This window comes from Dipteris shenzhenensis, chromosome 19 (assembly GCF_047967505.1).
Source record: "Dipteris shenzhenensis isolate YYH24624 ecotype China chromosome 19, Dip_SZ_1.0, whole genome shotgun sequence".
NCBI classification, from domain to species: Eukaryota; Viridiplantae; Streptophyta; class Polypodiopsida; order Gleicheniales; family Dipteridaceae; genus Dipteris; species Dipteris shenzhenensis.
This window is the reverse complement of record NC_141614.1, coordinates 3,291,270-3,435,448: the sequence shown is the minus strand read 5'-3', so window position 1 is coordinate 3,435,448 and position 144,179 is coordinate 3,291,270. Positions and strand designations below refer to the sequence as shown.

At 43.7% G+C, this 144,179-nt stretch overlaps 4 protein-coding genes and 1 pseudogene across 7 annotated transcripts; 4 read left to right on the top strand and 1 right to left on the bottom strand.

Annotated features, from left to right (window-relative positions):
- Positions 1–6,710: 6,710 nt before the first annotated feature.
- LOC147889944 (two-component response regulator-like PRR1) lies at positions 6,711–14,498 on the top strand. Of its 3 annotated transcripts, XR_015542680.1 has the most exons (7): positions 6,711–7,123; positions 7,257–7,436; positions 7,518–7,651; positions 7,785–7,967; positions 8,122–8,209; positions 8,283–9,623; positions 13,927–14,498. XR_015542680.1 is itself a non-coding variant. In XM_087390110.1 (6 exons), the coding sequence occupies exons 1-6, from the start codon at positions 6,964–6,966 to the stop codon at positions 9,257–9,259; spliced, it is 1,722 nt and encodes a 573-aa protein (XP_087246236.1). In that variant the 5' UTR covers positions 6,711–6,963; the 3' UTR covers positions 9,260–9,956. The 3 variants fall into 3 exon arrangements, 2 of the variants coding, with proteins under 2 accessions (XP_087246236.1, XP_087246238.1); XM_087390110.1 differs by lacking the exon at positions 13,927–14,498 and having other exon boundaries at positions 8,283–9,956; XM_087390112.1 differs by lacking the exon at positions 13,927–14,498 and having other exon boundaries at positions 6,713–7,123; positions 7,257–7,418; positions 8,283–9,956.
- Positions 14,499–16,836: 2,338 nt separating this feature from the next.
- Positions 16,837–17,368, top strand: LOC147889943 (uncharacterized; annotated as a pseudogene).
- A 10,703-nt stretch (positions 17,369–28,071) lies between these two features.
- LOC147889942 (uncharacterized) lies at positions 28,072–52,351 on the top strand. Its single transcript, XM_087391000.1, has 5 exons — positions 28,072–28,410; positions 28,549–28,599; positions 28,690–28,806; positions 44,476–44,550; positions 52,070–52,351. Exons 1-5 carry the CDS (start codon positions 28,195–28,197, stop codon positions 52,133–52,135), a joined length of 525 nt encoding a protein of 174 aa, XP_087247126.1. The 5' UTR covers positions 28,072–28,194; the 3' UTR covers positions 52,136–52,351.
- A 19,023-nt stretch (positions 52,352–71,374) lies between these two features.
- On the top strand, positions 71,375–113,312 carry LOC147889941 (alpha/beta-Hydrolases superfamily protein). Its single transcript, XM_087390364.1, has 5 exons — positions 71,375–71,856; positions 83,885–83,921; positions 84,036–84,272; positions 84,438–84,485; positions 112,790–113,312. Exons 1-5 carry the CDS (start codon positions 71,555–71,557, stop codon positions 113,123–113,125), a joined length of 960 nt encoding a protein of 319 aa, XP_087246490.1. The 5' UTR covers positions 71,375–71,554; the 3' UTR covers positions 113,126–113,312.
- A 20,685-nt stretch (positions 113,313–133,997) lies between these two features.
- LOC147889940 (UDP-glycosyltransferase 85A1-like) lies at positions 133,998–136,229 on the bottom strand. 2 transcript variants are annotated; one of them, XM_087390859.1, is made up of 2 exons: positions 135,259–136,229; positions 133,998–135,117 (listed from the first exon to the last, which is right to left on the bottom strand). In XM_087390859.1, the coding sequence occupies exons 1-2, from the start codon at positions 135,860–135,862 to the stop codon at positions 134,093–134,095; spliced, it is 1,629 nt and encodes a 542-aa protein (XP_087246985.1). In that variant the 5' UTR covers positions 135,863–136,229; the 3' UTR covers positions 133,998–134,092. The 2 variants fall into 2 exon arrangements, with proteins under 2 accessions (XP_087246985.1, XP_087246986.1); XM_087390860.1 differs by having other exon boundaries at positions 133,998–135,114.
- Between the last annotated feature and the right edge of the window lie 7,950 nt (positions 136,230–144,179).

Genomic DNA, 144,179 nt, shown 5'->3' with positions numbered 1-144,179 from the left:
TTTTTGTGACACTTCTTTAAGCACTTGTCAACACCACCACGGTGGCACGATTGGGTGTCACTTTTTGCCCTTATTAGCACTTTCTTACACTTTTGGCCTGGTGCCTTGTACACAGGGGACAATATGAGCACCTCATAGTGCTATCGTAGGTAAGACTTACAATTTTAACCCAGAACTCCTCGTATGCATGGGACAATATGAGCACGTCGTAATTGAAATAACCTTTTTCATAGCAACTTCTATCAAGGAACTAGAAGAGGGAACTCAACATCGAGGTGAGCTCAATCGAGCACAACATTCGACAACGAACAAGGAACTCAATATGGTGGTGAGCTCCAGCACACTAACACATGCTCTCAGTGTGCACAATTACGAGAGGCTCAACACCAAGTTGAGTTCTCTCCCAGTGCCTCACGGAACAAGGACGACCCATTTCCCTTGGCTCCCCATCTTGCAACATGGTTGGTGATGAGGTTTTTTTCAAGGCATTGGTGGGGTTATGAAGGAATTACTTCTTTTAAGGAACTAGAAGAGGGAACTCAACTTGGTGGTGAGCTCCATCGAGCACAACATTCAATAGTGGGACAGGGAACTCAATCTAGTGGTGTGCATCAACACACTGACGCATGCTCTCAGTGTGTTACAGCTTACCAAGTTGAGTTCTCCTTCCTCAATGCCAAAGGTTATGCTCAATTATGAGAGTCTCATCACCAAATTGAGTTCTCTACCAGTGTTGCAACTCCCCATCCTGCAACTCCCTTGGCCATGGCTATATAGGGTTGGTGGAGTGTTGCAAGATGGAGACCCAAGGAAAACAATGGATCCCATGACAGGCAGCATTATGAAGGAGCATCAAGGTTGCAGCAGAAGATTCACCATAGGGGTAGAACGGGGCTTGGAGAGAGTGTGGAAGGGGGTAGGAGAGAAATTTTCCTGAGTGTGGTGAAGTGTTTCTCTACCCTTAAGGCCTTTATATAGCTAGACTTGCCACCCTCCCACTCTTTTCCCTTCGTTTCTTATGGCAGTTGTGCGACTCTGGGTGCCTATCATTGCTAAGAGCACACAATCCACCCACTAGATTTTGCCGGTAGCCCAGCCTAGCGTAGGCAGTCATCTACATCATCGTCTAGCCATGACGTGCGATTAGATGGTTGCCATGCTAGAATTTCTTGGTCATGAGAGCCAAGATCATTATTATTCAATAGGAAGAGGTTATATTTTGTGGGGGTTGCAGGTAATCCTAAACCAACAAAAATGTATTTTGTTGCCAGTGCCTACCTCCTCTAGCCTTAACTGCTGTTTGAGCTGGCCCAATCACGATTCTAATGGTCAATAGCGCAGAGCTCAACACATGGCACTATATGCATTTACTCATGAGCACAGAGACTATTGCTCTGGCTTGACTACATCACATAGCCTTTGCCTAGTCATGTTTGCTGACCACCATGCTGATTCAAGCAATGATGTTGGCATGGAGAGACCACCGCATCAAGACCACCGTGGCATGTCAATCTCTAATGGGATCCCTTAAGCTCCATATCTACAACCACCACACTGGATGTTGGAGCTATTTTAGTTCTAAACCAAGGAAAATAGGGTTATTTTGGAGATATTTTAGTCGTATTACTCCTTGTGCAACAATTTCTCAACCACCGCACACGTTCTTGGAGCTGTTTTAGTTCCAAGCTAAGAAAAATGTAGAAATTTGCAATTTAGTATAGTTTCCTTGCAAAGACCACAGTGGTTATTGGAGTTATCATATTTCTAAACCACCACACTGGTTATTGGAACCATTTTCACTACAGTAACAACAGTTTTTTCTACAATTTCTTGTGCAACGATCCCTATGGTTGCAGTAAAATAAATGAGGGCAAAAATATGCCATTTGTCCTTCTTTAGAGCCACTTTCACTATCGAAGAAACAGCAACAATAGTTTTGGCAATAATGGTACTACATTGAAATTAAAACAAAAGAAATTACATCCGATAGTTTTTGCGATAATAGTATTACATCGTAATTGAAACAAAATAAATTAAATCCAAATCAAACTTCTAACAAAATAGATTACATACAAAGATGCTAGCACTTTCTTTTTGTGACACTTCTTTAAGCACTTGTCAACACCACCACTGTGGCAGGATTGGGTGTCTTATTTTTCCCTTATTAGCACTTTCTTACACTTTTGACCTGGTGCCATGTATACAGGGGACAATACGAGCACTTCGTAGTGTTATCATAGGTAGGACTTTCTTACAATTTTGACCCGAAACTCCTCGTATGCATGGGACAATACGAGCACCTCGTAATTGAAATAACCTTTTTCATAGCAACTTCTTTCAAGGCACTAGAAGAGGGAACTCATCTTGGAGGTGAGCACAATTGAGCACAACATTCGACAGTAGACAGGAAACTCAATATGTTGGTGAGCTCGAGCACACTGACGCATGCTCTCAGTGTGTTAGAGCTGATCACCAAGTTGAGTTTCTTCCCCAGTGCCAAAGGTTGTGTGCAATTATAAGAGGCTCATCTCCCAGTGTCTCACGGGACAATGATAAAACATTTCCCTTGGCTCCCCATCCTGCAACTTGGTTGGTTATCAAGGAATTGCTTTCTTCCTTGTAACTTCTTTCAAGGCACTGGCGGGGTTATTAAGGAATTACTTCTTTCAAGGCACTGGAAGAGGGAACTCAACTTGGCAGTGAGCTTAATTGAGCACAACATTTGACAATGGATAGGGAACTCAATCTGGTGGTGGTGAGCTCTAGAAAGTTATGGAGCGTGCCCTCAAATGGGTATGCATCATTCTAGCACAACATTGGAGGCCTGTTAGCCCATGCAGAATGATCTCATTTAGGTGTGTCCTTCAGTTAAGGAGAAGCTCATGTGCAAGATACCTATATACAGATAGTCCCTGAACCTCACCAAAAATGGCTACACCCAAGCAAACAATGACCTAGCTATGCTTGTACTCTAGCTTCCTTGTTATTAACACAATAATTGTTGCAACGTCATCGATAAATCGAGGTAGCACATATTGTGCCTTGTCAGTGTTTGAAAATACATTGACAACACTCCCTCACATTCAAAATTGGCCATCATAAGATAACTCCCTTATTTGAGAGAATGGTATTCTAATGGAGATCAACGTCCCTCAACTTTGTTTAATAGGGACGTATACATTGCCTTCTTTGTGAGCATCATATTTTTTGTTGATAGTAATGGGATCTTTTGTTTGTTAATCTATTTTGAGCATGGGGAGCACAACAATCTCTTTTCATGTGAATGAAAGTTGATGGTATGATTAAATGTTGCTAAAGGAATGCCCTTGTCGTTTTTGTTAATGATTTTAGCTTCATTTGAAATGATGTAAGTGTCCCACAACAAACGCAAGGATGTTTAGGAGAATCTTGTAAATTTAATTCTTTGTATGCTTCTTCGGCACAATGTGCTTTTCTTTTTCTTTTTCTCGTAACATCTTCTACCTTCTTTGTTTTAAATGAATCTTGGGTGCATGAGTTTGCGGTTTCAAATATGTTCGCATTGTCATCTGTAGTTGCAATTCATAGTTCCGATTGGATACTCTATCTTCGCATTCGATTCTTAGTGATACCTTCAGTTGTATATTTTTTGCTTAACAATTAATTTGCATTTTACTTATATGCAACAATTAATTTGCAAAGGTAACACAACAATTAATTTGCATTTTACTTGTACACAATGTTGTTGTTTGTTTCATCAATGCATCAAATCATAAGTTCAATAGATCATTTTTTTGTTAAAAAAAGATAACATTTAGGTTCAAATGTGTTTGTACAAACGATACCAAAGATGTACAAGAAGGATGAATGAAAACTTCATATGAAATCAAAACACAACTGAAACTCGATTCAAAACAAAATTGACACAATCAAAGTTGCCCCCACACTGGAAGGAAAGCCAAAATGAGACTACCTAAGCCTTTGTCATAGTAAGTGAACTAAAGCACTTCCTCTATACAACACACTAGCATCACTAAATTTAGAAGTCAATTGAGTACTCAATTGAATAATAGCTAGACACTATGCTTCATGTGTAGTTGATTACCTTTCTTCTGTAATATCCTAAGTCCGAAACTTGATTGAGGAAGACTTGCTTTAATTCCTCCCTTTGTGTGCCCTCTAGAACATCTGCTAGAATTGTGAAGTCAAACACGCACAACGAATCTTGTGCACATATGTGTGAGACATTCCTTAGAGTGTGCATTACCATCCCTTAGATTGTCATTAAACTCTTGGATAAGTTGTGCCTTACCATCCCTTAGATTGTCATTAAACTCTTGGATAAGTTGTGCTTGCACGTTCTTTCGATCATTCACAAATGTTAATTGTCCATCATGTGGGTATTAGCACGTTATACTAATGAAGTTTATGTAAGAGAAACACAATCATAAAGTGAACTTATTATGGCACGGTCCTCATTGTGTGGTTCATCAGCAATGATGACTTGGTCGTTCAATCCACCTTTTGAATCAACTATGATTACTACAAAAGCAATTGTACTAGCAGCAGTAGATAATAGATTTGTTGCCTAAACCTAACTTGATGGTTGACGAAGCCCAAGGGAAGTACGCTGCAATTGTGGTCTTAGGCAGGAATGAAATAGTACCCTCAAATGGCTCACCCCGTATCACTGCAATCACAGCATTGACATGCAATGAATAGCTTGCTGTCCCACCCTCACCGATTGCTTTTGAAATGTTAGTCGCTCCCTCAATACGGTAGAATGACTCCACCTCTAGGTAGTCTCTATACTGACTGGTCCACAAATGTATGTGGGACAACTAAAGTTATTGTGTGACAATTGCGCCAATCGGTTAAGTCCACACGAATGCATATGGGGTAGTTCGGATTGCGAGCATGAAATGTACCATACTTTGCTAATATCTTGCCCTCAAATGCAAATTGAGACGAATGAATTCAGACAATGCAAAGTGTGGGTAGTGGGTTCCCTCTAACTATATAGTTTCCAGCTAAGGGGACAATAGGCCCTGCAATGACCATTATGGAGAGGGGGTGCATCATTGTACTTCTCTCACAAAGATGGATTTGAGATTGCTTCATCTTCTGATTCTATTTTGATGCATGAACATTTTCTAGTAGCTAAAAGTTTGAGTGATTGCAGAAGTAAGAACACTTGAACAATACATCAAATAAAAAGCACATAACCACCATAATGTTCTACACACACACACCAAATAAAAAACATACAAATGTTTGTATCTTAAATTATTTTTTGTGGTTGTAAAGACGACATAGTAGATAGTGAAAAGCAAGCACATGATTTACCAATACTTTGAAATTGCAACACGTGAGTGGCAAAAGTTGCAACACGTGAGTGGCAAAAGTTCCTCGCTTGTTAAAGTGTCATGTATTCTCACTTGTGTATCAAAGGCCACATTACAACAATGCATGTTACAATCCAAAATAATGTTGTCTATTCTTCTTTGGCTTGGTACCAATGAATACAAACAGAACAACGGGCCCCCAACAAATGTTGTGAAAGACACTCCGCTCGGAAAATAGATACAATAGAGGAGTCAAAACTGCGTTCTCTAAACAGAAGACCTAGTGTTCTCGCTATTCAAATTGACAAGGTGTAACTACACCCTTCGTATGTGGTGCAATATCCAGACAAGCGGGGGTTCTTGAAGAAGCATCATGCACACGACTTGCCCATGAAAATCTATTTCACAACAATCTTTAACAATGATGTAAATACAGGAGATCGAATCCCAGCGTAATACAGCGTACCTTCCTCGTAAGCATATTTTGCTGCTTCGTGAAATGCCCTCTTCAAAGATTTCTTCCCCTTATTCTCAACTGGCAGGTGCTTTACCAGAGTGCTCTCTCTGACATGCCATGAACATCCACCCAGATTGGCAGATCCAATATGAGCAGCTTGCGCAAACGCCTTAGGGCCGATAATGCGAATAGGAGGGCTTGACAACATGGAGACTTGTAAGATAAAAATGACGCACACCGCAGGGACACTTCTTACATCAAATCTCACAACACACAGCAGAATAGTATAGAGCACGCACGCATGACAGAAATTGGATGCCAAATATGCATATGCGCGTTGCATAGGTGGAGGAACGCCAAACGGTTCAGGTTCTTCCTTCATAGGTCGTTTGTCCAGCCACATCTCCATCGCTCGAGATCCACTAACGGGAAGACATCGCTCCTCTACAAACAATTACGAATTGAGCCAGGAGCAGCAATCACAGCGAACTCTCAGCTCACACCAAGCAAAGACAGAAACAAACGAAATGCAGAAGCCTTATTTTACCAAGGCGAGGCGTATGTTGTGTTGTGGCTTTTTCGAAAATACAAACATTTCGGACGCACGAAGCCAAAGAAACAGAACCGCCCGGATGAAGCGAAACCACCAGAACCGCCTACATCCTGCATGCTCTGAAAGCTCCATCTAATCCGCCAGGAGAAGAGCACAAAAGCTCCATGCAATCCGGGAGGGCAAGAGCATGTGAAACGTGAAGCCATGCAAGAACAAGTTGCATGAAAACGAAACGACAAACCAAGCCCACCAACCAGGGCTGGCAGATATTTTAATAGTGACCTTTTCGAGAAAGTGGCTAATACCTGGCAGCAGCATAGATATAAGCAATAGCATTGTTCGACGTGGCGGTTGAAGAGCGACAAGGGCGGACGTGAGGAGGGGATAGATTGGAGTTGATTTCTGCGCTCTATCGTGTCGTGCACAGACTGGCCACAGCCACAGAAAGCTGTCTCTCTGCGCCGCTCCCTATCTCCCTTCTTCCCTTCTCTTCTAACTTCTCCACCGTCTCTGCTGTCTCAGCTCCTCGGGATTAATGGATATTGACAATCGGTTTGCTTGTCGATCGGTTCAACATAATATAAGTTGTGCCCAGCTAACTGCGTGATAACAGCAGCGGCCGCTGGGAAATGGGGCATGGCGGCGATGGCGCGACTGATGCTGGCGGAGCGGCCTTGGATGGTGTTGGAGAGGCCTTAGATCGTAGTAAAGTGCACGTGCTTCTTTGCGACAAGGATGCTGATTCAGCTCGTCACCTGGAGGTACTGCTGCAAGAATGCTCGTATCAGGGTAAGCCAGTTGTCCCTGAAGCGGAATTCGTCTTGATGAGTTCTCTTATTTTCTTTCCGGCGTCACGGCTTGGATTCGTGCTTTCCTTTCCGTCCCTTTACGCACCTATCTGGGATTTTTGTTTGTGCTGTAGTTACTGCTGTCAAGAGTGCAGGACAGGTGATGGAGGTACTCGATTCATGCAGCTATGAGGTTGACCTTATTTTGACTGAGGTGGAGCTTCCAAAGGAAAAGAGTTTCAAGATGTTGAAGCTCATCGTCCGACAAGAGCAGCTCCGGCGCATACCTGTAGTTAGTGAGCAGCGGACTTCTTGTATCCTGACCACCTTAGATCTTGATTTGTATTCTGTTTGTATACAGTGATCAAAATCTAATTCGCTTCAATGGATCGCAGTGATGTCAGTACGAGACGAGATGGCTGTAGTAGTGAAATGCTTGCGGTTAGGAGCAGTAGATTATCTCCTCAAGCCGCTTCGGACTAATGAGTTACTCAATCTATGGACTCATACATGGAGGAGAAGGAGAATGGTGCTTAAGTCATCCCTCTTCTAGTGGTTTGCTCTCATAGCGGAGATGATGGGTTCTTTTTGGAATCGTAGGTCGTTTGCATAAGAAGCAGGACAAACACTAACTTTTTCCCGAGGGTATATATGCGCTGCAGCTAGGGCTTACTGAGAGACACTGTATCAACGGAAAGTTCAAGGTCCCTTTCGATCTATTGGTCTCAGAGACGAGTGAGTCCAACAATACAAACAGCACGAACATTTTCTCTGATGATACAGATGACTGTAAACGGGTGACCTCCAGACATGGGGCCAACAACTTCGCCCCGCGTGAGATGGAGGTACAGTATCCAGTGTCCTAGGTCTAGTGAAACGGATCCTCGTAGGTATAATTGGAATCCTGTCTATCTTGGTTGAACTTCTATTTGCCTTTTCAAAGGATCCAGTGTTTTGTGTCTGGATGATGTTTTAATATAGCTTTCATGTGCTTAGCAGTCAGAGATGCCCCCTGAGTTGGAGCTCTCTTTAAAGCCATTGCTGGCTCTCACCGAAGAAGTTGCTCCTGAGCCTTCTTTGGAAGCAGGTGAGTGTCCACAGAAGAAGAACTATCGTTATTGCTGTTCAACACGTCCTGTTCTGATGAGGGTTCTGTGCAGGCCCATTTCCTTCGCCTCCAAAGAAGAGTGAACTCAGATTGGGTCAGTCTTCTGCTTTTCTTACTTATGCTAAAGTTAGCAATCAGTCAATTGAACAACTAGTTAAGGCACAAGCATTTGCTAAAGCCAGCAACCACACAATGAAGGAACCAGGGCCTAATCTGCAGTCTGTTAGACATGAAAGTGACGGCAGGGGTATGCAAGTGGGAGATAAACTCGAGCATGTGGCTTTTTCTACCCAGCATAAGATTCTTGGTATTCCTTCAGCAGAACTTTCTTGTGGAGGGCCATCGTATCCTTGGGATGGTGAACAATTCTCGTGCACGAGCGAGAACGGACCTGGGGATGTAGATCGTGTAGATAATGCTGGTACATCTGGGAACCGTCAGTGGGCGGGCAATGAGGGTGCTATGAATGTCCCCTCCATGCCGTCAGTACCGGCATCCCATTTTCTAGTTGGGCAAATGATGAATTCCACTCTGCATCCTCGTCCTTCCTTGTTGACTCCATCTCTTCAGTTGTCTCATGGTTTACTAAGGGATGATGAGGGTGGCATTGCTCCAGGACTTCCCTCAATGTATGGTTTACCACCGAGTACTGGTGTGCCTTTTGCATATTACCCATTTGGTGTACATGTGGCTGCGCCTCATCTTGGATCTTTTCATGGGTGGCCTACCATGGTGGCTACTCCAGTGATTGAGCGTAAGCTTGGCCTTGCAGAAAGAAGGGAAGCTGCATTGAACAAACTCAGGCGTAAACGCAAAGATCGATGCTTTGAGAAGAAAATCCGCTATGTGAGTTGGAAAAAACTTGCTGAACGACGGCCTCAAATTAGAGGACAGTTTGTTAAGGCAAACGATACGGATATGAATGAAAATGGAGTTTTGGATGAGTATGATGATGAAGATGATGATGGACATGGTTTTGGTGACTTGGGGGCAGCTTCTTCCCCAGAAAGCATTGCTGAAGATGCTTGAGATGTATTACATTGTACAGGAGGATGAGTTGGTGTCCCCTAGAGCTTAGTATAAGCGTCCTGGTTGTGTTTGCCCAAGTGTTTATGACTTGCGAATTGTTCGTTTCATGTCTGCTGCACAGCTCTGAGTACCATTTATCGCCAGCTTGCATTCGGAAGGTTGCTTGGAATAGTCTTGTCATTCCTGATTCCTGTGAAGATTCTTAACCGATTTATAATTTTGTGTTATGTTCTGCTTGCACAGCATCCCTGTAGCTCGAAGCTCTCTCAACTCCGATAAGTCATAAAAAGAAGAAGAGGGAGGGATGGTGCTAACCTAGCTTATGCATACACTTGGATGGGGGACACAGTGCTTAAAACCACAGGTGAACATGTGGACTTGATCCATTTCTGTTGTTACCTTTAAGTGAGTATTTGGACATACATGCCTTAGGTTCTCGCTCTAAGGGACATCAGCCAATCAAACACACAATTTGGTGGGTTTCGAACTACAGTTGTGGCAGCTAAGGAACTTTGCGTTTCTGGAAAAATCTTTATAAAAGTCACCAGAGAATATTAGTGGGCTAGAAATTTGTTCATTGGTGAGATCTCTGTGATTAGCCAAATTTGCATTAGAATTAATAATAAAAAAAGGGCATACTACAGATGCGCTACTTAATGAGAGTTCTTATCCTTGAAATGATTCCACAGCCAGTAAATGCATTTGATCCTGAATTTGTGTCCAGTTACATGCTATGCCAACTGAGAATTCCTTTCAGTTCAAAGGCTTGTTAAAATATTATGTTGTATAGCTATTGCTTTGGCACGTATTAACGTCAGTCATCGTATTGGTCTCCACATATCTGGCAAGTTGAATAAAAATAAAGTTGACGAGTCTGAGTTAGCATGTCAAGCACAACGTTTGCTAGTGAAAAAGAAGAGAGAGTTGACAAGCTTGCCAAAAGAATTTAATCCATGAGGCTGTACTTTTGTTTGGAATTATGTCGTTGCTAAGGAACATTTCTGGAAAGATAAGGGTGTTGGAATATGTCATTCTGCATGTTGGCAAAGGGATCTGCTATGGGAGTGATTTTCACCTGTTTGTACTCCCAAAAGCAGGCTAGTGACAACAAGAATGAAATTCAGAAAACATTTGCAAGAATGGAGTAACAACAATTTGGAAAGAATGGACGTATTATTCCAACTAGCAATGAGCCCAATATTGTAGACAGACAAGGAGTCCAATGGACTTTGATTGTATTACAGGTTTTTCTTAAGTTGCCATCCTCGTTTTCTTAAGTCGCAAGAAATGAAAATGTAATAAAAGCATACATTAACAACCATCTTCCAATCGTAAATGTCACGTAAGTGGGGCACCCAATTCTTTTAGGAATATGTCATGAACTTTGCTTGTGACTTGAATTGGATCATACAAGTTGAGAGTAAGACCTTTAATGATTCTCTCAATCATGTGTCTTCTTGATTAGGTTCTTGAGCCATAAACAATGCACAGACTATAAGCAAAGATATATGTCCACACTCAAAACGTGTTTGAAATGTAGTTTGTATTGTAGTGGAGGGAATGGCATGGAAGAATAGACATTATTCCAAAACATCGCGTAATGCTACAAGTCATTAAAATTTAAACACCTCAAAGCATCTATCTCAATGATGGCATTATCTATTATGAAAGTGTTTGCCTCACAACTTGTTATGATTGAGAATGTAGTCCTGAAATGCCATCAATTAGCTTGGATTGTCAATCCTTGCACTAGATGATGTGATTATCCATGCAAAGGCTAAAGATGGAACTATGTGGAAGAGAAAACAATCATAAGACAGTGCTTGTAAACACAAATAATAGAAGGTAACATTAGATCCAAAAGTTGCATCCATTGCAATTAAGCCACCACGCCTATGTGTGTTCAGCATTTCCAACTATAAATGTATTGGATGTCCAAGATGAACACAACATCGTTGGTAAGATCTTGCTCATGGTATATAAGCATAGACTCCACGTTCCTTATGGCCCAAATTTGCACACTATTAGCATCATTAGACTGGTGTTGAAAGATTCTTGAGTCAAGATCTTAGTGATGTTTATATTATTATAAATAATCAAGAAGCCATTTCATTACACATGTGCTATGAAACTCCATTGAACTTATTCTTGGAAGTTTCTAATATGTTGATCCCATAGTTGTTGTGGAGTGAAACATCTAGTCGGCATTGTGAGCACACATTTCTTCATGTGATACATGAAAGCCTTAGAGCAAATGACACATCTATCTTTGACACCCCCTCATAACCTAAGCCATGGGTTATATGATTGATTTTGTCCACGTGCTGCATTTGCAACAACATGATTGAGGCAATGGCTTGAAACATGTAGAGTTGGCACATAGAGAAATGGCATGTGCAACCATGCAAGTGGATTTCTTATTGCATAATGTCATGTGAAAGCCACACCAATAGTTACCAAAGAGTTTCACAATTCACTTTTAACAAAACATTAATTGCACATACTATTTGGAACATAAGAAAAATATACCAAGGAGCAGAAACATTATACATTTTATGATGTCCAACTTTGTTCAAAGGGATTATGCATACTATCAAGATTGCATTTGTGATGAGTGCCTGTTTTAAACATGGTGTAGAAGTTGTTCCAACAGTTAGGAAATGGGACGTTCTTGTTTTGTCATGCCATGTGCACATGGGACCAACAAAAGGAACCACATCAAGCTATCATGGTCAAAGATCCCATTAGGTGTATCTTGCTCAGAAAGGCAATGATTAGCAACCTGCAGTCGAGAAGGGACCACATGAGAGCAAGCCCTCACCATGAAAGTTTTATAAAGAAGCTTTTAGGTTCCAAATAGAGATAATTCAAATTGTATCAATGTGAAAAAATATGGTACAATTTTAAAACAATATTCAAAGTAATCCAATTTATGTTCATTACTATTTATTTTCAGAACTTTCAAAAAATAAAATATTAATAGTGAAAAGTCTAGGTCCCTTGCATGCACAAGCTAAAATAAGCTTTTCATAATGGCATGCTAAAGACTATTACAAGTATCATGTGGGAAGGGGGGGAGGGCATGCAGAAAAAATGTGACTATCACATGCGTTCAATCAAATGATATTTTTAAATCATGTAATGTATATATAGACGGGTATTATAAAAAACATTCTAAAAAAAGTTACAAATCAAAATAGAACAAGGACGCCTTTTAATCATACAATGTTAATAAATAAGGGATTTAAAAAATAGGCCTTGAATGCACATGAGATATAGAGACTTCCGCGAGGTAGAAAAGAATGAACTGCATGCATAGCCCTACTATGCAAGAAATAGTATTGAAAAGTGGGAGCAAGTAGTAGAGCAAGTAGTATTAAGTGGTAAAACGAGTTGAAAGGTAACCATAATTCAATTTCAGGAGTGTTGCAATTGTAAGGAAAATTGGATATTGGGAAAATATTATATTCCAAACACAAGAGCTCAAGAGCTCTATATAAAGCATCAAGATAGCCACTATGGGCTTACAAATAGTACAAAAGGCTTGAGTGTCAGAATAAAAGACGCTAAATGAAAGACAAAGTCTTGTTATGAGATGTGATAAGACAAATGGAAGAGCATAAAGGCTTTGGACATCAAGAGTGGCAAAAAAGAAGAAGAGAAAAGCCTTATGGGTGAACCAAATGCCCTTTTGAGCTTGGGACAACAAACCCTTATCATTGAGCTTATTGTTTTTGTTTGAATCTATTATTATTCTTAACTATAATGAATGACATGGTTGTGCACTTTTGTGGGTGTAGGTATCTCAATTGTGTTGATCCTTTCAATCTTAAAGACCAAGCCAAGGGAGAAGAGGACGTAGTTTAGAACAACATTCTTTAGCACCATAAGGTTCATTTTGTAATATGATGATCCTATTAACCAAGACAGTCTAGACTCCATGACACTAGTAACCATGACATTCTCAATCAAGACCCTTAGGGAAGGGCTCGTTCCCTTGGCTTGTAAATATGCAAAGAGGGAATCACATCGCCTCTCAACGAATACGTGTAAGTGTGCGTGTGCACGGGGGGTGTGTGTATGAGCATGCATGTGTGCATGCATGTGCATGTGTGCGTGTGCATGTGCATGTGCATGTGCATGTGCGTGTGCGTGTGCATGTGCGTGTGCGTGTTCTTGTGCATGCTTTTACTTGAACTATCACATTTGGGAAGTCTAAACAAGTTTGTTTTTAATTAAGTAAATTTATGTTTTAAGAACCTAACTATCCCTCTGTCTTGATGCTCGTTCTTAATGATCAACAAACGATGGAGAATCCTGTCATGATGAATGCGAGTCAAAGGACAACAATACCAATGTTCATGTGGTCATCTTTGAAGTTATATCATGTCCCCTCATCGAACAAAAGTAGGATCACTACCCAAGGGTTACCTAGCAAATAAGACACTTTGAAGCACGCTCATTGCAAGATTTGCTTGATACCAATGGGCTGCCCTTATGCTACAATTGCAAAAACTATATGTAGATAGGCTTGCCCTAGTCTTTTGGTCTGCGCCTGGGATGGTGGGCAGCTCTAATTGGAGATTTGCACATCTAAGAAGGGAGATTAGGAAATTTTTTCCTTGAAATTCCATTGTCTTATGTGGTTGGGATTTTGTGCATCTTAGTTCCAACTGTGGGCCAATGGCTAGTTGGAAGATCAATGGTGCTCGTGCCATCATGTACATGTAAACACCAATGTAACGTGTTGAAGTGGATGTCAAAGTTACATGCAAGACCTCTAGGGATTCACAGTTTCGAGTGGCATTCTCTTTGGTGCCAGAGCTACTTCTATTCTACCAATGGCTCGATGGTGGCTATGGTTTGGTGGCGGTGATCCACAGATTATTCCTAATTTCATGAGGGTCGATGCCATGGTAATCATGATGGTTTGTAGGTGTGCGAATGGTGTTTGTTTTGGTGCTGAGGTTGCTTCTATTCTGATGATGGCTATGGTTTGGTGGCGGTGCAACACAAATTGTTCCTAATTTCATGTTTGTCGATGCCCTGGTAATCGTGATGGTTTGGAGGTGCGTAGGCATCTACTTAAGGTTGTTGTGCTTTGGAGTGTGGTATCTAGGAATCACAATCTTTGATGGTGTTGCTTTGGTCTTTCCTCTTCGTATTGCATCAAGACATCGAAGGATGGCAAAATTCCAAGCACTAGAGGCCCATGCATGCTGCGATTTGATCGATACAAAAAGTTTGATCTTCCATAAGGGTTCATAATCCCTTAGGATTTTAATTCATTTATTGATTCTCATTTCTTCTCTTTTTTGTTTTACTTACTAACACTTAAATTTCGTTAGATCTAGAGCTCTTGAAGGTTGGCAACAAGAAGTATGAGTTGGTTGTTTGCTGATGATGCAACTTCATCGCTTCATGGTAGAGTTCTTTTCGGTGTATTGTGTAATTTGTAGATTGGATGTAGGGTATGTGATGGCCAAACTATTATGCTTTGTTATTTCAACAGTCGAATGTCATGTTGCGGTAGACAGTGATAAAGGAATCGACGTAGAGCAAGGGAAGATGAAAGAGTGCAAGGGCGTTGGTATACGAGTGTGTCCAAGGAACAAGTTTTTTTTGGCAACCAACCAATTTTTGTTCCAGCTATTCCACTCTTTCTCTCTCTCTCTCTCTCTCTCTCTCTCTCTCTCTCTCTCTCTCGCTCTTTGCTTTCACAAAGCAAAGAATGATCCTTGCACTTTGTTGTACCATTTTGTGTGCATATCATATCATTGGCTCCGACGAGATGGAGTTCAAATAGATTCCTCTTCATTCATGTTGCTCGACCATGTGTCCATACCGTTGTCCATTTCTAGAGGGAGAGAGCGAGGGAGGGAGAGAGAGAGAGAGAGAGAGAGAGAGAGAGAGAGAGAGAGAGAGTGCAACATTCATGAGGATAGGCAAAGAGCAGTCAAGCTGAAAAGTGGGACATAGTGGGGTGTAATTAATGCACCTTTTGGTAAGAAAAATAGAGAGACAGTGATAAAGAGAAATAGAATAGAAGGGCAAAAGAGAGGGAAGAAGAGAGAGAGAGAGGGAGTAAGAAAGAGAAAGAGAGAGAGAGAGGGCAAGGGACGTTCACGGAGAGATAGGCAGTGTGAGCAGTCAGGCCAAAAAGTTGGCCGTCGTACTTTTGCTCCATGCCATCCTTTGGATGTGCGGCTGGCTGAAGCAGGAGACACTATGGTCCCATCTACATGAAGTAGGACTTGAATTATTGCATTGTTGGCGCTCATTCTACTCAATCGAACTCAATAAGAAGAAGTTCTACATACACATGAGCACAAACATAGGGAGTGCCTCTTCATGCACCAACACAAAAAATGCAAGGCCAAAGGAATGCCAAACTCGCATGCTAGAGACATGTGTCAGTATGCTTTCATGGCACACACTTTTAGAGAGATGAATTGTTTGTGTTTCACAGTGGAGAGTCTAACCTAGCGCACTTGTCCTTTTGAATGCAAGAATTTCATGTCCGCACAAGTGGCAAAGGGGGCTTTGAGTGAGTTGCCAGGTGTGTGTGAGGAGTGGTCCATGATACATGATCCGGACAATTCAATGTATGAAGACTTCCAGTTGGAGCAAAAGTGGCCGAAGGAAGTCTACAAAAAATGCTCGTTATTCTTGGACTACCCTAAAGGAGAGCACCCACGTGAGGAGAAACAACTATTCATGACTTACAATACATTGCCGGGGCCCACGAAACCACAAAACCCTACAATGACAGTACGTACACATTCTCCCCCAACATGTTGCATCTCCAAGGGAAATTCATGTACTGACAAAGTGGACATCTACGCTATAGGAAAGTGAAGTGAGCATGGTGTGGGCGCGTGTATCTACAAAAGTGGGCAAGGAAGCGGCTCGCATAATGATGGGGCAGAAATCATGGTTGGGAGGTGAGAGCAATCTAATACACTTAGACAATCCCATACCCAAAGATATGAGAGAAGACTACTCTCTCTACATTTGGACGTTGTTTTTTTTAAACAAAGCTAGAGATCGAATATCGACGGTAATATATTGGGTTCTATAGAAATGGTCCCATTGGTCAAAAGGCCTACATATACTGCCTCCTGCAAGTGCGGTCGCACTTCTCCTGCATGGGGAGAAGTTGAACGTAGAGAGCAAGTTGAGGAGCAACGGAGCCTTTATTCCTGTGTTTTTGTTGAGTGATGTCCTTGCAAACGACCAAGGTTGGGCTTCATGTGGTAGAGATGCTGGAGTCAACAATTCAAGCACTACATGAATTGGAGACCTCTGGTAGTGCACTGGGACTGATGTCAATCCCCCCTCAAATCACATAGAAGCATCAGGTGGATGAAAAGATAATGAGGAAGAGCTACAAAGAGAGAACAAACCATCCACTTGTAAGTATGGTTTGAAGGCAACAAAATACATGCATAAGTATGGTTTACATGCGAAAAAATTCATGCAAATCAATAATATGTAGCTGAAGCACTGCTAACACTGTGTTTCCTACAACTACAAGCAAGGAGGATCGAGAGAGGTAGCTTGACTTTGTAGGCCTAATGCCTATGCACGTGGAGACATCCATTGACCACATTTGGCCACAATGGTGGGTCCTCGTATGCAATCCATTCGAGGTAGGACAGGTGATAAAGACCGAGCGAGATTGCATTGAATTCAACCAGTTATTAGAGTCCCTGGAGGAGCTGAAACCACGGGAATTGCTCTCAGGTAGATGGTCAGAGCACAGATAATACATGTAATATCATGGTGGTATGCCTTCCCAATGCCTTGTCAGTCTTTGGGTGGGGGGATGTCATTCCATATTGGAATATTTTCAGCACGTACGATGCTTCTGACGCATTCCATCTTGTAGATCGAGTGCTTGCAGACAATGGTGTTCTTACAGTCATAGGGACAATGACATCATGGGTTAGCCTTCTCACACACTCCACATAAGATAAGCATTTGCGTCAAGCCATGGAACACTGACACTGGAGATTAAATTGTTCACAAATCAAACACTTGAAGGCACCAATATGTGTGGAGCACAACAGACAGGTATGTGCTCTCATCATGAAAGGGTTTCACTAGAGGGCTTTTCATGGCACCTATGTTACTTGCAGATGTTTCGATTTGTTTGTGTCTATGTTATACGCAGGCCATGTAATGCATGTATTGGTGTACATGCACGCGGATGTGGAGTATAGGGCCACCTCCTTGGATGAATTCGTGGAGGATGAGATCTCTTTGGCAACGTTGTTTGTGGATGACAGTGTGGAGAAGATGGATCAAAATCCCACAAACACATACATAATCCCCCCACTTTTATGGAGGACCCCATGGATACAGTTCTCCTATCAAGCCTATTGCCCTATCTACGAGAATTAGCAAACTACAGTCTAGGATTTTGTATCCGAAATTCCCATCCATGTGCAACCCATGGAATAAGAAACAAAATTGCAATGTTGTTTGGAACTGTGAATTAAATTTTTTTTGTATGCACCTCCAAGTACTACAATATTATTTAAAAGCAAGTAGCATGAACTTCTATCCAATGCTTGCTAGTTGCTTCAAAATGGGCATGCGCATGATTTTTCCATCTACATTCGTGAGACATGAAATGTAAAGTAGTACATACACATACTCTAGGGGATCATTGAGAGAGAGAGAGAGAGAGAGAGAGGTCTTATTCAAATAAACATACAAATTGGGAGAGAGAGAGAGAGAGAGAGAGAGAGAGAGAGAAGGGGGGGGGGGCAAGGGGGGTTATGCTAAGAGATAAGTCTTATTTGCTAAGAGACAGTAGTGAATATAGGCAACATTTACTAGAAAGGTTATGAAAATAGTGAATATAGACAACTCCCTTTAGTGAATATAGGTATTGTTACTAAAGGGAGTTGTCTATATTCAGTACTATCTCATACAAGACAACATATATAGTAGGAAGGAGAAACAGAATTGTAATGTTGTTTGGAACTGTGAATTAATTTCTTTTTATATGTCCCTCCAAGTATTGTGATATTTTTTTCAAGCAAGTAGCATGGACTTCTATCGAGTACTTGCTAGTTGCTTAAAAATGGGCATGTGCATGAACTTTCCATCTGCATTCACGAGACAATGAAATGTATTGGAAAAAGTAGTACATACACATCGTGTAGGCGATCATTAAATAAACATACAAATTGGGGGGGAGAGAGAGAGAGAGAGAGAGAGAGAGAGAGAGAGAGAGAGAGAGAGAGAGGGAGGGAGGGAGGGACGGGGGAGAGAGAAAGAGAGAGAGAGAGAGAGAGAGAGAGAGAGAGAGAGAGAGAGAGAGAGAGAAATGTCATAGGGAGGGGGGTTATGCTAAGAGACTGAGAGAGGCCATGGAGAGGGAGAATGATAATGTGTTGGTAAGAGATGGAGAGAGAGAGAGAGAGAGAGAGAGAGAGAGAGAGAGAGAGAGGGGTCACAAGTGGAATAGGTGGAACAAAAAATGGTGGTTGCAAAAAAAAACTCACTTCTCAACTCACTTGAAAATTTTGCTTCTTGCCCATCCCCTTGGTATACTGGAGAAGATTAATGGTATGGTGTACAATCAAGTTCAGAGACTCTACATGTTTGGGTTCAGGTTCAAAGACTATACATGTATGGTGTACACTTAGATTGAGAGACTATATATGTTTGGGTTTTGCCTGGTTCTAATGTTTGGGTGAGAAGTTAACATTGTTATTTGATGCATGCATAGATGTTTTACGAGGGAAAAGTGAGGTAGCTACTTCGGGGACCTATTGCATAGAGCCATCGACGACTCCTACAAAGCCAAGTTTCCCTTTGTTGGTCTACGCGACATGAAACCATCGCAGAAGGATGTTGGACTGATGAAGAATTTGGGTATACAGAATAGCTCCAAAAATCACTAAGGTATACAAAATAGCTCCAAAAATCAATTGGGTATACAGAATAGCTCCAGAAATCACTAAGGAAGGCTTTTGAGGTTGCGGCGCACCAAGCGCACACAAAGGGTGAGTGTCTTTACGTATGTTGTGCTCTTGATTATTTGATTGTTGGCTCATTCGATGATGGTATTATAAAGGCTACTTTTATATCCTCTAGTCTGCAAGGTTCTAGGTGGCAGAGGCAAGAGGAATAGAGTTACTACGCGAATGACAATATACCTGAAACGTGCAGTAGCAGAGCATCATAGTGATTAAAATTCATTTGTACTAAACGAGGTTTTCCTCATGGGCCTGAACACATTCATGGCCTACTAACATGAGAATGCATGAAGTTAAACATAACCACCTCAAGCCATTCAGTGGTACGGATGTATTACTTTGTGGTTACTCATGCTTGGCAAGCCTCACAAAGGACTCGTGGATTTTCATGGAACAATCAACTAAAACACATTGCTAACTTCATTTTGAAGGGCATACATCCACTACTATGAGCTAAGGGAACCTATACAACAAGAAAACATAGCTTTCATCAACATCATAAACAAGCTAAGACTTGGTCGTCAGACAAACGATGACCTTGAAAGAATGAACAATTGCTATGCTCGTGAACCCACTTGCAAGCAACACTATCCCTCACCTATTCTACACCAGTGTCATGAAAGACAAACATAACCACTATGTATTTGAAACACTGCAAACAATAGATCATCTGCTAAGAGCACGAGACGCGAGACACAAGAACTACAATAAAAACATAGTCATCCCTGACGACCCCAAGAGCATAGCTAGCCTACATGCGAAACTAGAACTGAAAGAAGGAATGATTGTTGAGATTTACTCAGGGAACTTGGACATCTGTGATGGAATTATCAACGGAGTAAATGAAATATTCAGAGGTTGCAATAATGACAACGACCCCCTCATTGTTTGGATCAAATTCTACGATAAGAGGATAGGAACGAACACTCGATCGCAGCACAAATACCTTTAGAACAACACACCATGCACATGGACTCCAATACTTCAAATAAAGCGCGAATTCCAAATTGGGAAAAACCATCTCAAAACTATTTGTAGAAAACAGTTCCCAATGCAACCCGCTACTACAGCCCATACGATTCATTGTTCTCAAGGTCTTTCCATGGACTTTCTCGCATTCAACCCAATAAGCATCAAAAGCCATGGACTTGTTTACACTTCTCTATCTAGTATATGAGACCGTCCAACCTATACTTACTAGCCAAGACATATCAAAGTCAACCGACTGGTCTTAGATGAAATAACACGCCTAAACAAAACACACCAATGGGAGCTCCACCACTATAGTTCCATCCAAATTTACAACTATAATTGAACATTCAAGGTCTTTACACAAGATCGACAAACAGCCATGCATAAGACTTGCTATCCTACAAAACATCCACAATACATCCACAATGCAATAATCCTTTGCCTTCCAAAAACACATGCGACTTTGACAAACACCCTACCTCTTCTTGGATTCAAATGCATTTCAACATCAACAGGGATTGGTATCACAATGTACGTCAAGGACAATATCACCATAACACAAACTAAAGAATCATGTAATAATGGCACATAATGCCTCTTCACAACAATACTAAACATTAACAAATAAAAACTCACAATTATAAATGTCTACAGATCATCAAAAGTAGATATAGCAACACTCTTGCAAACTTTAAAAGACATGCTTGCATCAATTCCTACATACACTTCAACATATATCAAAGGAGACTTTCAACTACACATTAACAAACAACACAAGACTACAATCGTTCATGTAAAAAATAAATAGGCAACAACTCATTCATGTGCCAATGACAATACATGGATCCACACTTGACCACACATGGACATACAACAAGAATGATAACATTATAGGCGACACCAACTTCATATATTGGTGTGATCACTTCTTCTTATATGCCATTATACTCATGAGAACATGTCAAGAGTCAAGCATAGAAAGCTTGCACCCAAAATCATTTGGGGCAGGCCTGATGCATTTGGTAAATGAAACAAGATGAATGCTCATAAATCATTCATAAGGTGTGCCTAAAAAATAGTGAGAAGGAAGAATTGGATGTGTAGCATGGAAAAGAGGGTGGAAAGCTGAGAGAGAGATGGTGCACGGAAAAGGGGACTGAGTGAGAGAGAGAGAGAAAGAAAGAAAGAAAGAAATTTTATTAAAGGTCCACGGAAGGCCATACATGGCCTATGGGACACAAAATCATCCGAAAGGAAAATACATCATCAACGATGCGCCAACTAGGTGGCCTCATCGTAATACAACTAAGATGCCAAAAATGGCTACAAAATCCTAGATACAAAATGAAATGAAATAGAGTACCAAAAATGCCTAGATACAAAATGTAAAATATGAAATATGAGGAACATCGTCTTCCCTAAGGGGTATGTGATCCAAAGAAATGATGGAAGTCATGGCCATCGACCATGCCTCCTGCCATGAGTGTGAAGATCTGGGCAAGTGTCAAGTGGGCTGCTGGCGGTGCCAAGTCTCCATGGAGCAATCTCCTCCGAAAATCTGCCATCATCCTCCGTCGTCTAGAAATAAAGCGACGGGTACGGCCTCTATGTAAGATCATCCTGCAGTGCTGCCGGATCATGTCATATGTACATCCTCGGGGTTGAACCATCGGTGCTCTCTGGCAAGATGGGCTATCTCTGTGCTCATGGTCCTGCGCCTCGTCCTGCTCCTCATGAATAACCAGGTCTCTGGCAGGGATGTGACAGTGCTCTCTGAGGAATCTCTCTCTGTATCTGGTGATCTCCCTGATGAACAATGCTAAGCAATACTGATTCTCATACTCCATAATCCGAGAGAGAGGTCCAAATCTGTGCCCAAATAAACAGTGAAATCTGCCACGGATCTCATAATATAAAGGGCATCTGCAAACAAAGTGCTGCTCAGTCTCCACCTCCCCCATAGTGCAACAAGGGCATATCCTAGTCTCTCGCCTGGGTCTATGTCCGGTAGCTGTACGACGCATCCTGCCGGCCTCAACGTCTAATCTGTGGGAAGATACCCTGAGCTGGCCCAAGGCAATCCTGAGTGAGTGCGACATATGAATGCCGATATATCCTGGGGATATGATGAAGCCATCCTCTGAAATCCTGCGAAAATGGTCACGATATGTGGCCATCTTCGTAGGAAGCTCCGTGGGATGAACCCAAGTGCGAAACGTGTGTAGCTGCAACAAATCTGCCCTGATAACCTGACTGAGCTCATGTCGAGTGAGAGGGAGGCGAGGGGCATCTATGCTGTATCGAAATGGTGGCAGCCTATCCATATCCAAGCCCACCGAGGTGAGCCATGTGGAGAGTGTGTGGTACCAACAAAAAGTATGACCTCTCTCCGCTAACATCTGCGAGGATGTCAGTGCTAGCCACGGTAATCGTGCTCTGCCTGCTGCTGAGTCTCCGAGTGCCCTGATCCTATGCAAGTATGTAACTGACTGAAATGCTGCATCTAGCGCTAGGGGTGTAGCTCCGAACTCTGTGAGCATAATCTGATACGGTACCGTGGGCTTCGCTCTGATCAATCTGGAGAACATGATGGTCTGTAACCTCTCTACTCATCTCCAATCTGCAACACTGAGATCTCCTGCCCAAAAGAGGCTAGCATAGATGGCTACAGGTCTCACCAGCGTATCGAAAAGTAAGGACTTCGTGTCGGGATGCTGAAAATGTGACTGTGCACACTGCCTCTCGAGAAGAGCCAAGGCGGCATACCCTCTACTGATCCTATCTCGTGCTGCATGCGTCATGGTGAAGACTGGACCTCTAAATGTGGCACCCAAATATGTATACTCCCTGACTAGCTCCACCTCCTGCCCATCAAATGTGAAAGAGAACTCGCCTCTCCTATAAACCTGGTATGACGTGTTGAAGACCATGACTTTGGTCTTCCCAAGGTTTACAGACAACCCTCTGTCCTGACAAAAGCTGTGGAGTGCATGGAGATGTGCCTGTAAACCCTGCTGGGAGGACGAAATAAGAACCACATCATCTGCATAGAGGAGAATCGGTATCGTGGATCTTGCCAGTAAAGAGCATGTACCACCCATCGTTTGTATGTACATCTCTAACTCATCGATATAGAGACCAAAGAGTGTCGGAGACAAAGGACACCCCTGCTTCACCCCTATCGTACTGCGTACTTCCCCCGACAGCCCCGCCCGTGTCCTGACTCTGCCTGTGACTCTCTCATACAAGGCCATGATCGCCCATTGAATCTCCCCACTGAATCCCAAGTCACGAAGTCGCTGGAAGAGTCTGAAATGCGGCACAGTGTCAAATGCCTTTTTGAAGTCCACAAAGCAGCAATAGAGCTGTTGCTTATGTGACTTCGCCTCCTCAATCAAAGCCCTGAGTGTGAAGATATGATTTAGAGTCGAGTGCTCTGCACGAAATCCTGCCTGCCCTCTAGCTCTCATACCAGTCGCCTCGGCATGGTCATTTATATGTCCTTCTAGAATGGTCGCATAAATCTTGGCCATGACATGGCCAATCATAATGGTCCTGTAGTTCGACGCCTCCAAAGGATCCCCCGACTTGTGTATGGGTACTATAGTATTTTCTAGCCAACTAGGTGGAAGACGTGTACAAATGGACTCGTTAAAAAGACGGGAGAGGACTGTAGCTAAGGCATCAATCCCATGGATTACATACTCCGCTTGCAACCCATCATGGTCCTTAGCTCTCCCAGTCTTCAAACGATGAACTGCTGCTCGGACACTACTGGATGAGAATAAGGCAGAGGAGGTGGGTCTAGGCACATGGGATAAGTCGATCTGTGGCTGGTTTGGAATATCATATAAAGTGGAAGTATAGGCAAGCCAAACCTACGGGTCTGTAAGAGGAGTTTGAGATTTCAAGCGAAGGAATTTCTTCCAGAATTCCTTGGAATCACAGCTGAAAAGTAAACTTCTCAGCTCAGCCTCATTCCGGGCTAGAAATTGGTGCTTTTTGCGTGGCACCAAACGCTTGTAACTCTTCTTGGTCTCAATGAGGAGGGGAGACTTCTCCTGTGTCTCAAGGCGAAGCTTCCTGCGGAGTTCTTTACACTCCTCATCATACCATCCATTACAAGGCACAAGACCGACTGGTGGAGGACCGGATGTGTGGCAAGTGACGGGGAAGGACTTGTGGGCTGCCGAGATGATGGAGGTATGTACAAGGTCCCACCGATCCTGTGTGGAGGGTAGGGCATCGAGAAGGTGCGGATGGAGAAGAGTACTTAGGTGCTGGCTATAAATATCATCGAACTGGTGGTCAAAATGAATCTCATAGTATGGCTGACACTCATGATGTCTAGAAGGGGGGGCATGAGGAATTTGGGTAAGAATAAAGTGCAGACGTGCATGATCAGCTGAAGGCATAAGAGGGTCGACTGTGAGGTTATGTACAAAAGGGATTAAAGTCGGGGGACCCAAGACGTAATCAATGACGCTCGTACCACCACCCGCGAAGGGAAAACATGTGGCTGTGGATGAATGCAGCCACTGTCGAAGTCCATTATAAATGACCATGCCATGCGATGAGAGAAGCTCCAATAGGCGATGTCCCTGATCTGTCACCTCTACCCCTCTATCTGAAGATAAGCGTGGAAAACTCTCATCTGGGGCAGCTGGAACTAAGACTGGGTCCTCAGCAAAGTCCAAAATCTCTGCCTGTCTGTCTGATGTCCTCGCGTTAAAGTCTCCTAAAAGGATGACCTCTCCGCGGCGTGAGTACTCCAATACATCGGCTGACAAATCCTCAAAAGGTGACTGTCCTGGTCCATCTGAGGCATAACGAGACTGTCTCGGGGGGAAGTAGCATACTGCAATAAACAAGTCTCTCAGGGGGGGTCTCCTGATCCATACCCAAAGATATCTGGCCCGATGGTCTCTCCTTATGACTGTGAGTATCGATCTGAGATGCTCTCTATAAAGAACTGCCACACCGCCAGATCCTCTGCTGACTCCTCCTGATCGTCTAGTCTGCTGTCAAAAGACAGACTCCCAGGCATACCCTGTCACCTGCGGCAAGCCTCTCTCTAGGCTCTCATGGGTCTCTGTAAAGAAGACGATGTCCTGATCAAAAAAGGCCTCTCGTAAGTTGCCAGGCTGAGCTGTGAGGGAACCATTACAGTTCCAAACTGTGAAACTCAAGCTATCTGGCAGGCTACGTGTCCCATAGGCCTCGTGTCGTCAACTGTGGGCTCCAGCCGGTCTAGATCGCATAGCTCCTATCAAAAGTCTGCCCTCACTTGCCCTCACGACGGGCAACATCCCTCTGTGCAATGAGACGTCTATGCTCCTCCCACTGAAGAGCTGTAAGGTCCTCATCCATGTGAATCTGTGGATGGTCCCTTAATCTGGATCTCCTCCGTAATACTGCGAGACGGGCCTCAGCATCTCTGAATCTGATGATAAGTGGCTGGTGCCGTGTTGGATCCCGGCCCACTCGATATGCAGCTACTATGCCATGATCCTGAACTCCAAGTGTCCCAGATATGAAATCTGTCGCCTAATCCATGGCTGATCTTGTATCTGATCGCTCAACTCTGCGGATGCGGATGTTGAGGGCCTTCTGAGCTCGCCGCTGGCTCTCGGCAATAGTCTCAGAGACTGTGGTCTGCTGGGCCTGTGGGGCTCTACACACAACGTCCACCCACTATGAGGTCTTCTGTACCTCTGCAGAGTGTGGCCAGCCTCTCCTCAACTGCTGCATTAGCTAGAGGAGCTACATGCAGCTGCTGGAGGCGATCATCGCATGCCACAACATGCTCCTAAATGCGTGCCTCGAGCTGCACTATGCGCTCAGCATGTGTCCATAACTGGATGTCCCGATCAATATCTCTGGTATGAAGCTGGCGAATATGGGAATCCTGATCAGATCTATGACTCTCAACTGTCGATAGCTGAGCAGTCAGTGTGTGTATCTGTGCTGTGAGAGACTGAATCGCAGCGCCCTGAAGTCTGCAAGTCTCCATGCACTGCATAACTAAATCTCTCAAGCGCAGATTATCTGCCATGATTGCTTCCGCTGTGGAGGGTGAAGGGGAGAGGGGGTACAAGGATGAGGGGGTAAGAGGGTAAGAAGGCGAGTAAAGGAGGGGTGCAGAAAATGGAGGTCTTGAAGAGAGAGATCCGGTAGGAGGAAGTAGGGAGTCAGGGACCGAAGAAGAGCCTACACTAGGGGAGGAAGGGGCTAAAAGGGAGGGTAGGTGGGAAGAGGTAGGAAGAAGCTGGGTAGGGACGGTAACCGGAAGTGATGGGGGAGATGGAAGTAAAGGAGATGGGGTAGGAGCCACAGGAGGATTGAGTAAAGGAGGTGGGTAGGAAAGGGTTGGGGTGGAGGCAAGGGAGGTCGTTGGAGGTGGTGGGGAAGGAGATGTTAAGGGTAAAGAAGAACTTGCCTCTTCAGCTCTTGTACTGCTGCCTATGCTTTTATCTTTCTCTACTTTTGCTCCTTGGGGGGCCATGGTGGAGCTCCTTGTTTGTGGCATCTCCTTAGTCCTGGAAGTGCTGAATTCTCTGTTGGTGTAGCCCTGTTGCAGGCGGGGGTTACTGGAGATAGCCCATACAGGTCCCGTGCAAGCAGTAGCCCTGTGAGGGCTAGGAATCTCGGTGCAAAGCTGAGGGGGGCCTAGAGTGGCCCCGCAACATACAATTGAGAGAGAGAGAGAGAGAGAGGGGCAACGTAGGTGAGCAGAGAGGCAACGTAGGCTAGCGGGTAGAGCAACGTAGGTTAGCGAGAGGGCAACATAGACTAGTGGGTAGAGTAGCGTAGGTGAGCGGAGAGGCTAGCGTAGGCTAGTGGCGGAGAGGTTAGCATAGGTGAGCAGTGGGGCATCGTCGGCTAGCATAGGTGAGCAGTGATGGGCGATGGACGTCAGATGGGCACGATGAGCAAACGGGAGACGGACGATGACGACAACGGACGTGACGAGCGACGGACGGACCAGAGACCTGAGTGACATGAACAGTGACAGATGTGAATAGTGACGGACGGACGTGGGGAGCAGACGTGCACGGAGATGAACGTGAACAGTGACGTGCACGTGGACGAAGACATGAATGGAGACCTTTGGAGACAGATGTGAACGGACGGACGAGAGAGAGAGAGAGAGAGAGAGAGAGAGAGAGAGAGAGAGAGAGAGAGAGGGGGGGGGGGGGGAGGGAGGAAGGGAGGGAGGAGAAAAGGATGGAGGGATTAAAGGGATGCAAAATAGCAACTACAACTTAGCCCAATCATAACAAGATGAATTGCATGCACGTGGTTTGCCCGAAATAGTGCGCAGAGAAGGGGGCGAATTAAAAGGTGAGAGAGAGAAAAGAAGAAGAAGAAGAAGAAAACGAAGATGGAGGGTTTCAAGGGATAAACATAGCAAGGTGAGGACTTTAAGGAATACAAATAGCAAGTGCAACTTATCCCAACCATGTTTTTGTAAACAATAAAAGCCTGAATTTTCTCTTTAGGAAAAGAGGCACAGGTCATTATACCCTGCCCCCTCTAGGCAGGATGGGAATTTAGAACAAGTGAAAGAAATGAATGACTTTTGTTATTCATAAGGCTTGCCCAAAATGTAAAACAAAGGAGGTAGTGAATAGAGAGAGAGACGGAATGGCAATAAAAATGAGGGGCCTTAGGTCTTGAATGCTCACTGCCAAGCTCGTCTCAAAGCCATTAGTGCACTTAACTCCCACTTGCCGACAACCAATCAAAGCATCACACCTATTTTAGAAGCTAAAAATTTCGAATTTCTACTTTACAAAATGAGAAGATTGCTAAGGCTATCGAGAGGGGAGGCCAAAAATGAACATTTTTAGTTTCTAAAGTGGAGCCTTCAATCAGACCTTCCATGGGCCGTCCAAAAAACAAAACACGCACAAAATAATATCTACAGTACTTGCATACACGGTTGGGAGTAGAGAGGAATTCACAATGGCCGTAGCACAAAATGCATGCTTGGGAATCTCGCAACCTCTCATCATCTCTCGACCGGCCTTGTTTCCATGCCTCTCTACCCTTCGTTTCTCCTGCTTTCATCCTTTTGAGCCTTATCTTCCCTGCTCACGCAAGGAATGGCGTTTTCTGCCAGTTAGGATGGGATTGAAGGCAGTGCAAACCTACGATGCGTCATTTGAGCTGAAGCCTGAGGTGTCGCCGTTGCTCCTTTCCTTTCTATTCGGTAGACCCTGTTTATTGCCTTCCTCATTCAATTGATGCTTGTGGGTCAGGAATGCTATGTTTCGAACGTGCATCTTATGATGCTGCGTTGCTTTTTGTGATACTCAGTGTAAAGAGAAACTACACAGCCTCTTGCGTTCTGTAGCCTTTCGGAATCAGGTATCCTGCCTGTCTCGGAATCTCCAAACGTACTTGCTGGTGTTGGTTTTGAGCTCTCGAAAGTCTATCTGATTTCTGGAGGTGATGCAGGTAGGGCAGCAATGTGCCCAGCAATCAGGTTCCACGAGTTGCTCAGAGTACGAATTCACAGGAGAGCTTTTTCAGCCTGTTCCATGGAGCATAACCACGAAGCACGGCATGCCCCAGGTGAGTGCCTCTTTATCGTCTGTAATTCTGCGGATTTCTCTTCCCGTCAAGGTATCATCATATTTGGAAACTTTTGGATCGATTTTTTAACGTCGACATGAACTCATGCGACTTGTGAAAAATAGGGAGTCGTTGAACAATGCAAATGCAAGTAGAAACTCACATTCTCAGGCCAAGTCACAGTAGAAGGTAGTCCACACTCACTTTATGATCAAGCAACCGTTCGAAGCACATAGTAGAGGCACAATGACAATGACGTCACTGAAGGAGCTATACTTGTGCAGATGATTTACATCCTTACAGGCAAAAATGCTACATAATAATATTGCTCCAAGGTGAGTCAAACCTGATATGAAACGTGCACTGTCCTAAAAGCCCACACCTGCAGCACCTGCTGTACTCTCTTGCAGCCAGAGGGCTGCATATGCTGCTCCAAATCTCTGCACCTTGTCCACCGTGTGCTTCTTGTTGAGCTTTGTTGGAGAATCAATGCTCCACCCTCTAGACATCCTTGGATGCTCAACTTGTAAGGGCCACAAATGAGGAGAAGCCACGGTAAGAGCATAGGAGGTGGATGAATGCATCGGTTATCACTGTTCAGCCATCTGTCGGTCTGATAGAAAAGCTGATATGTAGGCAGTACCATATCCTGTCAAAATAGCCACAGAGTAGGCTAGCTGCTGATGGCAGTTTGGCATGATCATGTGGCAGCTACAACTGCAGATCCTTGGCATCAGGTCGGATGATGAAATGGCAAGTCAGCCACAAGGAGCAGCTGGCTGATGCCATGTGGCAGGTCAGGTGCTGCTGGATCGGCCAGCCAAGTTGGCCTTGTCACCTGCTAAGGTCTATCATGTCACGTGCTAGGCCCCCTCCCCTTCTCTCTTTTGTGTGAACATTTCTTCGTCAATTACTTTCATTGTGTGCGCATGTGCATGTCAATAATGACTCGTGCACCAGCTCGGTCTTCCCCAGTGGTCACCTATACCCTCCCCAGCATTTAAACCCATGGCATCAGCACCTATCTCTAATCTGTTGGGGATCCCCTCAACTGTTGTGCCAGGTAGGCAGAGAGGGTGGAGGCCTCGTGTCAACCATGGTGGCCCTTAGGTCTACAAAGGGGGGATGACCACTTGAGCTGCCCAAAAAAGTCCACGTGAAGACACAAAAGTTCAAGGGACAACTACATGAAGCTGCAGAGGCTCATGTAAGGAAGCTCCTCACGGCCTGCAAGGCTAAGGGGGTGTAAAACGAGCATGCCTTCTTACGCATTTTCCCCTCTTCTTGAGAAGATACTGCGGATGTATGGTACAGTCTACGAGTTGTCCACCATCATGATGAAGTGGGGGAGAGTATCTCTGAGCTGTACACCCTGCCTAATAATGGAGTGATACTTCTTACAGGGTATCAGAGACAAGTGGGTTTTCTTGAGAAGAAGATGTTTGCAGAAGCGATCTAGGATCAGAAAGGATCTCTAAATACTTCATTCACATAGGACTCTGTGGGAGCTGTAGCATCAAAGCAAAGGCTACCTAGGGCAAGCACTACTCTGGAGAGGAATCTACTGCAAGGGGAGGCATCAAATTCTCGACATTCTAAGACAAGGAAGATAATTTCAGTTTGCTGCCTTTTTGTGACATCAAGTTTTCAGTTCTTACCTCTGCTTTTCTCAGCAAGGTAGAGAGCCGAGATGGTCCCTTCCTGGGTTCTTCCCATTTGCAAGTTTGGGGAGGGAAAATTTGATGGGTCTAACTATCCAATTTGGGATGTTAAGGTGGAGAGTCTCTTCACTTCTTGGAGCTTTGGAAGGTCACAAATGGTTCCTGAAACCCGGGGCAAAAGGGATAGTTGCTGTTGTGGTGCCACCAGATGCAACAGTTTTGCAGGCATGGGAAAGTAGGAAGCGGATGCATTCTCAAACACAAAAAGCAATGTGATTCTGCTAATCTATTTGGTGGATAGTGCTGCATGGACTACCTTGAAGGATCTACATGTAACCAATAATTCCATAAGGATCTTGAATCTCAGCCTCTTAATTATTATCTGCCACCTAAAATGGACTTCTAGAAGCTGATAGGGTTGCTTATTGTATGTCACAAATAAAAAGGTTTTGTAGTGAGTCTTTTCAATTGTGGCCCCTAGGTCTATGGTCATGTCTAATCTGAATGAGGTTTTGTTGGCAAACTTGACATGGCCATGCTGCTTTTGGGTGGCTTTTTGTCTCTTAGAACCAACTTTATGCATTGAAGCTAGGAGTGTGAAGAGGTTGAGGAGTTCCTCAAGAAAGGAAGCCTACTACTCCTTAGTCCAATAGGTCCTATGGTCTTTGGGAACTCCTCCCATGACACCCAGGAACTGAGCCTTGGCTTGTTTCCTTAAGCTTAGTTCTTGCTTTTCTTAGCATTTGACTCTCATTCTAGAAGTCATGTCCCAATAGCTTGCCTTTCAGTAAAGCCTTGCTCTCTTGGATTAGCCTGGCTTTTCATCGATCAGCTCTATCCTCTGGATCTAAAATTGATCTGTGCTAGCTCCATTCTCATAAACCAAGGTGGAAAATCTCAACAAGAGATGGAACCATTTCCATTCAGTGATTCTCCTCACCACACTTACTCATAGATTGGATTCCTTAACTAGAATATGTAAGGTGTTGACTGTCAAACTATCTTAAATGGTGCATTGCCCTATCAGCTAGATTTAGATGCTCGTTTGGGAGAGACTAAAATGAAATCGTTTAGAATTCACAAGCAGTTGTAGCTTGAATGAAGAGATATTGGACTACTTTTTGATTCGCCTTCTCCTTTAGTGCTAGGCTTCGTTATGGCTGAGTCTGCCCTTCACCTCCGGAGTGTCGACAGAAACTCAGTACGAAGACTTTGTATAAATGGATGCTCAAGTATGTGTGGGTGTGTGGATTTGTATGTGTGAGATGTAGGCATGAGAGCAAATAGACTGAAAATATGTGCAGCAGGGTATAGGAACAGAGTTACCAGCTGAAATTGAGCTCCCAACGCAAAAGCCCCAAATTTGGAAACCCTGAGTGACGACGTGGCACAATGTGACAGTCCTGAACCTGAATTTGGCTGAAAACTTCAATTTTTGGAAGGATTTCAGTTGCCAAGCTTGTCCAAAGTGTTGTATTGACAAGTTGAAGGTCCAAATGTCAAAAGCCCTAAATTTTCCTGTTGGAAATTAGGGTTTGACAGTCAAAAACTGTCAAAATGCAGTAGGTTCAGCAAAGGGGTTGAAACTTAGCAGATCTTGTTGAGAACAGGCTGGACAACCCAAGAGAGACTCCTGGAGAACTTGCATGGAGTAGATGCCTGCTGTAGATGAGGATTTGTCACCTGGAGGTGCCACGAGGTAGAGCTGTGGGCAGATTGCGAGCTGGAAAAGTGTATCCAGCTAGTCGCCTAGCTAGAAGAGGTACCTAGGATAGAAATAGAGACTCTAGAAGGGCAGCAGCAGCAAGTCGAGATGAAGGAGCAGCTACAGGGTGGCTGGAACTGCCTCAAAAGGTTTTGAACTGAAGATGTAGCTGCTGGAGAACCCTGGAGAGTGCACTAGACAGGTCGCGATTTGCATACGCTTGCTGTAGAAGTGACCCGAGGTGAAAGGACAGCCGTACAAGGCCTAAACCAGCTGATGGAGATCTTTGAAGTGCTGTAAACAGCCGCCTGTGAAGTCGCCTATCAAGAGAAAGCTGGAGAAGCCAAGTTAGCGCGATGAAAAGCTCCTGGAAGTCCCTAGAACTGCTCACGAACCCAAAAACGAGCTGTTGAAACAGTTGACCAGCAAGTGACTAGCTCCCAAAGAGCAATGGAGGGGCTTGGGGAGGCTGGAGAGTGCTGGGGAAGTGTCACGGCAACTAGAATGAAAGAAAATGAAAGTACAAAGTACATGAAGATAGACCCTAGGACTAAGTGTCCTAGGTGTCACATAGAACTAAATGTCCTATGTGGCATAAAAGGCACTAAAACACTAAAGTGCCTATAACTATGCCTGCAAGGCACATACCAGAGCCCATAGGGCATCACCACGACCGGGAGAAGATGGCCTACATGATAGCATATTTTTATACTATGGTCTACGCCCACTGTTGGGCGCTGATGACGTCAGTGCGCATGCCATAGTAGCTAGACCCTGCCATGCGTGATGGAGTTTATGGTTTTCAACCTTATGTGTGACTATCATGAGATTGAAACTGCACTATGTTGTGTTTTTAGAGGATGAGTTTGGGAATGTTCCTGGATTCATCTATGTTTATGTATATCCTTTAAAGACACACTAGGGTATTATGAGAAGTATCAATGAAGAATCTATTATATGGATTTAGAAATTAATTACAACCTACTTGCTCTTGTAACTTTCTCACCTTAAGCAGTATATGATAACCTGCCCAATGAGTGAAGATCATATGAACCTTCTGGGAAGTAGAAGCATGGAGCTAGAGGCAACAATGATGTTTTCGATCGTGCATGGAAAGTAAGCGTATCTCTTTCTCAATCGGGTTTCCATTGTTGGTCACATTGTGAAACTTGGGCCAAAGAAAAGAACCTCCGAGTATGTGTAAGATCCTACGACCTTCAATGGTAATGTTGGAGGTCAACATCTCCTGATGTCACCTAGAGAGAGGGCTTGCCTAGTGAGTGAGGATAGCATAGAGAGTGAGGGCCTGTGTTGTGGGTGTGCCTGCCCCTCGTGAGAGTAGGCTAGAGTGGTTGTTGAGTGCCATGGAGGTGCCCAAGCGGGGTACAGGGTTGTGTGGGCAGGTGTGCCCTGTAGGGCTGCCCTTTAGGTACCTCTTAGAGCCTCATTTATGGGCTATGGAGCAGAGGGTGGGCAGACCTGTTGGTCGGCCACCTTGGTGGCTTCAATGGGTCGGCCCACGTGGCCAGGTCGGCCCGTCTGCAGCAGGGACTCAACCTTGCTATAGGGCCCTAAGGAGCCCTTTTGTAGGGCTGTAGAGTCGGCCATGTTGGCCTGTTGGGTCGGCCACTATAATGAAGGGGCAATTTAGAGGACCTTTAGAGGCCTCTTAGGTGGGAAATGTGGAGGGACTATATAAGTCCCCATCCACTCCTATTTGTGTACCTTTTGATGTGACATCTAATCCTATTTGTGTACCTTTTGATGTGACATCTATTTGTGTCTGTACCAAGCAATGGAAGCAAAGGTTCCAGAAGAGGTGCTCTGATACCAATGCAATGAAGGAAGTCTACTGGTATAGGCAGCGAGTTGTGGCATCAACTACAAGTCAAGCAAACCACTCAGACTCCAGCCAACGACTCCTAACGACTAGACGTGGCCCTTCGACTCGGCCCTTTTGCACTAGCTGAGATTGCTGGCTGCAATGCTACTCCTAGCCCCAAACGAATCGATGCTCTCAAACAGATGGAGGCCCTAATCAACACCGTTGAGTGTATCGATGTGGCTTGGATTATCTTCTTCAAGCAGACGAACTAGATGACCATAGGCCCCCCTGCAAGTAGCGTCGCCATCATCTCTGGCTGCTTGTTAGCCAGCGCCTCTCTGTTCCAAGGCCTTGACTAGCCTCTCGTTTCAAGGCCTTGGCCAAAATAGACGCCTGTCGCCTCACGCCATGTGCCACCCTTGCGTCGCCTCTGTAGACAAATCCCACACGGCGCCGCCCCGCTTGCAAAAACAAAAGCGCTGCCTCTATAGACAAGTCTCATACACTTGTCGCCAGTGCCATGCACCCATCGCCAGTGCCCTCCAGCTCCACCCACACCATCGTCGTGACGCCACCATCCACGCCTGTGCACCGCCTCCGCCTCGCCGATCGCCCAATTCCGCCTCCTACAAACCTTAGCCTACAAAGTTTTAATTCCTAGGTTAGATTTTAACCAGGGTTAGTTTAGTTAGTGGGTTCGGTTTAGGTTTAGTTAGTTTGGGCCTACAACAGGGTTTTGCTGTGTACTTCTTTGAGTCCATTTCATTGCCTGCATTCGAGCTTCTCTCCCGAACAGCCACCATGCCAACCAAGCGTGTCCCTCCGGATACATTGCACGATAGTGATGAGGCTGCTCAACATGAGCAATTGCCTTCCATAGTGGGGGCATCCACTGGTGGTACAGAGATCCCTACAACTCAGCCTCTCTCTCGACCTCACATGGGAGCGAGCCTTGGGTTAGTTGACGTCACATGAGGCACACATGATCTTTCGGCGGTTGACACGCCGCCAGAGACGAGCCTTCCTCACACATAGGATGGATGAGATCATCAAATCATTTCACGGGGGAGACCCGACCAGTGGATGGGGACTTCTTTCAGAGGGAAAGCCACCCATCCTCATCAGTGATCTGGGGAGTGTGGCACACTCATGCATGCTCCCTATATGATGTCTCGAGGTAGACACCGCCGGACACGTCCTCTATGCCCAGGCCCACGACTTGTCATCTATTCACTACGTAGAATGTGTGGGCTGCACTTCGCCAAATCCAACAACACGAAAGCACAAGATCATGAGGGCCTTCAGATAGAGCACTTCGCACATGGGCAGGAGGTTCTAGCATCGATTCTTGCACATATGTTTAACCTTGCAGTTTGTCAGGACTTCCCACCAGCATGGAGCACCACCACTATCGTACCAATACACAAAGCAGGAGACCTCATGGACATTAGGAACTGTCACACCCTCATGATTGGCCACACATTGGCCAAGATCTATGGATCGGTACTAGAGAGGGAGATCAGCAGTCATAGAGAGGCACGGGGGCAGCGAGCACTAGGGCAGGTAGGATTCAGGAGGCAACACTCTACTCTAGACCACATTTGCACCTTGAGGGCTGTCATTGAGGAGGCGAGGTTCAGACATCAGAAAGTCTACGGATGTTTCGTAGACTTTCGTAAGGCTTTCGACACTGTCCCAGGATCCTGCATGATCAGGAGACTACAGGAGATGTAGATTCTAGAGACGCTGATCTGGGGTGTGATGAGCCTATATGAGTCAGTCAGAGGTAGGGTCTGTGCTCCAGGCGGTCTATCAGATTGGGTGGAGAGCACCATTGGGGTGAAGCAGGGCTGTCCTCTCTCACCGACTCGCTTTGGACTCTGCATCGATGAGATCACATCTTTCATAGATCGCCTAGGGTGTGAGGGTTCATTACTAGGTTATCTCCTCATACAGATTTTGTTATATGCTGATGATATAGTCCTTATATCTTCTTCAGCGGAGGGGCTGTAGAGAGATCTGGAGGCATTAGAGGTGTTTTGTAGTAGAGAGAGAGACCTGACGGTCAACCTTGGAAAAACTAAGGTTATGATCTTCAACACCTCAGGAGTAGTGATTTGCCGACTTAGTTTCACCTATCGTGGCGAGCCAGTCGAGAGTGTGCAATCGTACACATAATTGAGAGCAGTTTTCACAGGTCCGTCTTCACGATGAACCATGCAGCCCAGGCACAGCTCACACGAGGGTGTAGTGCTTTGGCTAGACTAGAGCGACAATGCTTCTAGGCGCACTTCCAAGATCGATCGACGAAGGTTTTTTGACACACTCGTGCGACCGACTGCCATGTATGCAGCACCGTTTTGGGGGTGCGATCTTCCAAGGATAGACTGGAGGAGCTTCGAGCGGCTACAAATGACGATGGGGTCCAGGCGACGAAAAGCCACGGAGGATTGCCCTATCCTCGAGCAGAAGAGGTACATACTTAAAAGCAAGTCTTGCAGCTTGCCCTTAATACTAACTTCTAAGTCCTGATTTCTCTAATCTCTTAGCTCTAAGTTTTAACTTGATTTCTTTTGGTAAACACCAATTTTTCAAAAAAGATGATATATTAGCGATTTGGAGGAAGAGATGGGATTGGTTTCATAGGCCAACCGACACTCCAGTATGCGAGTAGCTGCTAGCATGCCACATGGCTTGCAAATTAGTAAGTTATTGCAGCCAGCAGTAGTCTAAATTCTAATTGCTTTAAAGTTTATATGATGATTTTCTAATTATTTTTATATTGCAAATTGCAATAGAATTGAAGAGGATATAGTGGAGTTCCGCAATGACATGGGTCATTTCTCCTGTGCAATTGCCAAGGAAAGAGACAACAGGCTGCTGGCTCTTATTTTGTGGGAGAAATTTGGGATTTTAAATCCCTTATTGTAGACCCTAGCTATTCGCATCCTCTCACAAGATTGCACATCAACTCCAGCTGAGAGGATATGGAGTATATGTGCAGACATACACACCAGGTATATGTAAGTTCTTAAATGCTCAGTAGATTGTAAGTTATAACTTATATTTAAAAAAATAGCTTTTAGTCTTCAATTGACTTCTCTGTCCTTTATAAATTATGTCAGGTTGAGCATGGAGCAGCTCAACAGATTGGTGTATGTAAATGCCAACCTACGTTTGCTTGAGACGTACAAGTCTGCAGATGGTACTGGTAGACCATGATGCCCACAGAAGGGACAGGATGCTTTCAATCCTTCCTTGTATCCTCAAAATCTTCATGGATCACTTTAAATACCAACTGAGCCTCATGGGAGGCATGAACCAGGTCATCTTGACCGGCTATATGCTTTGATTTTTGTTATGTGAGAGTCTCTCTTTAGTAGAGTAAGTCTTGTCAACTTGACAACCAGCCATCCTGCAACTAAAAGAGTTTTGAAAGACTGCTATCAATCCCCTTAAAAACTGAACTGAGTTAATGCACAGCCGAGAGAATGAACACCAAGACGGGAGAAACTGTATATGCTGAAATTCAGAGAATACCAAGGAGAAGAAAGGTACAGATTTACAGCAAGAGAAAAGAGGAGGAGAATGGTGTATTGACAGTTAAATCTACACTAGGAGAAGAAAGCAGGAGAACCCACAGGAAATGACTGTAACAGATAAGAGAAAGGGCCAGGCAAAAAAGGCGAAAGCAGAGCACACAAATCTGGTATGGAAAAAAGCAGGACAGCCCATGAAATTCACATGTCAGAAACACACACACACACACACACACACTTTTTTTTTTGTGAAACCAGTAACTATATTATTAACATGAAATCAATGTACATGACATTAGACTCCAAAAGAGAGCCTAATGGAAGAACTCAAAAACAGTCAGAAAACACTTCAAGGCTAGTAGCATCCAAGTCCCTCGCAGCATAACTATCATATAAAGATTGCTTGAGGGACATTCTGAAGAAAGCATATGCCTGAGGAAACTGTTGTCCCATCCTAGAATGCAATCTCTGTGTCCAAATAGTCCATAGTACCCAAGAACGAGCCCAGTGAGAGAAAAGGAGGAATGGAGACATTTGAGATGAGAAGCATCCAAACATCCAGAAGAGTTTCCCGAATCTGATAGAGGGAAACCGAAGCCGCAGCAAATGAGAGACATGAGTGATCAATATCTGAGAGTGCGGGCAAGACCATAACAAATGGGGAACTGTCTCACGGTGATGAGAGCAACGGGGGCAGGAAGGGGAGGCAATGCGATGTGCTGCCAATTTCACTTCAATGGAAAAAGCTCCCACTATACATCTCCAAAAGAAAAGCCTCTGTTTCAATGGCAATTTAGCTTTCCAAGTTTTCTTGAGTTGTGATTGCCACCAAGATAAAGGCCTATCCAAATTCCAAAGAGTGTTGGCATGCTTATCAATCCATGGCGGTGGAAGAAGAAATTTGTAGACCATCAAGGAGGCCAGATTATGCATTGAAAGTGAACAGGTAGCGGGAGATAAGGAGGTCAGATTCCAGTCCAGTAATCTGTCCTGTACAAACAGTGGAGGAACAGGAACAAATGGCTGCAACATAGTTGTAAGTATTCTCCAAATGGGCCTATGATGCATACCCAAGGGTAATGTCCTGCAAGCTTGTGGAAATGAAAGCACATAACCATGTTGATCCACAACATCTCCGACAAATCTTATGCCCAATTTCATAAGATTATATGCTTTAATAGGAGCCTGTAAAGCAAGAGGCGATTCAAACACCTTGCTCCAATGGATGCTTTCCAGGCGAAGAGAATTACCATGATGGGAAGAAGCACCTGACCATTTAGCATAAGAGAGAATCCTCTTCCAATCATGAATAAAAGCAGTAGAAACAGGACAACCAGGAATTTTCCCCTGAAATGTGGTCATGACTGCTTCCCAGTGATCTGTAATCCAATGCCCATATGCATGGGACGTCATGTTTCCACACATAGCTGCTAGCATAATAGCCCATGGCTGTTTTTGTTGTAAAAAATCAGCAGTCATAGTGCTCTTTCTTGCCAACATTTGAAACTAAAGATTGAGAATATTCAGTCCCCCATGAGTCTTAGGAGAACAAACAGACTGCATGGGAAGTAGTTGCAAAGCCTTTTTTTTGCGCAGGCATATGCTAATGATTCATATTTCATGCCCAGGAATTCTCAAAATGATCTCTCTCATTTGATGCATACTGTGAACGATTTTGGCATAATTGCTGGACTGCATATTAACTATTAGAAATCAAATCTTCTAGCATTGAAAGAAGCTGATTGGCATGCACTTCTCTGGCCAGGCCACATTATCTCTTCCCATACTATTGTGAGGCATTTAGGGTATCCCATTGGCTGGAATATCACCCCTCAACAACAGCTCAAATGGGTGCTTCAAAAGATAAACAAGAAGTTGGAATACTGGCATTTGTCCACTTGGCCTCTACATGTTCGACTTCGGATACTACAGTCTATCATTATGGCATATGTGCAATTTTATCTGCCTCCTCTTCGCTGGTCTTTTAAGCATTTGGCTTCCTATATGTCCCAGGCTATGGAGATATTTTGGCTGTGCCCCTGGAATTTGTAAGCCATGAAGCTGCCCTGTATCTACAAGATGGTCCATATGCAACAATAACGGATGAGTAGCAATGGCATACAATAGCGAACTAAGGGGGCAATCTTGTCTCACTGAGCGGGTCATAGTCCATGTTCTTGACAACCCACCACCAAGCAAACACTGCGCGGTGGCATGAGAATAGAACCAGTAAATAATATGGACCAGCCGAGGGCCAAATCCCAATTTATGCATAGTCTGAGAATAAAATCCCAATGGACAATATCAAATGCTTTCGCAATGTCCACTTGCAGAATGAGAACATCTTGTTTAGAATATTTGACATACTCAATTGCAAGCAAAGCATTGGAGATATTGTCAGTAATCTGTGTTGGAAAGATCACCTCCCCATCTGTAAGCCCCCATATGAGGAGAGCATGGGGGAGGGAGACCTAGGGCAGAACCCAACAGAAAAAGAGAGAAAGGGGCTGCCACATAGACAGCATCATAGCTGTCATGTGGGCAGCACATCTAGGACTGTTATGTGCAGGACAGATGGACAGAAAAGTGCGGAAGCATGGCTGGGACAGATTGCGATGGATCTAGACAGGAGGTGCATTGTCTGCAGTAGATTTTGGGGGGGGTGGACCCTGTATTTATAGGGCATCTGCCCTTGAAAGATGGGCCAAGGGCCCTTGTAATGAGTGCCCCAAAAGGGCAGCCCACAGTCCCATAAATGGGGAGCTGTGGGGTCGGTTTTCATACAGACTGAGTCGGGACTGAGTCGGTTTTTTTGGTACAGGCCTTGGGGCCTATATAAAGAGGCCATTGAGCCTCATTTCATTATCACTTGCAGCAGCAATTCCACCAGCAGAAGGAGCAGCAGTAGGGCTATCTTTGGGCCTACAGTCAGGAGGAGAAAGAAGTACCTTGTGCTGCAGACAAAGCTAACAGGAAGCTGCCCACCTAGACTGGTTTCCAGACAGCAAGGTGGAGAAGATCATTCTAGACGGAAAGTCTACTCACGCTCGAGGTGGAGCACGCGGACTCTAGTCTAGAGATAGCCAGCAGATAGGAGAAGGACTTTGTGGTAAGATCAGAGGACCACACCATTGGTGGGACTCTGGATCTGTCTCTCTTGTATTGTGTCCATAGTTGTGGACGGAAATATATTATTTGGTGGTTTCTCTATCTAGTTTGGTTCATTGTCTATTGATGAGTCTGCACACCTATTGAATGCACATAAGTAAAGAAGTTTGTGATTCCACACCCACACCGCACAGTGTGTGAGCTCCTGGGCATTATTTCCGCTGCGTGTACCCTCTGTTGGGTCATTTCTAACAATCTGTCTTCTGGGAACAAACCCATACTGCCTGGGATGAAGTCCTGCTTGCAAGATAAATCGAATCCTGAGGACAATCATTTTGGCAATGAGTTTGTAAATGACTGGCATAAGAGATATGGGCCGCCAATCAGCCATTGTCTCACACAACCTTTTTTTGTGGATCAATTTGACAAGGCCATGTTTCCAAGAAGAAGGAAGAGATTGTTCTGCCCAAGCATGATCGATCATAAGAAGCAGAGTGTTTTTGAGATCACCCCAAAATGCACGGAAAAATTCAACAGTCAATCCATCCCAACCAGGAGAGCTGCCTTTACGTAAATGACTCAAAGCATCATCATGTTCATTAAGCATAAAGGGATGCTCCAATGCATGAGCCTGTTCCGGAGACAATATAGGCTGAACATGCATAAGAAATTGAGACCTAGCTGCATTCACTTGCATTGAATGATCAGGCTGAGGAGAAAAGAGATGCTGGAAATGACTAGAGCATTGCGATTCCAATTCTGATTTGGAGGTGGTCCAGGTGCCATCATCTTGCTTGATCCTGCAAATATCCTCCTTTCGCCTATCCGCATGCAGGCTTTTAAAGAAGGCTTTGGAGGAGCAGCCCTTATCCAAAAGGGGTTTCATGCGAGCTCGGATTTGCCACTTCTTTAATTTGTGAAGATCATTTTTATGGATGATATGAACCGCATAAGCACAAGAATCCTGTTCAGAGGAGGTGAGCTGCCTATAAGAGCTGATTACATCCATTTGTTGCTTGTGAGATTGAGCCCATTTCAGCTTAAGCCTGAGGTCTCCCATGTAACTCTGTCCATAATCTTGAACAACAGCCTGCAAACGATGGGCAAGACTGATCCAAGCGAAATCCATGTCCTCCTGAGCATGTAAGAGGAGGGGGCGGACAGCCACTCTTACCATGTTCTGAAATTGTTGATGAAGCAAATAAGCACTATTAACATGGAGTAGGCGACGATCAAAAAAAGGCATATCATTTGTCAAAGGTGCTATAGATAATGTCAAGCATACTGGAAAGTGATCAGATAGCAAGAGGGAATGATCAACCCATAGTGCACATGTGAAACTAGCATACTGCTGAGCATGCAACAAATACCATCTGTCAAGTCGAGCCCAGTAATGAGTAAAGGCATTGTGACGGTATGTATAGCCCATATCTCTATCCCTTGTTGAGAGCCATAAATCTTCTGCATGCAAGATAGGAAGCATATCCTCCCAATGTCGAAGCTCAGTGGGGATCATGTGAGAACGATGAGTGGTGTTGTCTTGGATGGCAGGCGAGTTATTAAAGTCTCCACACAAAAAGGCATTAGACAGCCATGGACATTGTTTGAGGGAGGCCCACATTCGAGCTTTTGTCGCAGAAGTTTGAGAGGCATAGACAGATGCTATTTCATAAAGATCAGCATGATAGATGCATTTGATCACCATCCAGCAACCCTGGGGGTCATTGTAAGCAACCGTGGGCTGCATATCATGTTTCACCAGCATGCATACCCCCGAAAAGTGCATTGTACCAGCATAAAATATGCCATAACCAGCAAAGTGGCCTTGCTGGCCAGCCAAGAAGTGTTGGTTGTGTTCCTGTAAAGAAATTACATTGGGGTGCATTCTATGTACATAGTGCCAAAAAAGTCTCCACTTATTGACATTACAAAGACCTTGAACATTGTATGTAATACAAGTGATTGAAGTAGACATAGAAGATATGTACAGCCGAACCAAAAAGCATAGTAAAAGTATAAGTTGTCAGGCCTCAGCCATGACATCGAGGTCCACCTGGCCTCCTGGATCATTAGCTCTATAATCCTCATCATTGTCACATACAGGGATGCCCTTCTTGAGCACATCAACCCACAGTTGAGAAGTGAGGCTATCAGCAGGGGTAGAGGCCTGACCAGCGGTGGAAGTAGAGGCATCCCAATGGCGAGATTGTAACGGTCATAGCTTGAGCGCAAATACCTTTTTGGGTTGCTGCCAGGCACCTTGGGGAGAGGCAGGAGATTTTGAAAATTTGCCCTTTCCCTTATCCTTTTACTTGGCTGAAACCTGAACCACATTTTCTTTGGGAGGGACAGATTTAGATGCCACATCACCCAACTTGCTAGGCATAGCCTTAGGCCCCGGACCATAAGTTGGAGGGGAAGTATTTTCTGGAGCAATAAGTGTAGGTGGGAGCTGATGCAGGACTACAGGGCACTGTGAGGCTAGGTAGCCAAACATATGACATGTGAAGCAAGCACCTGCAAATACTCCCCATTTCAAATCAAAATATTTTTCGCCCAAGGGAAGATCCTCCACCTCTACCGCAATGGAAGGAGGGGTTGGGTGATCTGTATCCCAAAGAACACAAAACCGATTTCGATTACCCGAAGGACGGGGTGGGCATACAACTTGCCCCAAAGTAGCTGCCAGACTTGGTAACTCAGCCCTCATATAACCCGGAAAATCCACTACCTCAACCCATATAGGGCAGTGATATCGAATGAGACCGTGATAATCCTTATTTGGCGACCATGGCATGACATGCACCATTTGTCTACCATAGAATAGAGGGGACATCTCCAATATCAGCTGACGATATGAGGCATCCAAAAAGTGCACTTCATAAAAACCTCGAGAAGCAAAGTATACTCCTTCAACAAAGCATCCTCCCAACAAAGCCTGAACCCACTAAGCTACATCATTTGCTGAAGGTAGCTTCCTTGGGAAGAAAATGATAACTGCTTGCTGAGAAAACTTTCGGAGAGGAGCGACCAATGAGGGCAGCTTCAGCTTATACTTAAGGGCTGGGGAGGTTTGGCCCACTCCTTCTGGCTGTGATGAAATTCATCCTTGAGCATGTCGAAAACATAGTGAGCATCTACAGATGCTGAGGTAGAGAAGTCGACTTGCTGTCTTTTGGAGTCCTGGGACAAGTCCTTCCGGGAATAACTTTTGATATGATCCTCCATGGAGGTAAGCAGGGCAGAATTGATAAAATGGCAGAAAAAAACAGAAACTGTACGGCAGGGTTTGTACAGGGCAAACAGCGCGGAAAAAGTACAACGGATAAGATGGGACTGTACGGGATGCTGACAGGGCACGCAGGGACTGTACGGAGGATAATCCAAATCCCGTGCATCCAGACCCCCCCCCCCCCCCCACACACACACACACGGGATTTGGATTATCCTGCTTACTCGTCATACAATGAAATTTTCTGATTTTGTAAGTGTATCCTCTCTTCTTGAGGAATGTTTTTTGTAATATAACAGCAAATGGACTTCACCCCCCAAAAAATGTGTGTGTGTGTGTGGGATTCTAGCCTCATTAAAGACTTCTAATTGTGCTTGCCATTTGTGAAAACAAGCATGTTTGGAGAGTGGCATAAGCGCAAGTTATTATTCTTAATGCTGCATTTGCTGAACTGAATCAATGTAAAAAGCTCTTGTTTATAAATGTTAATTAATTGAGGGTTGAAACCTTTGAATGAGTTTGTTTGCGGATTGAGAATATGCTGCATTATGGTGGGTTTCTGAATTCAGCTTGACATTTTTTGGTGGCATTTCTTCCAGGAATTTGAAAAATACTTGGGCAGTGCAGATTTTGCCATTATTAATGTTCCTCCTAATTTCATGTTCCAAGCAAAAGTAAGTTATTCTTTGAACTCGTATATGCTTGACTAAAATTTTCAGATTTTTAGCTTTATGTAATCACGGATGCTTGATCTTTCTCTCTGCAACTCCTTGCTGTTGATGAGTGTAGAAACCCTATAGATTGTTGTTTGATGTGCTAAACATGGTGAACTTCTTACCTTCCTCTCTGTCAGCTCTCAAGACTTGATTCTCTCTTATAACTATGGGCTTGAATTTTGACATGAAGGGAGGTTTCTGATTTCTTCTTAGAAATACATCTTCCTGAAAGTTTGGACATATTTCTTGCCACCATACGAAGCTATATTTATAGGCCCAACAAGATTGGCGTATAGGGGAACCTTAGCTCTCATCTGCTCAGATTTTGTAAATGGGAGTCCTTGCGTCTTCCCATATACAGCCCTTCAAAATGACTTGTGGCTATAGCAAATCTAAGGCATCCACCTTGGTAAGCCTTTTCAAAGTGCTAGCTTTCGACAGTTACATGTGCCATGCTCTTGTGCGAGAGTTAAGTAAGGAGCGGCTTTGAAGAGGTACACGTGTGTGTGCCAGAGTTAAGTAAGGAGCTGTTTTGGAGAGGTATATGCATGCTGTTTTTCCACTATCTTGCCATTAAACAATTACAGACCACCATGTTTAGTGCTTAAGTCGCGAGCCTTCAAGCAAGGGTCTTGGATGCTGCATTTGTGTTTGAGGACGTCAGTTTGGTCATCACATATGGCTACGATTTTAAAGTATACTTTCTTTGAAACCTGGCACGTACTGTACATTGTTCATGTTCTTCACATACTTTTCATGTATCAATGGACCGATTTAATAACCAAAACTAATTCCTTTGATATATAATGTGCTTGCTGGCACCCAAGTCTATCAATCAGGCATTATCATCTTTGCACTTTAACAGTAGGCTAATCTCATCGGCAGTGTAGTAAGTGTTCACCCTCAGCCTACTCTGACTAATTATGCTTTTCGTCATCCAATTCTGAAGGACACCTTCATCATAGGCATCACACATCTGCAAAATTTCTGGATGTCCATCTGTGGGGGCTGGTCATCATTTTGAGGCATCAGATTGCTATTCAATGCTTGCCTATGTATCGATCTCAGATAGAATGGTTGAGAGATGCATTATCAGAGGTCACTTGGACTGTGTGCATGTCATTTCATGTTCTTCCTGATTGCCCTGCTCGCAGCGCTCCTTTACAAATCCTAGCTACTTTCATTTCATGCCATATAATGACCGTGGAATGTGAAGATCAAAGTCTCCATAGAGTAGGACCCATGGGAAAGAATTCACACCATCGACACTATCAACAAGGGACATTATATTGCGGACCAAAATGCTAAGGGAATATGCGTACTCCAAGCCACTCATTTCAACAAATTCATGGAAACATATCTAGCCAATGAGTTCTCAACAACAAAGCTAGAAAATTTTTATGAAAAACAAAATGCAACTTAGAACCATTGATGTCTATTGGAAACCCTTTTACAAGCAAATGCATAATCATAGATTTGTAAGGGACCCAAGTTCTATTTTGCATTAATGTGGTAAATTGAATAAAAATAAAATGAGAAACAACCATAAGTAAAAGAATTAGCATTTATCCTTTCTTTTCTCCTTTTTGAGGCTCTTAGCATTTAAACTTCAATGTAAAGAACAATGGCACTAATAATATACACGATATTTAAATAGAGAAGAACATTCAAAAATATTTTCAAAACATTTAAATAGAGAAGAACATGAAAAAATATTTTTGATTCCAAAGAATAGCAAGAGAGTTTTAATTATAGATTAATGTATCTTTACAAGAAAGAAAATGCTTAACGAGTCTTTGTACAAAAGAGTTTGATGCTCGAGGTGACGGGTAGTACCCATGGCCTTTCCAATGAATGAATGGCTCCTCTCTGGCCCAATCCACTGCCTCCCAGAAAGTGAAGATGTTATCCAGGATGCTACGCTCCTGGGAAAAACCCGTCTGCTTCTCATGAATGGTATCTAGGAGATGGGGTCTCAGACGTAGACTCCAGACCTTTAAGTGTAAAACCGTTGGAGAATGGTCGGACATTGTGGTGTCTGCTAAAATGCGAGTGGAGCCTTTGCGGAGTAGAACCCAATCCCCAATATAGAATCTATCCAGACACTCCAGTAGCCCATCCTGCCTCCGTTGGCTGAAAGAGTATCGCAGGCTCCCCGAGGTCCTAGAAAACTCAGGCTCTCGTTGAGGGTCCTTGTCGCGGATCGCAAAGATGAGCAGCTCCCAAGTGCTCCTCTCCCCTGCTGGCATCTCTGCAAAAGAGGCTTCTCCTTGCTTATCCTCCAGGAACTCAAGATTATTGAAGTCCCCTCCAACAATCCATGAGTCCACCTCTAGGAGGCAATGCATGAGTTGTCGCCTCAAGGGCCTCTAGATTATGCTTTGAAAATACTTGCAAGATCAGCTATTTATCAGGGTGTCGGCAAGAAAGACAACGTTGGATCGTAAAGTCCATCAAGGAAAGGCTTGATGCGATAATAATTGGATCTTCGAAGAATTGGAATTTGGAGGTTGCTCCAGCTCAGTACCTAATAATAGGTGCCAAAAGCCCTTTGTTTCTTTTTTCTTTTCACATTTAGAATCATGGCACGCAACCCCCCCTGGGCGTACTCATGCACGCTTCCCAAGGTTACATGAATAACGAATGAGTGGATTGCTCCACCTATTTTCCTTTACGACCAATGGATGTAGAACCCATACAAGTCTCTAGTCTCTTGCAACCCTTACTAGGACTTGACAGATTTAGTCTTTTGATCTTTTAGTTTACTAACAAAGTCGGTAACCCACTATAAATCACACCACAAGAATAACTATTTACAACTCTGTACACATCTGGTTCCGACAACTACTAGGTGATCTCTCTAAGGACTTCTGTCAACTGACCCGCTCTAGATCATGCCAGATTCAACTGGAATGCAAAATTGCTTCCCTCTTCAGGAATCAGCGTCCTTGATGATAAAATCTGGGTTGCTCTCAGTCTTAAACTGATGTATGGCTGTTTACTCTTCCAGACTATCATGTAGGTATTCTAAATAATGTGGGTGGCTTTTTGCACTCCTTGGGAGCTGCCATGTGCCCTCCCTAAAGCAGATGTACTAGAGGGTTTCTTGCTGTCCCATAGACCTTTTGGTCTCCAGTGGACGTTAATAGACTTTCTTTCTTTCTTTCTTTCTCCATATCTGATAAACAAGTTCCTAGGTACCCTTAGATAGAGGAAGTTGATGCCAAGCGATCAGCACCATAAGTATCTTCCAGTTTTGAGCATGCATTTCTCCTCGGTCTAGTATTCTTGCTAGCTTGTGTCTTGCATTTTCCTCTAGTTCTTGTAACATAAGAATTCCATCAATTAGTGAATGAGTGGGTTGTAAAAATCATTTTAACAAAGATACATGAAATACTAGATGTACATCGCAATCTTATGGTAATTGTAACCAATAGGCAATCTTGCCTATTCTCTTTAGAATTAACCACGGCCCACAAGGTTGGAGTGATAGCTTAACTCATTGTCGTGTAGCTAATGACTTAGTGTGCAAAGGAATTGTGAGAGAAGCTTTCTCCCCTTCATCGAATTCTCTGAGAGGTCTTTTCTCATCGGTGTAAGTCTTAGCCTTGTCCATGGCTTGATGGATGTAAGTTCCAACGTATTCCGCATTTGGATTACATAATCTGCGGCACTAAGCGCTTGTTGTGAAACTCCAGTTGTAATTGGATTAGCTGGTCTAATCCATAAATCAACTCAAAAGAACTCATCAAATCATCCTTGAATGGAATGTTTCCTGTTTGGGAGACACAGCTGATATCATTATGATCCCACTCTACTTGTGGTATTTCCTTCTTGAGACATGCAATCCTCTCGTTTGCTGTGTAATTCTCTTCTTCATTAAAAGGGCCAAGGCAATCCTTGAGCAGCCCTCCAATGCGTAGTATCTTCTTATTGTGTGCTATAGCCTGCTGCTCTTTTACTTCTGTGTACAGATCTACTTTGTTGGGTTTGCTGTTTGCAACAATGGCCATCTCTTCCTTGGTTGAACTCACCTAAATGTTGATTATTTCCTTGACCTTGGAGACAAGAGTTGGTGCTGGTGGAGATGTGCTGAATTTTTCCATAGCTTGTGCAATAATTTCTTGCTCGCCTTTGTTCTCCATCTCGTTCACCTTTCTGCTAAGAGTTGCAACTAGCAGCCTGAGCTCTCTGACTTCATGCTCCAAGTGGTAAATGTGCTTCTGAGGGTCTAATCCGATCCTTTTCCTGTAGGTCCAAGCATAGTGGCTGGGTGTTGGTGCAATATTGGAGTAAGACGGCTTACTGACGGGGGTCGTGGTGAAAGTCTTCACCTTCGGGAAATCCATGGTGGCCTTGCAAATTCTCCAAGCCCTTCACTGAAGCTAACCCCCCAGGTTGAGCCAAGCTCAGATGGGGGTAACAGGCTGTACAGAGGTGGCGGCTGTGTACGGGGACCCTGTTGTACAACGGCCTGTGTACAGTGACGATGAGCTGGGACGAGAGAGAGAGAGAGAGAGAGAGAGAGAGAGAGAGAGAGAGAGAGAGAGATGTATTAACGTTCGCAGAAGGCCTCGTAGGCCTATGGGACAAGGTACAAAGTACACCAAAAGGGATGATCTCATACAAGCCTGCTCACTAAGGCCCTTGCTGAGGGCTAAGACTGCTAAACTGATAAACAGGGATAAACAGAAAAACTGATAGACTGATAAACCAGTAAGGTACAAAGTACACCAAAAGGGATGATTTCATACAAGCCTCAGTGGGCTGGAGCAAAGGGCACACTGAGGCCCTTGCTGAGTGCTAAGACTGCTAAACTGATAAACAGAAAAACTGATAGACTAATAAACTGATAACTCTACAGAGATCAATAGCGAGAGAGAGTGTCTTTTAAAACTCCTTAATGAGTGCTATTCCTCTGTGGTACAATGCCCCCTTTCCATCCTTCCTCTTAAGCTTGGCTAATCCCATTGCTTTATCCTTCAGCTGAGCTCTTGTAAGTTCCTCAGCTATCCATAGCTTAGTTCCTTTCAGCTCGTAGGATTGTCGTACGATCTTGAGTTGCTGTAGCTTCACCATCCTCCTTAGAGCTATCAGGCTTGTCGTCCTCTTCTGCTGTCCAGTCAATGTAAGGCATGGCTGCTTTAACATGTGCTAAGGTATCACTGAATGAATACTCCTCATTGTACCATCCATATGGGAGTCGCCCAATTCTGATTTTTAATGCATTGCCCTGTTTGGCTTCATGATCTGTAATCTCTTCTTGAATATCAGCTTTGTTTACTTTGCCACAATGACCTCTTGCTTGGCTGTCTCCATTTCAGTTTGAACCAAATCCTTAATTGTGGAGACTAACTGGAAGGGTAGGTGCGGAAGCCTTGCTTGACTTTACAACCTTGTCCATTACCTCCTGCTTACCAGGTCCCTCAAGAACCTGGATTCTAGCTATAGCATTGCTAATTGTGTCCTAAGCTCTCTCACTTGACCTTGTAGAAACAATATGCTCATGGTATCCATTAATGGGGCGGCCGAAGAGACCTCTTCTCTCATATATATGTGCGTAAGGAGAGGGTGTTTGAGGTGCAACTGGGGCATATCTCGCCTTGTTGAAAGGGGCTGCTGGAATTGAGGGAGTTTTCAAAGAAGAGGTAGCTGAACTAACCCCCTAGTTGAGCTAGGGGTTCATCCCAACTCGGGGTTCAACCCTCAATGGAGAACCTTTGACATGCTGCTGTATATACTCCATGCTGCTGACAAGACCTGACGGAGCTGCAAGTGACAGACTCTGGCGGCGCTACAGGGTGACCAGAGAAAGGCTGCAGGAGGACTTAGGAGGGGGCAGACTGAGGGCTACGGGGGGCTTTGGATGGAAGCTATGAGAGGGCTACGGATAGCTACAGACGAAGGCTACATGATAACCGGACGGAGCTATGGAAAGGCTACGACCAGACGGGACGGAGGTCTACGAACCGGGGGGGGGAGGGGTAGGAGAGAGAGAGAAGGGGAAACAAGAGATGGCTCAAGTGTGAGGCTTCCATGTCGTGGGTGAAGCCAAAGTGGCTTGAGGGTGAAGGGTGTATTTTGTGGAAGCAACTACTATTTCCATCTCTCTAGCTCCTTTTCTCCATTTTGGTTAGGAAAATATGGGTAAGTCGATGTCCCTAATCCTCAAAACTTGATTATAGAATGTGAGCTGTTTCCCCAATGGCCACTAGCCAATGATACTAGCACATAGGACTGAATTGAAGGGTGGGGAAGAGGGACGCGGAAAGAAAGTTAGAATGGGGGAGAAAGGGGGGTGGAACAGCCTCCAACTGTTCAAGACCTCACAACAAGAGATGGGCGGACATGGAGCTGAGGAGGGCCATGTCTTGAAGAGGCCAGGGCATCTGCATGCGTGGCTCAAGCCTTTAAGTTGCAACAAAGCAGAAGGGGCTGGAAGAAGGAGAAGGGTGGAAAAAGGGCTGTAGGGGAAGGTGGGAAGCAATGGAAGGCCCATCAAGGTAGAGAGAGGGCAGAAGGAAACAGAGGTAGGGTGGAAGGAGGAGGAGATGCAACGTAGAGAAGGGACACATGAGGCTAAAGTGGTTGAGGGAGGAAGGAGGGGGCTTGAGTGAGGCAGCTAGTAGCTATCCATGCCAACACATACGCAGGGGCATTACCTTTCATCACTTTCTATTTGGAAATACAGCAGCTCTCAAAAGTCGGTAGAGGTTTTGCTGATGTCACACTTCAACAGTTCCCAAAGGTAGGGACACAGGAGGCTAAAGTGGCTGAGGGAGGGAGGAGGGGATGTGGGTGAGGCAGCTAGTAGTTATCCATGCCATCACATATGCAGGGGCATTACCTTTCATGGCTTTCTATTTGGAAATACAACAGTTTTCAAAAGTAGGTAGAGGTTTTGATGATGTCACACTTCAATGCCCCGACATTCAACATACAAGCATGGATTCTCAGATGCTGTTGTATTATACTGCAACATATAGATTCTAGGGATGCAGTCATATATCAGGAGACATGTTTGCAATTGTTCACGTCATAATTCAATTGCTCTTCAAGGTTAGCATCAATTGCTCTTCAAGATTAGCATTCATGAACGGGTCCTTGTGCAGATACCTTATGTCGTGTACAAGAGTGTCTAGTGATCAGGTAGTATGCATAATGCCATTGTAATTGCGGTGCATGTGTACAATCAGTGGTTTTGTGCCAGTTAATCATTTGCCTGCCTCGTATGGTTTTCATCATCATCGTCAGAGAGAGTTCTGTGTCGGAATACAAGGCCGTAGGTTGAATGCGTTATTTTTTTTACAGTATTCAACAACGTGGAAACCTGTGTGGGCACCTTTTTTTTGGGGGGGGGGGGGGTTCACTGTTTCCAATCTGGCTCTTTTGGTGGGATTTGGAGTGGCCTTTCCACTTCACGGGGTATATTCAGAGTTGCACAGTATGATCATGCTCTGTTTATATCTTTTTGCAGATTTTCAAGCCTTCCAGACTTTGTGCTATTTTCAAAAGAGTCACAGAATCAGTATCTGAGATCTAGGTCCTCATAAAGAGGAGCTTAACTTGAAGTTAAAACAGTTTTACAAGAAAAGGAGCTTATCTTAGGTCAATATACATAGGATGAACTTTTACTTAGCCAATGGAAATGGAATTTTGAGACGACAAGGAATATACAACATTAGTACTTAGAAAATTATTATTGGGCTTGGCTTTTGAAGAAAGTAAAGTGGCAAGTTATTGCAAAGGTTTATACTTTGTTTTTCATGGAAAGCCGTGTTGAATGGTTGTTGGTTGTCAGAGGTAGAGCCTCAACCCCTACCCCTTTCCAAATTTCTTGTATTCTGAGAAGTCGTGTTCAGTTACTGCACCTACCCCCCCCCCCTCCTTTCCCGCCTTCTTTTAACACACAAACACACTCACACACATAAAGACATACGGCTCTTCCAAACAGCGTTGGTGCCCAGAAAGTTAGTGCTCATTGTGTAAGCTCCGGATATGTCTAAAAGAGTGCCAGAGGAAGCCAGTAGAACATTTGTTCTGGTTTCCTCATAATATGAGCTTTGGGTTTAAAGATAACCGGTGAAACTCTGAATAAGTAATTGTATTATCCTTTGCATGATGATCCATAACACTTTGGAATTGTAGTTTCCGTCCTTGTTCGGCCAAAAACTTGACTTGAAGGAGTCTTCAACAGTTTCTAAGACATACTTAGTTTTCTGAGTAACTCATCCAAATTATACAGCTCTCTCCCAAACAAAGTCCTCTTGAATCATCGGTCTCTCTCTCTCTCTCTCTCTCTCTCTCTCTCTCTCTCTCTCTCTCTGCGTGTCAATGCACAAATCAGGCTCAGGGTTCCTCCCTCCATGTCCACCAGACCAGAGTCATGGTCAACTGGTGTGACCGTGGCGCTTGTCCGACGCAGGGCCACAGCTAGGAAACCACAGGGGACCACATATACTGACTGACATTAATGCTCTATCATGGATTTTATGCCACTGCAGCCTGGTATACCACGGAGTCTCTCATGGACTTGGCTCCTCCGCTAGCATACAAAGGACTATCACAGTGATGTCACATTGCCCTGCAGCTCCCGTCCTCTCCATGGGCTCAGACACTTTGTATTATTGTTTTATGTTTATGTTGTACTTGTCTTGGTTGCAATGCCTGCGGCCAAGGCTCTGCCTATTTGGCTCTTTTTAATTCTTATAGACCCTTGGTCTTCAAAGATTTAAATAAACTTTATTTCTTTCTTTTTCTGCCACTAGCTGATAATGTGTCGTTGGCAGGCTGCTATAGTGTTGCTCATAACTCCTAGTAGCCTTCAAGGTTTGCCATGCTCGTAGCTTCCCATCTGGAGCTATTAATGGCCGTATGGGTAGCAAGGGATTCTTCTTGCTCATAGCTCCCATCTGAAGCTTCTACAGCTACATGGGGTAGCCCACAGGAATCCATTGTCTTCTGCCTACCGATAATGCTTGTCTAGCCTATTGGGGACGGTTACAAGGCCTCCGTCCTTTGTCTTTTCACTCAAGACCATGAGGTGTCTCAACCCTTGTTCAGCCTCTGTTAGATGTCAAATAGGATTGTGAATAGGCCATGGGGACCTTCCAGTCACTGAGTCATCAGACAAAGACCTTCCAGTTGCTCACAAGTGGAGTTGGGGGACGAGGACATAGCCACCCCCCATAGGTTAAGCGGAGTCACGTTGCAGCAACAGTCCCATCACAGGCCCACCATTTAAATGTTCATCTCATTGCTGCCATCTCCAAAATACTGAGATCCATCTCCGAAATCTACAGCACAATCTTGAACACAATGTAGTTAGCCAGCAAGAAAGCACAGTTTATAGATAACAGCCAGGAGCATACACAGACAACAAGCAAAATATACAATTTGCATTGCTCTTTCATAATCCTCTGGTGGTGCTTTCACTTCATCTAGAACATGAGGTGTGCTTTTAAATGAGGGGCGAGAAGGTTTTGGGAGAGGTATCCCGAAAGATGCTCCCACCAGATGCAAACTCCACATTGGTTAGGAAATGCAGTGCTCTACATTGATGCAAATTCCACATTGGCCAGGAAATATAGTACCAAAATGAGGAATGTCTTTTTATATGCATGGGAAATTCGGGCAACGTCATGCGAGTGCAAGGCAATGGAGGAGCAAGCCTTAAGCCTCAAGGTGCTGTGGTAGAAGTAAGAGGATAGTGGAAGGCTAGAGTTCAAGACACCTTGACATTCGATGCCTTAATTAGGAAAATTTCAGATGTAGAAAAAGGCCTTGGAAGAGGTGCAGAATGCCCAAGGACAAGTGCTGTAAGGAATACATACAAATGGAAGATAAATTGGAAACAAAGATGGAAGCATAGGCCAAAAAGCTTTAGACACCATAGATGGCCATCTAGGATACCATTGGGAGCAGAAGAAATAATAAAGCTTTTAATTTCACACTAGCAAGGTAAATGGATGATGCAATCAGCCCATTGGACACAATTGGGGATATGAGAAGTTTGGTGCGGAGAAGACAAGTTTGAGAATGCATGGAGTAGTGTAAAAGATGACCCAAGGTAACCCGTGTCTATGAAATTTAGAATTGCCAAAATTGGATAGGACATCCTAGCAAAACAAGCAATTGTGAAAGGTACGAGTGTTCTTATTAGAGAAAGAAAGAAAGATATATTAACGTTCTCAGGAGGCCTCGCGGGCCTATGGGACAAAGTACAGAATCAAATAACTCATACAGACCACTGTGGGTCGGGGCAAAGGGCTCACTAGTACAAAATAGCAAAAAGTAGCAAAATAGCATGAGGGTGGCATGAAAATATAAAGTGCTCAGAGCTAGAGTCCCAAGTGCATGAACTGGCTCCACGTATCCAAGCTCCATGGTGGCTCTTTGATGAGATGCAAAGAGCTCACGTATCTGCATCTGTCGAGATGTCTCCCGTGGTGGTGGAGAGCGTGGTCTCCTCGATCTCTGGATCCGATGGGCTATGTCAAGAGTGATGCCTCGCCTCAGTCGATCTCCCCTAAGGAGAGTTGAAATAGGTTGAACCTCGATCGTGCTTGCTCTAGTCGCCTGTTGCATCGTGTATGGTCTCTGTGTCCCTCGCCTAGAAGTGCTATGTTGGCGCTCTCCACCGATCCATCTCTCTCATGTGGGCTAGCTCCTCCTCTATCCCAGAGTGCCTTTGGGCTGAGTCAAATGCATAGAAATCTGTGACCCGTCTCTGCACTCGGTCTACCTCAATACCCTCTGGTGGGGCGGTCCCATTCTGCTGCTCTCTGGTATGTTGTAGCAGTGTCTCCCTGTGTCGTCGCATCTCCATCAAGTAGAGCCCAATATAGACTTGGTCCTGGAAGTGGATCCATCATGAGAGGGCCAAATCCGTACCCCTCCTTAAAAAGGTAGTGGTAGCATCCTCAGATCTCATAGTAGGCTGGGCAGACACATAGGAAGTGCTCCTTTGTCTCGACCGTCCCCATCGTGCACAACCTGCAAGTCCACTGCTCTTTGGGTAAGCTTGCAACTCTTCCTATCGCAATCCTCAGCTGATGGGACGAGGTTCGCATCTGTCCGATGGCAATCTTGAGTGTATGTGAGATTCCTCTGTCCTCGAGATACTAAGGTCTGATGATGAGCCCATCCTTCGATACTCTCAGAAAGTGGTCATAGTAGAGCTGGGTCTTGGTGCGGAACTCTTGGTTCCCCCCCGAAAGTGCGAGGTGTGTGGAGGTGGAGGAGATCTAACCGTATGATGCGGTTAATCACATCTCGTGGGATCAACTCAAGCGGTGCATCCATGCTATACTGAAATGGGGGGAGTTGATTCACCTGAATGTCGTGACTGGCAAACCATGCAGTGATGCGTGCAAACCATGTTGTACCTACCCCACTCTCTGCTAGTCGTATGGACGACTCTAGTGCTAGCCTCAGAAGTCTCTTGCGAGGTAGGTCCCAAACTCTGTGGAGGAAGGTCACTGTCTGAAAAATGGCATCAACTTGGAGAGGGGTCATGGCAAACTCTGCCTATACTATCTGAAGGGGGACCAAGGGCTTACTCTGAATCATCGTAGAGCCCATAAACACCTGTAGCTGCTCAAATCTTCTCCATTCTGTTGGTGAAATATCACACCCCCAAAAAGGTGTTGCATACATGGCAGTCAACCTCACTAGAGTGTCGAAAAGCCAACACTTCGTCGGTGGATACTGGAAGTGCGCGTGGAAGCACTGTCGCTCTAGTCGGGCCAAAGCACCATGCCTTCGTGTGAGTCGTGCTCTGGTTGCATGGGTCATCATGAAAAATGGCCCTGTGAAAAGTGCACCCAAGTATGCGTAGGACTACACAATCTCCACTGGGTGACTTTGGTATGTGAAGCTATGTCGGGGAAACACTGTGTAAGAGGTGTTGAAGATCATGACCTTGGTCTTCCCAAGTTTAGCCATCAGGTCTCTCTCTGCAAAACACCTCTAGGGCATCTAGATGTCTCTGTATTCCCTCTGCCGAAGATGATAGGAGGACTATGTCATCCGCATATAGTAGAATCTATGTCATGAAGTCAACTAGTGGTGCTCCCTCGCCTCCTAAACGATCTATGAAAGACGTAATCTCATCAATGTAGAGCCCGAAGAGAGTCGGAGAGAGAGGGCATCCTTGCATTACTCCGATCGTGCTCTCTTGGGACACGAACTCTCCCTCTGACAGACTCCTATAGGCTCACCACTCCCCAAATCAGAACCTTTGGAATTTGCATATCCTGTAGTCTCTTGATCATGCGGGATTGTGGGACAGTGTCGAAAGCCTTCTGAAAGTCTACAAAACAAGCGTAGACTTTCTGGCTTCTCGACCTCGCCTCCTCAATGATAGTCCTTAGGGTGAAGATGTGGTCGAGAGTGGAGTGTTGTCTCCGGAAACCTGCCTGCCCTAGAGCACACTACCCATGTGCCTCTATATGGTTGTTGATCTCCCCCTCCAGTAGCAATCCATACATCTTGGCCAACGTGTGGCCAATCATGAGTGTGATAGTTCCCAATATCCATGGGGTTGCATGCCTTGTGTATTGATACTATGGTGGTATGACGGTGGGAAGCCGTGACATATGGTGTGGTTGAACATCTGTGCTAGTACCGGAGCCAAAACCTCCTGTCCATGATCGAAATGCTCAGTTCGTAGCCCCTCATGGTCCTGTGCTCTCCGGCTATGAAGCCAGCTGAGTGCACCCCGCACATTCTGTGCAGTGAACAAGTGGCAAGTGGTGGGCCTAGGCATAGTGGACATATCAGGGTGCCTGCATCGGGACATCATAAAGAGAGCATGCATATGGGTCTGTTATGGGTATAGGTGGCTTCCCCTCATATAGAAGCCCCTAATCAATGGTGGGATCTCCCCCTCGAAATGAACTGATCACCTCGTCCATTCTGTGGGTGAGGAAGGCCCATCGCTTACGACGTGTTAGTCGTCGTGAGATCCGCTATTGCCTTAAGCGCACATTCAATTTTTGTAACCCTACCCATAGAGCAGTGAGTATTTGTGAAACTTCAATTGTCGTTGTGCTTTGAAGCACTGAATCTCCTCAAAAAAATATTCATTTTCATGACAGCTTCTCCAATTCTCTTCCGTTTTCTATCATGCTTTCATCAATGCAAGTGAGAGCACCTCTTGTGTTACTCCAACATCCATCCATATGGCTTTGTACGTTTGACGCTATAGAAGGATAGCCTTTTACAAAGTACATATATAACATCTTTATGAAGGACAAAGGCACATGCCCATGGTGGGGCTTTTTTTGCCATATACATTAATGTAAATGTTATGTGCTTCAGCTTGGATCTCTGGGTGCTAACAATTCATGATCATCCATTGCCCATGCTTTTGAATGGGTTGAGAACCTAAGGCCAAACACCTCACCTTCTTTGGCTTCCCTCTACATCAGATTTCTCATCTGCATCTAGTGGCAAGACCAATAATATGTCATCCTTGGACACTAAGTTCTTGATGTCCTTCCAATAAGTGCTAGTTGGATCTACCCACTTTGAGGTTCATTGGGTAGTGTTTGGCAAGTGTTGAAGACGTGCAATGGCAATTCATTGTATGCACTCAAAGCATGCATGAGTTGCATGAGTACGCTCCTCTTCGTCTTGAGCCTTCTCTCATGTAATGGTCTCTTTCTTTCTCTTTTGGCTTTATCATCATGATGTGACTCATCTCCCTTTAACATTTCAAATAGGCTGTGTGAAGGTAGAGGTAGGTATTTCTTTGGTCACATGTGCATTGAAAATAGTAGGAAAAGTATTCTACATGCATAAATTCAAGCACATGGATAAATTTATTATTAAAGCTTGAAGCACATAACATTTCACAATTCAAGTATATGTAACATTTAGTATGAGTTCATGCAACATTCCATGTGATAGGATGCAACACAATGATAATAGGATGCATTGAGATGTCGCATGATGTAAGATGATGCAACATGATGTGATGACTAATGAAGCTACATGGCAAGATGAAACATGAGTACTACATGATGCAGCATGATATGATGCATGACGATGCTACATGATATGCATGATGATGTCGCATGATATATGTACAATCGAATTTAAGACTCACAAATGCAACATGTATGCATCCAACATAATACAAGATGCATGCATGCAACATGATGGAGCATGTGTGCATGCAAAATGATGAAGAATGCATGCATGCGACAAGATGCAAAATGCATACATGTAACACAATACTACATGTAACAAGCTGGAGAATGAATTCATGCAACATGATGGAGAATGTATGCATGCAACACGTTGGAGAATGCATATATGTAATACGATTTAGACTACATGCATGCAAGATGCCAGAGAATGCATGCATGCAACATGATGGAGAATGTATCTGTACAACATGATGGAGAGTGCTTACATGCAACATGATATACAACACATGCATGTTATACAAAATAAAATGTAGGCAAGAACGTGATACAACATGCATGCACCATGATACAACATGCGTACATGGATCCAAAAGAAAAAATGATAAATATTGCCTCCCTCTGCAAGAGAATCTAGGTACTTGCACCTTGGGAGTTGTACCATATAGCACCTTGAGTAGAGATGTTATTGAAGGTAATATGACCATTATAATGGTACCACACTCTGTATGACCATTACTGGAGGTAATATGATGGTCACTGATCATATCAAACCGAGAGTACTTTTAATACTGGTCTAATATCCCACCAAAACTATTGTGTTTGCTGACGGTAATTCTGCATGCTACCGATAGCAAGTAAATGTATTTTTATTAGTAATATGTTAACATTTTATTGCTGATATAGTCTTGCTACTAGTGGTAAATTGCTAATTTCTTGTATTTTTACATTGGCAAGGTGTTGCTAGCATTGCATGCATGATTGCATGAAAATGATGCTCACAAACATAAATCACACAAAAAGTGCACATGATTATGTGAATACGTAATCCCTAGGAGCTGGCAAAGACCAAGTTTTTGTCAAAAGTATGAAAGCTTGTCAAGGGAAATTGGCTTTGTGAACTACTTGTTCTTGTGTTGGGCAGTGAACAAGGTCTATTTCGTCAATGAGAACACTCTTTCTCGGATGGAGTAGTAATGCACTACAACGTGTTTTTTTTTGCATGAAACACGGGACTCTTTGCTAGTTTGTCACTTCATAATCTGTTCCACATTCCTGGGCATGTCCCTTGGAAACTAGTCTAGCTTTTTACTTATCAATTTCTCCATTTGATTTGAGATCGACTTTGTAAACCCATTTGTAGGCTGTGGGCTTTTTCTATTTAGGGAGGCCTAATGTCTAAGTCTTGATAAGAGCATTGCACTCTTCATCCATTACCTATTGCCATTTTAAAACTTGAACTACCTCTAGGGATGAGGTTAGTCTTCCAGGTCATTACTTTGGCCATGAATGCAAAGTTATTTTTGTAAGTCCATTTAGGTTTCCATGTAATATAGAAAGTCTTTTGACATTGGGGATAACCAAGTTTCCTTATGATCATGAGTAGATCTTCTGACATTTATAGTGTAACTCTCTCGTATATTAGTGAATCATAACCAATGTGATTGCTACATCAACTATGTTTAGGACCTTTTCTTTGCCTTTTACCTACATCATTACCATGGTATTATCTCTTTCTGAGTAGAGGTAGTAAATTATCAAAGGTAATTATTTAAATAATTAGAGTTGTAGATGGTGTTACTAAGATTTTGTGGGCTCATAAAAAGAAGATATTTTAGTAAAAAACATCTCTAAACAGAATAAGTTTACTTTAATAGGATCAAAGAGGCCATATGCCTTTGAATTTTTTTTTGTGGTTCCTAAAGAAATATCAGTTGGATTTCATATCCAACTTGTTATAGAGCTCTTTGGGTATGTGTGCCTATGCAAGACAACCAAAAACTGTCAAATATTATTATAGAAGGCTTTACCTTATCAAAGGTTTTTTTGGTGTTACATTCTATAGGATGGCTATTAGACTCCTATTCATGACACAAACTATAGTTTCACAGGCTTTAGACCAATAAGGATGAGGAACATTCTTCTCGTCTATAGCATGCATTTGGCTCACTTTGCTATGACACAATTCTTTCTTTTTGCAACACCATTCTACTGAGGAGCATGCGTGCATGCAAATTATCTTTTTATGCTGTTTTTGCTGCAAATACACATACGTTCAACATGCATGGCTACAGTGTGCTTAAGCTAATCTAAGGTGGGTGGATCCTAAGTGCACCCATATTGATGATTAGTTAGACTAGTTAATCATATACTAAAGTTCAATCAGATCACAAGATTGAGACTTGTACTCATAGAGAGACTTGAGATATTGCATATATTATTGCATGAAAGTGACCTCCCTTTTATAGGAATAGATTAAGACTAGCATTTCTTGCTCACGTGTCCATGTGCAATAATGTTGCCTTCAGAAGTAATTGAACTCATTTGACTTATATTCACCTCCATTATTGCATTAAAGGATCTTTATGTACTCTCCAATTTGCTTTTCTACCAAAGTACATAGCATCGAATTTTGGATTAGTTCATTTACTTCCATATATTTGGAAGATGATGGAAAAGGGAATTTTCCTTGCTCAACAACATCTATTTTGATAGATTGCATTAAGGATGACTTAATTGCTCCAATCATTTGTTTGATTTTGTGTGTAAACATAGCCTCTCATAGTAATAACAAGCATGTAGCCATATCTATAATCATGGATTTAAATCTTTGCATAGTTTTAGTTTCTTTTTTAAGTTTACATTCTTTGTATATCGGTCTATTGTAATATTTACTTGAAATATTGTCAAGGGATTGAAGGCATCAGTACATCTATTGAATTGTTTTCTCTTTTATTTTGGACAAATTCTACTATTTTAGTTCGCATTAATGAGAATTTGGTTCATGAAAGTGAAAGCATGTGTTGTATGTTGGGTCAACCCATTTCTCCATTGTATTGTTTTCTTCCTCTTGTTCCATAGTTGAGAGGAAGGATGTCCTTTTCTTCCTTACATATTATATGTGGAACATTACTTTAGATAGGGAGGTTTGTTTGTTAAAATGTTTGTAAAGACAAATCACTTTCTTAAGCACTTTTCTGCATTTTTTTATTGTCTGGGTTTTCTTCTTCCCTGAAAGTGTTTGGAAGCCAACAAATGTAGACACACTTTTTATTATCAAAACATGTAGTGGAAAAGTTCATCTTAAGTTGAATTTGCCACAAATTCCTTCTCAAAATTACGAGTGATACCATCTATACTAGATTTTGAGGTTGTACCATATGACCTATCAAATACTTTTCTCAGTGTATAACTAAGAACAAGAATGATATTTCTCAAGAAAACAAAACAAGAATGATTTGTGAGGCTTGTAGACGAAACTATAAATCACAATAGACCCTCCAAAATAACTTTCAAATATACTGAGCTTGTTGATGTCATTCAATGCATGTTTAGTACTACATCCCCACAAAGCAAGTGGAAGCACATACTACAGTAACAATAATGTGTTAGTAAATTGAACCAAGAGTAAAGATCTTTTGAATTCAAGTGGAGATAATGTTACCTGTATCATGTTATGCCAATCATGTGACTTGAGACCACTTAGTTTTCCATTCATAGCAGTAAAGGCATGCTTCAAGTTATGTTTGTACTCAATCGAGGTTTTCATACACACTAACACTTTTTACGTCTCTCTCTTTTGTTTTTCCAAACACCCATGGTACCTTTGGTAAAATTACCTTGCCATTGATGTGTTTTGATTAGAAGGCCCTTTTGATTCCCATCATTTTCAAGTCCTCTTGTGCTTTCATGTTGTATTTATTGCTTCCATATAACTTTTTGCCACATTTTCTAATATATGCATTGGGCCTAATAGATGTGTGATTTTATGATGCCTCCAATACAAAAGAGTGTAGAATATGGAAACACGTTGCATGCCAAGTGAAGGTATTAGGACTTTTGAATCATTCCAAAGTTGCTCCCAATCTCTATATCTAACGTGTTGTGGGAATAGGAGCTTTTTCTACAACACCAAAAGATGGATCCACTCGATATGGATGGTTCATAGTAGAACTTCTTATCTACCATTTTTGCAAGATTTTTAAAGTATCAAATGCAAAAACTATGTCCACAAGTTGGATATTTATGGTATGCGACACTTGGAGATGTATTAAAGTAATAAGACACAAAAAGGTAATCTTAAGAAGTGAAAAAAGAACACATTCAATCATAATTTGATTTTAGTGAATTAAGAGGAAGATAATTTCTATACTTGAGCAATCATGCAAGCCAAGGTCGTCATGCATTGTCCACATTAGAATGACTTCACTTGAAAATGACATCGGCCCAAAGGCCTTGAAATGTAGTAAAACTCCATGCCATTCCATAATATTTGCAACTCGTCTATCAAAGGCACTAGATACACATCCATGTTCTTCACTTATGCTTGCCTAGCACAATAAGTGCCAGCATCAAATGTGCCTTCTTTATGGTCAATTGGAATCTTATATGTCATGACTACCATTGGACACGTGGACCATGATGTAGATTGTTCCCCAAGTGGATTAACAACATCTATATCCAATCCAAGATGCAAATTTTGAGGCCCAAGTCTAGACTCTAGCCACTTCTTTTCTACATGTCTCTAAGACTTTCCATCTACAAGGATACTTAATGGTCATCCATGGAGTGATTGTGAGAATTCCAATCCATAAGTTCAACCAAGGATTCACAATGGATGTGTGTTATACATGTTAAGATGGGCATGTGTAGTAATACCTTTCCCCAATCTTATCTCCTTATGTGTCTTGTCTAGATCAAGATGCACCACATTGTGGAAAATCTGTAGAGTGCTCATATGTTCCTTTGTAAAGGATGCAATCATTGAAACATGCATGAATCCATTTCTAATGATGTGAGTATTCTCTTTGCATACTTTCTTGAGTTGAGAACTATATTACCTTTTGAAAGATCAAACACATGTCCCCTCAGCAAAAAAAAAAGCCCTAATTATTTTCCAATTGGATTCTTGTGAGATTTATGGGTTTCCTTGTGCGGCGCATTGTTAGTGATAGTCCTTTGAGACTGAGATGTTGGTCCTTCCAAACTGAATTTACTCCATCCCTTACCAGTATTCCTTGTACAAATTTAATTTGTTGACTAATTATGCTTTAAGTATATCAAATAATCATGAACACTTGTAATCCTACTATAATATTTGGTGACTCGAGCTAGCAAACAAAGATTATCGCATCTACACTCATGGCACAAGGTTTACAAATGTTCATGACTACTTAATACACTTAACACTGGTCAATAGGTAGATTAAATTACTATAAGGTAAACTAATAAGGGATGGTGTGAATGAGATTTGGAAAGGTCAAAGTCTCAGTCTCAAGCACTATTACTAACAATGTGTGACACGAGGAAACCCACAAATCACTCAAGGATCCAGCTGGAAAATATTTAGTGTATTCCTCTTTTGCTAAGGGAATGGGATGGAGGAGAAGAATGGGGAGGATGGAAGGAAAAATGGATAGGGATTTTGGGATGGAAGGAAGTGGAAAGAGAGGATGGATTGGATGTAAAAGTAAAATGGATGCAAATATCGAAACAAAATTCGACATTTTGTTTCAATGCAAATATCGACACTTTCCAAACTAGAAAAAACCTTTTTAATGTAACTTTTGTTGAAAAAAGCATAAAAAGAGAGTCAAATTCTTGTAGTGAAACTTGGTTCCTGTATAGGGCTAGCATGCAACATCCTATGATAGTGGTGATATGGTTCTATAACTCATCTGTCTAGCTTGCACCAGTTGCATCTTTTAGTTCAAATTATAACTTTGATAAATCTTTGACTTTATACTCTTGATGGCACGGTCCTTGAAAGTTTTTAATAGGCTATCATCGTGTATCCTTATGTCCATGTGTGACTCCACCAAGTGTAGTTCTATTTTAATATAGCCGAACAAATTCTTGATTGCTTCAAATCTTCCTTCATTGTGCCACTATTGTACCTATACTCTGCCCAAAATAACCTCATAAATTTCATAGTGGATGTATTATCTCAATATGAAATTACACAACATATACTTTTCTTAATGACATTTATACATTTCATGTTGGACTAATTAGTTCAATTTGAAATAACATAATATAACTTTTCTTGGTGGCATTATATTCTTTATGATCTAGAGTCAGTATAGTGCTACATAATTTGCATTTATAAATGTATGTATGTACGTAGGTACATACATACTTATGAATGCATGTGTGCATGAATGCATGCATGTGTACCTGTGTGCACCTACAGGTGCATGTGTGTAGAAGGGTTTTTTGTCTCCTTAATAGCTTTTAAGAAGAAATAATCCTATCTTAATTAATACCTACATAGCCAGGTGATGTTTAATTTGTTTGTGGAAGGATTTGTGGTATCCTTAATAGTTTTTAAAAAGTAGGAATCATTTCTTGATTAATAGCTACATAGCTAATCAATTATTAATTTATTGTTAGCATTCATCTCCTTACGCTTTTCGAGGAATAAATTTCCTATAGAACTTGAAGACATCATATCAAATTTATTCTATGGTAATAATGTGCAAAAGTAAATCTTTCATAATATCCACATATTTCTATCTTTCTAATAAATATACTATACTATTAGCATGAGATAATCTTTAACCCACTATGGATCAATGTACCATAATAGAAAATCCTTGTGAAAATACTCCAAGGTATGAAGTTGGAGTTCTTATGGATTCTCACGAACAATACATGAAAGAAAAGAAAGAACTCATGCTAAAACAATATGAACCATTTAAAAGAGGACTCGAATAACTAGTTGCAAATTGATTGCCCCACAGAAATGCATTGCATAGGTTAATATGCCCTATGTACAATCTCTTTCATGAATACACCATAGCATGATATGATCTTTAACGATCCAGGATCAATTAATACACCATAGCAATTCTTCTTTAAAATTATTAGGGATCAATATATCATTTGAGCAATTCTTCTAAAAAATGGTCCAAGGGACAAAGTAGGACTTGCACTTGACTCATTTGAAACACTCACATTTTAGAACAAGACAACCATACATGTAGGAAAATGATTTCAAAAGAAGACATAGTAGACAAATGAAGAAAAGTTATCAAAACATGACATGTGCTTCCTATTAGAGATCAATTGCCACACCTGTGAGGCCCTAGTTTGAGGGAACAAGGAGCCATTAGATCATAGGGGTCTTCGAAGGAAGTCAACACATGACTATGTAGGATATGGCATAGGAACAATATCAAGAAAAAGCTTCGAAAGAGTGGTAGTGAGTGCCCCATAGAAATTGGAACCCTAGTAGGCCTATTTATAGGGCCTAGTCAGGGCTGGTTGGCTCAACCAAGCAGCCAACTAACAGTTGACAATCACAACAAGCAGTCATGTTGGCTGTTAGGTCAGTTATTAGGGGGGCTACCATGCCCCCTATAAATAGGGGCACTTAGTCCCTCATTTTGGGCAATTATAGAGGCATCATTTTATATACATAGACACTCAAGAATCCAGAGAGAGATGGTCTAGGATGTATCCACTATGTCCTTTCCCTTGACTCACTCTGGAGCCCACTCCCAACATGGGAACATGCCCCACAATCCATGGTTTTATCATGAGCGTCAAGAGATGAGACTTCGCCTCACAGAAGAGCAAACCTTGGGGCATCTAACGAGACTAGAGGCACAAGGGATCTACTAGCACTTGACACAATGTAAGAGGTAGACTTTCCTATTACACAAGATGGATGAGGTGATTTGACCTTTTTGAGGAGGTGACTGGACCTTTGTTTGGGGACATTCTTGTATGAGGGAAAGCCACCTATCCCCATTATAGATCCTAATGTCTGGCACACTTATGTGACATCGCTCTATGCTGTCCCATATTGACACCACTAGACATGTCTTCCCTTCCCTTTTCACTACATGTAGGTTGTTCACAACACAAATTGAGTGAGCTACTTAACGTCGACTCCATTATTAAAGAGCCTAGGACCACAAGGGATTTATCACTTATCATTTTGCACATGGACAAAAGGTCCTAGCCCTGATCCTAGCACAGATGTTCAATAATACTGTGTACCATGATTTTTCCCTTGCTTGGAGTACCACCACTATTGTGCCAATACACAAAGTAGGAGACCCCATGGACATTGGGAATTATAGTACCCTCATGATTGGTCGTACAATGGCCAATATATATTGGAGAAAACTAGAGAAAGAGACCATATCCTACACGGACACACATGCAAAGGGCACTGGGATAGGTTGGGTTTCGGTGGTAGCATTCCACCCTTAATCACATTTTCACCTTGCATGCAATCATTAAGGAGGTGAGGTTAAGATACCAAAACGGCTATGCATGTTTTATAGACTTTCAGGAGGCCTTTGATACTCCATGATTTCACATGATCAGATGATGTTAAGAGATGCATATCCCAGGAGACATGATATGGGGAGTGATGAGCTTATATGAGTTAGTCAAGGGTAGAGTACGTGGTCCTAGAGGCTTGTTAGATTGAATTGAGAGTGCAATAGGGGTGAAGCAAGGATGCCCTCTCTCACCAACATTATTTGAGCTTTACATTGATGAGATCACGACCTTCATTGATAGCCTGGGGGGTGGGGGATTGTTGTTGGTTGACTTGATGATACGGATATTTGCTTTATACAAATGACATCATCATCCTATTCTCCTTAGCAGTGGGCCTACAATGGCACCTAGAGGCCCTAGAGGTGTTTTGCAAAGAGAGAGATCTAACAATCAACCTTGGGGAGACCAAGGTTATGATTTTTAGCACCTCACATGCAATTCTTCATCAACACATCTTTATTGACGGGAGCTAGAAGACATTATACATTTATACACTTACCTAGGGACCATCTTTGCAAGTCCAATCTTCACAATGACTCACAAAGCCAGAGCACAACTTATGCGAGGGTTAGATGGGACAAGACCTGCATCTATCCTATGGCAATCCTCACGGCATGTGAGGCTCATCTGTCCTCCAAGTATTGGGTTTTGATAATCACTTCATCCACCAATACTCATCTATCCACCAAGTATTGGGGTCTGATAATGACTCCATCCACGGATAGTCTGAGAAAATGGTCACAGTAGAATCGGACCTTGGTGGGGAACTCCAAGTCCCCCCTCCAAGTCTATGATGAGTGGAGTTGCCAACCGAATGATACGGTTGATCTCATCCTATGGAATTAGGTGATTAGGAGCAACTAAGCTATACTAAAGGGGGAGGAGACGATCCATCTGGATGCCTTGGATGTGAAACCATTTGGATTCATGTCAAGCCATGCTAATTCCCCTCTTAGCTAGGCATATAAACAATTCTAGTGCCAAGGCCCTACGGAGATAGATGACCATTTGAAAGATGGCATCAACCTAGAGCAGTGTCGTGGCAAACTTTACTTGTATGATTTGGTGGGGGACGTAGGGTTCCTCTAGATCACCCTGGATCCCATCATCACCTACAACCTCTCAAAACGTCGCCACTCAGTCTCATTAATAGATCAACCCCTAGAAGGGTGTTGCATACATGGCCGTTAGTCTCACTAATGTGTTGAATAGCCATCCCTTCATCAAGGGGGGTCCTATAAATGTGCATGAAAGCATAATCTCTCTAGTCAAGCTAGAGCTCTCTGAGACAGGGAGAGCCATAGGTACACCTAGAGAGCAACAGATCTGTAATCTATGCATCTTGGAGGAGGTGGAGATAGAGGAGCACTTCCTTTGTACTTGCCCTATATACTATGAGATATGAGGATGATATGATTTCTTATTTCAAGAGGGATACAAGTTTGGGCCTCTCTCCTGACATCCATTTCAAAACCAATTTTGTGTTTGTCTCTATTTGATGGAGATGTGATGATGTAGAGAGACCCTGACATGTCGCGTCAGAGAGGAGGAGGAGAGTGGCACTTGTGATTGAGCTAGCGACATGTTACATATTTTTACACTTTTGAGTCCACCCATGAATATAGCGGAGTTGAGGACAAGAAGGCAACATGGAGAGATGCATCCAAAGATGCAAAGATGGACAAGGGCATGCACAATAGAGGTTTAGCCCATCATAACCATATTCAAGTGAGATCGCTTGACCGAGGGGTCACTATCAACATGGCGCTCCAGATACAAAGATCATCGAGACCATGCCCCATACTATTGAGAGAAACAGCCCGGTAGACACAAATATGAGATATCTTTGCAGCTCATAGGAGAGCCACCTTGGCACCAAGCTATGTAGTTTAATCTTGAGTCTGAGTACTAGACTTTTGTTGCATTTGTTTAGCTTAGCATGTAGTACTCTACAAAGGGCCTTAGCAAGCCCACACAATGGCTTGTATGGGTTACTCTTTGTGATCGTACTTCATCTCATAGGCCTCTGAGGCCTCTAAAAGACGTAAATACATCTCTCTCTCTCTCTCTCTCTCTCTCATCAATGAGTTGATTCAAGTGAATTGATTATATGAGCGCAGTGTTATCATTAAAGAGTGTGGGGTTGAGTGATTCTATCATGGTGTTTTCCAACATGGAATCAGAACAAGGTTCCAAGCTCTAGATTTTCATGGTGAAGGAAGGAGTTCCTCTACACAAAGGTGACTCTAATTCAACTAATGTTTGTACAAATTTCTCTAATTTTCTATAGCAAGAGTTATTTGTAGATTTGTTGTCTATTGCTACAACAACATGCCAAACTCCACAACCTCTTTAGCCATTGCTCGTCCTTTCTCCTCCTCCTCCTTTCACTATCACTAAATTTTGAGAGTTTGGGAAACTAGATGGGACCAATTATCCCATCTAGAAGGTGAAGATCCAGAGTTAGCTAGTAGCTCTAAAGTTGTGGAAGCTCACAATAGGAACAAATGCAAACCCTAAGAAAAAAGTTGATGGTGGCAAAGGGAGGACTCTTGTCCATGTAGATACAGATGAACTCAAAGAATAAGAGGATAAAGATGCCCAAGCCCTTGCGTTGATCATAGGATGATGGCAGATTTGATTATTCCTCATATATAGATGGCACATATGTCATTAGAGGCATGGGCCACTATGAAGCACCTATACGAGACAAACAACATGTCTTGTATTCTGACTCTTTATTAGCGTCAACTCTTCAACATGGTCATGGATGAGGAAGATTCTATTGAGGACCTTTTTGACAAAAGTCAAAGTCATGAGAGATCAAATTGTCTCAATTGGTCAAAAGGTGGGTTCAAGCCAGCCACAGTACTATTGACACTTTGAATGCTACCTAGGAGCTTCAAAGGTTTTGTCACAGTTGTCACAATAGAAGAGTGGAACAATGGAGCAAGGATCTTACTGTTGAAGATCCTGGAGCCTTATTGTTGCTGCAGGAGGAGGCACGAGAGAAGCTGTACAACAAAGAGGAAAACAAAGCACTTTTAACAAAAGACAAGCTTGGCAATGGTAAGTCTAAAGAGGCAACAAGGCTAATAACCCAGAGAAGAAAAAAATATCAAGTGATTCTACTGTAAGAAACTTGGCCATTACGCAAAGGACTGCCAAGAGAAGATGACTAACTTGAAGTGGAGGAGAGAGTCCAAGAGCAAGGAGGCACCAGAGATAAACTCAGCTAATGTCACTATATGTGAGCTCTTCTTACTCATTGAGCATTGCTCTACTTATGCAGTGAGTGAGGGCAAGGAAGGTTGGTATGTAGATATTGAGCTTCAAAGCACATGTTCAACAAAAGAGAGTGGCTCAAAAAACTGGAAGGTGCTCATCTCAATTCAAAGATGATGGGTGGGGAGAGCTAAACATGCCCTATGAAGGGCATAGCCTATCTATATCACATCCTTCCATTGGGGGACGTAGGCATGAGGAACAGGGAGCGTTATTATCTTTGAGCAGTCAACTCTCATGTAAATAGAGTAGGGGGGGTTAGATGCTTTGAATGTTCCATACTTCACTAGAGCTCTTCCCTCAAATGCGAAACAATAACCAATAAATTCAGAGAGGTCCTTGATTCGTAAAATAGGAAGGGCATTTGTGTTACATAACCTATAATCTGTTGGAACTAATTCCCTCGATTTATTCATTACATTCCTGGCTTTGTCATTGTTTATTCTATTCTCATGCCCCAATGCTAACAAGTCATTGTCTACAATGCATTCCCTCTTCACACCACGGCTTGTGCTCGTTGTAATATTCAAAATTTATGATATGCATAAGGACCATAGCACGCTACATTAGGAATTCAACAATCCCAATCATAGTCTAATGTATCACAATTTAAACACAACAGTAATTGATACAAGTTCATGTCTCGAAATAGCTTTTTAATGAGAGGTTCTGACAAGTCCTGTACCAAATAATTGACTGGCTCAACTTAATGAGAGGTTCAACTTAACATTTCACCTATGAAATTTGGTATAAAACAACAAGAGGCAGACTGAAAACTTTAAAGGATGGTTACAAGTGGTTGCGTAAATTTGAAACTTTTCCTAGTGAGGAGGGACTAGGAACACGCTGCAAAATCCGAGATTTAGCAAGCCCGCTTTGGAGGGGCAATGCTATAGTGTGCCCCTAGCGGGGCAAGGCTAAGCCCAAAGAAGAGAGTGAATGGATCCAAATCTCCACTAAAGCACTACGTGCATACATCATACACTTTTTGGTCTAAAGACGCATTGTCGATATAGATAAAATTGAGGTGCAAAGTTGCAAATATTTGTGTAAATTGAGGGAGGTGGTGTGTTGAGGGGGCTGCTGTGTTTGTTTTTTGACAAGAGAGCATTCTTCTTTTGTGCAAGGCCGCGCGAGATCTCTTCTCTCGCTCGCTTTCAAGCTTCTCAGGCCAAGCTTGCGATGAAGATTGCCTGATCATAGTCGGGCCTCCCTTCGTCCTGACCATGGGAGCGGTCACTTCCTCTGTCGCGGCAAGATTCGCCTTCTTCCCTCCCACACCTCCCTCCTATCGCGTCGTCAAAGACGAGATCACCGGTAAATTGAAGCTTTCCGATGTTCCGGATCGAGACAACGTTGACGTGCTGTGGTTGAACACCAAAAGGGGCCATAACATCGTAGCTCTCTACGTGCGAAATCCTTCCGCTCGTCTCACTCTCTTGTATTCCCACGGCAATGCAGCTGATCTGGGCCAGATGTACGAGCTTTTTGTGGAGTTGAGCGTTCACCTGCGAGTGAATTTGATGGGGTCTGTCTGCCACTCCCTCTTCTACGATTGCGAGCTTTTAAGTCGTCTTCTTGCGGTTTGTGCATTCCTACAAACACGAGTACGAGTTTTTCGTCTTTTCCCCTGTTCTAGCCCCGCTAAATCCTGATTAAGGTTAATTTAAATGGAAGTCTGGCACATGATGTAGCTACGAAAGCTCCTTATGATGCAACTGCGATAGCTTCCTGTTTGCAGCTCTACTTGGTCCGCCACACGTCTAAATTCACAAAATTTGCGCCTCTTGTCTGTGAAAATTTTGGTTGTCTTAGCCGGGTCTTGTGAATGGTGATTTTTCAGAAGATCGTCAAATTTCAACGCTTCATGTTGGAACCCGCAATAGCAACGTTACGCAGTTAGCCCTGCTAGTAGGACTTGTATACGAGTATACGCACACTCTTTTGGTTGTCCTTGGCCTCTCGTTGTTTTGCACAGGCGACCCCTGCTGCACATTATGGAAATGAAAAACGGCGCCTTTCTTAATCACGGGGGAGCAATGGGTAATAGCTCAAACATTTTCACAGTTCTCTCCAACACCTCTAGGGATTTTTCCACGACAAAGTCGAGGGCACTTTCAACGTATTAGAATACATGCTTGGAAGCAACATACAATAGAGTTAAACTAAGCACAAGAATGTGTTGGGTCACACTGCTGTGACGGCAAAGCTTACCGCCAGTGCATATTGAAGGATGTTGGGTAGTATTTTTCTGATGTTAATGCGTTATTAAGGGTTTCGTATCTCCATCGATACTTCTGTGCAATACCTCTAGTATGCAGTGTGATTTGTTCTTTTTGTTTTTTGCTTGTGGTGCTGAGTTGTTTTGATGAGTATGGCTCATACTTTCCAGTAGCAAGGTTCGAGAGGAGAAAGAGTAATAGATTTGGTTTGTGCAACATAGTATTTGTTACTGCACTTGTGTGTTCCTTCTTCGTTTGCCCATTTCCAATAGAAACTGCTGGTTCAGAAGACAATATGGGAAATAACTCTTTTCGTGACAGAGAATGGCGTTTTTAATTAAATAGATTACAATACTCAGTCAAGCTAAGCTAGAGTACAAGACGTAGATACTAGCTTCGGTGGTGGGGCCTTTGTGGGCTCTACAATTTGATGCTACAAAAGACTCAGGTAATACATTTCCTGAAATCATGCCGCTTCTTTGCCAGAGGCAGAACTTGGCACCATGACTTTAATTACATGCACGATTTGGGAAAGAAGATAGCTGCATTTTGTGAACTAAAATTTCTGCATTCCAACCTGAAAAGAATTCAGTGGACACATGCATTGAGACAATTTGAGACGTTTCATCAAAAGGATATGGAGAAGTATTTTGGAGATATGATGAGAACGAGGTGAAAAACATGCAATGCTCTAGGAATTTGGGATTACAGACGACCAATCACCCTATTGGTTTCTACTGCTAGTTATTTGCTTCATATCACGAGAGCTCCACCAAAGTTCCACTTGTCAGCAGTTTGTCAGCAGGACTTACATGACATGCCAGTATTGGACAAACCAGCTGCATCCACTTAGAGGAGGCACCGGTCTCTTGCATGCTAACCAGGGAAGAGTCAATCCACGTGGGGCTCAGGAGAGGAATGGGTTTCTCCTCTTTCCCTCTGTGGTGTGATTACACGAGAAGGGGTTGCTAGTTGCTCAAACTGGCGTATCCGCAATTTGGGGTTATTCTGCACCAATTTTACTGAATATCCTGATGACTCCAAACAACAGATATTAAGAAACCTTTATTGTGCCGATTCAATCTGATGTACTTAGTGCTGGCTAGACCTGGACATCCTCAGCATGATCTGATTGTGAAGCCTTCTAAATCCAGTAGGAGGGAAAGACAGAAACATCTGTTTGTAAAGCTGTACAACACTATTGGCTAATGCAGCAAACATGATGGGCCCTCTTCTGGTTCCAGTACAGGCTGACCTTCAACCAAACGTCTGGAGGCACCTGTGGGAGAGTTTGAGTTCCGTGAAGGGGACCTTGAGACATTATGGGAGCTTGAGAAATGCACAGAGAGTTGGACAGACAGTCAGAGCATTGCCTGCCACCTCACATATCTTATGTGGAGAGGCACCTCCACCATCAGTTAGCCTCTATTTTGAGATCCCAAAGGTCTGTAGATCTAGAAGTGGGTCATTTTACCAGCAATGAAATCACTTTAGTACAACGTAGGAATGCCTGGAGATGTGGCATGGTGGTTTCCCCCATGTCTGCCATCCTCCTATGTCACCTTCTACCGTCTGATTCTGCTTTGGAGCTTTGGGCCAGCCTTGTTGCTTGGCACTTTTTTCTCAGCAAATTTCAACATATGAAGAGAGGAGACCCTCGTTTGCTGGAAAGAGACCCTTATTCAGTTAAGTGATCCCTCTTGAAGAAGAGAAGCAACTGACATTTCAGTTGCTAGATTTTCTGTTTCATGGCTTCATATTCACCTATCTCCAACTTTGGTGAGGGCAAAAGCTAGATGATACCAACTATTTACTGTGGAAGGTGAAAGTTCAAATCAATCGAAGGTATGGAAGGTCAGCACTGATGTGGAGACAAAGCCTAGGGATGACGTCATTGACAAAGACGTTAGGCATGCAGATCTTTTTGATTAGCCTTCTCCTTTAGTGGTAGCCTTTGTCACGGCTGAGTCTGCCCCTCACCTCCGGAGCGCCGATAGAAACTCAATACGGAGACCTTTGTATGAATGGATGCTCAAGTATGTGTGGGTGTGTGGATTTGTATGTGCAAGAGCATATGTTATACTACGGTCTACAGCCACTGTTGGGCGCTGATGACGTCAGTGGGAATGTCATAGTAGCTAGTCTCTACTATGCGTGATGGAGTTTATGGTTTTCAACATTATGTATGACTATCATGAGAGTGAAACTGCACAATGTGTTTTGGATGAGTTTGGGCATGTTCCTGGATTCATCTAGATATATGTACAAGCGTGAGGATACTAACCATTGGTACGATGATAAATTCCAAGATCCCTAATATACAGCTTGTTACACATATATGAAGAGCAACCCCACGTTAGTGCTCAATCATAGGAATCAGTTGTGCTGCACAATGAGGATGGAGGAAGGTAGTGCAGGGGATGACCGGGTCATGAAGCTCAAATTTGGCAAGCACCAGCTGGCTGCAGTAGGGTCAAAGGTGGACACCAATGTACTTGCTGGGCTCCTGCTGAGCATTCCATGAAACTGCAAAGGATTTGTGACCAGTGTGCGAAGTGATGAGGCCTAACACTTTTGAGGGGATGGGGGCCATGCTGTTTCAAGGAGCAAGGATGGAGACCTTTGGCAGATTCCAGAGAAGATCAGAATTCGTTCCTTGCGTCAGGCAAAGGTAGAGTTGCGAGCCAAGTATCATGAAGATTTCTGAGACTATGAGAAGTGTTCTAGGATTGGGGAGGACAAGAAACAGAAAACGTGTTTCTCCTCATACAAACTAGGACATTTGCGAAGGAGAAGCACCTGCTTTGAGGGGTGGGTCACATTGGCTTGTTGAGAAGGGGTGTTGAATAATATGGGTCACTTTCCACATGTAAGCCCCCATATGAGGAAACCATGGGGGAATGGCACTTTTAGATATTTAGGGGGAATGATTAGGGAGAAATCTGCTTCCTCATGGGCAGCACATTGGCTGCCATGTGGGCAGCATACTGGTTTGCTTCTTTTATTAAGTACTGATCCACCCATTAGGGGAGATCTGTCTGCGGAACAGCCATGGTGTGGCCATCCATTGGGCCACACGTGGGCCCTGCATTGGGCTGGACAGTAGCCAAGAGTGGGCCCCTGATGTTGGGGCATGTAGGGCTGTTTACAGGGCTCCATATGAGCCGGTAAAAGGCCCTTGTGGTAGGCAGTAGGGCTGTGACAAGCCCAGCCCAATGGGGCAGAGGGGAGGGGGTTTTATCGGCCCCAACCCTGGTCTGCTGGGCCAGCCAACCAGGCTGGTTGGACAGACCAGGTCGGTCTGACAGGATTGGTCGGCCAGATTAGGAGGCTTGCTGCCATATGTATGGGCCCCATTGGGGGTGCGGATGGAAATACAATTAGGTAGCAGCCCTCAGCACTCGTGTAGAACTCAGTGAGCAGGACACCGAGGTGCTGACAAAGGCTTGTGGAGCTTCTACATGCCTCTCTCCCTTGGAGACCTGGGAACTGCCATCTAGCAGGCCTCTTGGGGCCTCTTGTGGTTGGGTTCCTTGGCATGGGCGGGACACCAGGTAATTGTCTCGCTACCCATTAATCAACCATTAGACGGCATTGTTGTGAATCTTATTGCAACAGAGACTAGTTGGATGGTGGTGCATCCTGATATGTATGAAGGTGGGTGAGAGTAGCAGTTTTTACCACCAGGGCATCTGATTCTTGGTGGATTCAAATATGATAGTTGGGCTTATCCCCAATCAGTTTCATCTGATAGAAGGAGAAAGCCCTGTGTCTTATTTTGGGACTCCTCCCTAAGCCTCTGAAGACCACCTTTGAAAGTCACGCAGCTCAGGAGTGAGCTGGTGATTGGGCAACATTTTGTGGCCTCAGATTTAGGACCAGTGGAGAAGCATCCTGCTGCCCACATGGTGTAGGTTGTGCGTGCACTTTTGTTTAGATCTCTTGGTCCTATCTGTAGATATATCTATTCAGTTTTTTGGTTGCCATACATCCTGTCTACTACAGATCTGTGTGTGGAATTATTACTTGCGTGTGTCCATACATTGAGTAGGATCTAGATCTAGTTGTGATCTCATGGATTTATTTATTTTCTGCTGGGTGTAGTGGTTGTATATGAGTGACTATCATGAGATGGAAACTGCACTATGAGTTGTGTTTTTAGAGGTTTGGCCATATTCCTGGATGAATGTAGACATATCGGCTTGGACAAGCAAGGCCCATTCACAGTTAATACCGAACAAGAAGTCAGATCACTAAAGTGAGGAAGACAATCCAAGGAGTTGTTAAAGATAAGATTCAACCAACCTCGTTGTAGTAAAGAAATCTTGCTTGTGGTGGAGTGTGTTGAGGCTTAGTAAAGGAAGATGGATGGATTTGCAGATAGTAGTGTCCCCAAGCAGACAGAGGGTTCAAGACTTTGAAGTCGACACAACTTGACTCTACAGTGACGGTGAGTGACAGCAGAGAATGTCCAGTCATTTGGATTGTCTTGGTCACCAAATGCTGTACAATTTCATTAATGCTCGTGGCATTTGCAAGAATCTCCTTTCATCTATTAGAGTTATGTGCATTTCATATTGACTGAGGGCTGTTTTGTGGGTGTGCCTGCCCTTTTATGATAGGTTTTCCTGCGGGTAGAGGAGTAGGTCCCTGGGCTGCATAGCCCAGGCTGTAGGGCCATCGGGCCAGGCCAGTTTAGGGCCAAACCCTGGTCAAGTCAACTGACCTGCAGGTGCAGGTCAACCGACCAGACCTGGTCGGTTGACTGACCCTGGGCTGGCCACCTGGCTGGACTTGGGTTGGCTACTTGGCAGGCCTATAAAAGGCCTTGCCCGCTCTATTGCTGGAGGTATCTTCTGGAGCATTTCTCTTCTCCTTAATTGGTGTATTCCCCTGCTGTATATGCAGTTGCCATTGCCTCATCTTTGTGTCGATTCTCTCTTTCTCTACTTCCGGAAGGCCTTCGACATTGTCCCACGATCCTGTGTGATCAGGGGGCTTCAAGAAATGAAGATTCCAAAGTGATGAGCATATATGAGTCCGTCAGAGGGACCCAAGAGGCCTATCAGATTGGGTCGAGAGCACCATCGGAATGAAGCGGGGAGGCCCTCTTTTACCGACTCTCTTTGGGCTCTAAATTGACGAGATCACATCATTAATTGGCCGCCTGGGAGGTGAGGAATCACTGCTGGCTGACTTGATGATACAGATAGTGCTATATGGTGGATGATATAGTCCTTATATCATTGTCAATAGAGGGACGGCAGAGGCATTTGGAGGCCTTATAGGTGTTTTGCAGGGAGAGAGACCTGATAGTCAACCTTGGGAATGATCTTCAACACCTCAAATGCTATGCTGCACCGACATAGCTTCACCTATCGAGATGAGCCAGTGGAGATAGTGCAGTCTTACACATACTTGAGGGCAGTCTTCGCGGGGCCAGTTTTCAAGATGGTTCATCAAGCTAGAGCAGACTCACACGTGGAGAGGGAGATTTGGCTTGATTAGAGAGGCATTGCTCTCAGGCGCACTTTCAAGATCTGTCGCCGACAAAGGGCTGGCTTTTCAACATTCTATTGAGGCCGACTGCAATGTATGTAGCACCTTTCTGGGGGAGTGACCTTTCAATGAGAGAGTGGAGGAGATTTGAGTGGGATCTAGGGTGATTCGAAGTAAGCCTTCAGTCCCCATCAGATAGTACATGCGAAGTTTGCCATGGCACCTCTATAGGTTGATGCCATTTTTCAGAGAGTGACATTCCTTCACAGAGTTTGGGCCTTACTCCATTGGAGACTACCAAGGCTAGCACTAGAGTCATCCAGACGGTTAGCAGAGAGCGGGGCCGGTACAGTGTGGTATGCACACGTATCCACTTGGTTTGCCAATCATGGTATCCAGAATGGACCGGCTTCCCCCTTTCGATACAGCATGGATGCATTATGCGAGTTGATCCCCCGAGATGAGATTAACCGTATCATATGGCTGGATCTCCTCCAGCTCCATATGTCTTGGATTTCGTGGGGGACCAAGAGTTCCCCATCAAGATCGAGTTTGAGATGAGATTAACCGTATCATATGGCTAGATCTCCTCCAGCTCCATATGTCTTGGATTTGGTCTTGGTCCCCCATCAAGATCCAGTTTGAGATGAGATTAACCGTATCATATGGTTGGATCTCCTCTAGCTCCATATGTCTTGGATTTGGGGGGGGACCAAGAGTTTCCCATCAAGATCCAATTTTATCAGGATCACTTCTTGAGAGTATCGGAGGATGGACTCATCATTAGACCCTAGTACCTCGAGGACAGAGGAGTCTCACATGCACTGAGGATTGCCATTAGATAGATGCAGAGCTATATTGACAGATCATTAGTCAATCAAGTATGTGTGTGACAGGTCGGTGGAATTGAGGGGAAGAAAGGCTAGATGGGCAGAGTTAATGCAATATTTTGATTTTGAAATACGTTATCGAAAGGGTTCCATGAATAGTATGGCGGATGCCTTAAGTTGAGTCAAGTTTGTAAATGCTCTGTCATTTGCGGAAATATACTCAGACCTATTTCAATCCTTGAGAGGGCTTTGCACAACTGATAGTTATTTATTGGTAGAAAGTCCAAGATGGGAGCTCCATGGTTGACCAGGACTCAGGGATTGTGCCACCTACGGTATAAGTGGCGGGAGGTCAGTGGATGATTTGGAACGGCTTGCTGTTCCGGAATGGAAAGATCTGTGTGCCAGATGTTTCGGGTCTTTGATCCAAGATTCTCTGGGATTGTCATGAAGCTCCTAGTGCTGGATCAGGTATACATCGGACTCTGTCTCTTGTGAAACATACCTTTTATTGGCCTAAGAATGCCTTAAAGCGCGGGCTTATTACAGCCATTGCAAATCCTGGGTAATAAATGGGAATTATTGGTTTGCCTCGAACGCGTAAAAGTCATGACTCCTTGGGGTCATAGTTGACCGTTTGACAAAGATGGCTAGATTCTTACCTATTAGATCGACCATATCAGCTGTTCAGTTGGCTCATGAGTTTGTGGACCAATTGTTTAAGCTATATGGTTTGCCTTCCGACATAGTCAGTGATAGGGACTCTAAGTTTACAAGTAACTTTTGGACACTTGTTTTTGAGAAGTTGGAAACTACTCTAAGTATGAGTTCCTTAGATCATGCACAATCTGATGGCAGTACAGAGAAGGTCAACCAATTGGTTGAAGATATGCTTCGGGCATATGTTTCTTAGAGACAGTCTTCATGGGAAGATTATCTCCCCATGATAGAGTTTGCTTATAACAATGCAAAGCATTCGAGTACTAGGTACAGTCCTTTTATGCTTATGTACGGGTTTCAACCTAAGTCACCAGTTATGGTTGGGTTCAAGGGAATTCAAAATGATGTTGCAAGGACATTCTTGCCAGACATGCAAGAAATGTTGCAGTTTGCCAAGGAGTCTATTAGAAGTGCCCAAGATCGGGACAAATTTTATGCTGATAAACATCGTTCACCCAGAGAGTACTCAACGACCCAGAGAGTACTCTGAAGAGATGATGGTATATTTATGCATTTCCAAGGAATCCAAGAGCCTAAGTACTAGTTTGGTTCCAAAATTATCCCCCAGATACTGTGGTCCCTTCAAGATTATTAAAAGAATTGGACGTGTTGCATATAAACTAGAATTGCCTTTTGATGTTAAAGTACATTTGGTTTTTCATGTCAGTAGATTGAAAGAGTTATTGGGTGCGGATGATTAACTTCTTTCTCCTCAAGAAATAATAGAAGTTACAGATTTGACTTTTATTCCACACGAACTCGAGAGTATTCTTGAATTTCGTGAAAGAGAGATTCGTAATAGAACTATCACGGAATACAAGATCAAGTGGAAGGATCGTGTTGAGGAGGATGCAACATGGGAGACATAACCTAACCTCCAGAGGACATTTCCGGGTTTTCTAGCGAACTCAGGAGTGAGTTCTTAGAGGAGGGGAAGTATGTCATGTGCGCGGATTGGTATCTGACGTGTATTGGGGTACACAAGACTAGCTCAGGTAGCCTGGGAAGGCTTAGGGCTAGGCAGGCTTGATTCTCGGGTTGAGTGGCAAGGGTACGAACGAGTTAGGGGTCTTCATTGGGCCCGAGTCTATATAAGGGGCCTAGAGGTTCAGTTCTTGGAGAGCCGATGGGAGCAAGTCTAGTTCCCTAGTGCTAGGCTTGATCCTGGATTGAGTCGCGGACGCGCGCCTGCATCTTAGCGTAGCCCAAGGCCCAGCAATAGATCCAAGGCCTCTAGGCACCATCTGGTGGTATGGGACACCAGGCTGGTCAGCATTTGGTTGGGAGTTCGTGCTTGTAGCTTAGCTTGTGGCTTGGAGGGGACATCTCCTGATTCGGGATCGTATTCCGTAGATGTCATGGTTGGGTGGTGAGCAGCCTGCTTAGATTCCTCATGTTTGGTGTGTTCTTGTGTTTGCTTGCAGGTCAGACGTTTCAAGAGTGCTGGGGTCATGTCACACACCAACACTTTTTTTGTAAAAGAACCATTTTAGTAAGAAGAATGTACATTCATAGCTGTCCCAAAGAGGAACAACTATTACCGAAGACTAGAAGCACTGAAACTTCCTACTGGGCTAGAGGAAGGTCTCCAAAAGGATGAACGAAAGAGATGAAAAACTAAGCAAGGATGAACGAAAGAAATGAAAAACATCAACAGAACAATGCCCATACAGTCGAATGTTACGGGCATGATATAAAGATCATAGAGCTCATAAGCGACACCAAGAAAAGATGTGAGCATAGTCTGCTCTAAAAGCATATCGACCAACTAACTAGAGCTGTCTGCCAAAAGTAATCCAAGGAAAACGAGCATGAAGACTGAAAAGAAAATCTTGAGCAGTAGGGCAGGTCCATAACGGATTCAGCTCGGTAAGGACCCTACCATACTGCACCACAAAAAGACCCGTTGTTTGAGAGGAAGCTTGCTACTCCAAATGCGTCGAAGACCAGCCTTCCACCAAGCAAGTGGCTTGCGAAGATGCCAAATGCTGTTGAATCCAGGGCTGTGGAAGCAAAAGATGATAAACTTTTTGAGTAGAGAGATGTGCCAATGAAAAGGATGTATAGCCAAAGAGTCCCGATCAAGCTTCCAATCTAACAGTGGAAGTGTGGTAAACAAACGAGGGACAAGCTGAAAAGGCTGCAGCCTTACAGTAAGAGTGCACCAAATAGATCTGTAATGCATACCCAGGCAGTACTGTCTCCTGGCTTGCAAAAAAGAAAGAGTGCAGCCCCCATCATCCACCACATCCTTCACTGTAGAAACATCAAAACAATGCGGTGGGACATACGCCTTTTTTGGGCTGAAGATGAGCCAAGGGAGGATCAAACACCCTGCTCCAATGAATCCTCTGCAATCGGAGGGAATTGCCCAGACCTAGAGGACGACTCGGCTAGTGTAAGCGAGCTAGAAGCTGCGACCAATCATGCGTCAACAGGGACAGCCAGGAATATGCCCACTCGTGTCCAAAAATAACATCATAAGCAGCTGGAATCTCTCTCACACACACACGCGTGTGTGCGCTTGCGCTCACTTTTTTTTTGGGGGGGGGTGAAATCTGTCATTATATTAATAGAGACAGTCCCAAAGAAAGGACAATCAGCTACACATATCAGAAGACCTCATTATATGACAAAAAAGCTGGGATAATCTATGTTCGACTCATGTAGAATAATCATAAAATGATGAGAATAAGCAGATAAAGTATGCATGAGGCATGAAAGATCCCTTTCAGTATTTTGGAGTAGGAAAAAGGAATCATCACACACACAAACGCGCGCGCGCACACATTTTTTTGGGGGGTGAAAACCTGTTGTCATTATATTACAAAAAGCAGTCCCAAAGAAAGGGACAATCTGCTGCAAATATCAGAAGACCTCATTATATGACAAGAACATAGGATAATCTAAGTCCTGCCGTGCCTGCCCGCACATGCACGCCTGCGCGTGGTGCACACACAAATGTACATACATAAGTTCAGAGCAGTGGTTGAAGTGCTGTGGGCCACTTAGCATGGTTATTATTCTCATTCCTTCAATGGCCCTTGCACTTTTCCTCTTAACAACGGCTGTGGTATACCTTTTTGGCCATGAGAGGTGATGATGTCTTCATAATTCTCTTGGCAAAGTGCCTTACGATGTAATCTTATTTTGGTGCACCTCATTTTGATAGTCTTGAGGGAGCCTATCAAGTTCTCAAGGGATGCAATTTAATTTCAGTGCACCTCGTCTTGGTACTCTTGAGGGAGATCACTGTAAAGAACAAGTGCCATACCCGATCAGAAAAAGTGGGAACTTACGCTACAAGAGAAGGAATTGAGTGGTACAAATTCTAGTCCCTTTTTTTGCATGAAGGTCATTGCAATTTGAAAAACTATTGAAGTCATCTGGTTCTTTCGAGAAGTTTCCACCTTAAAATCCTTTCAAGAACGAGGCACTTCAAAAGTCTTCTTAAGTTCCTGGAAGCATATACTTGTGTTGTGACGTAAGTATTGCTGTATCATGCTGTACCTCAGGATAATTCATCAGTGAGAAATAAGCATCCCATTGATTGGGCCAGGATTGGACATATTCTGGCTGCTTCTCCCCTTCAAAGAATTTGGAAGATTTGATATGAGATGATTGTATTAAAGTCCGGTTAGAAGGGTGGATGCCCTTGAGGCACAAAAGGGATTGCAAGTGGCTGAAGATGCTACTACTGTTGTTGTAGATAAGCCACCATTCGATTCAAATGAGTGTTTGCAATCAAATTGCCATCCACTTTTTCAACACAAGCTCAATGAATGGACAACAAAGGCGATGCGCTTAGCAAGCCTGGACTGGCCGAATTCATGACAGAGCAAGCCTCAAATGCCAGTCCTATGGCTGGTGCTCAAAGCATAAGCCTACGCTCAGCATAAAACATGTTATTATGAACATTCTTGCAGCTTGTTTCTACCTGAACCAAACTGGATCTTCATCAAGAAGAAAGCAAGCTTCCATGCATTTGTCGAATCTATGACCTATGGTAGAGGGTGCACATGCCACACCTCTCCATCATATGATACAGGGCTCATCATCTGGGGAAGACAACTCTCAACGAAAAGAGGACCAAGTATTCACAGAAACCCGTCTCCATGCATATGAGGCAAAGTAGAGGCTCTAAGCATAACCTACTATGTCTAAGATCCATGTCTCTGTTGATTTTCTTACCAAATAGATTTAGTAATCAGATGCCAAAACATGAAAGATTATCAGTGCGCCTTGATATATTTATTGGGGCTGAAGTAGGTGATTTCTTTTGCAGGTATGATTATGCAGGTTATGGACAGTCTACAGGGAAGGTATGCTTAATTATTCCTTTTTATTACTTCTTCGTTTCAATCAGTACTGGAATTTATATCAATTTCCTTCCTTTTTGGTATCTACAAGGCTGACTTTGTGTATTTCCTGAACAGCCAAGTGAATACAACACGTATGCGGATATAGAGGCTGCATATGAATGCCTCGAACGTGACTATGGTGCAAGACAAGAAGACATAGTCTTGTATGGGCAATCTGTTGGGAGTGGCCCGACTCTAGACTTGGCAACACGTCTACCACAATTAAGAGCTGTGGTTTTGCACAGTCCTATTCTGTCAGGATTGCGAGTTATGTATCCTGTAAAACGCACATATTGGTTTGATATATACAAGGTGACTTGCACAGAATTGCCTTGCTCATGTCTCTTTGATAGCGAGTAGTTGCTTGTCTGATATATTGGAGTGCTCTTACTACTGCGTTTGGTATGGTTTCTTTTGTCTTTTGCATCTTGGCGACTTTGTGATTTTAAGTGACAGGTGGTTGTTTAAACTTTGCAGAACATTGACAAAATTGGACATGTATCATGTCCGGTGCTCATCATGCATGTGAGTATTTCCGTTCTATATTTTGTTGTGTCTGTGGAATGGCTTTAGTTTTACTTGATTGTGTGACCAGGTAACTTTAGAGGATTGCATCAATCCCTGAAGGCAATTGCACTATTCAGTTTTGCTCAGCTAAGCTCTTTGTAATTATTGAGTCCATGATTCAGAGTTAGCCTCGGTGGTCCTCCATAAAGGGCTATAATTACACTGTGAGTCCCACCGACTTCGGGTTGTTGCTGTTGATGATTTTTCAAAGCAGTACTGCCACACGTGGATGCAATAAACTGCAATATATATCGCAAGTACACTGATCTTATTTTGCAGATAACAATAATTCCACACAAGCGAATTCTGAGGGAGATTTGTAAAAATAGACGGCCAAGAAATGGCAAACAGCAGCTTATTGAAAAGCTTTCTTATAAATCATGATGTCCTCAGTGGCTCGTTCATAAGAATGGAACAAAGCAGGTAAAAATGGGGCTGGTCCTGATAGCTTTATTCCATCCTAAATCGAACAAGGGACTGGAAAAAGTTAATGCATCTACTGCAGTCTGTAGTTCCAAGCTGGTTGATTATAGATTTCCCTCATCTCCTTTTCATGCCCAAGAGATTACGGAATCTTTTGGAACCTAATTGGCAGATTATGCTTGGGTACTGACGAAAGGATAAGCATAGCTTTGCTTACTAAGTTATTTTCATTTTTCATTTTTCTCATTTACTCATTATTATGTCTAAAGTCGCTTTCCCTTCTTTCCTTTTTCTTTCGCTTGTTAATTTCAATTTGTAACATTGGATATATACTAGTCTTATGAAGGTTTATATATTTTTTTGATATCTTGCTCCGAAACTGCCCAATCAGTGGGTTCAGTTACTACTTGTCTTACTCATGGGCAGTCTGAGAAGTTGCAGTCCAACTAATTTTGACAAGGAGCATGGATATTTGATTATTCTGGACTGGGATTGCGAACAACACAGTCCTATCACTGTCCATACCCTCCAGAATCAACGGAAGGACCCCAGAAAGAGAATAGTTTGCAAATATGCTGGTTGGTGGCTGTCAAAGTGGCAATTCCAAACAAGGGACCTCTCCAGAATATGCAACTGTCTCTTCAATCACACCTGAAGGTGTTCAGGAATTACGATGAAGAATTGACTGCACAAGATTGCAATTGGGGCAAAAGAGCGCTGGGAAGAAAACCTATGAAATAGAGCTCTGGCTGTCCGGCATAAAAATGGCTGTCTTGGAGCATGTGATTTTTAGTAGCTCCACCTTTAGGTGTATCTTTCTGGCTCAAAATTCATGATTTTTGGCTAGAATCACCAAATGCCAGGAATAGCGAGCCTTAGTCCAAGTTGCATTTTGCCAAAAACAACTTGGTTTGTGCTGGCTGAAAAGCAGCTCGGCTTTTTTGAAAAAGCAACCCCTTCCTGGATAGAGGTCCTCATACAAAAAGGCAAACTCCACAGTAAGCAAATTTGATCTAGAAAAAGAGCCGATCCATACCAGCTCCAAGCTTTTCATAGGTTGCAGCCTCGAGGGTCCATGCACAACCTGCATGAATTGTTGGGTTATTTCATAGTGAAGGTGTGGGAACACTAGGCCTATGGTGCATGGGTGTGCATGAAGGCACATGGTGGAGGAGAGAGAGAGAGAATAGGCTAGGGAGAGAGATAATTATACTCAGAGAAAGACATAATGAAATGACTAAGCAATGAACAAATGAAAGTACTCACATGTAGACCAAAGAGCTTGTAGCTTGATACTTGATTGATTTGACACTAGACAAGTACAGCTCTTATATAGAGCACAAACACACATATGAACACCAATGTATATGGGATAACTCCCAATGTGACACGTGGCATCCATAGGACACACGAGACTAGAACTCTCACTAGAACACACACCAAACTGACTCAACTTGGCTTCATATTCTAACACCCCCCCATGAAGGCAAGGTGAGAGACTACTGGAATGGAGCCAAGGACAAAACATGACAATGACGGTATCTACTACTCTGTACAATGTTTGAACTAGACATGGCTCTCATGCTAACTCAGAGGCTGAAGTCTGAGCATGGGTCAGAGGTCGGACTGAGCACCCACATGGCTTGACATCCAAAACATGACTCAAAGGCTCATGTCTCAGCATGGATGCATGACCAACTCAGCGGTCTAAAAAACCAATGCCCCAACATTCTGGAACTCATATGCGAGGCTTGATAACTAGACCATATATATGGTTCCACAATATATCCCCCTCTTGACTCTAGGGACTAACTAGGAACATGGAGCCACACACCATAAATATAAAAGAAATACAACATTTTAGGAGGATTATCCAAGGCAGAGGACCTCTTATTGACTCTTCAAACATTCATTATAGGGACTGCTCAAGGCAGAGAACCTTTATTACATAAGAGAAATAAGTATACATATGGATTGTCATAGTGCTCCGAATGGGCAATCTGAAGTCAAAGCACTCAAAAGCCCCAATTTTGGATGTGGAATTGAGCCAACAAAGGGCAAATACTGCAAAAGCCGCAAAATGAGGTCAAAGAAGTAAGTGTCACTACAGAATCTGCAAATGTGACACAAAAGCCAGGTTTTTGATCCAAGCTTGCAAATCTGACGTTGATGGCCAAATCTGACATTGATGTTGTAAGTCTGATGGCACAAGTCTGATGTTGTATGCAGAGATTGTATGAACAACAAATGTTGCAAGCTATACGGCCAACCGTATGTTTGTACGGAGTTGGTAGAAATCTGCGTTGTATGTACTATGGACGAGTGGTGCTAATCATACGGCAATATGGCTGAAAAGTTGATTGGCGTTGACAATGCTTGGTTATCATGCACAAGTGGTACAAAGTTTAAGACACAGGTGGTATGAAGCGTCACGCACAGGTTGCAGGTTAACGGCGTTGTGCGACGTACGGCAGCTTGCTAACACTGGCAACGATCAGACTTTGTACGGACGATGTGGCGTACGCTACGCTGAAGGGTCTTTGAGGGTTGTTGATGCAAATCTGCATTGAGTTTGACGATTGATTGTTGCAAGGCTGGAGCACGGGCTAGAGGTGTATGCAAGCGGGAGCAGGAACCCATTCTAATACCACTGTTGGGTGTGGGAAGCAATGGAATGGGAGTGGAGTGCAAGGGAGCAAACAACAAGCTAAAGCAAATGTGAGTACTTGCAAATGGATAATGAAGCAATGTACAAGAATGGCCTATTTAGGCCTCCAGGTCAACCAAAGTGTTGACCAAGGAAGTCAACCAAAGTGGTTGACTATGTCCTAACTAGCCTAAGTGCCAACAGGTGCAGCAAACATTGGAGATGTCAGATTTGGAGTTCCTCACAACTTTTTGTTGGGCAGATAATTTTTTTTTGGGCAGACTTACTACTTTTTTGGCATCCAGTTTATACAGGAAGATAGAGGTATTGGGCTATTGCAGTCCAAGTATATTGGAAGCTCCTGGAATGGTTTAGATTTTGCTGGGTATAGACAGATGCTTCGACTAGGACACTCGTCAAGGAAGTTTCTAAGTGCACATAAGTTGTCTATTCCCTGGACCAAGAGTTGGTCCTCAGTTTTGAATTGCATTATACTTTTCGAGGTTTTTTTTTTCCAGTTTGTGGTTTTTTGGTTGGTCATTTGTATTTACTATTTATGATCGTTGATGATAGATTTACAAACTGGTGTTGTAGTAGTCATAGCCCATGGGTGTGGTGATTATGGTGGTACAGGAACCATGATCCATCACATGCTACGGGGTTATGCCAGAATATCCAGATTTATTTAGGACTCTGCGCATACGAACACCACATGACTATCTTTTTTAGGAAGATAGGTTACTTATATAGACAAGGGAAACACCCTATGAATGAGGACTAGAAACTGAATCAACAGCTCCTCCAGAATGACTGGTTATACCACTTAGAGAGGAATGGCATATATGTTAAATAACCTCAGCAGCGTCGTGCTTCACTTGGGAATCTTTAACGTCATCTCAATCTATATCTCACTTTCCCCTTATGGATAAGTGAGACGTGGATGGTTCCATCGTTGCTAAGACATAGAGATCTTAGCGACCCCCACCTATGCACCAAAACAGTGGAAAATGTTCTAAACTTCTCGGAAACAGAATCCCTTCCGAGAATCCTTTTCAAAATGGAAGCTTCGGCTGTATCTGTATCTGCATCTATTCAGGGGGGGGGGGGTTGGTAGGGTAGAGGTGGGACCAATAACAATATAAGCGGCTGATTCATTCCAACAAGGCAATCTTTGGAGGGAGTATTAATGAATCGTCAATTCGAATGGTTTCGAGTGGATTCTCCAAGAGGTTCTTGTAGATTCAGTAATTTGTGTTGGGCCCGTATCCCGGTTCGTGGCGCAATGGGTTTTCCAGCGGTTGGAATCTCTAGTTATATTGGTGAAGATTTAATCCCGACACTTCCATCTGGACAGATTGTTTTCATTACACAAGGTATTGTGATGTGTTTCTATGGTATCAAGATCACAGTAAGGGAGTCAAATGACAGATCTTTTAGGCACAACTCTTTAGGACAGTTGTTACTTACCTTGGGTAGTAATAGCATGTACCTACCTTAGGTATTGATAGCATTGTCAGAATAGAGTTGGCAGTTGGTTCATTTGACAGAGATGTATTTTGACTAGGATTTCATACTCATCTGATGTTTCTGAGCAGGTGGATCTCTTGGTAGGATTGTCCTTGAGTATATTGATAGTGAGTTGTTTCTAGCAAGTTGACTACTTCTGAGTTTTTATGAGCTCAGAAGTGAGCTCTTTAAAGAAGGAATTGTAATCGTTGCTGTTGATCAGCATGCACTCCCTCTTCCTCTATAGCCTTTGAGAGAGTATGTCATGTGCACGCTAGGGACACGTAGACAGATAACGGGCTAGAGTGCTATCCTTGGGAACATGGGTCAGCAAGATTGCTTTTTCACTTTTCTTGGAGCTTGTGCGCTTATCTTTGCGAGCACTTCCCTGAGGCTATAAAGGGAGGGCCAGGGCCATAGTTGGACATACCGGCCAGGGCCATAGTTGGCCATATCGGCTAGTGAGGGAGCAGAGTTAGCTACCAGCACACCTGTTGACCAGGCGGCATGGGTGAGGTTTGGGTTGCAGGGTTGGCAGTTTTCACGAGGCTTTCTAGCTTGGGCTCGATGGGGCTGATCGAGTCAGGGTCAGCATGGTTGGGTGGCGAGTTGCTTGCACATGATTTTGGTGTTGTTGGCCATGGTTTCAATAGGGTTAGATCCTATGAGGGCGAGTGTCACGCCTCATTTATTACACAACACACGACCTGACATTCACTATGCAGTGTCCCAGCTGAGCAGGTTTATGTACAGCCCTAAGAATTCTCATTGGCAGGCTGTGAAGTATGTGTTCCGATATTTGCAGGGCACTTGGTCTCTTGGGTGACTTTCATTTACATGGTTATAGCAAATTTGGATTGGGCTGGTGACTTCGATACTTGACATGCAACCAGTGGTAACTGTTTCTTTCTTGGACACTTAACGCATTTCTTGGTTAAGCAAGCAACAACCTACGGTGTCTACCTTATCCTATGAGGCTGAGTACTAGGAGCTTGCACAACCATAGTCGAGTGTATTTGGCGAGGCGATTGCTGATCTTCACGCATCATTGGAGGAGCCTGCTCCAATTCTCATTGATAGTCAGCGTGCCATTGCCATGGCGCGGAATCTGTGTTTCATGCTCATACGAAACTGATTGAAATTCATTATCACTCATACGAAACAGATTGAAATTCATTATCACTGTGTCAGGGAGTGGCTACATGCACGGGATTAAGTTGGTCTTCTGCCCTACACAGCAGAATGTGACATATCTTTTCACTAGATCATTACCTCATCCAATGTTTGAGGCTGCTTTTCACAAAACTTTGAACTTATATCCGTTTGGTGATTGATGTTTACCTTGTACATTGTGACATTGTCAGTGCAGGGGGGTGTTAGAAATATTTATATTTCCTTAAGACAGTGGCCAATGTTATGTAATAAGGGGCTAGGGGCACTTCTTCCTTCACTAAGGTTTTTTAAAATCCCTAACCTTATTTAGAGATTGAGTTAGTCACCACACATATTTTGACCCCAGTTAGGCTTTGTACTTCATTTGTGTTGCTGCAATTTCATTCCAGCTTGCTTCAGCTCCATTCTCTCACGTTCTCTCGCTTCATTTCTAACAAGATTTAGCTAGCAGAACCCTCACATAGGTCAGAATATTTTTTGTTGTGTTTGTAAAAAGAAAGAGAAGAAAATGCACTTATCCTATGGCTAGACGATCTATTAGATGCATTACATGGGGCCACAATCTTTAGCAAGATTGATCTAAAGAGTAGCTACCATCATACTAGAATTTGAGCTGAGGATGTGTTATCAAGACTGCTTTTAGAAGTAGATTTGACCACTGTGGCTTTTTATGAATGTGATTATGACTTACCAATGCTTGGGCTACATTCGTCATGTTGATGAATGATATACAGTGCCCATTTTTTTGGTATATAGTAAGAATGTTGCTGCTAGGCATGGTGTGGATTTTATTATAACCTAGAGGGGATTGAAATGTATCTAAAGAAAGTGGCTGCTATGTTAGTTTGGCGAGTTCGTGAGCGTGTGGCAACTTTTTGATAATGTGTAGGATTTGCTTTGTTTTATTGAAATTATATCAAGGGATATTTCAATATTGTATGACCATTGGTTAAGATAACCTTAGAGAAAGTACCTTTTATATGGGGAAAGAATCAACTCGAAACTTTCAATACAAGAGTGGAATTGGTTGGTGATGGTTCTATATTAAAAATTATTCATCTCTAGAAACCATTTTCTCTAGAAATCGGTTTGAGCAATCATGTGGCAGGACCGGTTTTATTTTAAGAGGGAAGGTGTGTAGTCTTTGAAAGCAAGAAACTTTCTCAATCAAATTGGTTAGCTCATGAACAAAAGTTGTATGCTATCATAATATGCTTTGAAAGCATGGAAGCATTATCTTTTATAGGGCAAAAGGAGAGCTCAGGGATTTGAGACACAAAATGGCGACCAACAGAACAAGGATTAAGGAAATACAAGATGATTCGTGGAAAGTAGACAATAATATTATCAACATGGTCTTTTACAGGTGAGATCACCCTTACAATAGCATAGGGTGTCATAACATAGCTTAAGTCATTCTACCCACATCATAGCTATCCTTCTCCTTATCTGTCAGTCTCTCTCTCAAGCAATCCGTATTTTATATATAATCACAATCACAACATCACATTATCTTACAATGCTAGTTTACACAAGTACCCAGCACATTTTTATCCCCACATATTACTATTCATTTAACATTTGTCCCCATAGTGATAATGGCTCGAAAGCTCGCTCATCGTGGACTAGATTGAATAAAATGGTCAAAGTCTAGTGTTGAGGTCCTTGGTGTGGGATATGAGAAGACTAGGTATTTCTTGGGTGTCTTATATGGGACTAGTGCTCATAGCATTTATTGTGGTCAATTTCCTAGGGGCAAATGTGTGACTAAGTGGGGATTAATGGGGTCTCTTTAAGGATGTAATGGGAATGTAAGGAAGGTGCATGAGAAGACAACACTTGGCATCTTGCCAAGTGTGGAGAATCCCTAGGGTCGAGGTGCTGATTCAAGAGGTGTGTGACGTCGTACATGTGAGAGGTTCTTTGGATTATACAGGCAGGTGAGAGCGTCAATCAATGTCGTTCTCCGTAAGCATACCATGTGTGTCTTTGTGGAGATTTCTTGATTCTCTTCCCCCTCCCTTCTCATTCATAGATTTTAGTATTTTACTTCACATTTTGAAGTGTTTTTTAATGCATCTTCTTAAAGAACTTCTTGTGGGTTCTCTTTAGCTCCTTCATGTGTTTGAATTGTTTGTCCTTGATAACCTTCTTTTCTTTTTTATAATCTTTAGTCTATAATCTTTTTGTCTTGCCAGTGCATCTGCTATTGCTGCAGCCTGCTGACTTCCATGCTTCACTGGCTTTTTTGCATTCTTCACTGTACCAATGGTTGCATGGCATTCCTTTGATTCTGCTTTTATCTGTCTTGAAACATTTATGGGCTGTTCGTTCTGGTAGGCATCTGCACTAGTTTTGGGTACACTCCATGATGGTAAGGACATGTCCAGTTCCTGCTTGTAAATGTGAGAGATTTTACAGTCCATCTACGAAGAGGGAGTTATAATGCCTTGTTCTCTCCGCTCTGTTTTAGGGTGCTCATCCAGATTCCAATGAGAGTGTGATGGCTGAGTTTTTCCAACCAGACGACATGGACCAGCAAACCTCGGGAGACAATGTACATGTGGCCCGGAGTGAGAGATACAACAGACCCGCTAGCTTGTTGATGCTTTCCTTGTTCGCTTTGCTTTGTTTTATGCTGCATTGAGCTGTAATGGGAATGCCCCAAACTCAGCCAAAATGATTGGGTATGGGACCAACGGCTTATTGCGGATCGTTTGTGACAATAGGAGGACCTGGAGCCTCTCCATTTGAGTCTAGTCTATTGCTAATAGGATCCCTGAACCAAGGCTCTTCTCTTTGATTTTCCCTGATCCACCCAACAAGCATGTATGGAAGCCCTTATTGGGGGCTTAATCTGGAAGTGAAAGCACTGCTACTCAAGTCTTGCAAGTGCGGCATATTCCCTGTTCAGTTGGGCTTGCATCGTTGGTCACGTCGTGAGAAACCCCACGTATGTGTAGAATGCAACAACCTCCACCAATGATCCATCTAGTGTGAACTGTTCTATGTGCATGGCTACACGGGATGTGTTGAAGATCATAACCTGGGTTTTACCAAGATCGACCTTCATATCATGTGTCTCGCTGTAGGTATGGAATGCATCCAAGTGTAGCTCGAGGCCCTTAGGTGAAGCGAAGAGTAAGTCCACATCATCTGCATAAAGGAGGATTTTGAAGCAAGGAGCTGGTGAGAGAGCAACCAACCCCCTAGTGTCCGGATGAAGGTCTCAAGCTAGTCAATTTATAGGCCAAACAAGATGGGAGATAACGAACAACCCTATTTGACCCCAATAGTGTTCATGATCTTCTCTGTCCACTCTATAGTTGTCCGCACCTTGTCTGTGGCCCTTTCGTAGAGTGCCATGACTGCCCAAAAGATCTCTTGACCATATTCCAAATCTTGCAAACGTCTGATGAGGCGAGCTTGCTTAAGAAACTTCCGCCAAATGTCCTTAGAGTTGTTACTAAACAGAATGTTTATTAACTCTTTGTCATTCTGGCATAAGAAGCTTGCATCTTCTAGCAAACTGAGCAGTGATACTCGCGTATCGTTCTGTCTCAACTCGAAAGGTGATACTTAGTTTTGAATTTGAGTTGATGGCATAGAGCCTTACAATCATCATCGTTCCAGCTATTGCAAGATACCGAGCCTAGAGTTGGGGGGTAAGTGGATCGGGTGGTGTGTGAAGGTGTGTAGGACGGCCTCATGAAGGGAGCGGATGATCAAAGTGGCTAAGATTTGTGAGTAGAGTAGACAGGCGTGCAGACTCAAGGGAAAGGCCATGATCAGCGAATGTCATAATTTGTAGTGTGTGTGGGTGGGGTTGTGTGCTTCATTTGGCGAGGGATGTATTTACTAAAGAAGATATAGGTATGATTAGCTCTTGGTGGTGGTAGCAAGATAAATAATTCGGTGATATGTGGGGAAAAATCAGGGGATTTCGTGAGCTAGTCAACTACGGCCTCCCCCTCATGTGTGAAAAGGAAGTGAATCCACTTGAGGAGGGCCATCGATCGAGACCTTATAAATGACAAGATCATGTATCGTGCCCATGCTCAAGAAATTGTGCCCATAAGATGCGATTGAGGCTCACCTGCGTGTGGATACTCTAGACATCCCTGCCTCATCTAGATACATATAGCATAACATAGAGTCATCTCAAAAATGGAGAAGTGATACTTGACACATACCCGTCCTTGTGTTGAAGTCCCCAACAAGGACAACTTTTCGCGCAGCTCGAGAAATCCATTGTCTGAGTGCAAGGCTGCGTATGGTGACGTATCAACCTTCTCGCATAGACTTCTAGCAAAGTGTGAGGTCTGTGGGGGAAAGTAGCATACTATGATGAACGGGGGGTCCTGTCTAGAAGTGTGTCAGATCCGAATCCACAAAATGTGTGCCACGCCTCTCAACGGATATCATGCAGGTGAGAGATGATCTATAATAGTATTGCCACTCCCGATCCACGCATTGCAATTGTCTCGAAGTCTTGTCCTGGTATGCTGCCTTCCTTATGTATCCACTTATTATAGGCAAGTGGTGCTCTGGGCTTTGACGTGTGTCTATATGCAAAGCTATATCTTGTCCTATGTAAGACTCTGAGATTCTGTGGATCTGACCATAAGGTACCATCATCATTCCAAACATTGTATGTCAGGGTCTCTGTTCTCTAAATCTCATAGACCTTGTCCCGATTTTGAGATCCTTAGTGTCTCGCTGTTGATGCTTCCGAATGATAGCTGTAGGCTATCTCATGCGCTATCCATAAATGCCACTTATACCTAGGTATGAGCCTTGTAGGCCTAGTTATAGTCAGTCAGGACTATTGGTACAGTTAGTTTATGTACCATCTAGGTCAGTTAGGACACTTAGTCCCGTTAGGGCAGTTAGCCCTAGGGTTTTGTTATGTTGGCTCTCCCTTGAGCCTCCACACTTCAGTTTTGCAGCAATCTATTACAGCATCTCGTTTTTCTCCATTGTACTTCCATCGCTTCCAACACCCAACAGTGGTATTAGAGCAGGTCGGGAATCCATTCCCTCAGCTTTCCCAAGCTGCTTGGCAGCCTCTAGAGCTCTCATTCTTATTGGTCTTGCTGGTTTTCACACTCCCACAAGTGTTTGAGACCTTTCCAAGCATTTCTGTCGCGAAAAACCTCATTTTGTCGCAAGAAGACCGCACTTTGGAGCAACTCTCGCGAAGGGAACTGTTTTTTGGTGCATTTTTCAGCCTGCTGCAGCAAAAAACGACCACATGCGAGCATTTACACCATCTGTATGGAATTTCGAACCTGTATAAAAAAACCGTACATGCATCATAAATTGTATGGAAATCTATACATGCATCAGAAATTGTACGGAAATCCATACATCTGTCAGAAATTGTACAGAAATCCGTCAATCCGTCAATTTGTCAGAAAATTCCGTACTTCTGTCTGGTTGGTCAGAATTTCAGTACATTCACTGCAGTATGGGCTGCTTGAGGGTGCGCGCCAGTCATTTCTCAGATTTTCCAGCATTTCGGAGCTGCCTCGAGCTGCGTGCCAGCATTTCGGAGCTTCCTTGAGCTGCGTGCCAGCATTTTAGAGCTGCCTTGAGCTGCGTGCCAGCATTTTAGAGCTGCCTCGAGCTGTGTGCCAGCATTTTGGAGCTGCCTCGAGCTGCGTGCCATTGTTTGGAGCCATTTGGAACTTCTTAAATGATCCGGAGACTTCTCTTTGAGCCCTTCCCTCCTCATTTGGCATCCCTTTGCCTCGGGCTGCAGCTTCTCTCCATTGGATCTCTTTCTCTCCATTTCTACGTGCTCTCCTCCTGGTGGGAGCAGTTCTTTTGCTGTAATTCTCATTTTCAGCCCTCATTTGCTCGCTTTCAGAGCATGTCAGTGCTGTTCATCATTGGGTAAGTTGTTGTTGCATTGGTTTTTTCCAATTTTTGCTTCATTTGCATTTTGGAAAGGCCTCGTGTTGCCTTGGAAGGCCTCGTGTTGCCTTTGGGGATTTTTCTTGCAACAGGTACACCTTGGGACAGCAGAATCTTTTGCAGACATAAGCTTTGAAGCTTGGGCAGTTTTTTGGCACTTGATTCTGAGAGGTTTCCTTTCTCTCATTGCTTTGCCAGTTGGTGCATTTGCCTTGTATTTCAGCACCATGTCTGGTGGCAAAGATGATTTGTTTGGGCTGATTGGGGCCGATGACAAGCTTGATGGTACCAATTACCCCATGTGGTCATACATGATGGGACATCTTTTGGTTGCCAAGAATCTATGGCATATTCTTTCAGGTTCTGAGGCCAGGCCTACACGCACTGTTATTGGTGCTACATCTGTAGCCTCTGCTTCTTCAGGTGATGGGTCTTCAGGTGATGGTTCTACTGCTAGAGCCAGGACTCCTGCACCTCCTGCTCCAGGTGCTTTGCCTCCTTCACAGGAGCAAATTCAGTCGGATGGTCGTGATGCCAAAGCACATGCCTTGATTGCTCTTTCAGTGAAACGGGTTATTATCCCTTATATTCAGTCTTGCAAGACAGCTAAGAAAGCATGGGATCAGCTTGCATCTTTGTATCAGGTGCAGAATGAGGCGAGGGTTGCCTATCTCCGCAGGCAATTGAAAGATTTAAAGCTTGATGAGGGTGGTAACATGGATGCCTATCTCACTAATGTGAAGGATTTGGAAGAGCAGTTGGCCAACATTGATGAGATTATGCCTGATTCTCAGCTGATTTCTAATACCCTTGATGGGTTGCCTGATTCATATCAAGGCTTTGCTACTACATTGACGTTGGTTGTAGGGGGTATGCCAATCATTTCTCATTTGACCAGCTTGTTGCTCTTCTTCTTCAGGAGGAGCAAAGTTGTGTGAATCGCAATGCTACTATGGATAGTGATCAAGCATTTGCTGCCCATCATAAACACAAAGGTAAAGGTAAGGTTTCAGCTGTAAAGCCCTCTTATTCCCATGCTGATCATTCACATGGTGCCTCTTCTTCAGGGGATAACAAAAAGAAGAAGAGATGTAACTATTGCAGGAAACTTGGGCATGATATTTTTGAATGCAGGAAGCGCATAGCATCTGAAAAGAAAAAGAAAGAGTGTGATCTTGCAGTATTTGATTCTTCTGGTGCAGAAGATCGACATGAGTCCGCTAATTTCACACAAGACCACCATTGGGCTTTCTTGGTTACATGTCAGTATAATCCTGATGTTCATGATGCTTGTATGGTAGTTTTAGATGTTCGTGATGCCTGGTTCTTTGATAGTGGTGCTAGCAAGCACATCACTTTCTGCAGGAAGTTATTCAGCTCATTGGAGCTTACATCTAAGGGGGGCAGTGTCACATGTGCCAATAATGCATCATATATCGTGAAAGGTATGGGCAAGTTGCTCTTACTTATGTCTCTGGTGGTATTGTCTCTCTAGAGCGTGTGCTTTATGTTTTAGGCATTCGTAAGAACCTCATTTCTATTTCAGCCATTGCTACATGTGGCTTTCAGGTTATTTTGATGGTGTGAGGTGTGCAGTGTATGATGTTACACATGCCTCTACCCTGGTTTTGACTGGCACATTGTCTAGCGGTCTTTACAGACTTGATGCTTATGACAGTTGTTCAGATGATGATGCTTCACTTGTCGATGCACATGCCTTTGCTATTGATTCTACCATGGCAGATACTCATTTGTGGCATGAGAGGTTTGGACACCTCAATTTTGGAGCCCTGGTGAAGTTATATAAGGAAGATATGGTTGTGGATCTTCCCAAAATGCCTACCAAACATGTTTGTGAACCATGCTTACTTGGCAAGATGACCCAATAGGACCAAAATGGCCGACCTAGCAGCCCCCTACTAGCCGATCCAGTAGTCTGTCCAACTTAATTGCAGGGTCCTCTATTTGAGGCCCTTTGCTGGCCTGCCTGGCCACGTGGCATCCAACCACTGGCCAGGGTGCCCATCTTTTGCCCAAACAAGGTGCAACGATGCCCTGCTAGTCTCGCCCACTGTCAAGCCTATTCCAGCCTCCGGATCACGTGCAAACACCTCCGTACAGCCTTCCGTACTACCCTGGATCTTTGATTCGCAGGAAATAATCACCAAGATAGATTTCGAATTTCATAGATAACCAGGAAAAACAGCTGATAGCTTCATTTGACGAGGAGCAGCAACAAATTTCTTCTGGGAATCAAATTTAATTGAGAGAGGGAGAAAAAGAATAGAGAACCCACACACTAGGGCCTAGAAATAAGGGCTGGACCCCCCAATTGCAATAGAATAAGCTTTGTACAACTAGCTCATAAAAGAGCATTAAGTTGAGTACAACTCTTGAATGTTTTGGAAACCCTGAGGCCCTTCTTTTTTTTTGTTAAACTTGAGCTAGCAAAAAGCTAGACCCGCTTTCAATAGCTACTTTTTACAAAAATAGACCTTGCTTTTTGCCCACCGTGGGACCACTTTTTGAGCCTTTTCTAAAACCCCATGGGCCTTCTTTAATGGTACCATCTCCTTGGTGCTTTTTGGCCTTGTGGGACTTGCTTTTTGACACTTGCTCCATCATCTTTTGCACTTTTTCAAGTCCTACAAAACACCAACACTTTAACCCATTAAAGGTTAGCGAAATGCATGCATTCTTAGTTCTTGGACTAATCCTAGTCCTTGGTGGGCGTCCCGACAATTCTCTGTTACCAATGCAAAGCAAAAGTTAAAATAGTAAAACTTATTCTGGTTAACCAAAGTCAACTTTCTTTGACCGTAGTCAATCTGATAAAGACTCCTCTTTATTTCTTGGAGAAATACCAGTTGGTGACACTGCGATTGCGGCATTTGTTGACGTCATCATTCTCTCTTTTTTGTGGCTGTTTGAGCTGTTGATGTCTTGGCTTCTCTTCCTTCTTTTCTTCCTTCTCTCTTTTCGCCATATCGCTTTCTTTTTTGTTCCCCCTTACAGGTTTTCTTGCTGAAATTGCGTACTACCCTTCACACCTTCTATCTCTTGAAGAATTGGCAAGGGAGCAATGTGGTAGAGAAACGAGGGCTGGGAATTTCAAAGAAGGGGGGGAGGGGGTTGTGGAAGAGGCATTGGGAAAGGCCAAAGGGTGGTTTTGCAGGCATAATGGGTGGCAGGAGGTTGGAGGAAGTGAATGGAGATGCTGGAAGCGGTAGGGAATGCAAACCATAGGGGCAATGGCTGGAGGCGGAATGTTGAGGCTGGCGTGGGTTGGCTGTGGGCCAAGAACTAGGCTGGAGAGCACGTTCAGAAAGACTGGAGAGGCACGATGGTTGGAGCAGGGTAGTGGATCAGGCGATGGAGCAGTACGAGTGATGCGCTATGGCGCAGTAGGAGAGAGCACAATCCAGCAGGCTGTGAATGCTGGGGGAGTAGGCTGGGTTGTGGGGAGCAGAGAGAGAGAGAGAGAGAGAGAGGGAGAGAGAGAGAGAGAGAGAGAGAGAGAGAGAGAGAGATTAACGTCTCCAGAAGCCCTCACGGGGCGGGACTATGAGACAACGCACACACAAAAAGCATAAACACCAATATCAGTTATAGACTAAGGGCTCTTCGGAAGTGCATATACTACACACACACACACACACATAGTTTATTAAAGTCTTTGGAAGACCGATGGGTCTATGAGACTTTGAAAATCTTGGTACAAACGAGCTGTGAGGGTGGAGCTACTAAAACGAGCATCCACACCAATGTTGTATGCAAAAAATGCAAAATGGTAGTACTAAGTGCAATATAGTAGTCGACTACATATCAATCTCACCCTCATCATCATCATCAACATTGTGAACATCATCAGGGCATCAGGGTGGACTAAGGTAATGGAGGCGTGAATGCGGTGATAGAGTGCTGTTGACCGCTCACGGGTGTGGCCATGTGACGTCTCCTGGTCATAACTCTACGCCTAACAAGGGCTATAGTAACCCCTGTCGATCGGGCTCCGACTCTAAATAGGGAGGGGATATCTTTAGTGTAATCTGTGCGTCAACCCTCTGTTTGAGTTGTCGAGTCGCTGCCTCTGGGTCACGATCATGTCGAGGCATAACATTAATCAAAGAGTTTAAATCAAACCAAAAGACTCTCAGTCTTAAACTGATGTATGGCTGATTACTTTTTCAGACTATTATGTAAGTACACTAAATAATTGGGTTTGCTTTTGCACTCCCTAGGAGCTGCCATGTGCCCTCCCTAAAGCAGATGTACTAGATGGTTTTTTTGCTGTCCCATAGACCTGTTGGTCTCCCGTGGACATTAATAGACTTTCTTTTTTTCTTTCTACCCCCCCTATGGGGGAGAGTTTGCACTCCCTAGGAGCTGCCATGTGCCCTCCCTAAAGCTGTGATTTTGCCCATCTATCCCTCTCTCGGAATCTGTGATTTTGCCCATCTATCCCTCTCTACTTGGAGATCATGTGAGCTAGTTCTGATTTTGCAGGTGAGATGTCTTTTAAATGTTGATGTGTCTTCCCGGAGGTATTTCTGCATTCCATGGCTGTCTACTGCTTTTTTGTCCCCGGGTTTTGCCAGAGTTTTTGTAGCATTTTTTGCGTCACAATCTCCCTTATTCTACATGCATCTTTTGGTATGTCAGTGGCTGTTATACCCCATGTTTCCATCCATTTCATTCCCTCCCTATGCTAGACTACGCTCTGTGTAGCTTCCATCGCCTTGTGTGGAATTCTACTAGCGTCCATCTTCTCAACTTTGTTGAGGTAAACCATGAGTTGACACAATGCTTCCCCCTCTAGAGGTATCTAACCATCTCAGCCAGTAGGATCAAGTAGGGTGTTTGTGCCTTAACCCCCAACTCCCCTATTAGGAAACATTTATGTATAGTTTCTATTCTTTGCCAGTATGTTCTAAAGAGCTTGGGTGCCCAAGCGAGGCATCGGTAGAGGATTACTATTTGCACAAGCATGGTGTACATAAACTTTCTCATTTTCCAATTCCACAAGTGTGCCTTCTTGCATTTTTTAAGAAGCTATATAGAGCTTTCAAACCCCCTAGAATCCTTCTTTCCACACATGCATTCCACTTGTATTTGTCCCCTAAATATATATATGAGTTGACCATTCTGAGGGGCTTTTCTCCGTATGTGATATCTACTTATTTGTTGCGTGTCCCGATGACCATTACCTTTGACTTGTCTATATTGATCTGCATCCTGAGTGTTTGTAGAAATCTTTCAGTGCATCTAAATGTGCTTGGAGGCTCTCCCTATTCTTTGCGAAGAATACTACGTCATCTGCGTAGATAAGAATGTTGGGAGACATGGTGCCATGTGCACATAATTAGAGGCAGGTATGAACTAACTAAGGTATGATATTGTGTGAATTAAAGTAGCCACCCAAGGATGTGGATTACATGAGAAGATGATGTGGAGCAAGGGCTATCACTAGGAGAGATGTGGATCATAGGATACCACATGTGTTGAATATTCTGGAGGCTCTCTATATGAGAAGCCTCTCTTTTTATTGTTGATAAGGATATTAGAATACGTTGACTTGAGTGGGCCTCTCTCTCTCATGGAGTTTCTACTGTGCTTTTATCCCCTTTAGCTTGTGCGCTCATCATTGTTGCGGTAGGAGAGCTTGATCCCCACTTTCTTCACATGGTATCAAAGCTTAGGTTTGGCTCACTTAGTCTAGTTCTAGCATGTTAGCAAATATTTAGTAGTGGACATTGTATTAGATTGTAGTTTGTTGGATCTTTCATTGAGCTACGTGCGTGTGTGCATAGCCTTCTTGAAACAACTTAGTGCTTGAAGATGTAACTTGTATGGTCTCGAGTAGAAAGAGTTATTCTTTTGTGTGACATTCTTCTTCTAGTTTCGAGAGAGTGTGTGTTCCTTTGATCTACTAAAGAGAGCATCTATCATGTTCCAGCATGTTTAGATATAGAGAAACTTACATAAACTTATCTAGAATCTAAGCCTACAACAAGCACAAGCAAGGCGGCGAGAGTGCAAAAGACATCAACGGCCGGCTCTACAAAGTAGAGACAAGCTTGTAGACTCTCGACTTAGATGTAGCCTTGCGATAGCTATGAAGGCCATTAGCCAACCGCGCACAAACATAGGCAGCAAGCAATTGGCAAGCAACATCATGCAAGGCGACACAACAGCGATGGACTAGACTTCTACGAGTCTAAAACCAAGGATAGTTCCTAAGCAACAAGCAAAGAGCGCCTGATGCATACGTCAACTACTACTACGACCACACAAGCGACACAACTTTGACACAAGCAAGCAAAACGGCCTATGGCCAGAAGGTAGCCTCTGTAATGCACACATGCAAGACTTCTCAAAGGAGTCTACGCAGGTAACTACTTCATCGACGCCTACGCCATGCAATGCAATGCAATGAATTATACACAACATGGATGGCAACAACCAAAGCCAAGCAAGCAGATTACTGACGCGAGAGACACGTTTTGCCAGCGAACTCAACAACCAGCAATTTGAGAAACTCGGGAGCTTTTGCCGATTGAAGCACATAGCTTTTGGTTAAGGCAGACCACGATGATCTCTACGATATTCTTTACAGTGCTTTAGATGACATCCACAACGTTCAAGCCCGGTCTAGACGGTGAATGCCGAGAATACTCCCTCTACCAATGGCTTGCACATCAAAGAAAAAGAACGAAAGACGACTCAACGAAAGCTGACGATCCACGACGTTTTGTGACTGTGTTTCACCTCTTGTTTCACATTGTTTCTTCTCGTCTTTGGCCAAGGTTTCTAAACCTTCTGATTTGTCTACATGTGGCAAATAGGGTTAGACTATTGTTAGTTCACTTTCACACACATTTGGTTAGGGTGCTATAACTTTGACACGTGGCAAATTGGCTTATCCACAGTGCCATGTCAACATGTACAATCAACATGTGCCACCTAAGTACAGTCCCTTTCTAAGCACATTCTTCATAGCATGTGAACTCAGATTGCTACCTCATCAATTAGACCTCTTGATCAAAACTTTGACAAGCCATAACTTTGAATCCAGGAAGAATTTGTCTGCGATCCAAAAAGCAAAAATGATATGCTTTTTGAGTCCTACGCATTGGTAACATCAGAATTATTGCATGCAATTAGACACTGCCAATATTGAAAGAAATCAATTGGTGAGACCTTTGTAACAAATGACAAAGCTATGAGATGACCATAGCATAAAACAAATGACAAAGCAAAGCATGTGTATGAGATGACCATAGCACAAAACATGGCATCCACACATAATGCATTAAAAGCACACGAAGAACCAAGCATGATGCATCAAGCTATATCAATCAAAGAGAAGAATGCCATCAAAAGAAGCAAACCTTGCCACCTTCAGCCCATTTTTTGTAAAGGTCACCATATGAGTAGACCTTGGTTTCAGGTATCAAACCTAAGTAGCAAGTATGCACTAAGGGGAGGTGATGGACTTTATTAAACTCACATCTAACCACCTTGCAGTAGCCAATGCATCATGGCACCAAGGGGATGTGTTGAGAGACATGGTGCCATGTGCACAGAATTAGAGGCAAAGGTATGAGCTATGGTATGGTGTTGTGTGTATTAAAGTAGCCACCCAAGGATGTGGACTACATGAGAAGATGATGTGGAGCACTAGGAGAGATGTGGATCATAGGATACCACATTGGTTGACTATTCTAGAGGCTCTCTCTATATAAGATGCTTCTCTTGTATTGTTGGTAAGGATATTGGAATACATTGACTTGAGTGTGCCTCTCTCTCTCATGGAGTTTCTAGTGTGCTTTTATCCCCCTTAGCTTGTACGCTCATCATTGTTGCAGTAGGAGAGCTTGGTTCCCACTTGCTTCACAAAGAATTAACAAAGCATACCCTGCAATTTGAACCCCCTCCTTGCTGTACATTCTCATCTACTCTTCCAATAGAGAGAAAGAAAGAAAGAAAGAAAGTTTATTAAAGTCTTTGGAAGAACGATGGTTCAATGAGACTGTGAAAAACCTGATATAATGAGCTGTGGTAGTGGAGCTACTAAACGAGCATCCACACCAATGCAGAATGCAAAAAAATGCAAAATGACAGTACTAAATCCTAAGTACAACATAGTCATATCTCGATTATATATATTAGTCTCAGCATCATCGTCAACATCATCATAACCATCATCATCATCATCATCATCAGTAGCAGGACATCAGGATGGATGAGGGTATGGAAGTGGAGGCATGAGGTCAGCAACAGAGCGTTGTCGCCCCCTCAAGGGTGCAGTCCTGGTACGTCTCCTGGTCGTAGCTCTGCGTCTAACCAGGGCCACTTTGACCCCCGTCTTAAGCATTTGTTTGCATGTACCAGTTGCTTGTTGCTTTCTCTTCATCGCACTTGCAATTCTCTTGAGTTCCTTCGCCTTCCAGCTCTCATCTGTGTTCAGCATTCTCTCTTTTCTCCTCCTTCGCCTCGCCATGGGAATGGCTCATGCCAGTCTTTGCCTCTGCTTCCGTTGGTGTATATTGATTCCCAGAGTCGATGGATGCTCGCCTTCAGCTGTTACGGATTCGAAGTTTCAGCAGCATTGATTGGCAGAGGGTGCCTGTTCATCCATGAGTATTGGCGCTTTGCCAGTAGTTGGCGGTGGGATCTGCTGTGGAGTTTTTGAATGAGCATCGGGAGGCAATAATCTGTAACGGAATGCCTGTCCCTGAAAACGCTCCCCATCAAGTGGACTCTATGATCGGCATGTCAATCCACTCTGGCAGAATGGCTACCTCTATTGCTGTATCCTGACTGCACTCCCTATGAGGTGGCCAACTGCTAGAAGTCTTTGATCCTCTAGAAGTCTCCTAAGGTCTGGAAGGCGCCTACTATAGCAGCAGGTCCCCTCTCCCATCTAGACCATTGCATAAAATGTGACACTCTGAGTGGCCTGCCATGGTCATCCAAAATCGAGTCATTCCACGTGACTGGTTGCCTGTGAATTTCTTCACGAGAGGTGGGTGGAACTTTGGGAAGAGTGTTTCTGAAGCAGCTCCAAGCTTTCAGAATAGCAGCCATGAGAGGGGAAGGGGGAGATTTTAGATGGGCTGAAGTAAAGATCCATCTGATGCTGTCCATCCAATCTCCCCCATGAGATGGAGTACAAGAATGAATGCCGCGTGAGAAAAAATCTTTCCAGGGTTCCTGTCCAGGCATCAATTCACGTACTACGAACTTGCAGAGCAAGGCCAGACAAAGCAAGGCCAGACACTGCAAATTCGGGTCAATAATATCGAGGCCTCCTCTTGTAAGCCACCTTGGCTACAACATTTGAGGTGCCATCTAAACCGCTCCATAGGAAGTTTCTGATAGGTCTCATGAGCTGAGCGATACACCTCTAGACCTACACCAACATGAGCAAACGAACCAAGCAGTGGCCAATAATACCTGGTGATGCAAGAGTGTCGCCAAATAACCACCACTCTAGCATCATCTGTGGCATGAGTGTTGGCATCTGGATGTGTCTGAAGAACTCCGCTAGAGTCAACAAGCTGTGAGACACTCTCCCTACTATGTTTGGAGCCAAGAGTAGAGAAGAATTGCTTGTTGACCCTACCTCCCGTCTGAGTCCAAAATGACTCTCTGGCATGAAAGTCATACTCTGCTCTTTGATTTAAAAGTGACTGTTGTTGGGCCCTTGCTGTAGCAAGGCGCTCCGGAATCCAAGCATTTCTAGGCCTCTTTTGCTCCTCCCTCTGGAGGGTATCCAACTATTGATGGATACGTATCTCACACTTGAGGATCTCATCCCTCCTGATACGAGCAATTGAAAGATAAAAGTCGCTAATACCAGAGAGGGCTACATCTAAGTCTGATGGAGAAAGCTGCCCAATCTGCATATGAGATACCCAGGTCCTCAACACTGTCTTCGTAAGGCCCTCCTCTGCATAAAAGGCATCTGGAATCCTAACACTGGCAGAGTGGCCCCTCACATGAGGATATGAAACCATCAGAATCATTGGAAAATGATCCGAAGTGGACACCCCAGCTGCAATGCTAACAGTATCACCTCTGTCAAGAGCCCAATCATCCACATAAAATCTGTCAATCCGTGCATGGATAGGCATTTGCGATCTCCCATTCGACCAAGAAAACATCAGAGAATGTGGCCGAGTATGAAAAGCATCATCGTGCCAAGCATCCCTGCCACTGTACTGAAAAAGGAAGGCATCCCAAGCTGCTCTCTCTAGGTAGTGGATACCACCTTCCTACCACCCCTTTTGTCTGAGGGCATTTCAACCATGTTGAAGTCGCTCCCTTTAATCCAAGCCTCTGCAATATGTGACCAAGAGAGCAGTTCCTTTCAAAGGACACGATCCCCTCTAGGATTGGGTGCATAAAGGTTCAAAAGACCAACCTTATGCCCACCAATCAAAAGTATAATCCAGTGAGCTCTGGAAGGGACTATGACCTCGTGTCCAACCACCAAGGGGAGTATAGAAGAAGAAACATAAATGCAAGTACCTCCACTGGTGCCCAAGGTAGGTGACCAAAAAGTATGGCCTGAGAGAAGCTTACCCGACTTGGCACAATCCCTGACATTCAATTTGTGTTCCTGGATGATAAGAATATCAATGGGTCCCCCAGTAACACCTGAATGAAGTTGGTTACGAATCAGCTGCCTACGGCGGTGGTGAGATACACCTCCGAGGCCCTGAACGTTCCAACTGACAATCCTAATCTGCGAGAGGAAGAGGCCGGATGGAAGATCCTACTTGACCTGGTAGCCGAGAAAGCCCTCTCCTGCGAAAAGTTCCTCCTATCAAGAGGAGGGAAGTCAACTAGGGTTAGCACACCCACACCTGCTGAAGGGGGAAACTCTGTCCACGAATGTCTGAAAGATGTGCTCCCCGAGCATAGAGGGTACAAACTCCTCTGCCTCAAACTCAGCCAAGTCTGCTAGAACTAAAAATGAAGTCCTGCGAAGTACCTTTGGCGTAGGAGTGTGGAGGAGTCCTGCGGAAGGAGTGGAACCTATAACCCCCTTACCTCTAGCAGGTGTAGACCGAAGTGCAAGAGAAGGATGGGGGTGCTGCAAGGCCTCAGCAGCAAACTGATGACATTGGCCATGACTTTGGCGTTGTTGTCAAGTAAGGCAGGGGTTTGTGCAGTAAGGATCTCCCTAGGTGAGCGCTCCTGTACACGAACACCTGGAGGGGCAGGAGCAGTCTCATCTGCACAAGGAACCAGGACAGGAATGTCTCCTGCCTGAAAGGACGGGTCTGTGGCGCCATCAGTGGTAGCTTGAGGTGGAATTGGCTCCCCAACTTTGACAGGCGAAGTCGAAGGTCTATCAGCACGGGAAGAGGTAGGAGCTGGTCGTGAGGAAGGTCCAGGTCGTGTGGAGCTCCGGGGCGCACCCATGGACCTTTTGTGTCTAGTGTTGCTGTAATTTTCTATTTCACCGACTTGAGCTGAGTTGTAACCACGTCTTGGACCGTGGTTACCATCGGTGGTGTGGATGCTGTTGTATTGTGTATCTATAATGCTTCGTGAATGATTTTCTGCATTTGTCTTCCTCTCTAGGGCTGCAAGTTTGAGTTTGAGCTCATGGATTTCCTGCTGTATATAGTAACATGCTCATGTCGGTCTATTATACTAACCATTCTCTTATGCTGTAGGTAATTCTTTGCATATTGGGAAGGAGTCTTTGCAAACACACAAGATAGTAGGAGGGTTGGTGATGGAGGAGTATGAGGTTTTATTCGGAGTCGAGGGAAAAGTCTTGACCTTGGGGAAAGCCATGGGCATCTTGGCATCTCCATCTAATGGTGGCCTGCATATATTATGGCACTCCTCTGCTGTGACTAACTCCTAGGGTTTGGTTGGGGGCTCAACCTAAATCCTGGGGATGGGTATCGTGCTGTTGCCTCTGCCTTGACCTAGGAGCTAACGGCGTGGTGTAGTTGGAGCTGACGACGGCATGAGCGATGGTGAAGTTGGGGCTGACAGACCTTGAAGGTGGCGGCTAGGATTTTTGTTGCAGCGGCTAGGGCTCATTGGTCTACAAACTATTGGACAAAGGCAGCTAGGGTTCATAAGACAACGACAAGCTGCTGGGCGGCAAATGAACAACGAATTGTTGGACGGCCAACGATGAGTTGTTAAGTATGAGCTGTTGGGTGATGAACAAGCTGCAGGTGACAGACCGAGCTGGACAACGAATGAATATACGACAAGCTGGGTTGAGCGACGGACAGCGGAGGAGATGGGTTCACGAATGGGGTTCCACGGGGGCCCCCATAGAGAGAGAGAGAGAGAGAGAGAGAGAGAGAGAGAGAGAGAGAGATTTAAAGTCTTTGGAGACTAATGGGTCCACACCCATACAAAAGCAAAAAACTATATCCTACATAGATCTAAATAGTAGTCATCTACAGCATCACCAGAGTGACGCTCATTGAAATACAAAGTAAAATGTGCTCCAAGGTCATTGCGGTCCCTCTCTTGTCAAGAGTGAGGGAGCGATAGCATGAAATCAGATATAGAGTGCTGTCGGCCCCTGTGAATGCAATCCTACGCTGTCTCTTGTTCACGGCTCTCGTCTAACAAGGGCGAGGGTGACAGCCACCCCTGTCAGTCGTGCTTCCACTCTGAACATGGAGGGAATGTCCCCGAGTGTAATTTGTGCATCAACCCTTTGCGTAAGCTGCCATGTCACTGGCTCTGGGTCCCAATCATGCCTAGGATCTCTAGGGGGGGAGTCTATGTGGTCTGGTTGGAAGAACTCTGTGATCATGCTCTGAGAAGAGTTCACCAAGGTACGCTCCTCCTATCTCCGAGATTGGAGTTGGTGCTCTTGATGCCTAACTGCCTCATGAATGAACGCGGCCAGGCACCTTTGATCTGCAAAAGAGAGAAATCGGGATAACAATCCGGAGCTATCTTTGAATAAACAATACAATCGTCCTCTGATTTCATAGTAAAATGGGCACCTAATGATGAAATGTTCCTCTGACTCAACCTCCTGTAAGCCGCATAGAGTGCATATGTGTCTCTCCTTGGGTAGACCCTTTGTTTGAGCACTCTCAATGCGGAGTGTATGTGAAGAGACCCGAAACTGCCTAATGGAGATCCTCAATGAATGGGGTAAAGGAATCTGTGTATACCCTAGTGGGTCAATAAACCCCTCATCCGAGATATGTAGGCAATGATCTTTGTAGAAGTTGAGCTTCACTGGGGGCTCATTCAGTTCCAACCACGTCAGGAATGTGTGTAGCTGCAGAAGATCCTCATGTATGACCTGGTTGACCTCATGATACCAGAGTAGGAAACGACGCATCAATGTTGTATTGGAAGGGAGGAAGTCTATCCATATGCAACCCCAGTCACTCAAACCATCTCACTGTGTGTGTAAACTAGCATCTCTGGTCTTCGGATGACAATGCTAACCATGGTAATTTGCTGTGTCCAGAGGTGTGATCTCCATATGCCTTGACTCGATATAAGTAGGTAATGATCTGAAATGCTGCATCGAGCTGCAATGGTGAAGAACCAAACTCAGCCTGAATGATCTGGTGAGGAAGTGACAGCTTACTATGAATCATCTGTGATAGCATAAGAACCTGTAGTCGCTTCACACAAGCCCACTTAGTATCTGACAGGTCGGCCCCCAACAAAGGCTGCCATACACCCCTGCTGGTCGAACCAAGGAGTCAAAGAGTAGACATTTGGTCCGAGGGTCTCTAAAACGTGAACGGAATCATTGCCTCTCCAATCTGGCCAATGAGGCATATCCTCTGCTCAAGCAAGCTTGCATCGCTAGTCTCATGGTGAAAATAGGTCTGAAAAAGATAACCCCCAACCCCTAGGTAGGTATATGATGAAACAATCTCAACTGGTGACAGTTTGTAACATTCAAGTATAGAATGAACATCATGTACTCTACGATGTAGAGCCTACGCATACATCAGAGAGGATATGGGGACTGCAAAGATCTAAAAACCCTACTGGAGCAGCCAGCCAAAAAGCTAGGAAGCTACTTGAAAGAGGTTTTGGAACATCGCAACAAGGTACTGGGTCTAGCACACAAGCTAGCCCAACAAGTACTAGTTACATGACAAGTTTGAAATTTTTCTCACTGGATGTAGGGGATTGGAAGGGTCTCCCGCCAACTGTAATACAACTCTCTCTCTCTCTCTCTCTGGGATTAGATTGTATTGTTTTGATGATGATGATGCTAGTGAGGACTATGACTACGGTGACATTGATGATGATCACATTGACTATGTCTTACACTGTTTTCTAGCATGGGTTAGGATGCTCGCTTAGTAGCTCCACCCTTCTGTTCATTGTATCACGGTTTCTATCAGTCTCATAGACCCATCGGTCTTTAGTAGACTTTAATAATCTCCTCAGTAGAGGGGCTCTAGAAGCACTTAGATGCACACTAGTCTTTCTGTGAGTTGCATGATCTGAAGGTCAACCTTGGTAAAACCAGGTCACGATGCATCTTCAATACATCCCAGGTCACGATGCATCGGGAGCAGTTTACTTTTGATGGTGTCATTAAGTGAGTACTTGTTGGGTTAGCTTGTGTGCTAGACCCAGTATCTTGTTGCTATGTTCCAAAATCTCTTTCACCTAGCTTTTTGGCTGGCTGCTCTAGCAGATTTTTTAGATCTCTGCTGTCCCCATAGCCTTCTTTGATGTGTGTGTAGGCTCTACATCTCAGAAGTACATGGTGTTCATTTTCTACCTTTCCTATGGGGCAGATTTTGCAGGTCTGGGGATCCTTGATCTTGCCATCTAGCCCTCTCTACCTCAAGATCATGCGAACTAGTTCTGGTTTTGCAGTTTAGATGCCTTTTAAATGTTGATATGTCTTCCTCGAGGTATTTCTGCATTCCATAGCTTTCCAATGAGTTGATTTCCTGTTTATATAACGGCATGGGTTTTGCCATAGTTTCTATATTATTTCTGTGTCACAATCTTCCTTATTTCACATGCATCTTCTGGTAAATCAGTGGCTGTTATACCCCATGATTCTATCTACTTCATTCCCTCTTTGTGCCAACCCATGATTTGCGTAGTTTCCATCGCCTCGTCTTGTGTGGTATCCTACGGGCATCCACTTTGTTGAGGTAAGCCATGAATCAACACAATGCTTCCCCTTCTAGAGGCATCATACCTGTTTCAGCCAGTAGGATGGGGTAAAGTGTCTGCGCCTTAACCCCTACCTCCCCTATTAGGAAACACTTATGTAAATTTTCTATTCTTTTCCGGTATACCCTAGAGAGCCCGGATACCCAAGCGAGGCATTTGTAAAGGGTTACTGTCTACACAAGCATGGTATACAAAAACTTTCTCATTTCCTAATTCCACAAGTACGCCTTCCTGCATTTATTTTGGAAGCTATATAGAGCTCTCAAACCTCCCAAATTCCTCCTTTCCACACATGCATTCCATTTGCAGTTGTCCGTGAAATCCAGTTCTAGATACTTATATGTGTTGACTGTTTCTAAGGGCTCTCCTTCACATGTGACATCCACTTGTTTGTTACGTGTCCTGATGACCATTACCTTTGTCTTGTCTATATTGACTTGCATTCCTTTTCTTTGTGAAGAATACCACATCATCTTCATAGATAAGAGAGAGAGAGAGAGAGAGAGGTATATATATATGACCCACATTTGTGTGTACCCCCCCCCCCCAAAAAAATAAAAATAAAAATAAACAAATAAAACAAAATAAAAAATAAAAAATAAAATAATAATAATAATAATAATAATAATAATTAATAAATAAATATATGTGTGTATGTGTGTGTGTGTGTAGCCTCATGAGTTTTTCTCTTTGAGGCTTGTAAATTTTATCTTTGTACTCAATGGTGGGTTTTCACCTGGTTTGAGGTTTCCCACAAAGAAATGTAAGATTTCACCAAAAAAAAAGTGTGTGTGTGTATGTATATGTATATGTATATGTTTATGTATATGTATGTATGTATGCATGCATGCATGCATGCATGCACAGACACAGACATAGACACAAACACAGACACAGACATAGACACAAACACAGACACAGACACAGACACAGACACACTTTTTTTTTTTTTTTTTTGGGTGGAATCTTTGAGTCATTATATTAAAAAAAGCTATCCAAGAAAGGGAGAGCTATAATACATCAAGAGAAAATCTCACTGTGTGGAGATTTTCCTGTCACATGCAATCTTTTTTCATAAGATGCACTTCGGTTAAGGTGATGTGAAATTATTTCCGAGTATAGCTCATGCAGCAAGAATTTCTCTGTTTTTGAAATCTGCATTCTGTAATGAAGTGGTGCATATTAGTTTTTGCACCACAGCTGTTCTGCTGAGTCAATGACATGCGCTATAAAAGTGCAAACTTTACTCTAGTTTGAAAGTTGATTCGGATGCTCTTATCAATGTTGGAGATTTTTTGCGATCTGTTTAATTGATAAAGGTGGTCTTTGTGCACTTGTTTTGTTCAAATTCAAAATAGAGTATGGGATGTATGATTATGACTGAGATTTCTGAGACTGATTATTTTGAATGTGTTTGCAGGGTACATCTGATGAGGTTGTTGATTGCTCACATGGAAAGCAGCTCTGGGACCTATGCAAGGAAAAATATGAACCGCTTTGGTTGAAAGGAGGTGGCCATTGCAACTTGGAGCTCTATCCTGAGTACATTCGGCATCTTCGGAAATTTGTATCTTCATTGGAAAAATCATCCTTGAATCGAAATGGGTCCAGGAAAAGTACAGATCGAGCTGAACAATCAAGGAGGAGTGTGGATCGATTAGAGCAGTCGAGGAGAAGTACAGATCGATTGGAGCAATCCAGGAAAAGTGCTGATCGACTTGAGCATTCCAGGAAAAGTACGGATCGAAAAGGTTAACTTCAAGCAGCCAGCTGGATACTGAAACTGCAATGGTAGTGTCCTCTGGTATACCATTCCGAGGTGTTTTAATTGTAAGGGATTTTCTTTTTTATGTGGGAGGGTTTTCCCTCCTGGTATGGATTATATTTTTCTCTGCAGACGTTCTCACGTGTAAATTCATTATTTTAATGTGGTTTTTCATTGACATTAGAGAGCAAGTGTTTGTTTCTGTGTCTTCGACTTATCTTGTAAATGCTGCTTTTTTGCTATGCTACTTCTAAGTTTCCTTCTACATCTTTGAAAAAGCATTTTAAAGCCTTTCTAAAGACTTGATTCTAAATGAGACTAAGAATGGCATATTCCTACTTACAGATTTATGAAAATACATGCGTGTGCTCCTGCAGAACGTGTGCATTGGCATTGGCGCATAATGCAGATGACATTACATGCACTCATGCACATGTGCACACCAACACACCCGTGCTTGCATGTCGATCCTTTATTGAACATACTATGGTCTACACCCATTGTTGGGCACTGATGATGTCAGTGGGGATGTCATAGTAGCTAGTCCCTGCTATGCGTGATGGAGTTTATGGTTTTCAATCTTATGAGTGACTATCGTGAGATTGAAACTGCACTATGTTGTGTTTTTAGAGGAGTTTTGGAATGCTCCTGGATTCTTCTAGGTATATACATTAAATTAATTTTAAGAAATGCAGCCACGCAAGGACCACGCTTTTTCTAGACATGGTAATCTCCACAATTGATCCATGGAACTAACACATACTTGTTTAATGTACACTTTTTCTTTTGTTTGGTTTTGTAGTCTCTTCCAAGACTAGTTGTAAATGTGCCATGTATTCTCATGTGTCTTGCTGTATATATTGATTTAAGTTTCATATTAAAATGCCAATTAAATCATTCATGAGCTTATGTCATGGTGTATTGAAATAAGTAAGGTTACATTTTTGTGGCCTAATTGGAAGCATATCCTTAGAATATGGCAGAAAAGTCACTATGTGTTGACATTTGGGCGTTGATGTACCCCCTTCGAAAAAAAATAAAAATGGAATTGTATTAGCTTGCCCAAGTCACGCATGAAAAATTTAGTGCAAGTACTTAGTAAGGTTGATTTAAGATTAACGCTTTTATATTGTATCCTCTATTCCTCCCAGTGATTAATGTGCGTGTCGTCCTTCCCTCGTCTGTGCCTCCGTTTCTCTTTAGCTCTCCTTCTCTCAACAAGAATGGTATGCTCGCCAAACGTAGAGCATTGAAGTCGAGATGATCTTAATGATCCCTTTATCGCTCTCACTGTCGAGTCCCTTCCTCTCTCTCACATTGCCTTGCTACCACTTGTTTCGCAACCACTAAGTGCTCACATTGCCTTGCTACTGCTTGTTTGGCAACCAACAAGTGCTCACATTGCCTTGCAACCACTTGTTTCACACCAATAAGTGCTCTCTTGGCAACGTTCTACTTTTCAAGCTTCAAAATTTTAACTTTTTGGTAATGCTTTCCGTTTCTTTTGTATCCCTAAAGTGTTAGCCTTCCTTTGTCTGCCTTAAATCTCAAGGCGATTTATCGGTTTTGTCCTCAGTGGTGGAAAGCTCCTCCCTCCCTCCTCTCTGTCTCTCTGTCTCTCTCTCTCTCTCTCTCACACACACACACACACACACACATGACTTATCAAAGCTCAACTGCTCACATTTCCTTTTTTCATAAAAGAATGTTCACCCTCTAGTGATGCTACTTCATTCATAGTTGATTTTTTATTTATTTTAAAGTTTATCAATAAAACATTTCTCATTTGTACTCTAAATTGTCTTCTCTTCACTATGGAAAGGGGTGTTATAATGTCTTCTACACACACACACACACGCTTTCCCTTGCAACTTTGGACGGTTGCACATAGGACTTTTAAGTCATCAAGGCCTTTTTTTAGCTTTTTGACTCCCTAATCTAGCTTTGTTCTACTTTTTTCCTTTCTCCTTTCAGAAACATTATTGGGATGTCTCGCTCCAATCAAAGACCCTCAACAACTCACTTTTTACTCCCTCTCCCATCTCTCAAGCGATACTCTCTTGTTTTCATGTTTTTGAGTTCTTTTCTTTTATTAAAACTCACGATCTCAATGCCCTTGCAAAAAACTTTCCCTTACTCATCAAAACCCTCTCCTTCAATGATTGGGTTAAACTTTTGAAATTCTCTCACATTGATTTGGACGGCGCTCTTGGAAGACTTCAAAGAGTCGCTTCTAATCTTACTGCAATTGACCTCAATGATACTATTGCTCTTAATGAGTATACACTAGCCTCACCGACATACTCATCCTCAACGGTGCTTTCCTCCACATCCTTGCTCCTCTCAACAGCACTTTTCACTCCTTCATCAGCCTTGACCTCCTCTCCCTTGAGGACAAAGCTTCCTTTGAGACCCTCTCCCAGTGTCACTCCCAGCCTCCTCAACCCTCGATGGCAAGGAACTTAAGAACAACGCTTCATGTGTACCACTTCTCCCTTCCAGACACATCGAAATGAAGGCTCTCTTGCTTGATCACAAAATTTGATGCCTTGATAGTCTTAGCTTCCTTGCCCCTTTCTCCATTCAGTTGCTCGCCTTCATTTGTAACCTCTCTTCCAAAGAGGTGGAGCAATGCAAAAATGACGCCTACCATGGTCGTCAGCATACCTTCCCCTCTTCCTTTCAAAACTTTCCCGTATCCTCTCTTGTTGCTCTTAGCATTCTCTCCCTTCCCTCCTCTTCTAAAACCAACCCCCCTCTCAAACGCAGACACAGCTCCCCTCCCAAGTATACCCCCAAACTTTGGAAGACATCCCCTCTAGCTCCTGATGTTAATCTTTCTCAAGCCTCCCTTGTTAAAAATTCTCTGCTTAGCTCCTCCTCCGCTTCAGTTCCCAAAGTAAAAGCACTTGATGACGATGATCTGCACTCCTCCATTGACTGGGATAAACACTGATCTACTCCGACTCTTCGATTTTGGAGATTGCCCCTTTTGGTTTACCCGAGGTACGCACTACTACTCTTCTCAATAATGGTTTAATTTATTTAAACTTGTCTCCAAATCAAAAGAACTTGAAATACTTTCATGTTCTTTACGCTAACAAAATTTAAACTGAAATCCCTCCCAAATCCTTTTACATAAATACTCTTCTTTTACATTATAATTCCCTTTCAGACACTATTCAAACTTTTGACTCTTTCTCCTTTAGTTGGAAATATACTCCTCTTAGATCCCTTCTCTACAAGCCTAAACTTACCTTCTTAGCTGAAAACTTCACCTCTTCCTGTCTTTGTACGTCTCTCAAGAGATTTAAACCCTTCCTCAAAATCTTTGATAACAAGCTCCATGTTTGTACCTCTGACCCCAACTTCTTTCATCATCCCTTCCTCCGCTCTCACATTCAATATGGCCTCAATCACATTCCTATCACACCCTTAGACCCACATCTCACTCTATAGGCACTTATCCAAACCTTCCATGTTGTTTGTCTCTCCCTGAATTTGGACCCTACTCTTATAAAAAGTCTCTCCCATCTCTTCTGGAAAGAATTCCGTTCTCTTTTTCCCCTCCTTAAAATCCAAAAGTCTCCTCTAGAAGACAAAACTCTTGTTGACGAAGTTAACTGGCTTCTTGGCCATGTATTCATCACCGGTTTAGATAAGGCCTCCCAAACTCCCATCATCCTTTGTAAATTTTTAGTACATACCTTGACCCTTGAAAGATTAAACTCCCCTGAATTCCTACCCTCATCCAACCCCCCTTCTGCTACTCTTTTGTCCCTTTCTAATACCCTTAAATCTCTTAATCTTCCTTTTAACTTCAATTCTCTCCCCTATCTCATGTGTACCTATAAGGCATACAAACATAGCTTCCGTTGGCTTACTAATGCTCACAATTGCATCTTCTCCTCACTTACTAATCTCTCAGCTTTAGGACTCTAAGTGTTAAAAAACGTCATCTCCCTAGAGGGAGAAAAATGACATTTCACTTATGAAAATTTCCTCAATGTATCCACAAACATGCTTTGGGGTATCGATTCTAACTTACAGTTCCTCATCAATTTACCCTATGAGATACACTCATTATATTCTGCTGACATAGCAAATTGCTATGAAGCTATTCCCCACTTTGGCCCATTCAGCCTTATGGAATGTCTCACTTACTTTTGCAGACTTGCTTCTGAAGTAGGTTACAAAGGCTTCTTCCTCAAATTTGGTAGTTTCCACCTGACTAAAAGGGATAATGTAATATCCCTTTACCGCTTTGATACCTTTCTTAGTTACAACCACCTTCTTCTTGATTCATGTGTTATTCAAGTTGGTTCACATTGCTAGACCCAATCAAAAGGTATCCCCATGGGCTTCTCTTGTTCACCTCTTTGGTGCCACCTTTACCTCACTTCCTTCGAATTCAAGTTCATAAAGAAACTAGCTTGTCTTGGCCATTCCACTTTCTCCCTCTCTTTCTTCTTACCTTTAGGTATGTCGACGACATCCTCTTCATCAACAATCCCATCATTACTAAATTTCTTGACCCCTCTAGACCTCTCAATGATGATGACCCACTTACCATCTACCCACTTCACATCATCTCCCTTAAATGTAGCCTGACCTCCTCTTTTATCGACACCAACCAAAATCTCATAGGGCTCTCCTGCACCTTTCTTAACACTTACATCTCCCTTTCCCCCCCTTTTCTTGGAGAATTTTTTTCTACATTTGTTTGGAAGAAAAAAGTCCTTAACTTTCCCACTGTCTCCCTTATCTGCTGCCATAGCAACCGACCTTTTTCCTCGTCATTCAAAGTCTGCCTAACTTTCATTCTCGCTATCCTTCACTCATGTTCCGATGAATTTGAAGCCTTTTTTTATATCTCATTACTTATTGACATTTGTAAAGACAATAGCTTCCTCCCCCACAAAATCTGGAAAATTATTCACGACTACATTGCCTCGAACTCCTTTCCGCATCTTAAATTAAACTTACACGCACTTCATTCCCTTTTTGGGTAGACAGTAGGTCATCACACTCAGTGATGACCTACTGTCTCACCTTGTGTGATGTACTCTATTGGGGGCAAAGGCAGGTACACACACACACTTCCTATTCCTTCCCCCCTTTTCTTTCACTTTACCCTATCCCCCCCGTCTTTTCGTATTCACTCCTACCTCCCTTAATTTTTCCCAATCTTCCTTATTTATTTTCCCTTTTACTAATAGTTTCTCCCAATTTCTCCCTAATTTCCTTTTTTTTTTAATTCCCTAATTTTTCTTTCTCTAACTTTTGATTTTTCCTATAACCTTTGTTCATTAAAACCCTCTTTTTATTTTCCCTATTTATCTTCCTATCCTTTTATTTTTTTCTCTATGTTCCTCTAATTCCTCCCCCCCCCCTTTTTTCTCACTTCCCTTATATTTCTCCTTATTTCTCTTATTTTTGTCTTCTCTTACCTTTCTTATTATTATTATTATTATTTCATTGTTCCTTACTTTTTCATTTTGTTTCTTAAAACCCCCTAAGTCTCCCTTATTTTCCTTAATTTCTTCTTTATTTTCTTAAGCCTTTTTTTAAAAATATTTTCTCTAATTTTTTCTATTTTCTCTTAACATTTTTTCTCTTTTAATTTTGCCTGATTTTAAATTCGATTTTGTATTATTTATTTATTTTTTTCAGAATTTCCTTAATTTTTCTCTTATTTCTAATTTAAAAAGTTGATCCTTAAAATTTTTTGGTTTTTTAAAACCAATTTCTCATTTTTTCTCAATTTTATTCCCTTTTATTTACTCTCCCTACCCAACTCTACCAAACCCATCGAACCCCCCCAACCCCACCCCACCCCCCCCTTAACTAATTCACTTCGCTCCTCCAACCTCGACTGTTCCTCTTCCCCAAATTCTACACGAGTCGGCTCATCTCCCTGCTCCCCAAACCATTCCTCTCTAACCCCGACTGCAGATTGCTGCCTATTTAATGGCGCCCTCCAATAGCTATTGCCACCCACTACCTATCTACGCGCGCACTGTGACGGCCTTCCTTCCCCTCTATTCGCCTCGACTGCGGCACCTTGGCTATCCAACCCGCCTGTGCAGGCTTCAACTCCCCCTCATCCGCGTACTCTTCCTCCTTCTGAGACGCAATACTACACTGCGAGCTCTTTACTCCTCGTTATACCCGCCCGCATGCTCTGCCTCCCCTCGTATTGACTTCTGCACCAAGCTTGACAGCCCTCTACTCCTCGCTATACCTGCCCACACACTTTTTAGACCTCCCCCCCATCTTGACTTCTATGCCAAGCCTGATGGTGCTCCTTGTGGTTCGTGTGCATCGACATACTTGGACTTCACCACCCTCATAACTCCTTGAGAGTCGAAAACATGGATTCGCAGGTTCTTTTGTTATTTAAATCATTTTGGTTATTATACCCCCCCCCTCTCTTAGCTCTATAATCCCCCTCCCCTCCCTTTTCTTTTACACTCCTCTTATAAACCCCCCTCCCCTTCCTTTTCTTTTACACTCTCGTAGCTCTATTACCCCCCCCCTTTTTATAATGTTTTAATGTAAATACTTCAACCCTAAGTTTTCCCTCTTTATTTCTCTCTTTAACCTTTTTTATTTCTCCCTTTAATCCTCACGTTATTCCTTACTTTATTATCTTCTTAACTCATTATTTAACCTTCAATCTCATTATTTAAACTTTGAATTCTCATATCTATTGATATTCTTTGTCACCCCCTCCTTCTCTCTATTATAAAAATCGCCCTTCCTTTTTATCTCCCTCCTACCTATTTATTTAAATTTCCTCTCATTATCTCCCTTTATTTCCCCCCCTTTCTTCTTTTTAAATACTCCAATAATTTTTTTAAAACACATTTCCAATAAAAGAACCCTTTTCCCCCAAACTTTTTTTCATCCCACAAATATTTTAAAATTTCCTAACCTTCTTTATACCCTCCCCCTTCTTTATACCCTTCCCCTTCTCATCATACACTAAATTCTCTTTCATAACCCTTTTTTAGGTTTACTTTTCCTTTCTTATCTTTCTATGTGTTCCAAAAATCCCATATTAATTCCCTCATGCCCTCATAATTATGTTAAACTTTTATGTCATCCCATGATTTACTTGTAAATGATCATCCTCTCTTCTAAAAACCCTTCCTCTTTCTCATTGCAAGTCTTTCATGCACATTTAATTTTTTCTTTTTGTTACTCTTGTTTTCTTCTAACCCTTGCAAACCCCCCATACTCATTTCAACTTAATGTATTCTCTTTCATTTTTCAAGTACACATCTAGCTGGTTAAGTCTGTAGCTTAGCTTCTATTTTTATTGTTTGTGATCTTGATAATAAGGGAGGAGTGTTTATGACACCTGTCTTCCCAACTAAGTTAAAACATGGTTCTTATCATTTTTCTTGTTGGATGGTGGCAGGTATGCAGATTCCCCTCTTCAAGAAAAATGATAATGCCAATGACTTATCAAAGCTCAACTGCTCACATTTCCTTTTTTCATAAAAAAATGTTCACTCTCTAGTGATGCTACATTCATTCATAGTGGATTTTCTATTTATTTTAAAGTTTATCAATAAAACATTTCTCATTCCTACTCTAAATTGTCTTCTCTTCACTATGGAAAGGGGTGTTGTAATGTCTTCCACACACACACACACACACTTTTGGTGTATGGTGAAACCACTATATTTATCTATAGGTGTTTTCCCATTGCTTTTGATATTTCAGAATAGTCTTTTCTAGAGACTTTTTTTATTGCTCTCTCTCTCTCTCACACACACACACACACACATGCACGCACACATTTTTTGGTGAAAAACACGTACACATGCACACTTTTTTTTGGGTGAGAATTTTTGCCTTTATATTACAGAGTCAGCATCCCAACGCAAGATGTGCTCAAATAAATTAAGAAAAGATCTCAATATAGGACAAATATACATCTTGATCTATAGAACCTTTTTCCAAGCTATCATAAAAAAATTGCTGCAATGATTGCTTGAAGAAAGAGTAAGGTGGGAAAATTGGGTCACCAAAAACTCTATGATTTTTGTCTTTCCACAGAGTCCAAAGTGCCCAATATCTAACCCAAAGAAAAAACAAATCAAAATCCTATCTAGGTGGGTGAATCCCAAACAACCAGAAGCATTTTCCAAAAATAAAACTTGCAAATCTGATTCTCAAATGATGGCGCAGCAATTCAAGGAAATCACGTGTATGAGAGCAGTGCCAAAGAAGGTGATGCACCATCTCCTGCAGAGCTAAGCATCTGCATCAATAGTCGGAGCAATATGTCTGCATGTTAGAACCTTCCCAGATGGAAAAACTCCCAATAAAACTCTCCATCATATGCCAAAGTTTATTTTCCCATTGCAAAACCCAAGGTAAGGGCAAAAGAACTTTGTAAAGAGAAGAAATTGTAATACGAGACTATCACAAAGGATGGCATGTCGAGCCTGGCAAATGAAGAGTCCAGTCTTGATGTTGGTCCTCTATCTCCAAAGTAGGAACTGGAATAAAATTCTGAATCATGTAGATAATGTGATGCCAAACTGGGCTATAATGCATGCTATATTTTGCAGTAGCCAAAGGAAAAAAAAGGAGTCCCATCATCGTTGATCACATCTACAATGGAGTGGATCCCGTTGAGACTCAGAAAATAAGAGCATCGAGGCTCTTGCAAAGCTAGCGGCGGGGAGGAGACTCTAGACTAATGGATGCTTTTAGTCCATAAAGAATTACCCTGTAAAGCATCCGTGCCATGCCATTCCAAGTGCAAAAGAATATGTTTCCAATCCATCCAACATATTGGAAACTAGTGGACAACCTTTGATTTTTCCATCAATAGAACCCAAAATGAAGTCCTAGGGAGTGGGCTGCCAATATCCAAAGGTAGGGGTGGTAAGTTTTGAAAGCATCATGGCAACCCATGGTTGAGAACCATGCATAAATTGCAACATCATGGTGCCTTTGTGGGCAAGAATATGTACATGAAGGTTAAGAATATTCAGACCTCCATGCATCTTAGGCGAATAGAGATGTTACATTGAAAGTAAATGCAAGCTTTTCTTGCCATGTTTGGAGCGTCAAATGTTTCCATAACCATAGACATGAAAACTGTTAGATCCCTTTGCTGAACATGATCAAAGGGAAATAGAACTATATGTATGCCTTTAAAATGGATTGAACAATTCGGAGCCTGACATGCAATGGCCAAGTAGCAAGTTTCCAGTATTCAAGCATCTTCCTTAGCTTTTCAAGAGCCCAATCCGATTGCTGGTGATGAGTAATCATCCAACCAAGAGGATAACCAAGGTGACGAACTAGCTGAGTACGTTGGAAAATTTCACCAGGCCATAAAAGAGAATGCCATTCTTTTGAGTGCAGGGGCAAGAGCTTAGATTTTTGAAAATTAACATGAAGACCAACAGGGAAACCATAAAGAGATAGAGCATGCATCAAAGATGAAAGATCTGAGAAGTAATAAAGGAATCATCAGCATAGGCTTGAGCAATCATAGTACCACTTCCTGGAATCTCCAATCCACGAAGCATGTCTGTAACCACGAAATGATCCATATATTGCAGCATGGGATGTGTGGAAATGGCATAAACTAATGCACTAAGTGGATCGCCTTGAAGAACTGAACACCAAAGAGTGCATGTTTCAGAAAGATTTCTAGACAGTATGCAAGTAGCACTATAAAGCCAGTACATAAGATGCTGCAATTTTTCACCAAAACCCAATGCTTGCATAGTCTGCGCTATAAAATCCCCTTGGATTGTGTCAAAAGATTTAGCAATATCAACATGCAAGAATAAAACATCCTGCTCAATATATTTGGCATATTCTATGCCAACATATGCATTGGTAATATTGTCTGTGATATGTCGTCGAGGAATAAAGCCATATTGTGCAGGATGAAGGCCTTCATGCAGGTCCCCTTTGATGCGATCAACCACCATTTTAGTGATGATCTTGTATATAATAGGCATAAGAGTGATAGGCCTCCAATTAGACAGAGATTCACATATTTGTTTTTTATGAATTAATTTTACAATTCCTTTTTTCCATGAATTCGGCAAATGCTGATTTCCCAAGCACAATTGACCATGCATAACATAGGCAGCTTAAGAATATTCCAATATGCAAGGAAGAACTCAATTATGAGGCCATCCCATCCTGGAGATTTCCATCCACCACAGGATTTTAATGAAGCAAACAACTCCATTTCAATAAAAGACACTTCCAATTCTATAACCTGTGCAGAAGTAACAATAGGAGAGACATAACAAAGGAGCTTAGTGCTTGTTGAAAGAACCTCTTGTGAAGGGAGATCTGCCATGCCAAACTGACTAGAGGAATGAGCAACACATGTTGCAACAAGTTGTGCTCTGGAAGAAGTCCAAACCCCATCAGACATAAGAGTACGGCAAATATTTGAAGAATGCCTCTTGGAATGTAAACTTTTAAAAAAATCTTTAGATGAGCAATCATTATCCAGGAAAGCTCTCTGTCTCGCTCTTGTCTCCATTTAGATACTTTCTTGTGATCATTACTTTGCATACAATATCTAGCCTGACAGAGATGTGCTGACACACATCATAAACCATTTCCTTGTAAGCATCATGCTACAAGTAATTGTTGTTTACAATGAGCAGCCTTCTATGTGATGATCAATCATCTGGCATGTCATGCAAAGAAACTCTCAACCATGAAGGGGCATGGTCCGAATGCAAAAAGATGTAATCCACCTACATTTTTGTAGTTAGATTATCATAATGCTGTGGGTTGTCGACCCTGAACCAACAATCCAGGCGTGCCTAATAAGAAGATAGTGAATTATGTTGAAACATAAATCCTAGCAAAAATGGTTGAGATTCTTTCCAAAGATCAATTAATCGGAGATGAAGCAAAAGCTGAGACCAATGATCCCTTTCAAAGGCCAACATATGAGTTCGATCAGATGTATAATCTCCCGGTTGAGGAGCATTATTAAAGTCTCCACATATGAAAGCATGATGACACTAGGGATACCTCTGCATATCCTCCCATATCATACCTCTACCACGAGATGATTGTGGGGCATAAACTGAGGCAAACACAAAAATTTCTCCTTGAATCAAACACTGCATAACAAGCCACCTTCCATGTGTATTATTAAATGCCACTATGGGTTGCAAATCATGTCTTACCAAAAATTCTACTCTTGAAAAAGAATGTTGGCCAGCATAGAAGATATCATAATTATGAAAGTGACTGTGCTTTCCTGCACACATATGTTGATTGTGCTCTTGTAGAGCCACAATGTCAGGCTGCAAATTGTACATTTTCTAGTATCACACAAACCATGTACATTGAGAGTCAAACATTTAATTTGTGATAGCATATTTAGAGAGTATGTACAGCTAAGGCCAAAAAACAAATCAAGTTTGCACATCTACCTCAGGGTCAGGGCCCTGATCCTAAGGTGATAACAATGCTTGCGGAGAAGACAGCAAACCAACAATATCCTCCTCTGGGAAAAGAGTATGATTGGCTGTTACAGCACCCAAGTAATGCCCACACCCAAATTTTCTTCAGGAGTGTGGCCATTAGAAGAAGCACCATTCCAAGCACGTGGAGGTAAAGGTGTTCTAGCTGTAACAATTTTTCTCAGAGTCTGCTAGACTTCCTGCAATGTCTTGTATTTTCCTTTAGGTTGAGAAGTAGAAGTTAGTGAAGAAGGAGCATTCCCATTAGCAAGAACTGATGCTTTGCCTTTCTCTTGGGCAACATATACTTGTTTATTCCCTTTGTTCTTAATCACAAGAGAGCCAGCAGTATCCTTGTTTTGTAGTTGAGCATGCATAGGATGCTGTGGCATCTTTTGCTCATGCAAAAGGTATTGTGAAGCCACATGCCCATATTTTTTACATTCAAAACATGCTCCTACAAACAGACCTCACTTGAGCTTGTAGAAAGCACTTCCCATGGCAACATCATTTACTGTATCAGAGCAAGACTCAAGAGTGGGATTATCAGTATCCCACAAAATGCAAAATCTGTTCGATAGGAAAAAGGGAAGCCAAATACTTTGGGAAATCCACCACCTCCATCCAAACTAGACATCTATGATGAATGAGGGCTTGATAGTCCCTAGTCAGCGATTACCATGCATGACATGTACCATTTGTTGCCCAAAAAAGAGGAGAATTCTCCAAGAGCATCTGCTTATGGTCCTTGTCTATCATGATAACTTCAAAAAAGACTCATGCTGCATAATGAACTTTTCGAACAAAAGGACCTCCAAGAGTCCCTGTCAACCACTTTCCAACATCTGCAGCAACAAGCGTGCGGTCTAAAACGAAAATAATGTTAGCATGCTTGGCATAATCCCTCACAGGATTAACAATGTCATCCAACTCAACCAATAGACCCATAGAAGGGGCTGAGTCTTTCCATGCTTTACACCTATCTTCAAAGTCTTCATGCATTAGTATATCATAAACCAACTTGGCTTCAAAAAAGAGTCATGAACAGGTCATGTTGACCCTTAGACTGCTTTTGTTTTTGTGTTGTCCCAATCTATCCTTCTGGAAAGTTTTCTTAAAGGCATATGCAGGCATGTTCATCAATCTAAAGCTGAAGCTCTTGAAACAAGGAACCGTCGAGTGAAGAAGGTTGCAAATACGCTTGGAATAGGTTTTGGTTAAGAAAGCCAAACTGGAAGTCACCAAAAATGAACTTAAAAAGTCAATACAACGGTACAAACTTATAGGGAGTAGGGCCCAAGAAAGGTACGGTCTATACGGATGGTTCTATACAAGCGACCTCTAGAAAAAAACAAAGGAAAGAAGGAGCGAATGGTAAGGCAAAAAGCCTGTATGGTAAGTGAAAGCCGTGTACAATAACTTGTACTGATGTATGGAGGCTGCACAGGGCCTATACGGAGCAGAGGAGAACTGAATGGGGTTGAACGAAGGCCTGAAATGGACCTGCACAGGTCTGTACAGTGGTGTACAGAGGTTGCAAGAGGCTATAGGGATCACGAGAGGGGCTAAATGGAAGTTAAAATAGGCCTGGAAACTCTAGACTAGAAAGCAAGAGCACGAAGATGCCATAGCTCCACCCACACACACACACACACACACGCATGAACGCATGCGCGTGCGCACACACACACACACACACACGATATTTTCCTCCTGGCAACACCGTTGCCTTACTTCTGCCAATGCTTGTCCTAGCTGCCCTCACCCAAGCTTGCTCCAATGGTGGTGTTGGGTTAACGATTAACCTATTTTTGTTAAGGTTGGGTTCACATATGTCTTAGGGTTACATAATTAGGTTTGGTGAAGCATGTACCCTCTTTATGGGCACAAGTACCATTTTCACGATGGGCTCGATCACCAGGAGAGGGAAGATTGTGCTCTTTCTAGTAGTCTATTGGCCCCTATCTAGAAGCCTCTCTACATCAGGGAGGTTATCAAATACATTTTTCTTGATCGAGGGAGTCCTCTCATGGGGAGGGGAAGGGAGGTTCTCAAATACATTTTGCTTGATCGGGGAAGTGCTCTCATGGGGAGGGGAAGGAGGCTGAGGGGAAGGTTGAGGGGAAGGCTAAGGGGAAGTTTGAGGGGAAGGCTGAGGGGAAGGCTGAGGGAAAGGCTCATGCTCTTGGGACTTGGGAATGGGCTCACGAGACTGGGGAGTGGGCTCACAAGACTTGGGAGGAGAAGAAGGCTCACGAGACTGGGGAGTGGGCTCACAGGACTTGGAGGAGGGCTCACGAGAGTCGAGGGAGGGCTCACAAGAGTTGGGGGAGGGCTTACAAGAGATTGATAAGGTGCCACTGGACCTGGATAGGTTCATGTGCACAGATGGAGGTGGTGGAGCTAGAGAAGGAAGGGTGGAGGCGGCGTCCTATGGGTCTAGCAGTATTCTTCACTCATGTCATTGAATAATGAGAGTTAGGGTTTTTAAAAATGTTTTATATACGCCCATCATCTTTTGACACCCCTTTTAATTATATTTAGGGTTTCATCATGACCCCACCCTCGCCCTAACCCCTCCAACCCCCCCCACCCTCATCGCCCTCCCCCCTCGTTGCCTTCCCCTCTACTTGCCCCGCCCACACCCGTCGCCCTCCCCCATACCCCCCGTCCTACCCCTCCCCCCACCCTTGCTACCACTCCACCCCCCCTTGCCCCTCCCTTCTCTTCCCCCTCCTTCACCCTATCCCCACCTTTCCCAACCTCATTACCTCACACAGACCTTGGACTCCAAGAGTGAGTACAAAAAATGTGGTCAAAATAAGCAAGATATTCAAGAGAGTACACAAATTAAGAAAGATATTCATTTCATATTTGTATACAATTACACCATATATTCTGTTACTGGTTGGACCTGTCTGCTCCCTTCTCTCACTCTAGCTTCTTGCAACCAGCGTGTGACTCCTCGACTCCCTATGGATGCTTTCCAAGCACTATTCCTTCTATTCTTTCATACAATTTGAACTACTTTTGTAAGTTCTGATGCCTTTGCCTTTTCAGACTTTAAAGTCCTTCCTAGTAAACATCTAAAAAACCAGTCGAACATCTCATGCAATGCATTGCTACTACAAGTGACACCACCACCATGCCTTGATTCTTGAAGTAGGCTGCCTTCTTGGCTCTATAGTGTGACTTGTGTATTCAAAATGGACAAAGGGCCCCAATTTTGTACAAACCATGGTCCGTGTGCATAGAGAATATGCTGCAAACATGATGAGAATCATTTCAGCAAACAAAAACTTTTTATAAAGAAAGTGCTAAAATATTACGATGGTGCCAAGATTACCATGTAATGAGTAATGTACGATTCCCCCCATGCTCACACCATTAATTGCATAAACTCTTTCACAACCATCCTAAACCTTTCATAGTACATCTCATCCATTTGTACCTGGCAAAGCAATTTTATCAATGCATCTACCTTTGTCCATACTTTAGCTCTCAAAGCTGCTACTTGAGGATGAGAAGCCTTATTGGTCAAGCATTCACACAATGCTTTCTAGTATTTCCAACCCAAATTGCTTTGAGACAATGTATGTTTGTCTTTGTCGAGATTGTGGTTCGATAGGAATCTCCTTGCCTCCCCTCCACCCATGGACACTTTTGCAGGAAGATTCTGTGTTGTCCCAAACATTTTCTTATCCTCCTTAAGTTTAACATGTCCTCCATGGAATCCCATCTCCGACAGCAAGTTCTCAGCTTCTACAATGCACCGTGCAGATACTTCTTGCGGAATTAAATTCAAGCATAAAGAAGATGCAAATACAACAACTTATCAAGTACGATAGTTATGTGTGTAAAGTACATATGTGTACTCTCTCAAGTGGGATGGGCAAGATGGGATCCCACTTTGGATCCTTCTTGTCATGATTGGGAGCTTGCATTTGGCTGCAAGATAGAATGCCATTCTCCCATTATAAGCTAGCCTTTTGCTTATGTTGAGAACACATGCAATAAAGGCATGTGTTCATTGCATTTGCCCTTGTATCACAACCATGCAAGCACTTGAGGGTTTTCAAATCACCAACAAGATGCCATTTAACTCAAAATGTTCCATGGCCATCGACTGTCAGTGTTTGCCCTTCCTCTTATCTTCGGATTGTCTATGGGATTCCTGTTCTATCTAGAACCGACTTCAATGTCTCATGGCACTCTTTCGGAGTCTCAAATGATGCAAGCCACCATATATATTTCTGAGAAATCTTGCTTTACTTCCTCGTTCCCTTGAACAAAGGCTAAGGCTTTATTCATAATGCAAATGCTACCTCTAACTTGTGTTCTTTCACCAATTGAGCTTCACCCACTTTGATGAAAAATATGAGCTTTCCATTGCAATTTGTACAACAAAAGAGAGAAATTGTAGCTGGTTTGAAGTACTAATACATGCTATGAGAGGACCTGCAATCTATTTAGTGGTCTAGAAGCACTATCAAGTGCTTTTGCAGTACCATGAAATGATTCTTAAGTACTTTACACAATTTAAGTGGTACCGAACTACTTTTAAGTACTTCTAGGTGCTACAAAGAAATCATAACTGCTTCTACCAAGAATTTTGAACAACTTGAAATAGTCATATTCATTAAGTTAATATAGTCATTGTCAATATGGCCCTAGAGGGGCCCCCTTTAGGAGCAAGGGCCATATTGATAATGATGTGGTTCATAAAGGTAATATAGTCAATGTCAATATGGCCCTTGCCCTTGAAGGGGGCCCCTTAAGGGCCATATTGACAATGATTATATTACCTTACTGAATATGAGTGCTTAAAAACTATTCTTAGAAGCACTTCTAGGTGGTCAAGAAGTTCTTTTGAGTGTATTGAAAGCTCTTTTAGGGTTCAAAAACCACTTATGAAAGGTGGTGGAGTGTTGGTAAGTGCAAATTAAAGTAGTTCAAAACATTTGTACATGTTCAAGAGCTACTTTTGAGTGGATTTAATGCACTTTTAGGGGTCCAAAAGTGCTTTTGGAGGGACTAGAGTACTAACAAGTGCTTCTAGGTGGACAACTAACCTATTCAAAGCTTCATAGGCACTGGAAAGTACTTAAAAGTAGTTTTAAAACACTTGTACATGTTCAAGAGCTGCTTTTGAGTGGTCTTAAAAACTACTTCAGAGTACTTGAACCTACTTTAAAAGCTTTTATTAGGAAACAGGTCTATTAAGACGCACTTAATACTTCTTGGTGGTTTATAACCACTTTAAAGTGCCTAAAGTACTTATGAAAGGTGGCGGAGTGCTTTTAAGTGCTTTTTGTAGTCTTAATTCCCATCAAGTTCTTTCATAGTCCTGTAGAGTACTTTAAAGTACTTTTAAAGCACTTCTAGGACAAAATGTATAAGGTTGGATACATCCTTACAAAAGTATCTATCCATCTTTATACAAGTATGTCCTCTGTAATGGTTGCAAAATTGTACAAATTACATTATTGAAATGTGGCGACATCATATAGAAAGTGTGTAAGGATGGACACATCCATAAACATCAATGTTTCCATTTGTACACAACATTGTATATGCAAACCCTCATCAATTTCCCATCACAGCCTCTTATATCTTTTTTTAGATGCCTTCCCCACCCACTTAGCGTATGTCATTATTCTCCCTCCATCCAGCAAAGCCTCTTGTACAAAGGTGTCCTCAACATGCTGATTCACATTAAATGGGCTGAAAGATGCCCACTCCAACCAATCAACAGATGCAAGCCACTTCAACAACCATGGCTCCAACTCACTCATCATAAAACTCCTTTGTTGTTTTGAAGGTTGGTCCTCCATCCGAGGAATGATCACGTACGTTCCCTCAGGAGACTGGTTGCATTTGTAAAAAGAATCATCCACCAACAAGGTGTTAGTGATATTGAAATCTGGGAACCATGTAAAAAAGTTTCTAATATTTTTAAAAAATATAGGTTTCCCCGAGGGAAAATTGAAGTCGGCGACTAAGCATGCTTCCTAAGACAAAACTCCAGCCAACAAGGTTTTATTTTATGTAATCACTTATTGATTTTGTGCTCTATGGTTTGAAGCTTGCCAGTGCTCCAAATAAACACATTTGCAAATGTGCTTGCTACTGCCAAGAACTGTTGTGCATCTCTCCGCACATAGTGCTTGATCGTACCGTCTTGGATTAAATCTACTGCATCTAAACTAAAATCTAGAGGTAAGTCATTCCTTTTAGGATCAAAACTGTGCATCAAAACATTATTAAGGTTCGGGATCAATGTAGGCTTCCCCCTCAAAAATCCCTCTTTGAATTTTGTAGGCTTAACGTACGCAGGTGGCAAGCTTTCCATGTCTATGAACTCTGCTTCTTTTTCTTGCAAAAGTATTTTTTTTCCCTTCAAAGCCCTATATTACCAAATAATAATGTATTTCAGTAAATAATGATGCGCTTTGTCACAATAAGACACTTTTATTGCAAAAAAAGATAGTAGGCTCAGTAGATGCACAAAGAATAGATGCATAAAGACATAATTTTCATTTCGAAGTCGAGATTACAAAATTGGACATTCCAAAGTTGGATTCTGACACTGATATTCTGGTAGATAGGATTCCTAAATTTTCATTCCAAAGTTGGATTCCGAAGCTGAGATTCTGGTAGACAGGATTCCTAAATTTTCATTCCATAGTGGAGATTACAAAGTAATTTCTAAAATCCTAAAGTTTCTTGCAAACGCATGGCTTTGTAGGTAGTAGTGAAGGAGTACTTTTTGCAGTGGTAGGAGAGCTTTCTGGCTCCTTCACATCCACTCTCGCTCTCTTGTGTTGCCTCCTGCATTAAAAAAAGAGATCATTAACACAATATCCTTAACATATATGCCTAGAAAGTGTTAAGACCAGAAAATAGGACATACCGTCTTCGCTGTCATTTAATTTTTCCTTCCCTGTTCTTTTCTTTGCAAACTTATCTGCTATGTTCTGCAGGGTCTCTCCAGGGCTACCGCAAGCATCACTACACATTTTTGAAGCTTTTTCTACAGCAGTGTCTGCTACGTCCTCTTCACATCTAGGCTCCTCAGCTTTGTCCTCAACTGCCATCTTCGTACTACTCCCTGTTCCAACATCTTCCCCTTGCCCAATAGGTCCACAATCTGTTGTAGGCTCGAATTTCTTGGTTGCACTGTCACTTCCAATGTCTACCCCCAGCGCACTAGCTCCACTCTCCGTTTGAGCCTCTTCCTTCTTCGTAACACTCATCATTCCATGTTTAGCCACTTGCCCACCTACTCCACTCCCTTCTTTTAAGTCAAACGATAAATGACCCTGTAGGCTTTTCCTCAGGAACATAGTGACTGCCATTAATCCTTCCACTGCCACTCTGCTACAGGCGAAGTCTGAGATTCTTTGGTTGCAGCCAGGCTTCAAGCATGTCGATGTGGCTGTGCTTGCACTGGCAAGGCACAAAGGGTGATACTGGTGTCTACATGCAAGCATGTAGACACCAACCACATTCTCACCCTCAAAGGGTAGACCATAGGCTCTACATTCTCCATGAAAAGTAACGTTGCTAGGTGCAAAGGGGTTGTGGGGTATGGGCTCTACGTGGAAGATGTCACCAAGTTGGAAATGCTGCAATAATGTCTCTGCAAAAACACAATGTCTCTCTGCATCTACAACTCTTTCCTGTGCATATTCATAGTGTTCCTATGGACACAATCAAAAATAAGAAAAGATCAATAAGGAGCATAGGCTCAATCTCACAATGCACAGTGCAGAAAAAAATGAAGCTACATACATTCTTGCACAGTTCTTGAAAAAACTTGTTTTCAACTTCTTAAAAGTACTTTTCATCAATTTCACAGCACTAGAAAGTACTTTAAAATACTTTCTAAGTATGTACAACTACTTTCCATGACTGTTTATAACTTTGAAGTACTTTCACACACTAGAAAGTACTTTAAAGACTTTTTAAGGATGTTAAAGTACTTTTCAGCCCAATCCAAGAATTTGAATCACACAATCCACTATTTGGATGGGAAAAAATCCAAAGAGAGATAGGTGTGTAAGCATCTCGTTGCTTGTTCATCTCCATTTCGCAAGCCTACAAGAAACTGTTGAACTACTGCTACTCAGATTTCTACATATGTGAAATCTACATCGACTAAATACTTTATTGTATCAAATAAACAATCACCAGAGATGTATTTGTAATTCCTTTTGTGACATAGCTATTGACAATACAGAACAGTGTCAATTGAGTGCTAGTTTTCAATGCCTGGAGTGAGATCTGGGTTTGTAGTTGCTGCGAGTATTACAACTGTATCATTAGTTTGAGTTGTTGTTAATGTAGCACACGCTGCTACAAGTTTCTCGTTTTCGGTCATAGCAAGGACTTGGTTCATTGACCCAACATTAGATATTCAAAAAGAGGAAAAAACCTCACGATGGAGTCACATTTATAGTTTTTTTAATGAATCACTTTATTTCCTTTCTTAAAGCCAAGTATAGTTTAGTGTAAATAATAGGAAATAACCAAAACAATGAAGCTTTTACAAATGACACATCTTGGACGAGTAGTTCCATACAAAGTTTTGATGGCAAGCATAAAGCTTTTTTTCTTCTTCTTGAAAAACAACCTTTTTTTAATTAAACAGGTCTAGCATATAATATTCCCTTTCACCACCAGTAGGCATAAAGCCCTCTTGGCTGGCATAAAGCCCTTTGAACAGGCAAACAGGTTTGTTTTTCCTTGGAAAATGGCTTTTATTTTAAACAGGTGAACCGGTGAACTGGCTTTTTTGGCAACTGGCTTTTTGGATAGCAATATTTTTTTCCTTCAAGTAATGGCTTCAGCAGTTAATAGTTGAACCGGCTTTTTTGGTAAACGGCTTCGAGATAGCTTTTTTTTTTCTTCAAGTAACGGTTTCAGTAGAGTTAACAGGCGAACCGGCTTTTCTGGCAAACGGCTATGGAATAGCTTTTTTTTTCAGCAGCCTGTGAAGCTAACACACAAACTAACAAAAACTAACAAACACCAACCCACACACTAACACACATGACTAACACACAAACCACACATAAGCACACATGTAGGTAGACACAAACACCCGCAGCAAGCTGACAAGCACACAGAAACACAAACATACAAGCCCAAATAATAACACACAAAAGCACAAAATGTACAATAACTAAGAGTACAAATGGATGAGACACTATCTAGAAATCTAACAATTTGTAAGAATCAGCCAGTAGAGGAAAGGAATGGTTGTCGTTTCGGAATGACAACGAATTGAACGCATGGGTAATACAGGAGCCCCTCAGCCCCGCCTTATTTCTTTGTTGATAACCGAGATGGAATAAGTAGAAGAGTGATTGAACCACCTTATTTATTCAACTACAGAATAGATGATGAACTATGGTAGTGATCTGTGTGAAAGGAGTGGAATGATAGCTTCTAAGGCATATGGTCTGCAAGGTGCTTAGCACTTGAGTTGTTTGAGCTTATTCACCACCATCTCCAAGCTTTGGAAAGATGATCCCCCACTGTGTACAGCCTTCTTGGCCACCTCACTCCACTGCCTAGCTCTACTCCTCAGCTCACGTCCCCTTTCCATTGTCAAGAGCTCCCTCGCTAAAATCTCGACGTGTTCAGCACTGATGAAGTTGCCGTCTTGTTTAACTCTCACTCCCACCTGCCATTCCTCCTCGAGGAGCTTGCAGATCAAGGAATGATCAGACCATAGTGGGAACCCCAGGACCGGAACGCCAAGGGAGATGCTTTCCAGGACGGAGTTCCATCCACAGTGGCTTAAGAAGCCTCCTACCGACGGGTGTTCGAGGACGAGAGTCTGGGGAGCCCAGTCCACTACACAGCCTCGTCCTTTCGTTCGACTCAGGAAGCCTTCAAGTAGGAGACTAACCTCATTATCGCCCGCTTCGGTTCTAGCACGCAGTGCCCATAAAAATGGCTGCTCCGAGAGCTCCAATCCTTTGGCTATGGCTTCTATCTGAGCTGTCGGTAAAGGAATCATGCTCCCAAACGCAACATACAGAACAGAGTTGGCAGGTTGATTGTCTAACCAGCTTAGAGTACACTCAATATCGGCTTGCTGCTGCTGCTTAATGTGCCTCGGCTGCGAATCCAGTGCGACGTCCTCCAGTAGAAATAAAGGACCCAACGCATGCACCACCCCTAGCTCCGCTCTCAACGCCGCGAAAATGGAGACCTCTAGCTCTTGAATCGAGTTAAACAGCACCATGGAGGCTTCTGAGATCCGCTTTGTCTGGTTGATAAAATATTCGAATAGGAAATCAGAAGAGTCCTCAATTTGGAGAAAGGCTGGGAAGTCCCTCCGATGCAGATGAGGAATGCCAGGGATGGAAGTGCAAGGATCTGCAAGTAGATCGCAATTAGCACCCGGTCGGTGATACACGGGCCTTCTGCCAGGATAGCCAGGTATGAGGTTATCAGGCTCTTCATGAGTGGTTCGATTCATGGGTACTGCTGTACATCGCGAATCAACAGATCAAGGCCATGAGCATGAACGATATCCTAAGCTGCTACCTTGAGCAAGAAGACAAGCGAGCTAAGTCCATGCGGTAGGGCACAGAAGGTCACACGAAAGCTGCAAGATCGAAAGGCTACCTTTGAACGGAAGAAATCCTGCTGCGATCAGCCTAGGAGCATGGCGGTAAACCTGACACTCAGCTGCGGAGGAGATCCAGAAAGCTACTCGGGGAACGCCATGCTTATCGGCTAGGTCTTGCACCCAGGCAAGGTGCGAGTCAGACAGGATGCAGTCCACAGCAGTTGGGAGCTGCTCCAACAGCGCTTCGAACGGCCCGCGCAGCTTCTGATCCCAGGCTCTGAAGCGCTCGCGAGAGCCCTCCCAGGAACCGCTTCGGACCAGATCCAAGGGTAATACGTCCGGAATGGAGACAAGCTTGATCCCCGCACCGCAATATTCTTCCCGTTTCGTTATCCCGACGCCAAGCTCCTCCTCTTTGTGTTGGGCCTCCATGTGCTGCTGTTGCGAATGTGTCTGTGCTGTTCCATCGGGGTTGGCCAAGAGCTCCAAGGCTTTGGAGTGGAAACTTTCAACGCAGACGAAGGTGATGGGGAACCCAAAAGCGACGAGGATTTTGCAGAGCTGAAGCAAGGGGGGGATGTGTCCGGGAGCCGGGAAAGGCAGAGCTACGATGTGTGGTGCGGATGCAGAGTGTGATCTAGATTTGTGGTGGGAAGCCATAAGCACAGATCCAAAATACACAGTGTGACCGAGGGAGCAAGAACCCCGAGGATCCTTCCCAACCCTCTTACCTCGAATCCCTCACCGAACGTTTTGGAGGTGGTTTCTCAGAAGAGCTTGATGACGATACCGCCAAACGCGTCTTGGTCGCTGAATCGGAGCGGCGAGCAAGGGAAACGGCTCAAAAGCCCTGGTGCGAGAACGCCAAACCTCGTGCAGTGGTCTGCAAGATCGATCTGCCGGACGTCAAGCCGGAGCGTACCAGACTCGCGAAACCCCTTCCTTGCGGGAGCTTGAAGAACTCGAGTTCGACATCCTCGGCTCGCTTCTTGGGTAAGGCCTTTTTCCTCCTCCGTATGGCGTCAGAGCTTCTGGTCGAGCGTTTAAGTTTGTGTTGGTTATTCCGTGGAGTCCTGGCGGCTACACTGGGAAGAGTACTTTTGGTGCCGGCCCCCACAAAAAAGACGGCCTATCTGCGAAGAGCGTGGATTCTATGGGATAAGAGTCAAGAAACTCCGGACTTTGTTCCTATCGAGCTTTCCGGGGGAGTTCCGTTTGCCCGCTACATCTGCAAAGAAACGACACACTTCGCAAGGAATTGCGCCCGTCGGTCCGAGAATATCAGACTGGCTAACGAAGCCAAAGCAAGAGAGCCACAGGCGGACGAAGGCGCTAACCCGAAGATACCTCCAAAGGTGCTGACTCAATAGGCTGTACCATCGGAGAAGGGTGCCACAGCTTCTCGAAGTGTCGGGCAGTCCGAAGAGATGGCAAGTCCTCAGGACGCGGACCAATGGAAGGTTGTTGGCCGCAAAGGCAAAGCGAAAAACGTCCAGCCCGGTGAGATCGCCCCCCCACTCAAACCCCCCTAACTCTGCCCCCGAACCTAAGGATGCTCTCAGAAACCAAGCTTCGACACACGCAAAGACGCAGGGTGATAAAGCACGCCCTCCCCTTTAAGAGATTTCAGCCGCGAGACAGACCACGAACCTGGGAGCTCCGACGCAGGTTGAGGAGGACATGCCTGATGTCTACAACAAGAAGCGATCATTGGAAGAGACGGAAGCGGAGCACGCGCAGAAACGAGACTACCTCTCGACTCCCCGCACCCTGTCAAAAAAAATCAAGGATGCAGCAAGGGCGGCTGGACAAGGTAAGGAGAACAGATTCCACTTCCTCCGTGATGGATACAAAGCTTTGGCAAACTAGCTCGACCCAGTCGAGCAGAGGGAGTGCTAGGGCGAGACAGATTACTATTTTGTCCTGGAACGTCCGAGGAGTATGCAATCCGTCAAAAAAGAAGGCTTCCATATCGGCTATTAGGAAGGCCAACCCTGATGTATGTCTCGTCCAGGAGCTAAAGTGTGGCCCGTCTTACCGAATCCTCTGAAGACAGATTCAATGGTACCAGTTCGACCCCGGCATCTGATCTCGAAGCTTGGGAGGACCTCGCCCTGGAACTGGGGCTGATAGATTGTTTGGAGCTCGACAAATCGGGTCTTACAAGCTTCTCTTGGTCTAACAGGCGCAATGGAGATGAATTCATTGCCCGCAGGCTCGATCGAATCTACGCTTCTGGAGGAGGATGGTGGATGTCTGCTCCTCTGCATGGACAGTATCTGTCTTCAACCTCAGTGTCCGATCACGTTCCGATGTGCTGGTCGTTCAGTTCGTCGATAAAGGCTGGCAGATCTTTGGATGTTCCCTTCTCTGTCAACAACAAATGGTTGGGCGCTGATCAACTCGGCAGTGCCATCAGGGCTGCCTGGTCCCAAACAAGAGGCCGATCGGAGGACCTGTGCGCCAGATGGGACCTTTGTGTAAGGGTGGTGATACAAGTAGCTAAGGCTTGGGCCAAGCAGCTTTCTAAACACAAGTGGGGCCTCCAACATCTGATCGAGGTCAAGGAGACACTAAGACAGGCAGTGATAAGCAGTCCACACGATCATACAGCCTCAACGCTGCTGACAGAAGTGGAGCAGGAATTACAGGGTCGTGAGCTGGAAAGAGCAGATGTTGCGCGAACTCGCAGCAGGCAAACTTGGCTACAACGGGGGGACTGCCCATCAAAGTTCTTCCAATCTCTCAGTAGGAAGAGACAACAAGACACAATTGACAGAGTAGAGGAGCCGAATGGGGAGATGGTGAAGACTGAGTACTGGCATATCGCCCAGGTGTTCCAGAATCATCTCAGCAGTATAGTGGGTGCCCCAGCAGAACAAAACCAAGCTTGGAGCCGGTGCCTTTCGGAGTCGATTTGTCTGTTGGAGCCCAGAGTCCAGGAAGCCCAAAGGAATTTGCTGGCTGCGAAGTTCTCCGAGGCTGAATTCCTTGAGGCCCTGAAGAGGATGAAGAAGGACAGATCTCCGGGGTCAGATGGTTTAACTCCGAGATATCTTTGACAACATTTTGGATGTTAGTGCTGCAATTGATTACGCCTGTGCCTCTAACCAGGATGCATCCTCTTCGGGATTGATCTGGACAAGGCATACGATAGAATCCGTTGGGACCTCATCGAAGTGGTTCTATCAAGATTAGGGAAGCCTTTGTAAGAAAGGTTCTGACACTCTTTGGAAATGCCTCAGCTGCCCTGTGTCTAAACGGTGGAGTGGTAGGATCTTCCAACTCAGACGTTCGATAAGGCAAGGATGCCTCCTAGCCCCCCTCTTGTTTGCTCTAGCCTCAGTTCCCCTAATTCAGATGATCAAACATGCAGGTCAGTTGGGCCAGTCTGAAGGTCTCTTACTCCCCTCGGGATCCCCTTTGAGTATCCAGATGTTTGCAGATGACCTTCTGGCTCTGTGTAAAGAAAATGCCGACTTTGTGGCCACTCTGAATGAGTGTCTGAGTAGCATCGGGGTCAATCTGCAACTGGAACAAATCATTTGCGATTCGCACGGCTAGTAGTGAGCTGTCAGAGGGCTTAATACCCATGCCGGTCCAATGGATTGCAAATGGGGAGGTGATTCAGTACTTAGGAGCCCCGCTGGGCCCAGGAAAATATTTCACAGCAACAACGCTTTGATTGGTTCAGAGAGAGACTCCTTACCAAACTCAAAGCTTAGCCGGGGATGGAATGCCCGGGCCGCCTTAGTGGTTAAACATGTTCTCTGCGATGCTAACATACGTGGCTTCGATTTGTCTGTTTCGTAAGTCTCAATGGGCTGTAATTGAGAGCGCCTTGAGGTCGTTCCTCTGGGTGGAGGGGAGCATCAGGAAAATGCATTTCATCCCCTGGAACGCGCTTAATCTACCCAAGCGGAGAGGAGGGCTCGGAATCCCAGATACCTTTCTGAAAAACGTGGCCTTGATTAGCGAGTGGCTACTGAAGCTGTTCGTTGGAGGGCTGCCCTGGGTCGAAATCTCGCAATGGTTCATCGAGATTGGGACCAACTACAAAGTGGGAGTATGGAGGGGCCTTTCTTGGTATGAAAGGCTCTTCTCGGACTTCCCACTCTCTGTTAGGGGATCCTCTCTTCTACATGAGATGGTGGTGGCCTGGAAGGTGGTAGTGGCCAAACTCATTTGGAAACCTATGGGCGGACTCAGGGGAGATGCTCGGCTAGCTGAAAGTATGTGGTGGAGCAAGGCCTTTGGCGCCAATGACAAATCAGTAGCCTGGCTGGATATGTCGTGTGCCAGAAGCATTTTCAAAAAAGGTTTGCGGCACTGGAAGCAAATTTGGATCCCGAGCTGGGGGCAGTGGTGGCCTCTAGGAGACATAAGCTGTACATTCTCGTTGACAGTAAGGGAAACGGCGCTGGTTCGAGTCCTAACCCTCTGCTCGAACGTCTGGCCGCCTAACTGCATTCTGGCGGACCAGAGAGGAAGAGATGGCGGTTGCAGTAGACCTCAATTCGAAATGGGGTCTCCGGCGCTCTCGGCTTTGTAGGATAAGTGCCTGATAAACATCTGGAAGAACTGCCGTATCGGGAAATTCGCCTTCCTCCTCTGGAAGATCCTACTCCATTGGACTCCTGTGCGTGGGAAACTTGCGCGAAGATTTGCAGTGAATCCGTTGTCCCCTTTGCAAAATTGCGTTGGAATCCGTGCATCACCTATTCTGAAGCTGCTCTGTTTCTCGCCATGTGTGGAGAGAGCTCGAAAGAGCAATCAGAATGTTGGGGATGAAGACGTTATTAAGTAACTAGCGATCCCCAATTTTTGGGGCAAACATAACAGTCTGCAGGCCAGCCAAAAGGTCAGCCAGCAGGGCCAAACAAGTGGCCAGAAAGGGCCAGAAATGGCCGACCAAATTCAGGCCAGCCAGCTGTCTGGCCGACCAGCTGGCAGGCCCACCGACCAGCTGGCCGACCAGCTAGGTCTGGCCTATAAAGGCACAAGCCCCCCACACTCTCATAGACAGGACAGGACCTGCAGCTGCTCCTCATCTCCGCCATTCTTTGCTGCAGCCCTGCCTGCTCCATCTACCTCTCCTCTTCAGATCTGCCTTCTCTCTGCCTCTCCTGGCTGCTCCATCTTCTCCTCCAGATCTGCCCCATCCTGCTCCAGATCTGCTCCTCTGCTCCATCTTCTCCTCCAGATCTGTCCCATCCTGCTCCAGATCTGCTTCTTTGCTCCTTTTGCTCCAGATCTGCCCCATCCTGCTCCAGATCTGCTCCTCTGCTCCAGATCTGCCCCATCCTGCTCCAGATCTGCCCCAGATCTGCTCCTCTGCTCCTTCTGCTGCAGATCTGCCACCCCTGCTCCAGATATGCTCCTTTTCTTCATCATGTTGCTATTCCAGATAGCCTGAAGGTTCCTTCCTCAGAGCATGCTGGTTTTCAGCCATTTCCTAGGACAGCTCTAGCCCTTCATCTTCTTCTTCATCATCGAGCTACACGGAGGACTGCGTTTCGCTCCGTCTGCTGCTATCTTTTCTACTGTTTCTCTACATGGAATCATCTTTTTGATTCACCTCAGCCACGGTCCTTGAGACACACCGGCTTGAGGTTCTTGTATTCAGTTTTTCATATTACCGACATACACTATGTTTTCTGAGTTCCGTTCTTCAGTTGTGTCTGAGTATTGTCTATTTTCTGATCGCTTCACTGCAAACCCTATCGTTTCTCTATATGGTATCAGAGCCATGGTGATCTAAAGACCCCACATCTCTGGTGATCTAAAGATCCTGCTTCTTCAAGGAGGCCATAGGTACGGGGAGCATCACTCCTATGGACATCAGTTTCCTCTTCATTCTGCTGCACAATACGAGAGAGAACTCCATGTTCTACTCCCATCCCTCCCTCCCTTTCAGAACTCCATCTTCTACTCCCATCCCTCCCTCCCTTTTCGGTTTCAAGCTTGACACTCCCCATTCCTTCGAAAAAGGAGGTCATGATCCTTCACCTCTACCCGATCTCCATCGGCATCGACTTTCAGGATCTACAAGTTCTCCCTAGGCGGGATCCTTTTTCTGTTCAGATGTGTCTTGATTACTGTTGTTTCGATTCTTCTACACTCATGGAGGCGGGGATAGACTCCTCTCTCCAGAGGTCCAAGATCGGGCACACATTGGTTCACTGTTTAGCTACGATCTCTTCCTTTGGCAGGAATCCTACCATCTCTAGATTATCAGTGCCGCTACAACATATTTGCTTTTCTCTCCACCTTTCGGCATTGAGAGGGGGTGGCTTATTCTCTCAAGCTTCACAGTGTTCTTAGTTCTATATGGTATCATACGTGTAACTCAGGCACTTGAGGAAGTGAACAATTCCCTTGCAAGGGCACTCCTCTTGTGACCTCCTCTGCATTTTTTGCATTTCATCTCTAGGGCATTTCGCAGGGATAGCCACCACCACCGTCGACATCCTTACACGAAGCTCCAAGCACACAATGTCTGCCCCTCCAAATTGGCAATTGAGAGGGGGTATTAAGCAACTAGCAATCCCCAATTTCTGGGGCAAACATAACAGTCTGCAGGCCAACCAAAAGGTCAGCCAGCAGGGTCAAACAAGTGGCGAGAAAGAGCCAGAAATGGCCGATCAAATTCAGGCCAGCTAGTTGGTCTGGCCGACTAGCTGGCAGGCTCACCGACCAGCTGGCCAACCAGCTAGGTCTGGCCTATAAAGGCACAAGCCCCCCACACTCTCATAGACAGGACAGGACCTGCAGCTGCTCCTCATCTGCGCCATTCTTTGCTGCAGCCCCGTTTGCTCCATCTACCTCTCCTCTTCATATCTGCCTCCTCTCTGCCTCTCCTAGCTGCTCCATCTTCTCCTCCAGATCTGCCCCATCCTACTCCAGATGTGCTCCTCTGCTCCATCTTCTCCTCCAACTCTGTCCCATCCTGCTCCAGATCTGCTCCTCTGCTCTTTCTGCTCCAGACCTGCCCCATCCTGCTCCAGATCTGCTCCTCTGCTCCTTCTGCTCCAGATCTGCCCCATCCTACTCCAGATCTGCTCCTCTGCTCCTTCTGCTCCAGATCTGCCACCCCTGCTCTAGATATGCTTCTTTTCTTCATCATGTTGCTATTCCAGATATAGCCTGAAGGTTCCTTCCTCAGAGCATGCTGGTTTTTAGCCATTTCCTAGGGCAGCTCTAGCTCTTCATCTTCTTCGTCATCATCGAGCTACGCGGAGGACTGCGTTTCGCTCCCTCTGCTGCTATCTTTTCTATTGTTTCTCTACATGGAATCATCTTTCTGATTCACCTCAGCCACGGTCCTTCAGACACATCGGCTTGAGGTCCTTGTATTCAATTTTTCATATTACCGACAGGCACTATGTTTTCTGAGTTCCGTTCTTCAATTGTGTCTGAGTATTGTCTATTTTCTAATCGCTCCATTGCCTTTCTCTATAGACGTGCCTGAAACTGACTTGGAAACAATCTTTGCTCGGGGAGACCACGGGGTGCTCATCCATCGTGGCACCCGCGTGGTTGTTGATTAGAGGGCGACTTCTCTATGATTCTTCGGCTACTGACTGACTTGTTAACGGACTCTGTCAAGATCAAAGCAAGTAATGACTTGGTGACACAGGCCTGTGTGGAGGATATCAGAGCAGCTCTGGTTAGTTGCGCGGTCCTAGGTTAGTTTGGGTCCTTGTCTAGTGTTGCTCTTTGAGCGCGGGCCATTGGCTCTGCCCCCTTGTTGGCCTCAATTTTCCCAAGGGTCTTGTTGGGGATTGACCCCCCCCATTTGGCTTTTTTTGCCCGGATAATATCAAAGCCGGTAGTTTATTTTATTTATTCATTTAAAAAAAAAACACAGAAATCGACATTAGCCTGTAGGCCAACTCGTTACCTCAGCACGCCTCGCAAGATTAAGCTACAACAATAGTGCCCATGATCAAAGCTACCTTAGCATTTGCCCCTCTTAAGATCAAGCTACAATAGAAATAGGGATAGTCCCACAATCAAAGCTATAATAGAAATAGGGATAGGCCCCCCCACTCACGAAAAATTGAAAAATCATTAATTAGTTAAGGGGCTAGGGAGGGGACCGAATTAACTGAAAGGAGGGCAAATTTTCCTCCTAACTTTCTAGAAAGTACAGACCTTTCCGCCATGCGAGTATATGAGGGGGAGAGGGGGGGGGACGGGCAGGATGCACAGAGGGGGAGGTAGAGGGGGAGAGAGGGAGACGAAGGGCATACCATATCCCTATGTCCGTGGGAATATCCCGTCGTGCCAATCATGCCGACCACATGGCAACTATTTTCCCACCGATCGTCGTCATACATCCATCACACTGACTGGTGCTATTTTCTTATTTTGTCAATCATCGCTGCAAGGTTACGCCATCGCCTGCCACCAAAACCATACTACATCGCCCGTTGCTATACCCGTAGCTCACCGACTGGTTTTGTGGTGTTTTCCTGCCGATCGGTGCTATAGAGTTACCCCGCCAACTAGTACTATACCTTTGGGGTAGCTAATGAATTAACAGAAAATTCCAGAACCTCAATTCAGCTTGGGTGTCCCCAGCCAGAGGCACCCCACATGCACCTGAGGTTTGGAAGTATTTTGCCAAAGGGTCCAGTGCCAGAGAAAAGCGCTTCGAGCTACGCTCAGCCCACCCTCCGTCCTAGTTGGGGGTCCGACAACTCAATTCCGAGCCTCCACTTGTTCGTAGGACCCCGTCCAAAAACTCCATCTAGTTTAGACGAAACAGAGTCTTAAAGGAGTGATGCAAGACTCCATGGGTCCAAGGGCATCAGAAGCCCCCTTCATGAGTGTAGCCTCTTCTAACTCTCCTACACCTTTGGTCGCATCCAGGCTTAGAGGTACGTTCTCTAATATGTTCGACCGCTTGGGACGAACAGAGTTGGCAGACATGGAGAACCCCGTTGTCGGCATGTCTATAGGAAGGGATGGC

Excerpts from the sequence above, each read along its gene's own strand:
- LOC147889942 (XM_087391000.1), top strand. The coding sequence starts at position 28,195 with ATGGCCGTAGCACAAAATGCATGCTTGGGAATCTCGCAACCTCTCATC. Across the intron at positions 28,411-28,548 it reads CATTTGAGCTGAAGCCTGAG|TGTAAAGAGAAACTACACAG; the intron begins GTGTCGCCGTTG and ends TGTGATACTCAG. Across the intron at positions 44,551-52,069 it reads ATTTCATGTTCCAAGCAAAA|ATTTTCAAGCCTTCCAGACT; the intron begins GTAAGTTATTCT and ends ATCTTTTTGCAG.
- LOC147889941 (XM_087390364.1), top strand. The coding sequence starts at position 71,555 with ATGGGAGCGGTCACTTCCTCTGTCGCGGCAAGATTCGCCTTCTTCCCT. Across the intron at positions 84,273-84,437 it reads ATTGGTTTGATATATACAAG|AACATTGACAAAATTGGACA; the intron begins GTGACTTGCACA and ends TAAACTTTGCAG. Across the intron at positions 84,486-112,789 it reads GTCCGGTGCTCATCATGCAT|GGTACATCTGATGAGGTTGT; the intron begins GTGAGTATTTCC and ends ATGTGTTTGCAG.
- LOC147889940 (XM_087390859.1), bottom strand. The coding sequence starts at position 135,862 with ATGGCTTCCCACCACAAATCTAGATCACACTCTGCATCCGCACCACAC. Across the intron at positions 135,118-135,258 it reads AGGATTTCTTCCGTTCAAAG|CAGTACCCATGAATCGAACC; the intron begins GTAGCCTTTCGA and ends CGCGATGTACAG.
- LOC147889944 (XM_087390110.1), top strand. The coding sequence starts at position 6,964 with ATGGGGCATGGCGGCGATGGCGCGACTGATGCTGGCGGAGCGGCCTTG. Across the intron at positions 7,124-7,256 it reads GCAAGAATGCTCGTATCAGG|TTACTGCTGTCAAGAGTGCA; the intron begins GTAAGCCAGTTG and ends TTTGTGCTGTAG. Across the intron at positions 7,968-8,121 it reads TCGCCCCGCGTGAGATGGAG|TCAGAGATGCCCCCTGAGTT; the intron begins GTACAGTATCCA and ends TGTGCTTAGCAG.